A 144,179-nucleotide genomic window follows, 5' to 3' on the forward strand; every position below is an offset into this window, starting at 1 on the left:
GAGACGCTGCCATGGGAACCACCCTCTACAGTTGGCATTGCCTCCTCTGCTCTCTGGCTCCCATGACCCACCACGGTCCTCTGAGGCTGGTTCCCGTGATCCTCCACGGTCCTGTGATGCTGGCTTTGTAGAAGGTGGAAAGAATCAGATCCCTAAGAAGCTAAAATACAGACTTGGAAATTCTGGAGATCTGGATTCAAATCCCGCTTCTGCCTATTTCTTTAGTTGTTTTGCTGTTTTAAAACCTACAAATCACTCTGTAGACCAGGCTAGCCTCAAACTCACAGATCTACCTGCCTCTGCCCCAGAGTGCTGGGACCAAAAAGCATCTGCTACCAAGCTGAGAGTCTCAAGTAACCAGTACTATCCAAGAACTCACTGGGTAGCTGAGAAAGACCTTGAATTTCTGACCTTCCTGCCGCCATTCCCAGGTGTGGGGATTAGAGACACGCACCACCATACACGGGCTCTCTCCCTCCCGCTCCTCTCTGTTCTGAAAATAGTCAGAGCTGGGCATGGTGGCGCACATCTTTAAGCCCAGCACTCAGGAAGCAGTAGCAGGCGGATCTCTTGTGAGTTGGACGCCGGTCTGGTCTAGGACAGCCAGAGCTATATAATGAGACCCTGTCTCAAACAACAACAAGGTTGTCAGTGGGGCTGGAGAGGTGGCTTAGTAGATAAGAACACTTGGTGCTCTTCCAGAGGACCTGGGTTCAATTCCCAGCACCCACATAGTGCCTTACCACCACCTGTAACTCTGTTTCCAGGGGCTCTAACACCCTCTTCTTTACTCCATGAACACATATGAGTAAAATTTAAAAAACAAGTATTTTAAGTAATCCTCAGTAAGGAAGTAGACAACATAATCCATATTACGTTGTTTGCACCTGTTTAAAATTGAGGTTAGAGCTGTGCTAGGATTATTTCATGGTGAAAGTATTCGCTTGAAGACGCCTCTCAGACAGATTCTGTTCTGAGAATTATAACGTCTGGTGGGCTGCGGAATCTGCCCTTTACTTTCTATACAGCTTTGATAAGCCGCCTCGCTTTTCTGAGTGATTGGGGTGTGATGGTTTAATTGTCAGATTGACACAATGTGCCATCGCCTGGGGCGACCTCAGGGAGGGAAGGTCTAGAGCAGGTTGGCAGTGGGCTTGCCTGTGTGTGTGTCGGGTGTTCTTAGCTGGGTTAACTGCGGTTGCCGCCTCAACCGTGGGTGGCAACACTTCCAGGGCGAGACCCTGAACTGTACAAAAGCCGAGAGGGGGAACATTAAGAGACTTGAAGTGTTCGTTTTCTCTGCTGTTTCAAGATCCTGTCTTGATACACCATCATGATAGAACGATAGACTATAACCTGGAATTGTAACTCTCTCTCTCTCTCTCTCTCTCTCTCTCTCTCTCTCTCTCTCTCTCTCTCTCTCTCTCTCATTATGTATTCGGTATCTGCCTGCTTGTACACCTGCATGCCAGAAGAGGGCACTATATCTCATCATAAATGGTTATGAGTAACCATGTGGTTGCTGGGAATTGAACTCAGACCTCTTGGAAGAGCAACCAATGCTCTTAACCTCTGAGCCATCTCTCCAGACCCTTCTCTTTTAAACGTGTTCTTTGTCAGGGTGTTTTATCACAGTAATGAAAGGAAAACAAGGACAACTGGGCCCACAGGGATGGCTGTGGGAGGGACATATATCTGTAAAGCACTGGGCACCACTCTTACCAGATGAAAACGGTCTTAGAGGGGACGCACCTCTGTGACAATGGACACAGCATCCCCCAGTAGAACCCCAGCAGAACGGGGCGTGAAGGCTCCCGGTGTCGGGACAGTACTGCTAGGTCGTTCACATGGGAGCCTTCGGGCGAAGGACTCAAGGCACTACAGAAACTTTGACACTGGGAATGATGACTGCCTCACACGACGCCGAGGAGTCTGGTGTGTTCATGTGTGTAACGTGGGGACCTGCACACATTCTAGGTGTCAAGAGCTGTTCTTGCCGGGCTCCTGCAAGACAGTGAAAGCCAAGAGCAACTGTTTTCAGCCCAGAGCCCACAGGGCCGCCTCATAGCTAGTGCTCTGTGCCTGTCCTTGGCCACAAGATGTCACCCAAGGAGCGGCAAAGCGGGGACCTGGGAGGAAGCTGCCTGACCGGAATCAACCAGCTCACTCACAGCAGACGCCACCTAACCTGACCAGCTGGAGCTACGACTGTGTTCTTCTCGGGCAGACGCGTCAATGCGCTGGGCACGACTGCGAGCTCACGCGCTCACGCGCGGGGAACACAAAGGCCCCACGGGCTTTCAGCAGGTCCCGCGTGGGCTGCGCGTGGACACAGAGGGCATCAAGCATGGCCTCGGCCCCGGCCCCGCGGCTTCCCTAGTCATTCCCAGTAGGTAAACAATGTTTCTTCGTGTGGCACTGGCTTTGCTACCCGGTAGGGGAACAGAAGGAGGGTCAGCCAGTGCATGCGCAGACCACAACCTTCACCAGTTGCTGATGTTCCCGACCAGACCCCGAGCTCTGACAAGGCGCAGCAGTTCAGGCCATGTGAACTTCATCGCGAAGGGAAACTGCCGGGATGCAAACGTACCTACAACCTACCTGTAGTCCAGCTACAGCCCATCAGTACACACCTGCAGTCCAGCTACAACCCACCTGTACACTCCTGCAGCCCGACTACAGCCCACCAGTACGCACCTGCAGACTGACTACAGCCCACCTGTACTCCTGCAGACTGACTACAGCCCACCTGTACACACCTGCAGACTGACTACAGCCCACCTGTACTCCTGCAGACTGACTAGAGTCCACCTGTACGCACCTGCAGACTGACTACAGCCCACCTGTACTCCTGCAGACTGACTACAGCCCACCTGTACACACCTGCAGACTGACTACAGCCCACCTGTACTCCTGCAGACTGACTAGAGTCCACCTGTACGCACCTGCAGACTGACTACAGCCCACCTGTACGCACCTGCAGACTGACTACAGACCACCTGTACACACCTGCAGACTGACTAGAGCCCACCTGTACACCTGCAGACTGACTACAGCCCACCTGTACACACCTGCAGCCCACCAGGAGAGGGCACGGGCTTGATCCTCACAGGAAGTGGGAAGTGCAGAGCCACAGACTAGTTTGGGGAGGAGGCCTGAATTTGGGAAGAAGAGGTGGTTCCTGCTATCCCCTCCCATCAGCAAACATCTGGAGATACTTGCCTGTGATTGTGCAGGGAGCAGGGAGGGGCATAGGAAGTCACTGCTGCCCTGAGGGACTGAGTGGGTGAGGCCTTATTGGAGAGGGAAGGAGGAGTCACTGGATCCTCAAAAAGGGTGTTTGCAGGAGACAGAGGTAACAAAGCTGAAGAGACAATTTTGAGAGGCTGTAGGAAGATGGGCCTCACTGGCAAAGGTGGACAGAACCAAAGAGAAAAGCAGCTTGAGGTGTAGTAATAGGAGTGGCGGGGCTGCATCCCCAGCACCCTGGCCGCCTGCTAGCTTATGCACCGAAATAATTACACGGACACTGTATTCTTTTATACACTGCTTGGCCCATTATATCTAGCCTCTTCTTAGCTAACTCTCGTACCTGGACTAGCTCATTTCTAATAATGTGTGTAGCATCCCAAGGTGTGCTTACCGGGAAGATTCTAGCCTATGTCCATCCTGGGTCGGAGCTTCATCGCGTGTGCCTCAGAGAGCAGAGCTATCGCGTCTGCCCAGGAGAGAGGAGCATGGCGTCTCCTCCAGAGAGCAGAGCTGTCGAGTCTGAGCTCACTTCCTCTTCATCCCAGCATTCTGTTCTGTTTACTCCACCCACCTATGTTTTAACCTATGAGGGCCAAGCAGTTTGTTTATTACTTAACCAATGAAATCAACAGATTGATATATGACACTCCCACATCATTGGGGCAGCTGTAGATTTGGCGATTGCTTTTAGTATTGCCTTGTTTGTGTGTATGTGTGTGCACGAAGCCAAGAGAAGGTAAGGTGTCCTCCATCACTCTCCAATGCTCCTTTAGAGGCAGGGTTTAGGGTCTCTCCCTGAATCTAGGCTGGAAGCCTCAGGCACCGAGTGATCCTCCCTCAGAACCAGGACTTCTCTGTCCTTCATCCCTCTCAGAGCTGGGGACGGTAAGGACACTGGAACTGTTATAGAGTGCAGTTCCTGATAAAGCACAATGTTCTAGGCCTTGAACCCCAGCACCTGGGAGCAGAGGCAGCAGGTCTCTTGTGAGTTTTACCAGCCTGGTCTACATAGTGGGTTCCAAGCCAGTAAAGGATACATAGAGAAATCCTGTCTCAACAAAACACAACAAAAACAAGAAAAACCAAAAAGCCAATTCCATGAGTCTACCACCAAAAATGACAATTTGATCATGATGAGTGACATCAGCTCCCCTGGCTGGGTTAGTCAGGAACCCATAGAAGAAACCCTAGCTGTCAACAGACCCAAGTCACAAAAATTGTCACAACTATGAATCAGGAGACCTAGAGAAGCTCAAGTGAAAACTCACTTTGGCCATTCATGAGCGTGGCATAAAACTCCATGCATGAGTCAGAACGTGGCTTCCCAGACAGAAGCAAAATCACTGCATTTCAAGTTTGTTCATTGCCAAAAAGCATCTTGCAGGCAAGATGGATTCTGGGTTTTTTTTATCTCCTTAGGCAGAGATTGCCCAGTATAACCATGTGATAAATGACTCTAGTCTGTGGACTAACTTAAGCAGAAGGGACCTGGTGCCCAGAGCACTCAACCTGCCATGTTTATGTGGGAAGAGGCAGGCATACAGTGGGGGGACTTCAGGCCAGGTTCCATGTTCCAGGACACCGCGGCAGTGCTGAATGTCAGAGACTCCACTACCTGAGTTAGAGGGGCTAAGTGGACACAAATGTACAAGAGACCAATGGTGTGGGAGAATTGTCTGTATTCTGTCAATCATGTTTTAAATAAATGCTGACTGGCCAGGCAGGAAATATACATGAGTCAACCAGACAGGAAGTAGAGGCAGTGTGATGAGAACAGGAGAATGCTAGGAAGGAGGAAGCCCATTCCTCCGAAGTCCTGCCCAGACCACAGAAGCAGGATGTGACCTGCCCCACTGAGAAAGGTACTGAGCCATGTGGCTAGTATATATTAGAACAATGGGTTAATATAAGCTATAAGAGTTAACAAGAAGCCTGAGCTAAGAGGCCAATCAGTTTATAATCTTATAGAGACCTCTGTGTGATTTTTTGGGGGACTTACCTGCTATGAGAACTGGACAGGACAGAAACCCCAACAAGCCCAGCAGCCCTCATGTTACAGACACAGGCACCTCCAATTTAGCAAGAGATGACTGAGTCTCCCAATTTTAGTCAGAGCACGTGTTAACTCTAAGCACTGTGAAGGAAAACAGCCCTCAGCCAGCTTTCAGACGCCCCCTGCCCAGGCAGAAGCATGTCTTCCTGGAAGCACCTTCCATCAGGAGAGCCTTCACAGGGCAGCTCTGCTGCCTTGCAGACAGGCCCACCTTTCCAAGGCCTGCCTCCACTGAGGTTATCACTGCAGCTGGAGGACACAACAAAGCCAATGAATACCGAGCATCAATCAGGTAGGACGTGTGTTAAGACAGTGGCCAGTCAGCTCAAGGACTGCTGGGGTCATTCTAGTTTTTCCCAGCACCATATAAATAAGGTTTTAATTAGAGTCTTTTTTATCTAGCCCACACTGGCCTCGAATTTGCAGTCTTCCATATGGACAAGTATCTGTGACTAATTTCTTAAGTATAAATTCATGGAGAACACCAGTGACATTCAAGAGGTAAATCACTTTTTCACAATGCTTCTGAACATGGAACACAGAGCACACGCAGTGAAGAACACAGAACACACGCAGTGAAGAACACAGAACACACGCAGTGAAGAACACAGAGCACACGCAGTGAAGAACAGAGCACACGCAGTGAAGAACACGGAACACAGCACACGCAGTGAAGAACAGAGCACACGCAGTGAAGAACACAGAACACAGAGCACACGCAGTGAAGAACATGGAACACAGAGCACACGCAGTGAAGAACACAGAACACAGAGCACACGCAGTGAAGAACACGGAACACAGCACACGCAGTGAAGAACAGAGCACACGCAGTGAAGAACATGAAATACAGAGCACATGCAGTGAAGAACAGAGCACACGCAGTGAAGAACATGGAACACGCAGTGAAGAACATGGAACACAGAGCACACGCAGTGAAGAACATGGAACACAGAGCACACGCAGTGAAGAACAGAGCACATGCAGTGAAGAACATGAAATACAGAGCACACGCAGTGAAGAACACAGAGCACACACAGTGAAGAACATGGAACACAGAGCACACGCAGTGAAGAACATGGAACACACAGTGAAGAACATGGAACACACAGTGAAGAACATGGAACACACAGTGAAGAACATGGAACACAGAGCACACGCAGTGAAGAACATGGAACACAGAGCACACGCAGTGAAGAACACGGAACACAGAGCACACGCAGTGAAGAACATGGAACACAGCACACGCAGTGAAGAACATGGAACACAGAGCACACGCAGTGAAGAACATGGAACACAGAGCACACGCAGTGAAGAACACGGAACACAGAGCACACGCAGTGAAGAACATGGAACACAGAGCACACGCAGTGAAGAACATGGAACACAGAGCACACGCAGTGAAGAACATGGAACACAGAGCACACGCAGTGAAGAACATGGAACACAGCACACGCAGTGAAGAACATGGAACACAGAGCACACGCAGTGAAGAACATGGAACACAGAGCACACGCAGTGAAGAACACGGAACACAGAGCACACGCAGTGAAGAACATGGAACACAGAGCACACGCAGTGAAGAACATGGAACACAGAGCACACGCAGTGAAGAACATGGAACACAGAGCACACGCAGTGAAGAACATGGAACACAGCACACGCAGTGAAGAACATGGAACACAGAGCACACGCAGTGAAGAACATGGAACACAGAGCACACGCAGTGAAGAACACAGAACACAGAGCACACGCAGTGAAGAACATGGAACACAGAGCACACGCAGTGAAGAATACACAGCACACACAGTGAAGAACATGGAACACAGAGCACACGCAGTGAAGAACATGGAACACAGAGCACACGCAGTGAAGAACATGGAACACAGAGCACACGCAGTGAAGAACATGGAACACAGAGCACATGCAGTGAAGAACATGGAACACAGAGCACACGCAGTGAAGAACATGGAACACAGAGCACACGCAGTGAAGAACACAGAACACAGAGCACACGCAGTGAAGAACATGGAACACAGAGCACACGCAGTGAAGAATACACAGCACACACAGTGAAGAACATGGAACACAGAGCACACGCAGTGAAGAACATGGAACACAGAGCACACGCAGTGAAGAACATGGAACACAGAGCACACGCAGTGAAGAACAGAGCACACGCAGTGAAGAACATGGAACACAGAGCACACGCAGTGAAGAACATGGAACACAGCACACGCAGTGAAGAACATGGAACACAGAGCACACGCAGTGAAGAACATGGAACACAGAGCACACGCAGTGAAGAACATGGAACACAGAGCACACGCAGTGAAGAATACACAGCACACACAGTGAAGAACATGGAACACAGAGCACACGCAGTGAAGAACATGGAACACACAGTGAAGAACATGGAACACACAGTGAAGAACATGGAACACACAGTGAAGAACATGGAACACACAGTGAAGAACATGGAACACAGAGCACACGCAGTGAAGAACATGGAACACAGAGCACACGCAGTGAAGAACACGGAACACAGAGCACACACAGTGAAGAACATGGAACACACAGTGAAGAACATGGAACACACAGTGAAGAACATGGAACACACAGTGAAGAACATGGAACACAGAGCACACGCAGTGAAGAACATGGAACACAGAGCACACGCAGTGAAGAACACGGAACACAGAGCACACGCAGTGAAGAACATGGAACACAGAGCACACGCAGTGAAGAACATGGAACACAGAGCACACGCAGTGAAGAACATGGAACACAGAGCACACGCAGTGAAGAACAGAGCACACGCAGTGAAGAACATGGAACACACAGTGAAGAACATGGAACACAGAGCACACGCAGTGAAGAACATGGAACACAGAGCACACGCAGTGAAGAACATGGAACACAGAGCACACGCAGTGAAGAACATGGAACACACAGTGAAGAACATGGAACACACAGTGAAGAACATGGAACACACAGTGAAGAACATGGAACACACAGTGAAGAACATGGAACACAGAGCACACGCAGTGAAGAACATGGAACACAGAGCACACGCAGTGAAGAACATGGAACACACAGTGAAGAACATGGAACACACAGTGAAGAACATGGAACACACAGTGAAGAACATGGAACACACAGTGAAGAACATGGAACATAGCACACGCAGTGAAGAACATGGAACACAGAGCACACACAGTGAAGAACATGGAACACAGAGCACACGCAGTGAAGAACATGGAACACAGAGCACACGCAGTGAAGAACACGGAACACAGAGCACACGCAGTGAAGAACATGGAACACAGAGCACACGCAGTGAAGAACATGGAACACAGAGCACACGCAGTGAAGAACAGAGCACACGCAGTGAAGAACATGGAACACAGAGCACACGCAGTGAAGAACATGGAACACAGAGCACACGCAGTGAAGAACAGAGCACACGCAGTGAAGAACACGGAACACAGAGCACACGTAGTGAAGAACATGGAACACAGAGCACACGCAGTGAAGAACAGAGCACACGCAGTGAAGAACATGGAACACAGAGCACACGCAGTGAAGAACATGGAACACACAGTGAAGAACATGGAACACACAGTGAAGAACATGGAACACAGAGCACACGCAGTGAAGAACATGGAACACAGAGCACACGCAGTGAAGAACATGGAACACAGAGCACACGTAGTGAAGAACATGGAACACACAGTGAAGAACATGGAACACAGAGCACACGCAGTGAAGAACATGGAACACACAGTGAAGAACATGGAACACAGAGCACACGCAGTGAAGAACATGGAACACAGAGCACACGCAGTGAAGAACATGGAACACAGAGCACACGCAGTGAAGAACACGGAACATAGCACACGCAGTAAAGAACACAGAACACACAGCAGTGGAGGAGAACACCATCTCTGCTCACACCACTGGGTTCACAGACGGACTGGAAGGCAGGATGACTGCAGGCCCATGAATACAGGCTCCCAGAGATGCTTGCTGGAGGAAAGCTAGAGGAGCTTCATGAGCAGTGATGCACAGAACCAGAGGCTGAGGCAGGCGTCAGTCTGCAGACATGTCCACAGCTCAGATGGCAATCCTTCCTCCCCTAAGCCCACCCTGTTCAGCTCTGCTCTTCCCACCACAGCAGGCCGTACCTCTATTTGTCCAAGGGTTCTCCTCAGAAAAAAGCTACTCCCAGCCACCTGCTCTTGGAGCACTCACCAACATCAACCTGGCAAAGCTCAAGTATTTTTGGTTTTTATTGACTTGCTCTGCAGCTCTGCTCAGTCTCCATGGCCAGGATCACAGGTGTGAGCCACACCTCTCAGGCACTTGGCATTCAGATTTCCAACAGTCCACTTCAAGAAAACAGTTCCTGCCAGGTGCTGGTGGTGCATTCCTTTAACCCCAGCACTAGGGAGGCAGAGGTGGCGGATCTCTGTGAGTTCAACGCCAGTCTGCAAAGCAGTTCCAGGACAGGCTCCAAAGGAATAGAGATAAAACCCTGTTTTGAAAAAGCAAATCAAACAACCAACCAAAAAAGGTTCCCGATCTGCCTCCCCAGTCACAGCAAACACAGAATAAGCAGCAGATCTCCTGCAGCACAGCTCTGCTCCTCCGATACATCTGCCTATGCAGTCCTCTAACTCGTCTGAGGGGTGCGTGCCTTCCTTCCCTCTTCACACCCGAGACTCCTAGTTGGCCTTTATTTAGTGCAGAGGCAACTCCACAGAAGTACCTGCCTGGTGCCTGGCTCAGCGTGCGGGGAACGCCGTTCTTAGGCTGGAACACACCCTCCTGTTGGACTGGTACTTGTGTCTTTGCTTAAACACTACAGGAATGAGAGTTCACAAAGTCCCATTTCAGTGAAGATGCTTAGGACACAACAGGAGGGGACGGCCATGCAGCACATCTACTTCCAACCCCAAATGCCCAGGACCAGCAATTAATTACTGTGCTCAAGATTTTACCTAAGGTAGAAAGAAAAAGCCAAGATGTTTCCTAGTTTAAAAAAAGTTTAGGGGCTGGAGTGTTAGCTCAGCAGTTAAAAGCCTTGGCTGCTCTTCAGAGGACTTGGGTTCAATCCCCAGCACCCATATGGCAGCTCACAACTGTCTGTGACTCTTGTTCCAGGGGATCCGACATCCACACACAGATACACACGCAGGCCAAACATCAAAGCACATAAAATAGTCAAATTAAAAAAAAAATTAAGTTTCTAAGGAAAGGTGGTCTATAATCTATTTCTATTACACTAAAAACAGAATGTTAACTGAAAACATAAACAGGTTTTTCTTTCCCTTAATCTATAGAACTGTCAGGAGCTGAGCCACTGCCTCCACATTTAATAGTCATCAATTTTGTAAATTCTATATAATAATCTCGGGTGCCCAAACATTTCCCAAGGTGCCTTGCACACTTCAGCCTTCATGTGGAAAAGCGCTACGAGCACAGCAGGAATCCTGAGGACCAACGACTCCATTTTCCAGGAGAACACACAAATGGAGTGCCCTTCAGTCTCACATGCTACCATTGCCAGTGGAAATACTGGCTAAATTGAGAAATCAATACTTCAAGAACTCTCTCATGGGGGCTGAAGCCACAGCTCAGCAGCTAAGAACACTGGCTGCTCTTCCAGAGGACGCAGGCAGCAGTCCCAGCACCCACAAGGCAGTTTGCCACCATCTGCAACTCCAGTTCCAGGGCACCTGGTGCCCTCCTCTGGACTCCACGGGCACTGCATAAACATGGTACACAGACAGGCAAACACCTAGACACATAAAATAAAATCAATAAATCTGGGAAGAAGAAAAGAATTCCAGCCTGACTGAAAGCAGTGATGGTGGATGCTAGAGTCCTACTGGCTCCTGCTGGGTTTTAGGGGGGTTGTCTGCCCCCGGGGCAGTGCTACCTTTGACCCCCAAGTCCAGAGGCATTCTACCAAATTCTACCTCACCACTTGCCTGGGTAGTAGTGTGGCTCTAGACCTCAAACCCACCACCTTCGCTCCAGAGAAAAGAGCCCTGCTGCAACATCCACATCTTCATGTTTATTTCCACAGTGATAACATGGAATATGTTTAGCTACCATTACACAGAGAGAGAGAGAAATCTCTCGTTGATTTACAAGTTAAGTCCCATTAACAATGAATTTTAACTATTCAAAAATCTTCTGTTGACTTAACATCCACTGAACCAATGCTGAAGCAGATGTCAGACCCCACCTCGTCGCGGAACCATGCCATAGCTTGGCTTGCAATGTACGTATGATGGGATGGATCGTCTGACACCAAGGCGAGGTTGACAATGACAGCCCATGAAGAACATGGCTTTCCTGACCCAACATTTGAAAGTATATTTTGTGGCTCTCGTTTTGATCCCTCCCTAAAGGCAGACACCACACCCACATTCTGTGTAAATCCCTATTGGGGGTTTTCAGGGACCGGGAGAGGCGAAAACATGAAGACAGCCCAGCTTCTTTTGGCACAGTGTGGCCGAGTTCTCTACCCATCTGCTCGTGTCTGTGTCCCAGGTCCCTTACAAGATGCCTGCATTGCTGCCAGCAACAAGGGACATGACAGCTGACCACGGTCAGGAACACACAAGGTGGAACCAGCCAGTGACGGCCTATGTACAAGACTTGTGCTTGAAGGCTTTGGTGTGGGTCCTCGGCCAGCTTCTCCGGCACCAAAGCCCATTCTGATTAACTGCTGATGTACAATGCAAACCAAACTACGGAAACACTTTTTTTTTTTCCAGAAGAGGGCAATAAAGGCACAGAAACCTGCCAAAATAGATTTTTTTTTCACATAAGAATAGTGTGGCTGATCAAAATAGTTTAGCACTAGTAAAACCTGGATCAGTAGAGCAGACGATACAAATTAGTTTAAAAAAATGACATTCACTGAATTCCTGGTCTGTGCATTCAATGTGAATAATCATCAAAAACAGATGACAATTAAGGGTCTGAAAGGGACCCTGTCTGTGGCTTCTACTCAAGTGTGTAGGGGCAAAAGGCATGGCACACCTGGCCATGAACTGCTCGTCCTATGTAATGCAGGACAGAGTCTGTCCTGGTGTGCAGTCTCAACAATGTCCATGGTGGCACATGCCTACATGACTTCCCCAGCAAACTCCACACATGGAGAGTAATGAACTATTACACACTAATAAATATTTCTGGTTTTGCTTTTAAGCTCAGCTTAAATTTTGTCAAGGAAACCATTTCACAAGAGGGAACGTCACAGCCTACTCTCAGCAACTGTCCTTGTTTATTAGAGTCTGAAGATGCCCATATTACATCAAATATAAATATATATTATATTTACATTTCCTTCTTCACTTTCGACTCAGGAGAGTGTACCTATGGGAAGGGCTGTAGCATACACTCCTGAAACCCTCAGTGCAGCTGGCCTTCTGCTCCAATGCTGTGAGACAGGGTCTTACAAGATGCACACTGTTCTTTCTAAAATGAAAGGGACAAATAGGGACCCAAGAAAGGAGATCTGGACGTTTCCTAAAAGAGTCTGTTCTTTCTTTCTTTCTTTCTTTCTTTTTTTCTTTTTTTTTTTTAATATTTTAAAACACCTGGAAAAAACATGGTCCCTTTTGCAGTACTACTCTCTACTTGGGGACAAGAAATAAAATACGCAACTCAGGAAGGTTGAAAGGAGAGAGAACCAGCGTGTTAGCTTGTTAATCTGCTTGGGAAGAGCCACTGGAAACGTCTGGAAGCTGTACATATTAGACAAAACAATCTTCACACTGTCTTAGAGATCTGTTTCCTGGCAACAGTCCGATGCCTTGGTGGACCTGGTCTCGGTCACTTCCTGTCGTCGATGGTTTTAATAAACTCCACGGCGGCTGTGAACTGCATCCACCAGTAGGACTCCTCTCCAGACAGACAGCTGGCGTAGAAGCTGCTGATGTACTGCACAGTGGACAGCAGGCAGGGCGGGTTGGCCTAGACAGGTGGAAAGTAAGAAAGAGCCCATTACTCGTGGGCTGCAGTCAGAGCCATCTCAGCACCTGTGACAGGATGCCATGCCACCATCTGGACAATGATCCCTACACTGTTTGGAAATAAGCACTTTCAAGGGATTTGAACCTATCTATGACCCTGCTCAGGAGGCCACATGAACTATCAGACACTATCAAGAGACCCACCTTTATCAGCACGAACACCAGCACAGGGACAAAGTCATCTGCCCCAGGGACAGAGTCCTCGTTGGCCAGACTAAGGAGGTTCATGATGGTGGAGCACATCCTCAGGATGCACTGCACTTTGTCCCGCGGAGTCTTGTAAGCACTTATTGTCCTGATCTCTGACTGTGCAGATGGCCACGGGGCCTCACGAAGATAAACCTAAGCCAGATGGTAGACAACATACAGATCACAAATCCAACAGCAACCTACACTGCAGCCACGGTGCCTATCCCATCAAGCTGAGGACAAGGGACTGTTCTTCTCTCCCACCCAAGACATCGGGACAGAGATGGTACACCACAGAGCCTGGACATCAGGACAGAGATGGTATACACAGAGCCTGGACATTGGGACTGAGACGGTATACACAGAGCCTGGACATGGGGACAGAGACGGTACACCACAGAGCCTGGACATCAGGACAGAGATGGTATACACAGAGCCTGGACATTGGGACTGAGACGGTATACACAGAGCCTGGACATCGGGACAGAGACGGTATACCACAGAGCCTGGACATGGGGACAGAGACAGTATACACAGAGCCTGGACATGGGGACAGAGACAATATACACAGAGCCTGGACATGGGGACAGAGACGGTATACACAGAGCCTGGACATGGGGACAGAGACGGTATACACAGAGCCTGGACACTGGGACAGAGACGGTATACACAGAGCCTGGACATTGGGACAGAGACGGTATACCAGAGAGCCTGGACATTGGGATGGAGACGGTATACAGAGCCTGGAGCTCAGAACTGTCCCGGGTTTCTGACAAAACTAGGATGAGACTTTCCAGAAGCACAGACAAGTCAGCAGAAGGCAATGTAAACATCATTATGAATATTTGCTGCAGCGGTTCTAGGAAAAAAACTAACTCGAAGCCCAGGATGGTGGCAGAAGCTTATGAAGCCAGCACTTGGGGGGATCAAGGCAGGAAGATCAGGACTCTAAAGCCAGCCTCAGCAACACAGCAGGCTTGAAGCCAGATTGGAATACGTAAGAACCTATTACTACTTGGGAGGCAGAAGCAAGTAGATCTCTGTGAGTTCAAGGACAGCCTGGTCAACATAGTGAGACCCTGTCTCGAAAAACAACCACAATAAAAAGAACCTATCTCAAATAAATAATATAAACATATAAATAAATAAATAAATAAGCAAGACAACAAAAATCCCACACCAAAGATAATGTAAAACTTCATAGACTTTGTGTTTCATTATAAGGAATTTCTGTTTTTGTTTTGTTTTTCAAGACAGGGTTTTTCTGTGTAGCCCTGGCTGTCCTGGAACTTGCTCTGTAGACCAGGCTGGCTTTAAACTCATAGAGATCCTCCTGTCTCTGCCTCCTGAGTGCTGGGATTAAAAGTGTGAACCACCATGCCCGGCTTCACTGTAAGGAAGTTTTCACAACCAGAAGCCTCAAGCAGTTGACACCCTGCAGCCTCCTCAGGAGAAAGCGCAGGAGCTCATCTGAGCAGCTGTCCTGAGGCCATGCAGACCTGAGCATTTTTTCAGGAACAGTTCTTATCTGGCAGAAGGTGTGCAGGGACAGCACATGCCTGCCAAGGAAGAGAGCCACTGAAGGGAACCCTCCTGTGGGTTCTTCCTGCTCTTCCACTAAGTCCCGGAAGGACCCTCAGAACAGTGACAGTCAACTGGAAGAGCACTGGGAAGTGGTGTTCTCTACTGCGGGGTGCTTAGGCACCTTGCTCCAGTGGAGGCCCTCTGCCCACCCGCACTGTACACAAGCCCCTGTTACCTCTGGAATCTGCAGGGCTCTGTGGTTGGCAGTCACCACTTTAGACAGTCTCTGGATGTGTTCATGCAGAACCCTGAAAAGTACCCAGAATTCACACGTAAATGCACATTTCTGGAAACAGAGCATGCAAACAGTCACACTTGTATTTATCAAAACAAAGTATCTTATTCACTTCTAGATACAATTACATTATGGCTGAGGCTCTCTTAGTCCTAAGTATACTTTATTTAAAAAGGCTCCTCCTAGCTCGGCATGTGCTACAAGGTAAGTTAGAGGCTAGTCTATGTAGAAAACTGTCCCAAAAAACAAGAACAACAAGGTCAGATTATATACACCAAGCAAGGCAACGGAAACCTGTAATTGCAGCCATAGGTTAAGGGAGGGATTAGGAAGACACAGCCAGCTTGGACTACAGAGGAAGACTATTTCTACTTAAGATTCAAGTAGACAAGATCAGGTGCTATGGAGAAACCCTGTCTCGAAAATCCAAAAAAGAAAAATAAAATAAAAACAGCTTTATTGAGGTATAAGTCATATACTATACAATTGTGGATGTGTGTTGATATTCAAATATTAATATTAATTCTCAATAAATATATATTGAGCACACATTTATCTATGTTCTTGATGCTGTGCTAGCCTTGAGATAAACCTCTTGCCTAAGCTGTCCAGTGCTGGGCTTACGGCATAAGAGACCACACTTGACTTAAGAGTTTATTTCCCACTCTTATGATGGACAGCCCTGCAGGGAAGAGAGCATGTGGTAATGAACGGGGGAAGAGTGGGAGAAATGAAAAGGAAACTGAAGGCCTAGGTTCAGACCCCTGACCTCCCCGTGCATCCCTTTAGGCTCAGAGCTACAATGGTGCGGACAGGAAGATTCCAGGAGACTGGTGGCCAGCCAGGTTAGCTGAACTGTTGAGCCCTATGTTCAGCAGACACCTTGTCTTAGAAATAAACCAAGAGCAACTGAAAAAGACACAAGTTGACCTTCCAGCCTCCCCACACAGAGAAGAGTGTCTGCGTAGCATGCACAAGGCCCTAAGTACAGACTAGCAGTGAGGGGTGTGAATGAGGAACTGAAAATACGCAGGTCACAGCTATCTGTAACTCTAGTTCCAGAGGGTCTGAAGCCCTCTTCTGGACTGTGAGGGCACCAGACACGCACATGGTGCACATGCAGACCAAACAAACTACATGTAAAATAAAAATCTTGACTCAAACCATGACTCAAACAAATAGCAAACAACAACCACAGACTATTAAAGGTGTGAACACGAGCAGTTTCTGCTGGGAAGGAAATGGTTTCCTAAGGAAGGATGCTGGGGCCAAGTGAAACAACTAGCAAGAATTTACCCCTCAGAGCAGACCCAGAACACCATCTGAGACAGGTACACAGCAGAGCCTTTCAGAAACCACACAAGGTCATACTACTCTCTTCCTACTGTGCATAACCCTGCCAACAAGGTGTTCTCGTGCACGCTGACTGCACAGCTGGTGAGTGGAAATGGTAACTGATCATCTCCCTTTACAACTCCACGCAGACGCACTCACTGGTCACGGAGAATGTCCCCATCCTGGTTAGGGTAGAAAGCGAGCTTGAAGATCCGATTCATCACACTGCGCTCGATGGCCAGCTGGGCGTCCTGCAGCTGCTCCTCACTGGCGTTCTGCCATATGACATCCTGAGCCATTGCGCCATACAGAAACTGCAGAAAGTCCTCCACTTGAGCAGTTTTATCGTCAGCGGCAGTAAGTTTCTGAAAGTCTCCAAGGGAAACAGTCATCTTTAAAACATGTCACGAAGTAACTCTACAAGGACTCCCAGTGGACCCCACATATCTACTCTGTTCCCATCACCCTTATCTCCAGTGCTACATGGAAAAATTAGAAATAAACACTGGCTTTATTTTTATCTCTTTTTTTAAATATTTACTTATTTCTGGGGAGAGCGTGCAGCTGGCATAACACATGTGGAGGTCCGAAGCCACTTGTAGGAGTTGGTTTTTTCCACCATATGAGTCCCAAGAACCACACTCAGATCATCAGGCTTGGTGAGAAACGCCTTTATTCACTGAGCCATCTTCCCTGCCCTAGTCATAAGTTTTAAAGCACACACTGCTCTGGATAGATGAAGGATTCTAGAAACTCCCATCCTATCCAGCCGGGTGTGAATTCTCCCTCTGTCAGTACGGGCCACTTCATTACGGCCGTCAGCCGTACGTCTGCAGCATTCGGTCTATACATAGCAGAAAAACTCCACTGGGCATACGGGTGGCCTTAGGACACGGCTCTATGGAAAGGGAGAGTGATCTGTAGAAATCATCCTAATTAACTAATTATGCTAATACCCTAAAGTCAAAAGTGTGTGGATGAGATTTTAGAAATTATAGACAAAATACTAAAATCAGGGAAAAGTAAGAAATATGCAAATATTTGTTTCTTACAAAATATAGTTTTTTATTTTAAATATATATCATTTTTTAAGAGTTGTGAGGCCGGGCAGTGGTGGCACATGCCTTTATTCCCAGCACTTGGGAGGCAGAGGCAGGTGGATCTCTGTGAGTTCCAGGCCAGTCTGGTCTACAAGAGCTAGTTCCAGGACAGGCACCAAAGCTACAGAGAAACCTTGTCTCAAAAAACCAAAAAAGCTATGTGGATACAATTTGGTCATGGTGGCAGATGGCTATATTCTCATCATCTGGAAGGCTGGGTTAGGAGGATTATACTGGGATACACTGTGACTCTAGTCTCAAAAAACACACACACACAAAAAAACAAATAAAACAAATGCTGGCCAGGGGGTAGTGGTGCGTGCTTTTAATGCCAGGACCCAGGAGACAGAGGCAGGTAGATCTCTGCCAGTTTGAGGCCAGTCTGGTCTACAAAGCAAGTTCCAGGACAGCTAGGACTGTTTCACAAGAAACTGTCAGGGGAGGGAGGGAGCTAACATGTCCATACTTGCCTTAATTGGAGTTGGGGGAAAAGATCAGTATAGTTCATGGATAGCCATGACTACACAGTGAGTTTGAAGGTAGCCTGGTCTACATGTGATTTTGAATCAAAAATAATATTGAAAAAGTAAATCCGGGGCTTAGCAGTTTAAGCACACTGGATGCTCTCCCAGAGGTCCTGAGTTCAATTCCCAGCAACCATATGGTGGCTCACAACCATCTGTAATGGGCTCTGATGTCCTATTCTGGCCTGCAGGTATACATGAAGACAGAGCACGCATGTAAAAAATAAATATTTTCTTGCCCCCCACCCCACCCCCAAGACAGGGTTTCTCTGTGTATCTTTGGTATCTGTCCTGGAACTAGCTCTTGAGTGCTGAGATTAAAGGCGCACCACTACCACCTGGTTAAAAAAATAATTTTTTTAAAGGTTAAAATTTGAAAAAAGAAAGAAAGCGTAGATCCAAATTTAACATCTTCAATTCTCTTTTAAATGTATATGGGTGTTCTGCCTGCATGTATGCCTGATGCCTGCAGAGGCCAGAAAGGGCTTCATGTTCCCTAGAACTAGAGTTATACACAGTTGTACGCTGCCAGGTGGGTCCTGGCAAAGAACCCAATTTGTCTGGAAGAGCAGTCAGTGTTCTTAACTACTACTGAGCCACCTTTCCCCCCACTCCCTGCCCGGTTCAATTCCTTTTTTCTTTTCTTTTGGTTTTTCAAGACAGGGTTTCTCTGTGGCTTTGGGACCTGTCCTAGAACTAGCTCTTGTTAGACCAGGCTGGCCTCGAACTCACAGCCTCTGCCTGCCTCTGCCTCCCAAGTGCTGGGAATAAAGGCATGCACCACTACCGCCTGGCTTCAATTCTTAATATACAGATACTCAATCTGAGAGAAAAATAATGCAACTTAGATATGTGATATCAACGCTGATTACTTTTAGATGCTTGTGTTTGAAGCACTGGGGACAGCCGGGTCACTGCTACTACTAAACTTAAGTTCTCACTATGCCTTCACTTTTAATCTTGAGACAGGTTAGCTTTGAATTCTTAATTCTCCTTCCTGGTCTTATATTCACTCAATATTCTCGGAAACCCTTGAATGTGGGATCTTCCGGCCTCAGGCCCCTGAGCAGCTTACAGATCTTAACACCATGCCCATAGTTTTCTTTTCTTCTGTGAGACAATGTCTTACCTTGTAACCAAGGCTGACTTAAATTTATCGTCCTCTTCCAGCCCCCAAGTGCTAGGTTATAGGTATTGGGTTTCAAAGGTTAAGAGCCGGGCAGATAGCACGCAACTCAAATCCCAGGACTTGGGATACGCAGTAGAGACACAATGATCTCTGTGGTTTCAAGGCCAGCCAGGGATACAGAGCAAGACTGTATCATCCCATCTCCCAAAAAAAGAAAGCAATCAAACAAAGAAAAAGCCCAACAAAACACACACACACACACACACACACACCACACAAAAGTGAAGCTGCCATTTGATCTCTACATCATTGCAGATTTCTGCTTTGTGAGTGGCCTGCATTTTCAGCATCTGGATGTACTGAATTAACACATGTGATAATGTGCACCTAGGCAGGAAGGGTTGTCAAGATCTGTGGCCACCCACCCATTCTGAGCAGAGGTCTTCCAAACCTTCAGTTTTCACTCCAGTAGCTAAGCAGCGGACACAGGGGTGGCTTCCCTACCCATCCTGAGTTAGGTACCATGTCCACAGAGCAGACGGCAGTGTGAAGTGAACAGTGAGAGCTGGCCAGCATCTGCAGGATAATGATCTGGTCCTCCCTCCAGCGTGCTGGAACAGCAGCAGCCCACCACTGAATGAGTCTCTTCAAGTGACAGCTCTGAATTTAGATGGTGACCCCATCTGGACTACGCTGATACTGACAGCAGTTTCAGGTAGCCCATCTGTGGTATAAAGTTCCTTCAACACAGCTCTGGGAGCCTTTTAGGTTTCCCTCCATCTTTCTTTCTCTTTTTCTTTTCTTTTTTTTTTTTTTTTGGATAAATCTTTTATTATTTATTTTTTAAAAATTTTTTTCTATGTAGATGATTGCTTTGTTTGCATGTGTGTCTGTGTGTCCACATGTAACCTCTGAGGATAAAAGAGGGAAATGGAGTTATGGACATTTGTGAGCTGCCATGTGGGTACTAGGAATCAAACCTCGGTCCCCTGCAAAAACATTGGGTTCTTACAAAGTGTTGAGCTAACTCTCCAGCCTATTTAGGGTTTCAGCCAAAAATCTGAACTGTGTTCACCCAAAACTTCTCCCTGTCTTTTCAGAGAATCAATCCCAAAGTCATCCCAAGAACACAAAACCTTGGGCCTGGGAGATGGCTCATTGGATAACGACAATTGCTGCCAGCCAGAAGACCCAGGTCGGATCCTGTGATGGTGATTGTTGACCATCAACCCGACCGCAACTGCAGACTGCAGTCAACTAACACCCAAGTGAGAAAATTATTATTATTAATTAAATCATTTGAAGTAGAAAAAGATCACTTTTAATCTGGATTTTTTTTTTTTTCATTTTTCGAGACAGGGTTTCTCCGTAGCTTTTGGTTCCTGTCCTGGAACTCGCTCTTGTAGACCAGGCTGGCCTCGAACTCACAGAGATCCACCTGCCTCTGCCTTCCGAGTGCTGGGATTAAAGGCGTGCGCCACCACCGCCTGGCTTAATCTGGATCTTTTGAGGTGTGATTGTACACCTTTAATCTGGGCCACACATTCTGCTGGCAGTCTATATAAAGAACATGGAAGAGAAGGGAACATTTGCTCTCTAGGCCTGCTTGCCCTACTCTTGCTGGCAAGTGATTCCTTCACTGGAATGACAGCCTATTTCTTCAGAATTCTGGTGTATAATGAAGACTAGCTGAGACTAAATAACTACCAGATTCTTGGCCCTTCCATTTATGGGCAGCTATTGTTGGACTAGCTAAACAACAAACTGTAAGTCATTCTTATAAATCCCACACATAAATATATAGTTCTATCAGTTATGTTCCTCTAGAGAACCCTCCAGATCCCATGGAGCCACACAGTGGAAGGAGAGAACCAACTCCGTCAAGATATCTTATCCTTCCATCACATGCTGAGGCATGCCCCAGCCCCCAAAAATTTATAAATAAAAGTCATAAAAATAAATCTTAGCTATAGATGGCTCAGCAGTTAAAAGCAGCTTGTTACTCTTCCGGAGGATGGGAGTTTGGTTACCAGCATCCAGGTGCACCTTACAACTGCCTGTAACTTGAGTACCAGGAGATCGGATCCCTCTTCTGGCTTTTACACACACACACACACACACACACACACACACACACACACACACACACACACACAATCTCCTTTCTAATTATTATTATTATTTTTACTGTGTCACATGTCTGTGCATCGTGTATGTGCCTGGTCCCTGCATATGCTAGAAGAGAGCGGATCCCTGAACTAGCACTGAAGATGATTATAAGCTGCTGCTATGTGGGGATTGGGAATTGAACCCTGGTCCTCAGGAAGAGCAGCCAGTGCTCATAACTGCTGAGCCATCTCACCAGTCTTCAAAATCTGGAAGGAAGGAAGGGAGGGAGGAAAGGAGGGAGGGAGGGAGGGAGGGAGGGAGGGAGGGAGGGAGGGAGGGAGGGAGGAAGGAAGGAAGGAAATGGGTAGTTAAATAAGTTAAGACTCTAAATCAGCAAAGCAAAACAATTCTTCCATCTCACATGGCTGAGGAGATGTTTGTCTGAATGCATTTAGTAGTTACCTTGAATGAACTCCCTGATCTTCTTTTCTTTGCTCTCAAGCAGTAACCGTACACACACAGTGGTAAAATACCGATTGGCCACCTCTTTGTCCCGCAAAACTCTTTGCAAGAGCCTTTCCAAGTGAGCCTGTGTGGTTTGCAGTCCTTGTCGACAGCGGGTGAGATAAGCAATATATGGGGCTCTTTTCCTGAAGGGAAAAAGTACTACCGATCATCAGATGTATACAGCACGTACTTACATACTTTCTTCAGCAACTAGGAGTGTTACTTTTTTAAAACAATTACTTTATAGACTGTGATTTTTATAAGTTGGCACAAGAGGCTGTAGACAAGCATCTTGGGAACTATCTGCACTGCCAGCTCAAGAAATAAAACACTTATACATGGTTCTGTGGTACCTATCATTGGCACCTAACTTCCTATGTCTCCAAGGTCCTCCGCAAACTCATTTATTATGGAAACATAGTCTCCATCCTTGTAGGACACAAGTTAACAGAAAATTGGCTGCTGAGCAAAATACAAATTATATACACCAGATCATTAAGTACCACTACCACATGAGATCCACTAAGACTAGGAGCTTCCATTCTGCCTATGTGCAGCACTCACATTCCCCCATACTGGCTAGGCCTTGGCAGCAAAATTCCTAAGATTATATCTGCATCTCTGGCCCTCTAGAGTCTTTCCTAATACATGTAATATATATATATATATATATATATATATATATATATATATATATATATATATCATAACCTAGTCATCCTGGCCTCACAGTGGCAGAAAACCTATTTACCTGCTTTTAAAAGATTATTACTATAAACACGTGTGAGTAAAACTGTGCCAAGCATGCATGTAGAGCCCACAGACAGCTTTTGTGAAGTCAGTTTTCTCCTCCACCTTTGTGTGAGTTCTGGAGATCTCACTTAGGCTGTCAAGCTTCCATGGCATGCACCTTTATCCTGTGGCCCCACCTGCCCTTTCTTTCCAGACAGGATCCCTTACTCACCTGGAGTCTGCAACCTTGTCTAGTCAGCAAGCCCCCAGGATTCATATGAATCCATTTCCCTTGAGAAGGAGTTGCAGGTACATCCCACCATGCCCGGCTTTTGCCTGGTGCTGGAGAACCAAACTCAGGTCCTCATGGTTGTACTTTACTGAGCTGTTTCCCCAACCCTTTTTTACCTCCTTTTATGCAAAGTTGAAGTAAGTTACACTTCTTTATTAGCAAGAACTGTTGGTAATAACATTTCTAAATTGTGTTGTTTAAAAAGCTCTATCTAAGTAAAGATAGTCATATAGCTTCATTTCTTCAATAAAGACCAACTAAAACAAGAAGCTTCCCTCAAAACAAAGAAACACCACAAACCAGCGCCAGCTTGCAGTCAGATCCATAAACTGGCCGGGTTGGAACAGTACCTGTAGTCTTCAGCAATGGATGCCAGCAGCTTCCTACAAGTCCTATTGTCAAAGCGGCACACACAACGCATTGTTTCTTGAAGTTGAGCCATTAAGTTCTTATCTTGTAAATTAATTGCTTCAGCTATTTGAACTTTTAAGAAGCATACAATTTCATTGTCTAAAAAGAAACAAAAACAAGAGTTCTGTTAGGGTATCCACACCCTGGCCTATCAATCCTGTTACACAGCAAACCATTAGAGCCAAACAGTACTGCCACTCTTGTTAAGAAAATAAATAATCAGAAATCAAAGTATCAGGAGCTGGGGAGAAGGCTCAGTGATTAGGAGCCCATGTTGCTCTTCCAGAGGACTGGAGCTCAGATCCCAGCACCCACCCTAGGCAGCTCACAACTGTCTGAACTCCAGCTCTACACACGGCGAACACAGATACTTATATAAATCTTAAAAAAGGGGGATCAAAGTACCCTTAAATGACTTAAATGAATTTCTGTCAGTGGCAGCTAAAGGAGGTAGCTGTGCGTGTGGGAGAGTCGTGGGGTTGACTTGCCTTCTGGGTCTGTGTGGTCAGGCAGTCCGTTCCTTGTTGAGTGGGTTAGCACTGGAAAGGCCACCGAGTCCGCAGAGCAGAGAGCAAGCCTCAGCTTCTTTTTTACGTCTCTGAAGAATAGGTATAGGGCACATTAATTTACTTACACAGAAATGATCACATCCTCTTTTGTGTGGCTGGAGCTGGGACCCAGGACTTCCAGCTAAGCATACCCTCAGCCAGAAATGGCACGTTTTACTGATTTTTACACATACACAATTATGTTAGCTCAGAACTCAAATGATTCTTTAAGAAAAGATCCGTTTCAGCTCACTGATACCTCACTGAGAAGCACCTCTAGTTCCTAAATGAGAGGTTTGGAAGTGTGCTCTGCGCAAGTCCAGTCAAGAATTCCTATGATCTAAGCACACTGAGGTCACAGGAAGTGCTGAGAGTGGACAGAGGGCATGTCACAACACAGACACCTACAGCCAACCTGTATGCTGTCTACCAGTCACACATGTCAGTCCTGCACAGACAAGCCCATCCACTGCCAAAACAAACAAAACAAAACAAACAAAAGAGCCACACTTGCTGTGTTCTACTGCTTGGAGGTTTGTGCTGAGATCAGACTCTCCAACTTCCCACCTACTGCATGTGGTGGCACAGCCTCTTCAGTAGAGGCTGCCTTCTAGCCTTCCACAGCAACACGGTATTTCTTTCCTTACTACAACCTATGGCCCTTCCTGGTCCTGTGGTGGTGTTTAAAGAAGGGAATTTGATGCCCTGGAAAAAAAAAACAATTGTTTCTTCTTCCATGGGTCATCACATTCCCACTTAATGACTTGGGCCTTGCCTTAGCAGATTTGTCCCTACTAAACAACTAATTTAGAAATCAAACTCATCAAACATAATATTTACCATGGTCCTAGTTTGCTTTCTATTGTTGTGATAAATACTATGGCCAAAAGCAACTTGGGAAGAAAACAGTTTATTGGGCTATGTGCAGTCAATCATTGAGGGGAGTCAGGGCAGGAACTCAAACAGGAACAGAAGCAGGTCACGGAGGAAAGTTGCTTGCTGGCTTGCTCAGCCCCCTACCTTAATGTTTTTTTTTGTTTTTTTTTTTGGTTTTTCGAGACAGGATTTCTCTGGTTTTTTGGAGCCTGTCCTGGAACTAGCTCTTGTAGACCAGGCTGGTCTCGAACTCACAGAGACCCGCCTGCCTCTGCCTCCCGAGTGCTGGGATTAAAGGCATGCACCACCACTGCCCGGCTCTTAATGTATTTTTTTTACCATTTTAAATTATGCGTATGTGTGTATATTTGTGCATCTGAGTGCGGCTTCCTATTGTGGCCAGAAGTGCCGGACCCCCTGGAGCTGAAGTCGCACATGGCCATGAATCACCTAATGAGGGTCCTCTGGGAGAGCAGTGCAAGCTCAGCCACCGAGCCACCTCTCTAGCTCTCAGCTTGCTAATACAGTCCAGAATCACCTGCTCACGGGCAGAACTGCCCACAGAGGACCGGCTGGGCCCTCCCACAGTTGTAGAATATTAAGACGTGTTAGATTTGTTTATGCTGTGGAACATTTGTTTTAACAATGCAAAGATGTGTTGCATTTTTTTATGCTCTATTTGTTTAACTCTGTGATTCTTTGCCTGTCTAAAACACCTGATTCGTCTAATAAAGAGCTGAACGGCCAATAGCAAGGCAGGGCTGGTAGGCAGAGAGAAAAATAGGAGAAATCTGGTCAAGAAGGAGGAGGAGCAAGAACAAGGAAAGGAGGACTGCAGGGGCCAGTCACCCAACCATACAGATAGCCACGGAGTAAAAGTGAAAGTAATATATAAAGTAGAGAAAGGTAAAAGCCCAGAGACAAAAAATAGATAGCATAATTTAAGAAAAAGCTGTCTAGAAATAAGTCAAACAAAGGCCAGGCATTGATAAGGAATAATAAGACTCCGTGTGTGGTGTGTGATATATTTAGAAGCTGGGTGATGCCCCTCCAAAGTCAAAATAGTAAAACAACCAACAACATCCCACTTCAACCATCAATCATGAAAATGCCTCAAAGACACACCTACTGCCCAAGCCAATGACGGCAATTCCTCATTTGGAGTTCTGTTTTCCCAGGTGATTCTAGTTTGTAACAAGTTGACTTAAATTAACCAGTATATCCATTTTGCCAAGAATATCATAAAATATATTAAAGTCACCTGATTTACATTTTTTTAAAAAAAGATTTATTTACTTATTTATTTGTTGCGTGCACAGTGTTCTGCCTGCACACCAGAAGAGGGTACCAGATCTCATTATAGATGGTTGTGAGCCACCATGTGGTTGCTGGGAATTGAACTCAGGACCTCTGGAAGAGCAGTCAGTGCTCTTAACCTCAGAGCCATATGTCCAGCCCTAAAATAATGTTTATAGTTTAAAAATAAATAAATTATTAAAATAAAAAAAATGAGCTAGGCAAGGGTGCTCCTTGTCCAAGGAAGCAGCATCTTCTTACCAAGCAAGTGCAAATGCCATGTTCCCAAACCTACTTTCTCAAGCCCTGTGGGAGGAGGCTGCAGGGAACAGAGAGGAGGCCAGGACTGAGCTCCAGTGCTCAGTGGGATGATCCTACAACTATTCCTGATTATCTGGACCCCCGACCATGCCCCACACAGGCTGCTGTTTTGTGCAAATGGTGGTACTGCAACTTGTTTAAGCTACTTGTTGTGGAAGGTTACTTTATTTTTTTTTTAATATATTTATTTATTATGTATACAATACTCTGTCTGTGTGTCTGACTGCAGGCCAGAAGAGGGCACCAACCCCATTACAGATGGTTGGTTGTGAGCCACCATGTGGTTGCTGGGAATTAAACTCAGGACCTTTGGAAAAGCAGGCAATGCTCTTAACCTGAGCCATCTCTCCAGCCCCATGGAAGGTTACTTTAACTACACAAAGGTGAGTTACATTTGTTTGTGCTGCATTTGTTTAACAATGTATAGATGTTTTGCTTTGCCTGCCTAAGGTACCTGATTAGTCTAATACAAGGCTAAATGGCCAATAGCTAGGCAGTGGGGGGATAGGCAAGGCTAGTGGACAGAGGGAATAAGTAGGAAGAGGAATGCAGGCTGAGAGAGAATGAAGAAGAGAGAAAGATACCCAATACCAGCCAGCCAGGCAGCTGCCAGCCAACCAGACATGGAGTTGACACAGAGTAGAACATACAGAATGAAAGAAAGGTAAAAAGCCCCAAGGCAAAATGTGAATGAAGAAAAAAAGGTTAAAATAAGTTATAAGGGCTAGTGGAACAATCATAAGATAAGGCTGAGCATTCATAACTAATAAGTCTCCGTGTCTTTATTTAGGAGCTAGCTGGTGGCCAGAAAGAAAGCCCGCTACATAGGAGTAATTTTTAATCCTTGAATTAATGTTTTTGATATCTGATATCCACAATTGAAGTATTTTCTTTAAAAAAAAAAAAGTATTTCACTGTATAGTACTAGCTGGTCTGAAACTCTCTCTGTAGACTCAAATTCACAGGGATCTGCCTGCCTACTTCCTGAATGCTGGGACTAAAGGCATGCATTACCACACCTAGCATGAAGTGAGTTTTCTTACTAAATAGCATTTCATTTTTCTCTTTAGCGCACGTGTGCATGTATGCACATGTGTAAGTACATAGATGACACAGGACAACCTCAATGTCATTCCTGAAGAGACGCCATCAACCTTGTTTTCTGAGATAGGGTCTCTCACTAGCTTAGAGGCATACTAGGACAACTGGCCAGTGAGCCCTGGGCTCCAGTGCTAAGATTACAAGTGAACACCATCACGCTCAGCTCTTCCAGGTAGGCAATGGGTGTTCACCTTAGGTCTGCATACTGCGTGTGCAACAAGCACTTCATCGTCCAGCCGCTCTTTATACTTAACAACTGGTTGACTCGAAATGATTAAAATGGGGATAAAAAGTCCAAACCCCAAGCTTCCAACTCTGGAACGAAATACCTGTAAGAGAAAGCAGCATCCTGGGGGTGGGCTGCTTGGCTGGCAGAGTCTGGGAGGTCGTCGGCAGAGATGTTCTGCAGCGCTTCATCCCGGGGAGAGTCCTGAGCACTTTCACCATCACCCATGACCTCTAAACAAAACCCGAACCCAAGAAAAGGAGAACCCATGTCAATGTGGAAATTTCTGGTACTAGCAGGTGTTCAGAGCAACTTAATCATGAGTTAGCTTATCTCAAAATAAGAGTTCTTAGAGAAAAAAAAAACAAATTTCAGATACATAACCAGGTTATCAACAACAAAGTATCAAGAGAGCAGATATGAAAGCAGAGAATGGTTGCTCTTCCTATCCCAGTCCAAAATAGTCAATACTTGAGATAACTTCATAAAGCTCATATTCCAAAATCAGAGTCACTAAGAGCCTCAAAAGCATTTTAAACAATACTCTCACTTTAGAGACACGGACTCCAGTCCTGGCAGAAGATCCCTTGGTTGGCCAAATGCTGGAACAGATAGACCCTCACTCTTGTCTCCTGATTTTCCTCAACACAGCCTTTCCACCACACCTAAGGCTTAGTCAGGGACTAGCTCACAAACACAGCAAGGCCAGATCTGTGTGTTATGTATTTACTAAGTCAAGTAATACAAGATCATACATACAAACATACAGTCAAGGGGCATGGGGTTCAGTCAGTAGATTGCTTGTTTAGCATGCAAGCCATAGATTACATCCCCAGCACAACATAAAATGAGCGTGATGCATGCCAGTAATTATAGAACTTGAAGTGGAGGCAGGAAGATCAAGAGTTCAAAGTCAGGGCTGGAGAGATGGCCCAGAAGAAAAGAACACTGGCTGCAATTCCAGAGGATAGAATACCCTCGCCCTTTTCTGGCCTCCATGGGTACTGCACATGTGCTGCACAGACACATACATGCAGGCAAAAATACCCATACATATAAAAAAATTAATCTTAAAAAAGAGATCAAGGTTATCTACTGTTACAGTTAGTTTGATGCAAGCCTGTGTTACATGAGACTCTCTTGAAAAAAGAAAAAAAGTCTTCCAAGTCAAAAGGAATAAACTGATCCTGAATATAATAAAGACACTGTATAGGAAACTATGACAAAACGTTAGTAGCTGGTAAGTCTAAATATAAGGTTTATTAACCTTCACCTACTGCTATTTAAAAAGCTTCCCCCCACCTAAAAAAAAAAAGGTTAGAAATGATGGCAGATTGGCACATGCCTATAATTTTAGCACTTGGGGGGCAGGAGGATTCTGAGTTCAAGGTCAGTCTGACCTACAGAGTAAGAGACCCTGTCTTCCCACCCTACTACCCTGAAAAGGAAAAACAAAAAGATGGAATTCCTCCTTGCCATCATTTCCTCTTCAGCCTTAGGTATCCGCCTCAGAGCAGCTCATGCTACTGCTTGCTGATGAATCTTCCAGAAAATGCTCTCAGCATATGCAGGCATAGACAGATTTAGCAAACTGCTTATGGTTTTATATGCTTTTGCTTTCCCTTTATCTTGAGGATTCCATATTTTTACGAGTATTCCTCCATGAAAAGAGAGAACCCTGTAGAAAAGAGGTACCAAGCAACAAAGGTGCTGTGGCTCATGTCAGTTACCACAGCTCCACTAAAGTTTGTAACTACATCAAATCACACTTCTCTAGACAGTAAAAAAGAATTCTCTCTCACTAAAACATGCACCAAGTTTCTCTGGGCTATCACCCCAGACTCATCAGTTAACCCTAAACCATCTGAACATCTGGGGTGCCCAGGTTTAGTGGAAAAGTATAGAGAGGGACATGTTAATCTGACCTGACCTCTAGATGGCCTATTTTAAAGGCTATTGCAGTCAGGACTTTTGTTATCACCATAGTAAACTGATACTGTTAGATCTATGATAGTTATCACCTGCACTCTCGTCATTGGCCATTGCTCCTTCACTGGGGCTGGTCCGTTTAATGGCGTTCCGATATTTGTCCAGAATATCTTCAGCAACCTGAGTCTGTGCACTGAGCCTAGGGCTGGGCTCATCTGCAGGGGAAAAGAAAGAGAGCGCATTATTCCCCTGGGTTTATACCAACCCTGCTGTTAGTATGACACCAGTAGTATGATCCCAAAGGCAGATTAGGAGGTCAGACTAAAAAGGGCACATATCTCAGTGTTATGAGGCGCCATGCAGCTGCCTACTCAACCCCACTGCTAGGTCTGAGCGCCTTCCCAAAGCAGGACACAGGAAGCATCCCTCCACCTCAGCACTGTTCAAGTCACAGTAACGGTCAATTCATGTCAACAAAACTTCTACCAAAGGTTCCTTTTTTAGGATGGGGGACAAACAAAAGAATAGTCTTGCTATATAACCCAGGCTGACCTTTAACTCATTGTGTAGCCCAAGATCAGGCTTTGAGTTTGTGGTTCTATATCTAAGCCTGCCAAGTGCTAAGACTTGAGACACACCACCACACCAATCCCAACAATAAATTTTTATATACACAATCAGATATCTCCGTGCTGAAGGAAAAAAATTAACTATTTAAAATTAGACTTAATCTTTTATTAATTTTGATAAAATTAAAACGGTTTTCTCCTTTCTCTCTTTATATCACATCTGAACGTTTCTCTCATACCCCACCTGTTCATGACAGGGCAGCTGTCAGGGCACAGCTCTTCATTCCGTACAACAGTCACTGGCATTGCTAGAGAACCCAAGCGTCTGTTACCCTGACAACCAAATCAGCTATCAAAACTGTTGAGCTAGCTTGCTGTCATGATACATGCTTGTAACTCCAGCGCTTGGGAAGTAGAAGCAAGAGAATTGTGAATTCAAGGCCAGCCTAGGTTATAGTGAGACTCTGTCTCAAAAAAAATAAAAATAAAAAATAAAAAAATAGGGGCTGGAGAGATGGCTCAGAGATTAAGAGCACTGACTGCTCTTCCAGAGGTCCTGAGTTCAATTCCCAGCAACCACATGGTGGCTCACAACCATCTATAATGAGATCTGGTGTCCTCTTCTGGCATACAAACATACATGGAAAGAATGTTGTATACATAATAAATAAATATTTAAAAAAAATAAAATAAAAAAGACAAGCTAGGGACATAGTTCAGTGGTTGAGTTTCGATTCCCAGCACCACACACACAAGTCAGCCTACATTCTCAAACAGTACTCATTCATCAACTACTATGAATCTTCAATACAAAATAAAGTTCCATAGTGAAACTCCTAAGACTGAGCTAGGTCAATAGGTAACCAAGCTACATTCTGGTAGAATTCCATTTGGAAAAATTTCGAAAAATCTCATTAAAACCACTACGCATGGTTTGTATGTATGGTAACAGCAGCTAGTATTCATTACATGTGTACCACATAGCAGTGAACTGTGCCAAGCACCTGTGTAGGCACTTGCTCATCAGACAATTGGACAGAGAAGCATGGAGGCTGAGCAGCATGCTCAAGGACATTTCACCTCCACAAACAAGTATCTGCTATTCACGTTTCTATAACATACCTCAAGTTATACAGTGATTCACAAAGCTGTGTTTTCTAGTTTTTATTTTTTGGGGGACAGGTCTCACTCTGTAGCCTACACTGGCCTTGAATTTGTGGCAATTCTCCTGCCCCAGCCTTCTTAGTGCCGGGATTATAGATGCAAGCACACCTGACTCCCAAAGTCATTTAAGATTGTCTGCTGTAAGTAGTGTAGTCATGACAAGAGACTCAGAAACTCTTGTGAACTTTTTCAAAATATAAGTGCAACCATTGCAGAATCCTTTGAAGGAACAATATTTTTGGATATAGCTTTAAAAAGACTCATTATTTATTCATTTACTATTCGGAGTGTTTTGCCTCATGCATGCACATGTACTATGTGCACACCTGGTGCCTGAAGAGGGTTTCAGAGCCCTTGGAACTGGAGTTACAGCTGGCTGTAAGCCAACATACAAGTGACGGGAACTGAACCCAGGTTTTCTACAAGAGCAGCAAGTGCTTCAAAGTGTTGAGCATCCCTCCAGCTCCACTGCTATCTTTTGAGAGCTCACAAGGACTGTAAAAGGGACACATATAAATTGGCTAAAATGAGTCAATTAAACTATAATGTTGCTTATTGCATCTTCCTTTGATAAGCTGCTATGTAGGGCTGGGGTACAGTTAGTAGGAGACTGCCTGATGGCAGGTGTAAGCCTGGGTTCAGTCCCCAGCACTGTTACATAACATAATGACAACACCATAGGCACAAAGGTATTCCCAGAGAAAAATGGGAGGAAGCAGTTTAAGTGCTTCAATAGCAAAAGAATAGTTACACTACAGTGTAATAGAATCAAATCATTTACAGCCAGTACAAATGATTAAAAAACCAACTGTACCCAGCAGAAACTGGAAAGTGTATGAAACATAGTAAAGATAAATACAAAGTCATAGAGGTCTGATTCAGTCACAGAAAAGTCACCATGCACAAATACTGAGGAAGACTGAGACAGACCACAAAGTCAGCTCTTAGAGCGGCAGGAATAGAGCCAGGCTCACATGGAACACCTGTTTATAACACTGAAACCTCCATTAGCTAGGATTGGATAGAATTTCTCCAATAAGAATGCTAAGATTCTTCGATCAGACCCAAAGAAAACGAACCACTTTGTGAAAAGAAAAAAGCTTTATTCAGCTTCCAAGAAAAAAAAAATTGCTCAAAGACCTAACAACTTACAACTTCTTCAAAGTCCTTAATCAACAATGTAATTCAGCTTGTATGCACTGCTTGTACTCCCCTCTGTCCTTTCTTTTAAAGGCACTGGCCAGGAACTCATTCTGTAGACCGAGCTGGCCTTCAACTCTGCCTCCTGAGTGCTGGGATTAAAAGGCGTGCACCAGTAATACTCAATGACACTGGTGTCCTAACAGCAAGACCTGGGACACAGGAAAATAGACAGACACACTGCCCCAAAACAGCATCTTTTCAACTCTTTCTAACCACACTGAAATGCTCCAGCACACACAGGCCATGTGTGATTTGATTTAACACCCACAGTACCTAGTACAGTGTCTGGCAAGACTCAGATGATCAACCAGTATTTGCTGACTGAATAGGACAGATGGGCTGTGCTCACCAGGGAACTGTGGCCTATCCACCTGTCTCCTGCTGCTCAGACCCTTTATTATCGGAAAGTTACTGTATCAAATAAAGCAGGGTTATATAGACTGTATATGGGTACACTTAACATGCACAATCAGACATTAGAACAAGCATCAAAATGGGATGCTGCACGTATTGTGCTGGTTGGTCACTTTTGAGAGCATCTTTTTTTTTTTTTCTTTTTCTTTTCCCAAGACAGGGTTTCTCTGTGTAACCCTGGCTGTCCTGGAACCCACTTACTCTGTAGACCAGGCTGGCCTTAAACTCACAGAGATCCGCCTGCCTCTGCCTCCCAAATGTTGGGATTAAAGGCGTGTGTCACCACCACCCAGCTGACCTATTCCACTTTTAACTTAAAAAGCTTTATTATGACTTAGAATGGGAAGACAGCACACCTTAAAATTAAGATAAGAAAAAACAAAAAGAGAAGTAAACTTCCCTCCAGATGCGCTATGGCACTGGCCATTTACACCAGCTCTCATGCTCGGCTTATAGGGCACCGAGGGAGCTGCAGAATGCAGGTGTGGGACAAGGAAGATCCCTAAAGCTCTGCCATGGGTTGGACAGCAGTAATAGTGGGTCAAGCTATAAAAAACAAAAAAGAAAAACTAGTGAGATCTTTAACTTTTAGTACAATGGTTGGCATTTGTGTTTGAACAAATACTTTAATCATGAAAAAAATAAAATGATATCATAGTATTTCATTGTGATCCTGAATAAACTAGAACAAACTACAGATGAAAATAAATTTAGTATCCTACAGCCAGTGTTAGAGAAAAGTAGCCAGCCAATCGTCCAGAGATATGGCATGCACAGCACTAGAGGCAGCGCCACACGCTCCAACAGCCCCTGGCAGTGGCATTGTCCCCTGGCGGTGAGCTCTCAGGCAGGCCTTGTCAGAAACAGGTTATGGTAATGAGGATGGTGATGGTAGTGGTGGTCTGTAGGAAGAGCACACCAAGACCCACCGTGGCCCCTAGGTGGACCACAGAGCCATGAAGAACATACTCCCCACCGAACACACACAGACACACTCTTCTAAAAAGGCAACGCTTATGGCATCCAAGAAAAAAATGTTATGAAATATGTGCTCTGGGAATGAAGGAGCCAGGAAGCCCATGGGTCTACAAACCTGTGAGTGTTGAGAATCTGTCAGGCCCCAGATCATCTTTGTCTTTTTCTTGTTTTTCTTTCTTTCTAAATGGTATAGGAGCTGGAAATTAAATAAAGTCAGTAGTGTGACATACAACATACTGCACTCCTCGGAAGTTAACTGCTGTGCCAACATTTCTAAGTGAGGGAGGCTGAAAGTTTAAAAGTTTAAAAATTCCAAATGTCAACTGATAATCATTAAGATAGCATCAATGGTTCTTAAAGGAGCTTTCAGAAGCTACTGTGGAGTCTTCTGCCATAGAAAGAATGGTTTAATGAGGATCCACTGGGAGTAAATCAAAACCATTGCCTCTTAACCTCGCCAACAGAACACATTCAGAGTTCCTGCCTCACTAACTCCGCCCCATTAAGTGGACTTGAGCATGGGCAGAAGCAGGTCCCAGCCTCCTGTAAGTGCACAGCCTGGGGAAAGGCCTATGGGACAGGTCCCCAACGTTTGAGTGATCTCTTCCTTCAGGAAGAGGAATTTTTGCTGACTCAATCAATGTCAAGCTATTCACTAAAAATAAATGTATACAAGTACCTTCCAAAATAGACACTAGCTACTTCTGTAGGGCACACATGTTTTCAATGCACATAGACATGTAAAACTTAGATCTGTTCCAGGAACATCAAAGTGGCTTGAATACATTAAATTAACAGCAACAATGGCATGCCAAGAGTCCTCCATGTTTAACAACAGTGATTGGCATATTTCCATTTAGGACACCACTGCCACTTCCCACAAAGAACAGGACATTTTAAAGCTCTGCCAGAGCATTCCCTCAGTGAAAGCATTTCTACACTTCCACACAGCTAGAGACAGGCCCAGCAACGTCACAGAGGCGTGGTGAGACTTGAAGCTCTAAAGTTTTATGAAATTACCTTTAGGCATAGCTGACACGAAGCGTTTTCTCCACCAAGGCCTGCTCCTGTCTGATCTCTCATCATCACTATCCTTGCGCTCTTCAGCCTGCAGAGAGAGTCTGATGCTTTATTGTGAGTTGAGCAGCAGGGTAAGTTGCTATGAAAAGAATTTCAGTAAGGCTGTATGCCAGTCCTATTTGCCTTAAAACTGTTCTTTTTGGGGTGTTAGCAGGGGAGAACTCAGGGCCCATGGCCTCTAAGTCACATTCCCAGCACAGAAAACTACTAATGCTTGCAGCGCCCTCTGCTGTGAGGAAGAACACCCTCCAGGTCAGGGTGGTGTGTGTGAGGGTAGGTACTATCCATAACTGCTAGAAAACCAAAGAGCTAACAGAACATGGTATCACGGGTACCCAAAGATCACTTATAAAGGAAGTGTTAGAGCTTCCTTCTGGGTAGAGCTCAGTAGAAAGAACAAGTGCTCAGCAGGTACCAACTCTGGAGTCAATCCTCAGCACAAAAGCAAGACAAAACAAAACAGGAAACCCTAAGTAAAAGCAGTGCAGTGAATACTAATGAGGGCAGGGACTGTGTGATGTAGCAATAGTAACCTGGTGTGTCAGAACCCAGCATAAGAACAGATCTCTCAGCCCTTCAGCTGCCTGAGAAAATAGTTCCTGTTATTAGGGGCTTTGTTGTTGTTGTTTTGAGACAGAGTCTTAGTCTGTAGCCCAGGCTGACCTCTTCCTTAGCAATACTCCTATCTCAGCCTCCCAATTACTGGAATTATAGGCATGAGCTACCATGCTCAGTTCTTAAGTCCTTCCCCCTGCCCCATTGCTGGGTCTCACTGTGTAACCCCTGGCTGTCCTAAAACTCAGAGATCTAAACTCTGTCTCCTGTGAGTTTAAACAGTGTTGGGATTAAAGGTGTGTGCCACCATGCCCTGTCCTAAAATCCTTTCTATAGATGAGTAACATGAAGCTAAATGAGGTAACCTTCCTCAAGGTACACAGCCTGCATGTGGCACAGCTGCCCATCAAACCTAGACCTGCCTTTGGTCACCAATCACACAGTCATCATCAACTCTGCTCACATTCAAGGACAGGGCCATTAATCCATTACTAGCCTATGTGACCTCAAAAAATCTCTTAATTTCCATTTCTTTTATTTACAGAATTGTGACTAAAGTACATTCTTGGCTGTTAGAGCAGTGCCTTTTCTTGCCCATTAGTAAAATCTCATTCTGAGTGCTTTCTACTTTGTAACCAACAGTCTCTTTCTACACAGAAGACTTCATGTGAATAGAGAGAATAAAATTACCTAAAAACACTTAACAACAGGTGATTCCTGTAATCAGAGAGACCGGGGCTCATGTGGCAGGAAAGTTAGAGGTGACACTGGAATGTTTATGTACACGTTTACACACATGAGTTAGAGGTGGTGCTGGGATGTTTATGTACACGTTTACCCACGAGTTAGAGGTGGTGCTGGGAAGTTTATGTACACGTTTACATGCATGAGCTAGAGGTGGTGCTGGGATGTCTGTCTACACGTTTCCACATGAGGAATAACGAAAGCAGTTTCTCACTATTGAAGAGTGAAGCAGGGGAGAGGGAAGGAAACAGAATAAACTTTTCTCCAGACTGAAACCAAGTGCTCAGTGTGCGCTCACTGCTTCCTCTGTGCTGAGAAAGACAGAGATGAAGTGAACACGGAGGTGACTGTGTACACAGAGGCTCACACACAAATATCACCTAGCTCTAGCCATTGAGAGCTCTGAGCAGCAACATGCCACAGAAATGAGTTTTGACTCATCTCAGTTTCTAAAAACTAGTTTTGATCAAAGGACCTAAGATCCTTAGAGAAAAATTAAACTCCAGGAAGAGACAGAGAATACAGCGTAGGAGCTCAGCAGTTGGGATACCAGCTTCCATTCCCAAACTCGCATGCTGTCTCACAATCATTTGTAACTCTGGTCCTAAGGGACCTGATGCCCTAATTTGGCCTCTGCAAGTGCTTTATGTGTATGGTACACAGACAGACACCTGGGCAAACACTCACACATAAAATAAAAACGATCTTAAAATAAAGGGTGAAAAATTGGCCGAGACGAAAGTGAACAAGCAGCAGAGTGAAAGTGTACAAGGCCTGGTGACAGTGACTGTGGAGTCCTGCTGCTCTAACCAGGGCTCAGGGGAGTGGAGGCAGAGGCATAACAATTATCACAAGTTCAAGACCAGCCACGTCTACATAGTAAGTTTCTGGTCACCTTGGAATAGATAATGAGAACCTTTTTTAAAAACAGCAACAACAACAAACCAATAAAACAAATGAAAAGAGACATGGGGAGACACGGCTGGGGTGACATTTCAGAGTGCTGACGAGTGGGATCACATGCAGGACAGCATCACAACAAATGTGTCACCTGTTGGAAATGTACAATGAACTCAACAAAGAGGGAGAAAAGAACTGGGCTGAGAAAGAAGTATTTTGTCTTCCCAACTTCATGACTTTCCAATAAAATGGCATTCCTCATTTAATCATCAAGAGAGTACTAGGAGTCAGTCCTAGGTGTTCTGCTCGGAGAAAAGATCTAACAAGATCACAGAACCAAGCTGTGCTGTATCTATTCAATAGATGACTAGACTAAGAGGATTTTTTTTTTCTTTGTTTGAGACAGGTTTTTCTCTGTGTAGCCCTGGCTGTCCTGGAATTCACTCTGTAGACCAGGCTGGCCTCAAACTCATGGAGATCCACCTGCCTCTGCTTCCCAAGTGCAGAGATTAAAGTGTGCACCACTACCGCCCAGCATGACAGATCATCTTTAATTACAACCACAGTCATCCTCAATCTTCAATTCATAGTCCATGTTCATTTCAGACATCATAGGAACCCGTCACATAGAACATTGGCTGACCATAAAGCGAAAGCTCTACATAGCTAGTGTCCCATACCTCTCCTCTTGAAGAGTCCTTACTCGGAGAAGAAGATGACGAATGAGGTGCAGCCACCAAAGAAGTAGCACCCGTGGCTGCAGCTGGAGGGAGCTCGTCGTTCCCAGAACGGCGGTTGCAACTGGGGTCACTCATGGGCCGCCGCACAGAAGACACTACGTCAGAGCTCCTGCTGCGAACCAGTCTCTCAGGGTAAGAATGCCTCTGCTTGAACGCCTCCATTTCAGCTGCGGTTAGAACGTGAGAACCAAAGGTGGGCAGCCTGGCCTCATTCCCTCCCACTGCACCTTCCAGGATTGGAGGATCCGGGGGTGGGTGCGAGGGTCGGGCATAGTGAACCTTCGGCCTTACCACAGCAGAGGCCCCTGTAACACAGCAAAGAAGTATTACAGACAGCATGGAACTATTCAACAAAGGCATTAACCAGAGGCTGGCAATATCTTGCTTCTGTTTATGACAAGAGTCCAAAAGTTCTTGCCACAAGCTTACCATCGTGTGAAGACAGTGGATCAAACATGGCAAGCAGAGACTCTGACTGCGAGGGAGGAGAGGTCAGCTGGTGGGCACCTACAACAAGACCAACCGCGAGATGAAGCCAGATGCAGACAGCACATCCCACACTGAAGAAGGCACTGGTACTCTTCCACAATTTCTCTCTCTTGATTAATTAGAACCTCAGAAGCTTACCAGAAATAAATGAAACATATAAATATCAAATTGTGATTACCCCACAAGATAGTGGTGGTGCCTGACAGGGAGGGAGAGGCAGGCAGCCTCTGAATTCAAGGCCAGCCTGGTCTACAGAGTGAGTTCCAGGACAGCCAGGGCAACACAAAGAAACCCTGTCTCTCAAAAACAAAAAACAAAACAAAACAAAACAAAACAAAAAAAGAAAGAAAGAAAGAAAAACAAGGGGGTCTGGAGAGATGGCTCAGAGGTTAAGAGCACTGGCTGTTTTGCCAGAGGTCCTGAGTTCAATTCCCGGCAACCATATGGTGGCTCACAACCATCTGTAATGAAATCTGGTTCCCCCTTCTGGTGTGCAGACATCCATGCAGACAGAATGCTGTATACATAATAAATAAATAAATCTTTTTTTTAATATTTATTTATTATGTATACAATATATTGTGTGTGTGCCTGCAGGCCAGAAGAAGGCACCAGACCCCATTATAGATGGTTGTGAGCCACCATGTGGTTGCTGGGAATTGAACTCAGGACCTTTGGAAGAGCAGGCAATGCTCTTAACCTCTGAGCCATCTCTCCAGCCCATAAATAAATCTTAAAAAAAAAAAAAAAAGAAAAGAAAAACAAGAAGCAAAAAAATTCTGATCACCCTACATTTTAATCTGCATGTAAGGATTCTCACTACATTTAGAGGGTAGACAAATGTGGGTGTTGCTACAGCTAGTGTGAAGAACACAATCATGAGACGGCAACCGTAGTTCCTAATGGCTCACGCCCTCAGAGACTAACTTCCCCGACCTATACAATCAAGCAATACTATCCAAAAAGGAGGTGATTAAAAAACTGTGAATTGCCGGGCGGTGGTGGCGCACGCCTTTAATCCCAGCACTCGGGAGGCAGAGGCAGGCGGATCTCTGTGAGTTCAAGACCAGCCTGGTCTACAGAGCTAGTTCCAGGACAGGCTCCAAAACCACAGAGAAACCCTGTCTCAAAAAACCAAAAAAAAAACAAAAAACAAAAACAAAAAAAAAAAAAACTGTGAATTTTGAAAGTATAAACATTGCTTTCAGCAGATGACTTGATTTTAAAAACTCTAACCTCTAAATGTACTATTTTAGGTTACAGAGCCCCCACTGCCAAAAAGAAACCCCTGTGCACATCTTAACACAACTAGAAGTGTTAAATATTAAAATAGATCAATATACAGAGAATAAAACTTTCTTCATTCATAGATTTCCTTATTTCAGATTTAGAATATGAACATTTAAAGTACACATTGATGAGTTATACCTGAGAGTTATACTAATCGATGAAATATTAACAGTATATGGCCTTTGTTGTTACTGTTTGTTGGGTTTTTTTATATTTAGTTTTATCTTGCTTGTATGCCTGTGTGTGCATGCAGTATCCACGGAGGCCAGAAGAGGACATTGGACCTTCTTGGCCCTGGAGCTAGACACAGTTGTGAGCCACCATGTAGGTACTAAGGGTCTAGCTCCTCTGTGAGTTTCCAAGTTGGCCAAAGTCAGAGAGTTCCTTTTGCCTCTAGTTCCTTGCATAGTTGTCTTGCATTTACCTCAAAAAGGCCCCACCTAGGTGCTGGGCAGAGAGTTCTGCTCTCTTAAGGTTATTGTCAACAGCTGTGGCTAATGGCCAGTTCTTGGGCTCCAGGAATAAAGAAGTAGATCTGTTCCTACCTCAAACAAGAGCCTAAGGGTCCAACTAAGTTCCAGTTTCCTTTATGGAGATACTTGGGATTCCACCCAGGGAATGGTTTGCCTACAGAGTGTTTTGGTCTAGGGCGCAAGCGTGACCTGGTGACTTGTTTTGTTCTAGTAACAGAATATTTAACTATGGATGTAGCCTGAGACCTTCAACTGGTCAGTTCATTTCCTTGTATCATGTTAATGCAGTCTTTTGTCTTACTCCTACCTTTTGGAGTCAGGGATATTTTAAACAGTTGGAAATTAAACGCGGTTGAATTTTCAATACCCACTGAAAACTTCCTTCCTGATACTATCCTATATGTTTCTGTTTCTCCATTTTCATTCAGATCTTCATATTCTTCACTATATTTCTAAATTCCCATGCCTCTACTCTGGAGAAAGTATTTTTGTTAACACTGGCCCCCTAACACCTCTGAAAAGGCAGTCAGTGCTCTTAACTGCAGAGACATCTCCCCAGGCCCACTTTGGTGTTTTTGAGACAGATTCTCATTATGTAGAGCAGGCAAGTCTCAAACTCATAGAGATCCACCTGCCTCCACCTCCTGAGTGCTAGGATTATCACCACGGAAGGTTATGATATAATCATTTTAAAAAGCTGTTCTGTCTTCCACTACTTACCATGGGCTATGTCATCCATGTCTGGACTAGTTACAGAATCTTTACCCCCAAAATCAGAGCTGCACTCAGACCTCAGGTCTTCAATCTTATTGGGAATATCCTCTGATGTAGCACTTATACCTTTGAAAATATAGCAAAATTAAGTAAATAAACTACAAGAATAGAGTAGTTACACAAATTTATATGAAGTTTGGAGAAATTCTTTCTCAAACTTTATATATGCCAGTTCTATACATGTGTGTTGCTGAGTACTGTGAATTTATCATACTGTCATTCAAATACACTCATCTTACTTTATACATTATCAGAATTACCGTGTTATACCTAAATATTGTAGCAGAAGCTACCAACAATATCAAGAATTGTAGAAGATCATCAATAGTTTCCACAGGCTGTAAAAGCCACACATTAAGTTCTCAAAGATCATGAAGGATGATGATGGAGATGCAGTGAAGGAGCATGACCTTCATGCCCAGCCTGGGATCCACAGCTAGTACCATACCATGAAACAACAATGATGAAGCCCACTATCTCTTTGGTAACACTTTATAAATAGGAAATAGAGGATGCCTTCAAATTCCTAGTCCTTAAAACAAGACAGACATACCGGACACAACACTGAGGCCTGGTGTGCTGGGGCGGGAACTGACCTCCCTGACATCCGTATCATCAGACGTGCTGCCCAGGCCAGAACAGCTCTCAAGCTCTTGGAGCCGCTCCTCCTGCTTTAAGTCTGGAGCCTCTGAACAGAAGACAGGAAGAGTCACCTAGTCATTCAGTGAGCATGGAAAGTTCAGCTTTTGTGACTCGGACAAACAAGCTCTCAAGGTTAAGTCTAAGCTACTTAGCAGAGCTAGTTAGATCAGGGTTGCAAAAAGGCAAGGTTATGACTTTCTTCTGATATAAATCAGTTTGTTTTGTCCAGATGTTAACCTCTATAAAAAAAAGAAAGAAAAAAAAGACAAAACATATATAAGTTTTTAAAGACAGGGTTTCTCTGTGTAGCTTTTAGCTTTGAAGCCTGTGCTAGAACTCACTCTGTAGACCAGGCCGGCCTCGATTCACAGAAATCTGCCTGCCTCTCTGCCTCCTGAGTGCTGGGATTAAAAGCACACACACCACCACACAGTAACCAAAATACATTCTTGGTTAACATGAAAACAGTATTAGAAGGTACAGAATAGCTTAGCGTTGCACTGATGTGTCTAAATTTTAATGTTTTCAAAAGCACTTTTAAAAGGGCTGGAGAGATGGCTCAGCAGTTAAAGGCACGAGCTCCTCTTCCAGAGGTTCTGGAGTTCAATTCCCAGCACTTACACGGTGGCTCACAACCATCTGCAATGGGATCAATGCCCTCTTCTGGTGTGCATGAAGACAAAGCATTTACGTATGTAAAATACATAAGTAGATAAATCTAAGAAAAAAAATTGAGCTCATCACAAAGCCCAAAACTACATTTGAGCTGGAGAGATGGCTCAGAGATTAAGAGCACTAGCTCCCTCTTCCAGAGGTCCTGAGTTCAATTCCTAGCAACCACATAATAGTTCACAACCATCTGTAATGAGATCTGGCGCCCTTTCCTGCTGTGTATAGTAAGTAAGTAAATAAATAAGTGGATGGATGGATGAATAAACAGTAAATAAATAAATATTTTTAAAGAGTACTTTAAGATGGGCATGATGGCAGACACCACTGATCTTAGCACTGAGAACGGAGGCAAGTGGATTTCTGGGAGTTTGAGGCCAGCCTGATATACATAGCGAGTTCCAGGAAAAGTCCAAGATATATGGAGAGATCCTGCCTTAAACCATCCCCAAAAAGAAAGAAAAGAAAACAAACAAACCCAAAAAACTTCTTTACTTAATTATTTATCTACTGGCTTTTTGAAAGGGGGTCTTGCTGTATAGCACAAGCTGAAATAACAGGTATGTGCCACTAAATTAAGTACCCTTTAAGAGACTGAAGAGATGGCTCAGAGTACTTGCTGCTTTTACAGAGGACCTGGGTTCAGTTCCCAGCCACCACACGGCAGCTCAGAAATGGCTGTAACTCCAGTCCCAGGGAGTTGGACGTCCTCTTCTGACTTCCACAGGCCTTTGTACACACACATGCCATACATGCACACAAACACTCAGACATAAAAACTAAACATAAATAAATTAGAGAGATGTTTCAATGAACAATGTCTTCTGCTCTTCAGAGGATGGAGTTCAATTCCCAGCACCCACAACAGACCATTCATGAAAACCAGACTCCAGCTCCAGGAGACCCAATAACCTGTGGGCACCTGCATTTACATGTGCACATACAGACACCTATATGAACATATAATTTTAAAAAATTGATTTTTATTTAAAAAAGATTAATAAACAAACTTTTAGACATCCCTTAAAAGGGACAAGTTATTCCCAAGGTTAAATTTTTTTGTTAATGTTTATTTATTTATTTATTATGTATACAATATTCTGTCTATGTGTGTGTCTGCAGGCCAGAAGAGGGAACCTCATTACAGATGGTTGTGAGCCACCATATGGTTGCCAGGAATTGAACTCAGGACCTTTGGAAGAGCGGGCAATGCTCTTAACCACTAAGCCATCTTTCCAGCCCCCCAAGGTTAAATTTACATGTGTGCATGTGTGCTTGTGCTTCTCTTTTAGGAACTGGTTCTCTCCTTCTGGATACTGAACTCAGGCCTTGGACTCATTAAGCTATCTCAGTGGCCACTAGGGATAAATGTAAGGACGTTGACTAGAAACGCAAACATGCAGTCTGAGCAGGGCTATTACTCTCATCCTCGGATGAACTGGTGAAAGATACTGAACACAACATACACATAAAACTCTGCTGAGTTTCAAACAATTGCTTCAAATATAGTTTAATACAGACTCAGAAAGCATTTGCTATACTATTATTTATTATTATTATTTTGTTGTGGTTTGGTTTGGTTTTTCGAGACAGGGTCTCTCTGTGTATTCCTGGTTGTCCATGAACTCTGTAGACCAGGCTGGCCTTGAACTCAGAGATCTGTCTGCCTTGGCCTTCAAAGGCTGTGGTTATAGGCATGCGCCACCACGTCTAGTAGCATTTACTATGGTTAATCAATGCTAACTAACAATCAACTTTTCCTTGATAAAAAGAAAATGTTCTACTTGAAATTCAACGACAATTGATTTTCTGGCATTTGTCTTATGTGTATGTGTGTATGAGTCATCAGGTATTATGTTGAATGCCTAAAATTCTAGTACTTTTATAGACTGAGGCAGAGGATTTTGAATACAAAGTCAGCCTGGACCAGACCCTGTCTCAAAAAACAAAACAAAACAAAACAAAAAGTATATCAGTTGGAAAAATATATCAAATGTAGAAATTAGGACCCCTTACACAATAAAATATGCAAATAATGACAGCATACTAACCTGAGTCACTTGGCAATACCTCTACGCTCCAAGCTTCACTTGTGGTCTCTGATATGGTAGAGCCAGTGCAAGGGTCAAGGAGAACTGACCCTGAACCTGGGAGGCACAGCAAACTGCCTAACACATTCTCTGCTGCTGCACCTGCACAAACCAGTGGAAACAAAATGTTAGAAGGTTCTGAGAACAGTGGCAAACAAAATCTTACCAACAAGAAAGTGGCCAAGGAAGGAATTTCATTTAAGTCTAATACTAAAAACACAAAGTTCCCAGTTGAACACACTGGCACAACCTCCTTTTCTTTACTTCATGTGCATATATGTGCCTGAATTATGTGTACCACACACATGGAAGAGCCAAAGCAGATCAGAAAAGACATCAAATACCTGGAACCAGAGTTACGTGGTGCTGAGAACTGACTTCAGGCCCTCTCCTCTGGAAAAACAGTAAATGTATTGCCCTAACTGCTGAGCTATCCCTCCAGGACCACAATCTTCTTTTCCTCCTGCTTAACTTTGACTCTCCACAGGGAAAACATATCTTTAGAGTCATGGCAACTTACTTTCACAGTGGCTTTTCAGCAAATCTTATCTATGTCCTTGATATCTTTTTTACCTTTATAGTCCCACAGGGATGCCAGAGAATTTAACCACAGAAAGTTATATTAGCCAAATATGTTTTCTTCCAGCATATCAGCAATAAATTCAGAGCAGTACATTTGCACGACTACACAGCTCCTTCACAGCACTCAGCCAACTGCAAATACTGCTTGTGGCCAAGAACAATACTACATTGGCATCTAGAATAAAATAATACAAAACCAACTGGGAAATCTCTATACAATACTAAAAAACACAACTGGAGGGAATGAAACATTACCATATGCTTGCATTTAATATACTCAAGATGAGGAGAGATGGTTCAGCAGTTAAAATACTGGCTGCTTGGGCTGGAGAGATGGCTCAGTGGTTAAGAACATCGCCTGCTCTTCCAAAGGTCCTGAGTTCAATACCCAGCAACCACATGGTGGCTCACAACCATCTGTAATTAGGTCTGGTGCCCTCTTCTGGTCTGCACACACACACACACAGACAGAATATTGTATACATAATAAATAAATAAATATTAAAAAAAAATACTGGCTGCTTTTCCAAAAGAGTTAGGTTTGATTCCTAGCATCTACATGGCAGCTCACAGACAGCTGTAACTCCAGTGCAACACTCTCTTCTGGCCTCTTCAGCTGTCATATACATGTGGTACACAGACAAATTAAAGATGGGAACTCTACACTACATTTGATTCGAGCTAATAAAAGAATAACTCTGGGGCTGGAGAGATGGCTCAGTAGTTAAGAGCACTGGCTGCTCATCTAGAGGACCCAGGTTCAATTCCCAAACCCACATGGCAGCTCACAACTGTCAGTTCCAGGAAACCTGACACCCTCATACAGACATACATGCAGGCAAAACACTAATGCACATAAGATAAAAATAAAATCATTTATGTAAAAAAAGAAACATTCTATTTGGGTTATGAGAAAGCTTTGAAATTAGTTACAAGTAAAAGCTACCTTTTACAGATCTAAAATTAAGAGAACTACGAATAAGGGCATGGGAGACAGCTCCGCAGCTGAGAGCATTGGTTGCACTTGTAGATGACCCAGGTTCAGTTCCAGAGCTTCCACAAAGTGGATCACAAATGTTTGTAACTCCAGTTCCAGGGGATCCAATGACCACTTTTGGCCTCTGCGGATATCAGGTACACATGTAGTACACACACACACACTATATATATACACATATACACACACACACACATATATATATATATATATCAGACACTCATACACATGAAATACAAATAAAAAAAAGAAAAAGAATGTCTGGAATTTGCCTAAGCCTGATGGGGAAGAATGGGAAAACATGGCCATGTGTGTCTAATTAATTTAGCTCAGGGCCAGGTACAGTGAGTTTCTACCATTCTCTGTTGTCTGCGGTTGATATTTTTCATGATTTAAAAAGAAAAGGAAGATAGTAATTAAAAGGCTGTATGAATCTTTCAAAAGTCACAAAACAGCATTCTAAAAAGGGCAGGTTTTGAATGTCCTAACACAATAAACTGACATTTTAAAAAAGGAAAAACTGGTTAGTTACACTTTAGAAGAGAGTTAGTCCTTCTGGAAATGAGTTCATTTAACTGTTTTCTATGGTTTTGTGGTGCTTGGGAACAGTTTCTAGACCATCACACATGGTAGGCTCGTGTCCCAACAATAGCTACACCTCCAGCCCTCCTTTTAGAGAACTTCAGCATTCTCTGAGCCCATATGTTATGAATATAGTCTACGGAACCTTCGTTTTAAGGTAGGGTTTTTAGCCTCAAAAAGACAATAAGCTAATCATAAACTGAGTAAATATACTATGCCCCAGAGATAAAACTTGACATGAAATTAACTCAAAAGACTCTTGTGGCCGGGCGATGGTGGCGCACACCTTTAATCCCAGCACTCGGGAGGCAGAGGCAGGCGGATCTCTGTGAGTTCGAGACCACCCTGGTCTACAAGAGCTAGTTCCAGGACAGGCTCCAAAGCCACAGAGAAACCCTGTCTCGAAAAACCAAAAAGACTCTTGTGTAGGTCTTTCCCTTTTTTCAAGACAGGGTTTCTCTGTGTAGTCCCTGGCTGTCCTGGAACTACCTATGTAGACCAGGCTGGCCTGAACTCACAGTGATCCACCTGCCTCTGCCTCATAAGAACTGGGATTAACCTTTCTTCTTTTTTCAAAAAGTATGTAGTAGAACTGTGCTAAAACATGACACACACGGAGATCAGAGGACAACTTGTGGGAGACAGTTCTCTTCTTCCCTCTATGGCTCCTAGGGGTCTGAGTCAGCTCATGAGGCTTAGCAGCAAGTGCCTTTCCCAGATCAGCCATTTTACCAGCGTGGCAGGGTTAACATAAACAGTAGTTAACACATGCCTGTTTAGGTTGGACACTGAAATGCCTTGTTGCACATGGAAGCCAGCAACCTAGGCAATGCTGAGAGCCCTACCTCTAGCCCTCCCATGATGGACAAACAAGCCTGACAACTAGATAGTTATTCACTCCTGCAGGCCCTGAACACCAGTTACCTGCAATCTCTTGCAAACGATCTTCATCCACGTTCGGGTCAAAGTCACTTCCCAGGACATCGGTGCTCCAGGTCTCACTCACTGTCTCTGATATGTCCCTATCATCTGTTAGTCCCATCATGTCACGAATCTCAAACTTCCTCAGTTTATCATCAAGATTATCTTGAGTTGTAGCTATCAAAAACAAATTTAAGCACTTTAAAAATGGTGGCACAGCTACGACTTTTTGGTTGACCTAACAGGATTCTATCTTTAAACTTTTAAGTTATTCATTTTATCATTAATAAGCACACATTCCAGCCTGCTCCCCACTGATCAATTCACCCCAATAAAGATTAGCAGAGATCTCCACCTAACCACTGCTGACAGGAGATAGAGGAGCCCAGCCTAAATGAGAAAAACTAAGCCAAACAGGAAAGCAAAGGTAAACACTTCAGGGTGGCTTACTGGATCCAATTATTGTTAATAATTAGGTGATAAACGCATATGCAAACTATTTCACTTGGCAATAGCTCTCAAGTGTGCATTCTACAGTTTTCATTCTTTTCTAGACCAATTTTCTACAACTCGTTTTGTGTATGTGATATGCACATTTAGAAGCGCAAAGTGTCCTCACTATTGCTTTTCACTTTACACTACACTGAAAACTCAGCATTCTATCTAAGCAAGCTTCAAGGACAGTGTCTCGGTGGCCCAATGCTGAGGGTATTCAACCCTGCACAGCAAGCACTCTTATCTATGAGCCATCTGACCAGCCCTACAACACACTCTGGTCAATTTGCTTTTTAGAAAATTTTGTTTTGGTTTTTGGTGTTGATGCTTTTTGTTTTGTTTTAAAACAAGGCCTCAAAAAGGCATAAATTTATGTTCCTCCCACCTCACCCTCTCTGTAATGATGGGATTACAGTCATAGGTCACCACATCTAGCTCTCAATTCACTTTCTTTCTTTTTTCTAAGGTAGGGTCTCTCTGTGTAGAGCAAGCTAGCTAGAAATCCTCTCCGTCCTGAGTGCTAGGTTTAAAGACTTGCATCAGCATACCCATGCCTCAATTCACCTTCTTTTTAGATTAATTTATTTTATTATTTTATGTAGATGCATTTTTGCCTGCATGTATATGTATGTGCACCACAGGCATGCCTGGTGTCTGCAGAGCCCACACAGGCTGTCGTATAGGTGCTGAAAACAAAACCAGACAGAGCAGCAAGTCTTCTTAAGAGTATCGTTTAACAGTGTTGTCTGAAATTGAAATATTCCAATTCAAATAAACAATAAAAGCTGCGATTCCGTCTCAGACATGTAGAGTCAAGAAAAGCCAAACTGCAAAGAAGAATCTGAGACCAGACAAGATGTCTGGAAGAAGCAGAAGCCAGCTAATCTGCCGGCAAGAGGTTTAGACCAACCGCGTCACTTGGAAAGGACACTCTTCAACCTGATGAGCTGCCTGCGGACGAGGCAGTGTACTCTAGGTTCTCAACTCTTGTGAGCTGTTACTCCTTCTGGGGTGGGATTAAACAGTTGTCTATGAGTCATTTCTGCTATAAGTAATCCCGATAAAAGTCATGGCTCATCAAAGGACTTTGGTCTGTTGTGGGCTCCCTATCTGCAGTGAGAAGACGTGTGTAGTGTTCCAGGAACAGTGTGTGACACAACAGATGGCTGAGCCAACTCTCCAGCCCTTGACTCACTTCTTAACACCTCACATGTTAAGACTGTCACCTCCTACACTGGAATCACTCAGAAGGCCTGTCAAATATGTGATTTTATTTTTCTTTTTTCTGTTTGGTTTTTCAAGACAGGGCCTCTCTGTATAAAAGTTCTGGCAGCCAGGCAGTGGTGGCACATGCCTTTAATCCCAGCACTCAGGAGGCAGAGGCAGGTGTATCTCTGTGAGTTCAAGGCCAGTTTGGTCTAGAGAGAGAGAGTTCCAGGACAGGCTCCAAAGCTACAAGAAATGTCTTGAAAAACCAAAATTAGTCCTGGCTGTCCTGGAACTTGCTCAAATTAAATTACTCTTAATTACACTTAAATGACTCTTCCCAAACACAGCCAACGTACATGCTTCTCTTGAAACCACAGACTCTTCTGTACAGCTGCACTCACCACCACTTTACCTTGCTCGTGTTCTAGCAGCTGCAGGGCTTCTACTCCATTACTCCCAGAAGGTCCAGCCCCAAGTTCAGACACAGACTCTCCCTCCAGGTCAAGAGAAGATACTGAATTGGAGCGATTAGAAGGGCCTAAAAAAATGGTCATTCTGTCAGCATCTTTCTAAAACATTCATAAGTCATCATGGAACATTTCATGCAATGAAAACAGCCTAAAAAATGATTATAATTTTTGTTCTGCTTTGTTTTGAAAGATTTTACTACATGGCCCAGACTAGTCTTACACTCTCAAGTCTTCTGCCTCAGCCTTCTGAACCCTGCGATTATAGATGTGTGTCATCATGCCTGATTTAAAATACTTTTAATATTGTATTTATTTACTTAAAAACATAGATGTCTTTGAGCCAACAGCTCTCATTCTAAAAACGTATCTTCAAAAAAAAAAACCATAACAATAATAATAATAATAGCCAGGCTGTGGTGGTGCACACCTTTAATCCCAGCACACAGGAGGCACAGGCAGGAGAATCTCTGTGAGTTCCAGGCCAACCTGGTCTACAAGAGCTAGTTCCAGGATAGGCACCAAAGCTACAGAGAAACTTTGTCTCAAAAAAAAAAGAAAAGAAAAAGAAAAAACGACTAAGGTTCTTGTAGAACGACTGCAATATTTAAGAAGTAGACGTACTTTCTGCACTCTCACACAGGACCTAGAGGAGGCAGGTGACGCCTGGACATCAGAATAACGCCAGCAAGTTTGTGAACCTGTATGCTCCATAACTGCTGCATCATTAGTGCCAAGGACCACTCATCCATCCAGATGAAAATGGCTGAAGTTGACAAGGTCACAAGCAGGCTTAATGGTCAGTTTAAAACCTATGTCACGGGCTAGAGAGATGGCTCAGCGGTTAAGAGCATTGCCTGTTCTTCCAAAGGTCCTGAGTTCAATTCCCAGCAACCATATGGTGGCTCACAACCATCTGTAATGGGGGTTGGTGCCCTCTTCTGGCCTGCAGGCATACACACAGAGAGAATATTTTATACATAATAAATTTTTAAAATCATTAAAAAAAAAAAAACTATTACCTGCAGGGCCATTTGCAAGATGCGCAAATCAGACATTTCTATTTTCTGATTGCCTAAGGCTGATGGAATTGTTTCAAGGAACTCTTGACCGGGAAAATCGGGAATATATGTCATAAATAAAAGTAAATAAATAAAATAAAAAGTAGAAGTATTCGACATTTCTACACACAATAGAATGCTAAAATAAATTGACAGGCATAGTTGAAGCTAAAAAATTCCTTTAAAACATATTATTGCCAGGGGTGGTGGTCATGCCTTTAATCTCTGCACTTGAGAGACAGAGGAAGGAGAACCTTTGTAAGTGCAAGGCCAGACTGTTCTACTTAGAAAATTCTGGGTCAGCCAAGGATACATTGTGACTCTTGTCTCAGAAAGATAGAAAAGAAAATTATAAAAATACAAACATGTTATTTAAGACCACAAATTACAAAGGGAATGTTATTGGCACACAAAAGTAAAAATGTTACAAAATGTCATTAACTTAATTTTGCTATAAATAATTCAAATATCAACTGTCAATAGTGAAATTACAGGTGAGTTTATTTCTTTTTCACATTTTGTAGAGTGAACATGTTACTCATGTATATCTTCCTTTAAACATTAATAAACTGGACTCTATACATAAACAAAAGGCGCTAAATTATGGAATGACAAACTCTTACTTCACATTCTGGCTTAAAGCTTCCTTTGTTATTGAAGATTAGATCTAGGCATGCCAGGCAAACATTCTACCAGCTGAGGTCTATCTTCACCCTGATGGCAGGTGTGAGTGTGTGGATACAGGAACACAACAGTAAAGAGTATGCACAACATCCTGAAATGCTCATCAGTCCACTCTCCCCATCTGCACATGCACCATAGCCTTCTAAAGGAGCTCTATAAGCTTTGACAGACAGCAAGTTGAGAAACACAACTTGCTGTTATTCATTTAATACTGAATGAGGACACATGTTCCCATTATATACGACCAACAGCCTCTTGCAATCTTAATTATATTTAGAAAAAAGTCTTCCAGCAATGTTAAAGCTCGTTAGAGGAAAATTTCATTATCCTCCTTAGTGAGAGGCATGATGGCTTAATTGTAAATTATAAGGCTCCTTTAAAGAACACAGAACAACTGGGATCACACACTCCCTGAATGCAGTAGCCCTTCACCTTCAGATATGCCTTCCAGATTATCACTGCAGAGGGAAAAGCGCAAGGTTTTGTCAGGTTTACCGTGGAGTTTGTTTTCATCAACAGGGACATCTCCTTGTCCTCCATCCGAGAGCTGCATGTTTAGGACCTGAAAAAAACAAAGAATAAAAATAGAATATAATTTTTGGTTTATCATAAATGAAAGACTATTGACAATAAAATAAATAAACCACAAGTGCATATTTCCATTCTTCTTAACTATTTCTAACTAAAAGCCTATTTGCGAGGCCCACCCAGCTTTCACACGGAACTCAGAACAAAGTCCATATTTGAAGGCAACTCCAGCTATGTCTTCCACTCTTCATCAGGGTCAGCAACTGACAGTCACACAGGGAAGCAATAGGGAGGCACAGGTGTCAGAAGACTTCAGTGTTCTGTTCTGTCAGCTTGAGCTTAGTGTTCAGCCAAGGATCTGGCGGGTCTCATTGTGTTTTGTGTGCCCCAGGCTGGCCCTTGCCCCTGCCTCTGTCTCCTGAGTGCTGGAATTACACATGTAAGCCACCACATCTGGAACATCTGGATGTATGAGCTGTGACTTTCCAAGCTAGCAATGAACTTTCTTGAAAAACAAGCCATCATTTATTGAATGTAAGTTGTTGCTTCTAAGCCAGTAAGATCAACAGGTAAGAAAGATACTTCCCTTTAAGCCAGATGACCTGAGATCAATCTCCAAGAGCCAAAATATATAGAGTACGTGTACACACACAAGCACACGCATACACACATGCCTACAATAGCAGTTTGCCTCTAACTCTAAACTCTTTTAACAAATTCTTAAAACTCATTGTCGCCAATGCTTACTCCCCCTCCCCATTCCTTCCTTCTCTTTCTTTCTCTTGCTCTCTCTTTTAATTTGATGAGACACAGTCTTACTACTTAGGGTGCCTTGGAAGCCTATGCTGACAGACTAGGCTTACCCTAAGCATGTATTCTTCCTGCCTCTTCCTCCCAAGGACTATAATTTATAGGTGAGGGTCACTATGCCCAACTCCACAGTCTCTCTCTCTTTTTTTTCATTTTAAGTTTTTTTTAAAAAAATTAAATCCTGTGTATGCTGCGGAGGGTACATGTGTGAGTGCGGGTGCCTGGAAGGTCCTGAAGAACCTATAGATTCCCTGGAGCTACAGTTACAGTGAGCTACCTTATGTGGATGCCATAAGAAACACTATGCTATCATAGCCCCCTAATCTCATTTAATCTCCAGCCCCAATGTATCAGGCACGTACATTATCAGCACTCAGGTAGACAGAAGGATCACAAATTCACATACTGCGGGAGTGGGGGTGGAGGAAGTGGAAAATTTGATTAGTATTATTTATAAAGTAATGTGTGTATAAAAAAAAAACAAGTTCACATACTGGAGATATGTACATCGAATTCCAGTCTCAAAGAGGAATGAAAGGGAAGGAAGGGAGAGAAAGATTTTTTGAAAGAAAAGGAAACAAGGAGGAAAAGAAAGAAAAGAAGAATTGGTATAACCTGAAGATTGATGTGGTGAAATCCTAGCCCAGAGTGACTGTTTGGACAGGGGGCTGCACATGAGGCTAGTGTTTTCCACACTCAGCACATGCACCTTTTCCCCACATGAGGCCAGGAGAGGGGGCTACAGGAATCAGATCCTAAGAGGACACCAAACATGTCTGGATCTTGGACTTCTCGGCCCCAGAACAATCATAAAAAAAAAATCTGTTATTTGCAAACCACTAGCATTTTTAAATTTTATTTTATATATTATGTATTAAAAACCTCTATGTTGGGCTGGAGAGATGGCTCAGAGGTTAAGAGCACTGGATGCTCTTTCCAGAGGTCCTGAGTTCAATTCCCAGCAACCACATGGTGGCTCACAACCATCTGTACTGAGATCTGGCGCCATGTTCTTACGTGCGGGCATACATCGAGGCAGAATGTTGTATAAATAAATAAATCTTTAAAAAAATAAAAAATAAAAACCTCTATGTTGCATGCAGTGGCATATACCTACAACCCCAGCACTTGAGAGTTAGAGGCAGAAGACCAGAGTTCAAGCCAGTTAGGATTACGTGAGACTCATTATCAAAACCCAAATAAAACAAAGTGCCAAGCAGTGGTGACGCACACCTTTAATCCCAGCACTAGAGAGGCAGAGGCAAAGGATGGTGAATCTCTGAGAAACCTTATCCTGAAAAACAAAACAAAAAAAATAACCCATTCAGGGGCTGGAGAAATGGCTCAGAGGTTAAGAGCATTGCTCTTCTAGAGGTCCTGAGTTCATTTCCCAGCAACCACATGGTGGCTCACAACCATCTGTAATGAGATCTGGTTCCCTCTTCTGGCATGCAGGCATACATGGAAGGAATGTTGTATACATAATAAATAAATAAACCTTTTTTTAAAAAAAAAAAACCCGTTCGTACCTCATTTTCTGACATCATCCCTGGAGTAAGTTGGGGACCTGTCCCTAAGGAAATGACCAGCACCTCTTCTGGTTGTACCTCCTGGATGGTTTCTTGAGATGACCCTTCATGGTCCATATGTAAGTCCATTAGCATATTACTTCGGCTTCTGCTCCGAGTTGCTAAATAAAATAATTTAAAAGAAAAGGTCAAAATAAAGAAAATGGCACATGAATACAAAAATATATTTTCTCTTAGTGTTGAACATTCATGCATGCATAAAGGATGATGTTTAAAACATGGACAGGAAAAAACAAGCACTGGGTCCTTCTAGTCAATCTCCTGAGACTAACACAGTAGAGGGCTGGAGAGATGGCTCAGCGGTTAAGGGAACTGGCTGCTCTTGCAGAGGACCTGGGTTCAATTCCCAGCACCCACATACCAGCTTATAACTGTTTTAAGCTCCAGACCCAGGGAATCTGACATACTCTTCTGGTTATCGCAGGTACCATACATGCACTTGATGCATAGACAAACATGCATCCAGGCAAAACACTTATACATATAATTAAAAAAAATGTTTTTAGCAACGGATCATCAGAAATAGTGTTCCACCTCCACTGGACAGAAAGGCTACACCTGGTCATAGTTGTGGGGCAGGAAACACATCCTAGCCAAAAAAAGCACTAACCGCTGGGCAGTAGTGGCATACACCTTTAATCCCAGCACTCGGAAGGCAGAGGCAGATTTATCTCTGAGTTAGAGGCCAACCTGGTCTACACAAGAGCAAGTTCCAGGACAGGCTCCAAAGTTACAGAAAACCCATCTTAAAAAAAAAAAAAAAAAGCATTACTTTGTTTCTCATGTTTTTAAGACACTTGAGCTATTTTTAACTGCCAGCAGCCTTCCATACTAATAAATAAATTTATAAGTGTTTAAAAATGTCAGGTGAAAACCTGGCACACAATGAAGCAACATGCTTGGTCCTGTTTCTGTAAGATAAGGCTGTACTATGTAACTCAGAGAAGCCAGGACCCCACTATCAGCACTGCTCCAGGAGATGGAAACCTTCTGGATGCTGAGATGACTGACAGGCACCCACGCCACACCCAGCAAAGGAATATACAATTACTGGGAAACAGGGCCAGTTTCTGAAAGCACATTTCTTCCTTATGAAATATATCAACACCAGACCTTTCCAGAGACTCAGGGATACTGCTAGATTCTACATGATGGATAAGCAGTAAAGTCACTGAGTTCAATTCTCAGAATCTCCTTGGTAGAAAAAGAAAACTGACTCCAAGAAAGTTGACCTCTGACTTCCACCTGTGCATGTTGGGGCACCTGTACACACGCTCGCAAATGCACACACAAGATGATTTCTGTGTAACAGTCCTGGCTGTCCTGGAACTCACTCCATAGACCAGGCTGGCCTCAAACTCAGAATCCACCTGCTTCTGCCTCCCCCCACAAAAAAAGTTTTTTATTTTGTTTTTCTCCTACCAGTAATATACTTTTTTCTTTCCTTTTTTCCTTTTTCTATTTCTTTAGCGTGGGGGTATACCACAACGCTCCTGCAGAGATAAAGGACAGTTTGTGGGAGTCAGTTCTCTTCTTCCATCATGTGGATCCCAGGGACCAAACTCAAATTGTCAAGTTTAGCATCAAGTTCTCTACCATCTGAGCCATCTTTCCAGCCTTACAAGTAAGACTTATTATTTCCAACTATTTTGATGTATATATTATATTTAAAAACTTATCTACCTACCTATGATGTCCATGCCAGAGAAGCATTCCACCACTGAGCTATACCGGGCTTCACATCCTATACATCTTTTAAGAAATTTTGAGCACTGAAACATCTAATTTTTATGACAAAGTGACCTAGCCTTCCATGATTCTCTCACAGTGATCAAACTCAACACACTGCGCGGTGAAGAGCTCTGCTGGTGCACGACAGTGACGGAGGACAGGTCAAGACAATCGCATTTCACAAAGCTGTAGCTGCCCTCATCATCACCCTCGTTTTGAAGTCATTTCACACTGACTCTAAAACCCTAAGACAGGCCCACCATGTCTTTCTACGACCCACCCTCCACATGAACTGTGAGCTTACAGGTAACCTCATGAGCAGCTCTTATTAGCAAAGGTGAAAATTATAGCTTATAAAAATGCAAATGATCAAATTTCATGTAGCAACTTATAGAAAGCAAAAGCAGCATGCACACAGAATACATCTGTGAATATTTCTAAAGTACAATTACGGAAGAAAAGGAGAACAGCCTATTACCCACCAAACGGGGTTACTAGAGGAATATGAGCAGTAAGATTGGTGGCTGAGGAATCCCAGGCAGTGATGGCCGCTAACTGTTGTCCTGGGTTGCAAAACATTAAATGGAAGAAAAATCAACCCTCTGAACATTGGAAACATTGTTTAGAACATGAAATTAAATGCAACGATAAGGTCATGTGACCATACAAAACACTAGGCAAGCATTTGAAATCTGCTCCCTGCTAAACCCATCTCTAATAACATTTTCAAGTGACAGAAAATGAAAAAAAAAAAACTAATGTACAACAGTGAACAATGGGGAGAAAATTTCTACCAAAAAATAGTGTTTTTCATGTGACTAAAGTATAAATAAATAATCCACAATATTAAAAGGAGTCACTAAACATAAAACTTAATTTTATTTTCAATCAAAAGAATTTTTTTTGGAAACAGGATGTTTCTGTGTTGTAACAGCCCTGATTGTCCTGGCACTGGCTCTGTAGACCAGGCTGGCCTGGAATTCAGAGATCCACCTGCCTCTGCCTCCCAAGTGCTGGGAATACAGGTATGCAAAAACACCACCAGCTAGAAATTTGTTTTAAAAAGTCTGTGCTGTCATGAGCTGGGTATTCATTTAGCTACATAGGAATGAACTCTATCTTCCTAAATAGATTTCATTTTCAGCTTAAGTTGTTTTATTCCATCATTGGCCTGGAGCTTCTCTTGTGAACTAGACTAGCCTGGGGCATAAAGTGATCCTCTAGGGTCTTGATATTTCAGGTATGAACCACCAACCACGACTCAAATAATATTTATTTTATTTTTAAGACAGTGTCTCACTATGCAGCACTGGCTGCCCTGGAAGTCACTAGATATACTAGGTTGGTCTTGAACACACAGAGATCAGCCTTTTTCTGCCTCCTGAATGCTAGGATTAAAAGCATACCCAATTAGGCCAGGTTTCAAGAATGATTTTTAAAATTTTTTTCCTGCCTAGCATGGTGCCATATGCCTTTAATCCTAACATTTAGAAGGCAGAGACAGAGACAGGCGAATTTCTGTGAGTTCAAGACCAGCCTGGTCTACAAAGTGAGTTCCAGGACAGCTAGGGCTACACAGAGAAACCCTGTCTCAAAAATCAACAAAACAAACAAAAACAAACAAACAAAAAAAACCCACTTTAATAAAAAAGTTTTTTTTTTTAAATTCTATGCATATGAGTGTTTTGTCTGCATGAATGCATGCCTAGTGCCCATGGAGGTCAAAAAGTAGCATCAGATCCCCTGGAACTACAGTTATAGTAAAGAAATCCAAAGACTTGATGATACCATATTCCTGCTGATATAAATAGATATTATGTTAAATGAGAATACATTGATTTTAAGAAATTGTGTTCATAAAAAAAAAATCAGTTAACAGAAGTTAAACTCTTCTTTAAAATGTGTAAAGTTGAACTGGGGATATGACTCAGTGACCAAGTACTTGCCTGCCATGTGCAAAAAACCCTAGGTTCAATCCTGACACAGCCAAAAAAAGAAATGTATGAAATATAAAGCTTGTCTAAGTTGACAAGGTCTTGGTGAGTTCCTCATCTTAACAGACGCTGGAACACTCCTGCACCCTGAACCTAATACTCTTCTTTGGTCTAATTCCCATCCATCCACTCCTCAAGAAAGAGTGCAGGCTTCACTCTTCCTTCTACATCTGGCTGAGTTGTGGCCCCATGAGTCTCTCCATGGACACTCAGTAGGCAGAGCACTGCTCTCTTGTCCTCCCGACTGCCTAGGAGGACCTAAGCTGAGAGTATCATATCAGGGCAGAGATAAATGCTCTGTTCACCCAGTGTCTGACACAGTGACCACTCCATAACTGGATGTTTGTGTGGATTAAATGAAACATACGTAAAAGGCTTACTCAGTGCCTGTTCAGCATACGTGCTCAACTTTTGCATGTGTGTAGATAGATAACACATACTAAGTGAGTAAAGCCCAGTTAAATATATATTTAAAAAAAAAAAAACTTTTTTAAAGCAGGGTTTACTATAACTCAAGCTGACCAAATACTACCCAAGGATAACCTTAAGCTTCTGATTCCCCTGCCTCCACCTCCTGTGCTGGTATTAAGGTCCTGCGCCATCATACCCAGGCTATGCAGTGCTGGAGGCTGAGCCTAGGACGTCAAAAGAACTAGGTAAATACTCTACCTAGTGGCTATACCCCACCTTTGAAGACACAGTAAACTTAAAGAAAAGCTCCAATACAGAAAACTCTCCTTACCTATAGGTAACCGGTTCTTTTTGTTGGCTGGGGTGGCTGCTGGAGACATCTGAGGAGTGCTGTAGGGGGTGACGTCTAGACTGCTGCTCTTCCCTGGCTTAGCCTGGGGCAGGCTTGCCAACAAGCTGTCAAGAGCCATTCTATCTTCCTTCAGCTCATCTCCAGACATCACACTCTTCATAAAGTTCACCTATAAAAGGAAAGGACATTATCTAGTGAAATGAACTGTCAAACATAATACACGCTTCTTACAGGATGTATTCTTCTGTGAATTGCCAATGGGTGGCTAAAAGAATTTCAAAAAGATGTCAACTAGAGAATGATGCCATTACCAGAGTAATAAGCTGACTGTAACTTATATAAACCACAGTTCTGCTCAAGCCTTCCAGAAGATTAACGGAGTTCATTGGTGGAGTCTCCACTGCGCGGCCCCCAATCACGACATCAAGGAAAGCAGCGACACAGCTCTGTCAAAACAGGAAGAGATCAAAGCCAAAGTCTCCCTCAAAAGATGAGAAAAATTCTGACCAAGGTGGATAAGCATGAAAAAAATTTAACTTCATGAAAATTATTTTAAACCCAACATTTCAAAAACTGTAATTCCGTATGTAATGATGCAGAATACGCTCAAAAAAATAAAAATAGCCAGGCGGTGGTGGCGCACGCCTTTAATCCCAGCACTTGGGAGGCAGAGGCAGGCGGATCTCTGTGAGTTCGAGACCAGCCTGGTCTACAAGAGCTAGTTCCAGGACAGGCTCCAAAACCACAGAGAAACCCTGTCTCGAAAAAACAAAAAAAAACAAAAAAACAAAAATAAAAAATAAATAAAAATAAAGTACATGTAATTTACAACCTAAAATTCTGAAAAAGCAGATGGGGTGTGGAATGGGAGACATACTAAGAATCTGCTGGCACACATAGGCCTCTAGAAGAACACACAGAAAAAACACTGAGAACTTTCTGGAGAGGAAGTGAAGGAGAAATGAGAAGTATGGGGGAAATGGCATAGAACAGGTTTTATTTTATTTGGTTTTTCCTTTAAATGTTTTCATGTATTTATCTGGGGTGCACATGTGGAGATCAGAAGACAACCTGAGAGAGTCTCTCCTCCTGTGGGTTCTGAGGATCATACTCAGGTCATTAGGCTTAGTGTCAAGTGTCTGTACCCACTAAGCCATCTTTCTCTAACTGTTTCTTGGGTTTTGAGAGTTTTTGTTGTTGCTTTGTTTTTTTTCCACACAGGATTGGGAAACCCTGGCTATCCTAGAACTCGTTCCATAGACCAGGCTGGGCTCAAACTCAGGGATCTACCTGCCCCTCTCTCCTGACTGAGTACTGGAATTACTGCCGTGCACCGCCACCACCTGACTGTTTCTTGGATTTTTTTGGTGTTGCTATTCTTGATTTTTGAGGAAAAAAAATCTATTCACCATGGTGTCCCAGCTCGCCTCAAACCACAGTGATTTTCCTGCCTCTATCACTCAGGTATGGGGATTATAGTATATACTACTATACTCAGTACAATATCAGTTTTTATATTTTTTTATTAATTTGTTAAGACTTTTTTGATTTTTATTTATGTTCATGTGTGTTTATACATATATGAGCATATACGTGCTGGGGACTGCAAAGGTAAGATGAGAATGCAGGATCCCCTGGGAGCTAAAATTACAGGTGGTTGTGAGCCACACAAGGTGGATGCTGAGAACTAAACTCCTGTCCTCTGAAATAGCAAGCACTCATAAATCATAACTTCTGAATAATTTCTCCAGCTCCAATATTTGAGATTTAGGCCAACTTGAACTGCTAGCCTACTCAAAATCTAATGAAATACCTTTTTTACTCAATTAACTGAACAAAGACATAAATGAAGAACATTTAAAATAATTTAATTACTGCTGATTGTTAAATTAGTAACAAATTAGTTAAAAACAAATTTTTAAAAAATAATCTAATAGGTCTTGATTCTTATTACAATGATACCCCTTCAATATTTGTAAGACAGTTTAATCATTAGAAAAATCTTCCTAGGGGCTGGAGAGATGACTCAGAAGTTAAGAGCATTGCCTGCTCTTCCAAAGGTCCTGAGTTCAATTCCCAGCAACCACATGGTGGCTCACAACCATCTGTAATGAGGTCTGGTGCCCTCTTCTGGCCTGCAGGCATATATACAGACAGAATATTGTATACATAATAAATAAATACATAAAAAGAAAAAGAAAAAAAGAAAAATCTTCCTAAATTTAACGGTTGCTAATACAATATTGTTAACTAATTTAAAAGCAAATTAATGACTGAATTATTTAACCTTCCTATCACCTAAAGACTAGATTTAATAAAGAGAATAGTTAAGTTCACTAACACTTGGCCAGAATTTTTTACAAATTATATTTTATACCGTTTATTCTTGCACACGGGGTCTTTCTAAATAACACATCTGTGTGGACCAAGCTGGCCTGAGAAATCACAGCCATCAGCTGCCCTGCTTCCTAAGTGCAGGGATTAAAGCTGTGCACAAAGTGAGGTTCTCTATTTGTGATGAGGACTCACACTATTGTCTAAGCTAACCTTGAACTCAAGGCAATCCTCCTGCCTCAGCTGAGATTACAGGTGTGGGCTAGCATACCTGGATACCTAGCAGTCTACAAAACAGTAATTCACACAACACAACATTCATTCCTACTTTGTCAAATTTTCCAAGGCTATTTTTGGTCCGAGGATCTCCTTCTTCGGTGCCAGTCATTGCTAACTGCTGCAGAAGGCGGCCGACCTGCAAACAGAAGCAGTGGTGAGCATGTGTGGGTGCCCACAGCAGCACTGTCGTCTATGAAGCACTTCCACTCCAGTTCAAGTGTCCGGTTTCATAGTAATATTCACATTCATCTCATCAGGCAAACAAAACAATGATCCCAATAAAATGTGTATTTTGTCTATGTCAGCTTTTACCATTTTCAGATGAAGACATAGAGGAAGTAGAAAACTTTGCTGTAATTTCTTGTTAACACATGACAGGAACATTAGGAAAGTACAGTATATCTACTGATAATATACTTTTTTTGTGCTTAAAAAACATTTTAAACTAGCCAGGCAACAGCGCACACAAAGGCAGCAGACAGATCTTTGAGTTTAAAGTCATCCTGGTCTACAGAGTAAGTTCCAGGACAGCCAGGGGACAAAATTAAACCTTACTATTACTGTATCTGTGAGCATTATTGAGAACAGGGGAGAACATGTATGCAACAGTGCGTGTGGAGGCTGTGAGTTGGCGCTCTCCTTGCATAGGTTTCAGAGATGGAATTCAAGTTGTTATACTCACACAGCACTTTCTACCCTCAGAAACACCTTGTGGACATGAGAAAATTTTTAAATACTCTGCAAACGCTAACCCATGCAATAAATGACTTCAAGGCTAACACACAGGACTTTCCCCTTACAAGTTCATGAAGAACTCAAGTATTGGGGCTAGAGAGATGGCTCAGCGGTTAAGAGCACTGACTGCTCTTCCCGAGGACCAGGGTTCAATTCCCAGCACCCACATGGCAGCTCACAACTGTCTGAAAATGCAGTTCCACGAGATCTGACACCTTCACACAACACCAATGCACATAAAATAAAGTTAAATAAATCATTAAAAACAAATTTAAAAAAAAAAAGAACTCAAGCATTCTCTTTATAGTTTCTGTCGGTTTTTGAGACAGGATCTATGTAGCTCTGGCTGTCCTGGAACCCCCTTTGCAGATCAGGCTGGCCTCAACTCACAAGGATCTGCCTGCCTCTGCCTCCTAAGTGTTGGGATTAAAGGTGTGCGCCATCTTGCAGGCAAGAATCAACTTATTTTAACATGTGTGTGTCTAAGTATAAGCCAAATGTGTGTGCCTGTCCATGAAAGCCAGAGAAGGTGTTGGATCCCCTGGAACTGGAGTTGGTGGGCTGCCTGATGTGGGCACTGGGACGTGAACTTAGCTCTTCTGAAAAGGAACAAACACTTTTACCTAAAGAGCCCCTCTCCAACCCCAACCAATGATTTTTTTTTAAAGGTTTATCAAGTTGGGCAGGGTGATGTGCACCTTTAATCTCACTCAGCATTCAGGAGGCAGAGGCAGAGGGATCTTTGTGAGTTCAAGGCCAGCCTGATCTACAGAGCGAGTTCCAGGTGAGATAGCTTTGGCTTTGGAGTTAAGACCAGTGGCTACTCTTCCAGAGGACCTAAGTTCAATTACTAGTCCTTGTATAATTCTAGTTCCAGGGGATCCAATGTTCTCTTCTGCAGACATGTGCAGATATACATGCAGGCAAAAATCCCTCCTATACACACACACACACAGACACACACAAAATTAATTAATTAATTAAATAGTAAGGCTTTGGATAAATCCCCCCACATAAAATAAATTAAATCAATAGTAAGACTTCATGTAAAACACCTCACATATAAAATAAATTAATAAGACTTCAGGTGTAACTTTAATAGCCGAACATGTGCTTAGCACGTGTGAGAGGTCAGAGTGCAACTTTCAGTAGCTGGTTCTCGTCTACTAACATGGGTTCCAGGGACGGAACTCAAGTTATCAGTCCTTCACAAGGCCTTTTACTTGCTGAGTCATCTCCTTAGCCCAGAACTCAGATCTGTAGGGGTATCTTACTACACATATGTACAACTTCATAGAGTGGTGTCTCCTGTCACACATGAACACTTCTGGAGAAAGGCCTAATATTCCAAGGAATACTAACTAGTAGCATCCTGTTCAGCTCTAGTTGTAAGGCACAGTCTCAGTTTCCAATCAATCTGGACTCTGAAATTGCCAGGAAAGGGATGATGGGCTTGTTCTAGAAAACCCAGTCAACTCAATGTCTAAGAGTTAAAGGATTTCACTGAAAACCAAGGCAATACTATAATACCTCAAAATCCTAATATAATTGTTTTTCTATCTCATGAGAATCAAATATTTAGAACAATTTAAGAAAGAGTTCCTGAACAGCGACGACTACACAGAGAAACCATGTCTCAAAAAAAAAAAAAAGAAATTCCCACTCTATTATATAAAGATCAGCTGATCTTAAATCAAATATTGCATTAATAATCACAAAAGCACACCTGCATCAGGTTAAATCTCGCCACCTCATTGATAGGAGCATCAGATATTATTCCATACTGCTCTGGATTGACAACTGCGGGACAAATGAAGCAAGCCAACAGAAGATCGGTGCACATGGCTCTGACTTCCCCGACCTCCAGTCTGTCTACACAAGAGAGAGTTTTGTACATCTGTGACACAATCCACCTCAGACTATGTGGAAAGCAGTAAGTGTTCTGTTTGAGATAACCAATAAATTTGTTCACCAAAGCCACCAGTTTGGCCTCATTGGAATCCACCATCTCTTGAACCTTTTGCCTGAATCTGTCTGAGCCTTTCTCTCCAAAGAGCTTTTCCTGCTGCGCTGGGGAAAACCTCTCCGTTAGCTTGTTAGGGTCTGTTTCCAGATGGTCTTCGTCTTCCACAAGGAGCTGCATGATGGGCTCGTGTAAAGTAGCCGTAAGAAAAAGTTTGGCAGAAAACAGTCCTTCAGAAAACAGTTTAAATAAGATGCTGAAGGCACAAGTTCCTCTCCTCAAAAGCCGCCTGGGGTTGTCACTTTCTTTCAGTTCAAATTCAATCAAGTATCGTAAAACCTGAAGGAGGTAGTTTTCATCTTCTTGCATAATACAGTTGCCATACAAGGAGGTAAAAACTGTGTAGATAACGCTTTGTGTGTTCTCTTGATTGAGTTTTTCTCCAGCAACCAAAGAGGAGGCAATAAGACGAGGATTTTCTCTTAACCGACTCAAGAATTCTCCGTAAGCTGTTTCCTGAAATCCCAATTGCTTATATCCATCAACAAACTGTGTATCTTCCAAAATCTTGGCATGCTGGCAACACTCAGCAGGGGACGCTTCAGCACTAGAAACATTAGCACACAGGCAAGGCAATATTAATAACAACAGTAATACAACACAGGCACTCGATCGGAATGACTAAGTCTGAGTTCATTTTTGTGCCAACAATGAACTCTGAGTTGCTGAACTCTTTGAGAACATGGAAATGAGTAAGACACACCTAAAAGTAAAGAGGAAGCCAATATCTTCTTAACAGATTAGGTGCAGCGTCTATTTAAAAGTATTGATGACATTGTCCAGAGTGAGCCTCTATGGATTTTGCTACAGCTTAAAACTGTTTTTATTTACTGAGACAAGAACATTCCTAAAAATTTGAATACTAAAAGCCATCAAAACAGGAGCTGGAGAGGTAGCTCAGCTGGAAGAGCGCTTGCCTGGCATGCACTAAGCCCTGGGCTTGATTTACAACATGGAATGCTTTTGCATGGCCTCCAGTCAATAACTCCCAGCAAAGCTAACAAAGGGCTATGATTCCAAAGATCAGTTCTGCCTTTAAAGATTTTTATAAATACAATCATACAGTATATATTCTTTTTCTTTTTTTGGTTTTTCGAGACAGGGTTTCTCTGTGGCTTTGGAGCCTGTCCTGGAACTAGCTCTTGTAGACCAGGCTGGTCTCGAACTCACAGAGATCCGCTTGCCTCTGCCTCCCGAGTGCTGGGATTAAAGGCATGCGCCACCACCGCCCGGCTATATTCTTTTTCTATCTGACTACTTCTAACATTATACTAATATTGCTACAGTTAAAAACTGCTTCCTGGAACAATATAGAAAGCACCAGGCACACTAGTGGTACATAGATACATATGTGGGCAAAACAACTCATACACGTAAAATAAAAGCTAAAAATATAAAAAAAAATAATTTCTTTAGAAAAGATACACAATTCTAAACTGGGCAGTGGTAGTGCACGCCTTCAATCCCAGCACTTGGGAGGCAGAGGCAGGTGGATCTCTGTGAGTTTGAGGCCACCCTGGTTTACAAGAGCGAGTTCCAGGACAGGCTCCAAAGCTACAGAGAAACTCTGTCTCAAAAAAAAAAAGATATGCAATTCTAAACCATGAAAATGTATATAAATAATATCACAAAAATCACAAAATTAGTGTGGTATAAAATGTTAACCCTTACATTATAATTTTCTGTATCACTGTTTAAGGTAATTAATAAACAAAACAAACTCCATGTATTTTATGACCAAAGACTTACCTAATATTGCTTTAAAACCATGCACTTAAGAGATTGATTTAGTAATAATCAGTAGTACAGAATTGTTCACAAAATGCATGACCTAAAATTTTTTACTATACCTGGTTATAATAAGCCGATCCAAATTAATCCTCTGTTGCTTTGCAATCCACGCCGTTCGATACAGCTTTTCAGCTGTCTTCAGCACATCTGCGTTTAGCCTCTGAATGAGCTGTTTCTCAGAGCTCACGTACAAGCGCTCCTGTTTGAGGTGGTGGGCCAGAGTGTGGATATCTAGCTTCACCATCTTTGAATTCGGAAAAGGTACAAAGGCTGATCACTAATAAAAAAGACAAAATTCAAAAGTTTTTGTCATTTTAAGTTATTTTTCTAAAACCAAAAGGAGCAGAATACATTACAACTTTGATTATGGAGGTAGGAGGCTGGAAAGATGGCTAAGTGGTTAAGAGCACTGACTGCTCTTCCAAAGGACCAGGGTTCAATTTCCAGCACCCACATGGCAGCTCACACCTGTCTGTAACTCGAATTCCAGGGGACCTTGCACCTTCATACAAACATATATGTAAACAAAATACCAATGCACATAAAATTAAATGTTTAAAAAGTCTTTAAATAAGATGTTAATTTAGTACAACCATTGACTCTAATTTAAAATTAATCCCAGCATTTGAGAGATTGAGACAGGAATGTCAGGAGGTCAAAGTCATCCTTGGCTACCTAGTGGCTCTGAGGCTACATAAAACCCCATTTCAAAAAACCAACAGATTGTGATTGTAATGGGAAGAACAGCCAAGGATGATTCTAGGCTGATGGACAGACACAGGCTTAAAGTAGTTAAAAGACTATTTCTGAATAAGGCCTTATTAGGAGCTTAAAAAATAACTTATATTTTCCAAATTTTCTATACTGAGCCTATACTACTTCTGTCATTTAAGAAACATAGTATTTTAAAATATTGTAATTTATTTTTGCATTTACATATTGTAATGATCTGCTCTGTCCTTTTAAGAGACAAGTCACGCCCACTCCCTGCCCTCCTCCACTGAGGCAAGATGATCTTCAGCTTCCAGCCGAGTCCCTTCTTTTCTCTCAAAGAGGCAGCTTCTGTCCTCTCCCTTCTCGCCACTTCTCCCCTCCCCCCTTCTGTTTCTCTCTCTCTGTGTCTGTCTCTCTGTCTGTCTCTCTCTTTCTCTCTCTCTCCTCCCCTCCACCCTCCAACCTCACTCTGCATGCCTCACCCATCCATGTCCATGTCTCTGTCTCTCGCATCGTGGTGTGCCCATCTGTCTGTCTCCCCTCGTGGGACTGGCTGCCCCATCAAGGTCTCTCACCCATCGCTACTCCCTGCCTGGGACTCACTGCCCGCTGCCCACTGCTGCCCCTTGGGGACATGTCATAGCACATGTGCAGAAGTCAGAGGACAAACTCTAAGTGTCTGATTCTCTCAGCATGTGAGTCTCAGGGACTGAACTCTGGTCCTCAGGCTTGGTAGCCTTTACCACACTGGACTACAAAAAAAGTGTGTGTATGCCCATGTGTGTGAGCCTGCACATGTACATACACATATGCCAGACAAGGGCATTAGGTGTTCTTCACAATTCACTGCCTTTTTTTTCTATTTTTTTTTTTGTTTGTTTTTTTGTTTTTCAAACTGGGTTTCTTTGGAACCTGTCCTGGAACTCACTCTGTAGACCAGGTTGGACTCAAACTCAGAGATCTGCCTGTTTCTGCCTCCTGAGTGCTGGGATTAAAGGCATGCGCAGCCACTGCCTGGCTCTCTACCTATTTCTTTAAGGCAGGGTCTTTACCAGAACCTGGAGATCAAGTAGTCTCAACACCCAGAGCAGGGGTCACAGGCATGCACCAGATACTGGACTTGTTAACTAGATGCTGGGATCTGAATTCCTGTTCTGATATTACTCAACAAACATTCTTAACTACTGAGCCATCTGTCCAGCTTACATATATATTATTTTTTGGAAATACTGTCTCACATAGGCCACACTAGCTTTGATTTTTTTTTGTACCTAAAGATGCTTTTGAGCTCCTGTTTATCCTGACTCTACCTCCCAAGCTGGGGTTACAGGGATGAGCCAACATGCCCCATTTACGTGTACTGGGGGTTGAACCCAGGGTCTGTGCATGCTAGGCAAGTACTCTACCATCTGAGGTACATTCTCAGCCCTTTTGCTGGTTTTCTGAGACAGTCTCCTATAGTCCAGGCAAGCCTTAAATTCACCTTGTAGCTGAGAATGACCTGGACCTCCTGATCCTCCTGTCTTAGTCTCCCAAGACCTGAAATTAAGGTATGCACCTGCACACCTAGTGGGTTATTTCTGAATTAGAATTAACAAAATCAAATACACTCTGAATCTGTTTAGGGAGGAACCTCTGCTCACTAGCAGTGGAGTCATCCTTGACTACTTCCACAGAGCAATATGCCTGTTGATTCTGTCTCTGAATAATCTCAATACTTTTCCTCCTTCCCCGGGGAATCTGTCAGCACCTCACCTGAAAGAAAGCCTATAACTAACTAGCTGATTTCCTTGCTCCCCAAAGTCTGTTCTCCTAGTAACACTAAGTGTACCTTAAAGTCACATCATTTTATTCTTTGACTAGAAACTATCCCAAGGCTTTACCTTATACTCAGAATGAAATCTAAAGTCCTACGCAGTCTTCCCTACCTACAACTTTGACCTTCCAGGCCCTACCACAGCATTTACCACAGATACCTACTTGCTTATTAGCCATCTTTACTGGGGGCTTCCACCTCTCTATGCCAGAACTTTTCTGTGTTGTTCACTACTCTAATCTCAGGCCTGGGTGAGGGCCTAGTTCACAGTAGCAACTGAATATATATTTGCCAAAGGTGTGAATGAAATCAAACTATTCTTATTTATGTAATAACTAAACAGTTACAAATAGCATACATATTTTAAATCATTATTTAAGCTATATCCTTGAACTGCCAAACCACAAATGTTTTATATTAATAATAGAAATACCTATATTTAAGATAACAAAACAAGCTGGGCAGTGGTGGCACACACCTTTAATCCCAGCATTCAGGAAGCAGAAGCATATGGATCTCTGCGTGAAACCAGCCTGGTTTACAGAGTGAGTTCCAGGACAGCTAGGGTTAAACACAGAAACCCTGTCTTGAAAAAAATAAACCAAAACAAAACAAAAAAAAACAACCAACCAAAATTTTAAGAGCAATTATTGTGAGGTAAGGACTACAGCTCAGTGGTAGAGAACTGTCTAACCTGCTAGAGGCACTGGCTTCAATCCTCAGCACGAAAACCCAAAAAATGACAATTAAGGAAATGAATGAGGTTTTTTGTTGTAGCCCTGGCTGTCCTGGAACTCACTCTGTAGACCAGGCTGTCCTTGACCACAGAGATCCTGTCTCTGTCTCCTGAGTACTGGAATTAAAGGTGTGTGCCACCATCTCCCAGCTTTGTTTTTTTGTTTTTGTTTCTTGTTTTTTGTTGTTACTTAGACTTTCAATGCCAAGAATAATCTTAGTTTTTCCTCACTGCACTGCACCCCCAAGCGGGTGGCAGGTGTGTTCTGACAGCCTCATCTGACAGTTCAGGAAGTGTTGGACTCCGCTGTGATTCAGGTCTGTCTGACTCCGAAGAAGCACCGTTCTCAGTCATCTAATCTCAACATCTGTTAGTCATGTCTACTTTGATTTCTTAGTTGTGCTTTGTGCTAAGGATTTTTTTTAATCTGCTGGTTTTATAGAATATTATTTGACTTCTAGCAGTATCTACTTAGTTTAAAGTCAAACAGAAACACTACATAAACTGGGAAGGCTATAGGAAAAATAAAGTCTTTGCATACTGCTGGTGGAAATTTAATTTTGTGTCATCACTATGGAAAGCAACAATATTATTCTCCAAAATTTTAAAAAAGAATTACCTCATGAGCTAGTGGCCCCACTACTGGTTATCTACAAAGGACACGGAGTCAGTTTGTGAAAAAGCAGCTGCACTGTTCACCGTACCAGCCACTGTCTGGATCCACTCCAAGTGCCCATCAACAGACAGAGAATAGCGAGCTGGTTCTCTGTGGACTACAGGTCTCCAACTCAAGTCACCAGGCCTGGCAGCAGGCAGCTTGACCCTCTGAGCCATCTTGTTAGTCCTAACAACATGGCTTTAGAGACTTTTTTATTTTGTTTTGTTTTTGAAATAGGGTTTTTCTGTAGCTTTGCAGACTGTCCTGAAACTCACTCTATAGAACAAGCTGGCCTTGAACTCACAGAGACCTGCCTCTGCCTCCCAAATGCTGGGATTAAAAGCATGAACCACCACTGCCCATCTTTAGTGATCATTTTAATAAATTTAGGCCAAGCTGGGTGTGGTGGTGCATGCCTATAATCCCTGCACTCAGGAGGCAGAGGCAGGCAGATCTCTGTGAGTTTGAGGCCAGACTGGTCTATAGAGCTAGTTCCAGGACTGGCTTCATAGCTACTGAGAAACCCTGCCTCGAAAATAAATAAATTAAATAAATAAATAAGCAATCTTAGGCCACAGGCAAGCTTGCTAAGCATTTTACTTTAAACAGAATTATAAGCTTTCCTTTCTATAATAAACTGGTCAGAATGTCATTAAAAAAAAATCTGACCACAGCTTATCCTGCAAAACAAAATTTTAAGAACTATTATTGGGACTAAGGAGTATAGGTTTTGTGTGTGTGTGTTGGAATATTATTTGGCATATATAATATAAATGGAATATTATTTGGCCAAAAGAAGAAGGGAGAAAAGGAAAATTCTTACACGTGCTATACGGATGGAACTAAAGATCATTATGTTAAATGAACAACCCAGCCCCAGGAAAACCAACTACTGCGTGAACTCACTCACATGCTGGTGCAGAAAGGCTGACCTCACAGAAGCAGAGTCTGAGGTAGTAAGGACAGAAGGAATTAGGAAATATTACAGTTAGAAGAAAAAAGATCTATTCTATAAGCATAGTAACTATAGTTAATGATAATATGTTGAATGTATTGATTGTATTCCTCATCCTTCATACTACCCTCTAGGATAGGCTTTCCTACAGACCAGGCTGCCTCAATGTAGCCTCACGATGTAGGTGAAAATCACCACCACACTGACACAATACACACACAGTATATAAAGATGTTCATATTTGTTAATTGGTCTTGATTTCTTAGAGCATATTTCCAAACCCCTTAACTTAAAATTCAAAATCAGTCTACCTCAGCCTACCCATCCAAGCCTATTTTATACTGTTACATTAAATTTTTTTATGTATAGTGCTTATACATGTGTGTATTCATAGTACATGCATACACCATGGTGTACGTGTGGAAGGAAGAGGACAACTTTCAGGACCTGGTTCTCTTCCCACTGTAGTATCCAGAGACGAAACTCCGGTCATGGGCAGAGGCAGGTGGATCTCTGATCCACAGAGCTAGTTCCAGGATAGCCAGGGCTACAGAGAGAAACCTTGTATCAAAAAACAAAACAAAAAAGGGAAAAGAAGAAGGAAAAGAGCTCAGGTGACATCAAAGAACCGGTACCATTCGGCACAGTGGTGTACACCTGCAAGTCTAGCATACAGTCATAAGCAGGATCACTGCACATTCTAGGACAGCCGGGACTACTGTGAGTTTCAGGCCAGCAAAAGCTACAAAAAGACCTTGTCTCAAATAACAGTAGTATAATATACTTAACAATGTTGTAAGAGTGAGGTTTTGGCCAAGAAAAACTATCACAAATATATATTGCTCCTAAAATTTGCATGCATTTTCAATATTAGTTAATTTCATTTTGAAAGGTTCAAAAACTAACTCTAACCACTTAAGTTCACTACTTACCACTTTTCTACAAAAATTATATATACACAATACACACACACATACTATATGCTACCCATTCATAATTAAATCAGACTTTGAGGAATAATTTAAGCTTCTCAACTCATACAGTTAAAACATGACTTAGGCCGGCTAGGAATGACACAGGCTGATACAGCATCATTCCACAATGGTATGCGGAAGTGACAGGCCAACTATGGCTTGCAAATCAAAGTTAGCCTGCTGTTTGTTTGTATTCATAAAGGTTGGTCTGGAGATTTTGTTTCTGAGATTTTTTTTTACAAAGTCAAATTTGTTTTTGACAATTTCATACATGTATATAATGCAATAATCACTCTTCCCTGCCACTATTACCCTCTCATCCCCATTAACTACCTCTCCCTCCCCCATTAGTTCCTCTGTCAGATTAATGACTTTTGATTTATGACCCATTTAATTTAACTTAATAAAGATTTTAAAAATTTATTTATGCCTGGCATGTTAGCGCATACCTTTATTTCTAGCACTCAGGAGGTAGAGGCAGGTAAGTTCAAGACCAGTTTGGTGTACACAGAACATTCCAGGTCAGCCAATTAGGGAAACATATCTCAAATTTATCAGCAGCAGCAGCAGCAGCATCACCATCATCATCATCAATGTATTGGCAGTCTGGCAAATGCCACAGTGTCCACAGAGGATCAGAGAGCAATTCTGTGCAGTCAGTTTTTTCCTTTCACCTTTATGGAAATTTCAAAGACCAAACTTGGGTTGCCAGATTTGCAAGGCAAGCAACTTTACCTACCTCAGACTTCTAAAACTTTTAAAGATTTATTTTAACTTTGTGTGTGTGCATGTGAGTGCAGGTGCCCACAGAGGCCAGGAGAGGGCAGTGGGTCTCCTGAAGCTGGAATCACAAGTGGTTGTTAGTCACCTGACACGGGTTCGGGGAATCAAACTCACGCCTTCTGCAAGAGCAGCACACGCCATTGAGCCCACTGATCCACTCCTAGCCCCTTAATAAGGTTTTATGGAACACAGCTATGTCCATCTAGTCATGTTGTCTGTAACTGTTTTCATGGTGAAATGGCAGGGGGAATAGTAGCCAGTCTTCTATAGCTCATTTGGCCTCTACATAAAGATTGCCAACCTCTAACAAGCAGGTTTATTTTCTCTAAAGAAGAGTATGGAACAACCTAATGAGGGTCAATTTTTGAGCTAAAAATATATTGGAAGTTTCAAGAAGAATACATTTGTACAAGTTTCAACAGCTAATAGGACATAGCAATAGACAATTGCAATCCCAGCACTTTGGGAGATGAAGGTAGAAAGATCAAAAATTCAAGGCCATCCTCAAATAATACAAGTTTGAGAACAATGTGAGCTATATAAGACTGCTTCTCAAAAAGAAAAAATATTCCAAAATGTATATGGGATAGGAATAACATTTCACACCTTATGAGAATCTCTACTTAAAAGCATCCCAATTTAATAATGATGTAACTACTTTTAAATTTCAACATAGCATTTAGAGTTCAAGTAAACAGCTTAACATCCAGCTTAATCTTAGGTTCCCTCTCCTTCTCTCCCTCTTTCTGAGGGACTGGGTCTGCACATGAAACCCTGTTGTTGACATCTGCAATACAGAAGCCTCCTTGTAACTTCTATTGTACTAGAGGTCACAAATTACCTTGCACTCGCTAGGCACTTCACCACTAAACTGCAACCTTGGCCCAAATAATTACCCTTTATTAACACTGAGAGAGTGAACATGAAACCACATCCAACTTATTACCTAATTTAGAGGATGCTTTAGTCAATAACGCAGAAGGGAAACTAAAACTGGAGTAGATCTGAGGAACTTAAGACTGGCCCTTACCCATATAACCTTTAAGCCCTGCACTCAGGAGACAGAAGCAGGTCAACCTGAGTTTGCAGCCAGCCTGGACTACAAAGCGAGTGCAAGGCCAACCAGGACCCTGTCACAAAAGCAAACAAAATCCATGATGATCTCTGACACCTACTGTCTTGTGACATGTGACCTCTGACAAGTGATGTCATGTGACCAGTGACTGATCACTAAATTTAGGAATGATATCCTTATTTTTCCGCACAGAAAACAATTTAAGAGAACTGTAAGTCCTAAAACTGAAAACCAGGCGGTGGTGGCGCACTCCTTTAATCCTAGCACTCAGGAGGCAGAGGCAGTCAGATCTCTGTGTAGTGGAGGCCAGCCTGATCTACAACAGCTAGTTCCAGGAAATTCTGTCTCTTAAAAAAAAAATTTAAAAAAAAAGATGTTTCAACTAAAAATTACACACTGATAATTGAATGCGATGAGTATGCTAGAAGAGAATGAGGACATAGTGTGTTAGAAGAAAAAAATGAGAAAAACTGAATAAACTATGAACTTGGTTATAACAGTCTATCAACACTGTTCACTACTTGTATTAAGTATTGCAGACTAGTGTAAAATGGTAGGAAGTAGGAAAACTTGATACAGGGTCTATATATGAGGACTCTGCATTATCTTTTTTTGGGGGAGGGGGGTATTGTTTGTTTCTGAGACAGGGTTTCTCTGTATAGCCCTGGATATCCTGGAACTGACTCTGTAGACCAGGCTGACCTCGAACTCTCAGAAATCCACCTGCCTATGCCTCCCAAGTGCATATGTCATATGCACATATGGCAGACTTTTTTAATTACATAGGTAATATGCTTCTAAATTCAAATATTCAGGTCAATAAAATCTTATAAACTTGAAAAACATATTAACACAGCAATGTATCCCAGTCTCTATCAACTACTGCTCAGAAAAAGGCACCAACAACCTATGATGTTCTAGACCAGACCAACATTCTGTGACATACAGTATTATACTAGGTTTTTCTTTTAGTTTGCTGTGATTAAAAAAATAATTACAGGGCTGGAGAAATGGCTCAGCAGTTAAGAGCATTGGTTGCCCTTCCAGAAGTCCTGAGTTCAAGTCCCAGCAACCACATGATGGCTCACAACCATCTGTAATGAGATCTGGCACCTTCTTCTGGTATGCAGGTATACGTGCACACAGAACACTGTATATATACACAATAAATAAGTCTTTAAAAAATAAAATAAAATACAGAATTTCATTACACAAATTTCCAGAGATCTTACATTTTGCACTAATTTCATATGTGGAGTGAGGTAAATATTTCCTAGGTAAAACTATTTAAGAAAACTAGGTTTTCGGGGTTGACTGAATCTATGGTCTCCCACATGACAAGCAAGCACTACCACTGGGCAATACACTCCCTGAAAAGCCGCCGGCTTTTTGTTTGTTTGGTTGGTTGGTTTTTAGCTTTTCTGAGTTAGGGTTTTATTTGTGTAACAGACTTGACTGTCCTGGTACTAGCTCTGTAGCTAGCCTCAAACTCAGAGATCCTCCTGCCTCTCCTCCAAGTACTGGGAAAAACCAACTTTTATGTTAACTTTCACCCAAGAGCAAATCTTACTTAAGCTACCAGAAATATTGGTTGAGTCAGAGTACAAGTCAGCAATTCCAGCATTCAGGACACTGAAGCAGAATGGTTTGAAACCAGACTGAGAGATAAAAACCCGAATGAAGAGGGCTGGAGAGATGGCTCAGAGATTAAGAGCACTGGCTGCTCTTCCAGAGATCCTGAGTTCAATTCCCAGCAACCACATGGTGGCTCACAACCATCTGTAATGTGATCTGGCGCCCTCCTCTGGCGTGCGGGCATACATGGAGGCAGAATGTTGTGTACATAATAAATAAATCTTAAAAAAAAAAAAACCCCTATTGAAATAACCAGGGTCTTGGCAAGGGATGCACCTTAGGAGCAGAATGCTTGTCTGGATTGAACATATTAAAAAGTAGTAGCCAGCATTTAAGAGAACTTGCTAATCTTGCAGAGGATCCTGGTTCGAGTCCTAGCACCCACAGGGTAGTATACAACCATATAACTCCAGTTCCAGGGAATCCAACCCCCTTTTCTGACCTCCACAGGCACCAAGACAGGCACATGATACTCATACACACATGCAGCAAAACATCCACACACATAAAAAACAAAAAAGGACAGCAGTCAATGGCTTACACCTGTAATTCCTGCCAGGCCTTGGGAAGCTGAGAGATGAGCGCTCAAGGCCAGCCTGGGTTAGGCAGTAAGTTAGCCAGCTGGGCTACAGCAGGACAATGTGTCTACCTGGAGAGTGACAGAGACATGAAGGAGAACAATTTCAACTGACTAGTGATAGCAAGCACACAGGTGGTTAGGGATACATAATGATCACATCTCAAGCTTGCAATACGTGAAACACTATGACTTCCTGTTTGTTTTAGTTTTGGCACTGGAAGCTAAACCTGAAGCCGAATGCATGCTAAGTATGTTCTCTACCAACACTTCTAATCCAGAAGGTAAGTATTTTTTTTCCTTCATTGGTTAACATTTATTTACTTGGGTGGAGAATGTCACACATGTGGAAATCAGAAGCCAGAGGACAGCCTTGGGAGTCTGTGCTCTCCCTATACCATGTGGGTTTTGGGATGGAGAACTCGAGTCCTCAGTATTGGTGGCAAGCACCTTTACCCTCAGAGACATCTATAAGTATTCCTTATTCTTTTTTTTTTTTTGTCATTATGTAACCCAGACTGGTCTGGAATTTACTATGTTGACCAGGCTGACCTTGAACTCAAGAGATCCATTGCCTCTGCTTAAATTCTGGAATTAACAGTGAGCACTACCATACCTAATGATGTGGAAGTTTTGTTTTTTTTTTTTAAGATTTATTTATTATGTATATAGTGTTCTGCCTGCAGCCCAGAAGAGGGCACCAGATCTCATTACAAATGGTTGTGAGTAACCATGTAGTTGCTGGGAATTGAACTCAGGACCACTGGAAGAGCAGCCAGTGCTCTCAACCTCTGAGCCATCTTTCCTGCCTGTTATATATTCTTAATTACAACACAGAGCTATAAACAATTTAATTGCCCAAGGTTAAATTAGTTAACATGTAAAGTTGAGGCTAAAATCCAGTTTTATAATTCGGGTTTCCACAGAAATACATATATAATCAAAATCAATCAGCCGCGCGGTGGTGGCGCACGCCTTTAATCCCAGCACTCGGGAGGCAGAGGCAGGCGGATCTCTGTGAGTTCGAGACCAGCCTGGTCTACAAGAGCTAGTTCCAGGACAGGCTCCAAACCACAGAGAAACCCTGTCTCGAAAAACCAAAAAAAAAAAAAAAATCAATCTCTCTCTCTGTTTTTAACCACTAAGCCATTCACTGTCTCCCAACTATGAGTGCTTTAATTTATGGTCAAGGTTATCACTTACAGTTACCCCACTCGTAGAGGATGGAAGAGAAGAGGCTAAGAGAGAGTAAAGGGATTGAGTGTGACCATCATACATTAAAAGCATGTAAGAAACTGCCAAAGAATGAATTAATTAAATGTAAGTAAATTACGGCCACACTCTTGAACAAGTACTTACATGTAAATCAGAGTGCAGACATTGTCAAGTTTTCTTGGGAAGCTTCCCACTATCTGGTAAGGTAAGTTTTAGTTGGACTTCAGGACTATATAAAGAATCTCAACTCCTTCAAATTCTAAGGAGGAAGTGATAGAGAATTAGATCAGCAATTGATAGCACTGACTGCTCTTCCAGAGGACCTGGGTCCAATTCTTGGCATCCATATGCTGTTCACAATTGTCTGTGACATCAGTTCCAGGGAACCTGACACTCATGACAAGCGCACATAAAGGTAAAAACACCAATGCACATAAAATGCAATAAATAATTTTTTAATTAGAAAAAAATTGCTAGGAATTAACCCAGAATATTACCAAAAAGCCAGGCCATGAATGCTTTTAATCCCAGTATGGGGCTTGTTGTTCTCTTGGAAGAACATTCACTAGCTCACAACTGCCTTGTACTCCAACCCCAGGAAGACTGGTGCCCTCTGCCAGCCTCCTCAAGCTTGTACGCCAAGATCACACATGCACACACACATATGCATGCACACAAACACACTTAAAAATTAAATAAAAGGGCGGCTGGAGAGATGGCTCAGAGGTTAAGAGCACTGGCTATTCTTCTAGAGGACCTGGGTTCAATTCCCAGCACCCACATGTCAGCTCACAACCATCTATAACTCAAGTTCCAGTGGAACCAACAGGCTCCCTCAAACACAAATGCATATAAAAATAAAAAATAAAGTAAATAAGGAGCTGAAGAGATGGCTCACTGGCTAAGAGCATTGGCTGCTCATTCAGAGGACCCAGGTTCAGTTCCAAACGGAAGCTCACTGCTGTCTGTAACTCCAGTCCCAGGGAATCTGACACCTTCTTCTGGTCTTCCATGACACATACACACTTGTCACACAGACATACCTGCAAGCAAATCACCCATATACATAAAATAAAACTAATTTTTTTTTAAAAAAAAAAAAGAGGGCTGAGGGGCTGGAGAGATGGCTCAGCGGTTAAGAGCGGGGTTCACAACTGTCTGAAAGTGCAGTTCCATGAGATCTGACACCTTCACACCAACAAACATAATAAAGTTAAATAAATAAATAAAAAGTTTTTTTTAAAAAAAAAGAGGGCTGAAAAGATGTCTCAGAGGTTAAAATCACTGACTGCTCTACCAGAGGACCAGGGTTCAGTTCCCAGCAGCCATATGGCAGGTCACACTGTCTGTAACTCCAGTTTCAGGGCATCTGACACCTTTACACCAGTGCACATAAAATAAAGTTAAATAGATTATTTTCAAAAGAAAAAGCAGTAGCCTACAAGCTATAATTTACCACATTTTTCATTTCTTTATTATTGTTTTTAAGGCAATCTTAAATTCACTATGCAGTCAAGGATGACCTGAACTGCTGTCTCTACTTCCCAAGTACTGGGATTCCAGTGTATACTACAGCACCTGGACAGTTTATAAAATGGTGGGGTTAAAGCCAACATCATAGATCTTACACAAGCACTCTAACTACTGAGGCACAGCTCCAAGCTGGAATGTTGATATTATAATAATCACAAGTACTCACCACAAACATCAATCAGCACTACTATCACTATAATACCCAGCATCCATCTTTGGAAGCCCCTCCCCCTGGGAGTTGCCTTGGTCCGACTCCACTCCAGGGAAGCCCGCTAATGCTGACCCCTCCCCATGGAGGGTCCGGACCACTCCCACAGGCTATTTAGGCTTACTCCTGAAAAAGGAACACGTGGTCTCGAGGTTTGTGTGGACTCTCCCTCCCTCTGTCCCCCCCCCCATGCTCCTGTGCCACTCGGAAGCACTGCATTGATTAAACGTGGGCATCTTTGATTTGGTCTAATCTGGTTTGATTTAAATCATTTGCGTCAGTGGAGGGGCTCTTCTTAACAATCACGACTATGTTTCTACCCAAAAGAAATGTCTTGGCCTAAAAGTCAGTTGTCACCAGGTAGAGAAGGCACATGGCTTTAATCCCAGTACTCAAGAGGCAGAAGCAGGAGGATCTCTGAGAGTTCAAAGCCAGCGTGGTTTACAAAGCAAGTTCCAGGACAGCTAAGGCTGTTACACAGAGAAAGCTTGTCTCAGAAAAAAAAAAAATCAGTTATAGGAGTGTAGTGATGTGGGATGTCCTTCTGTATGTGTTGCTTTTATTGGTTGATGAATAAAGCTGCTTTGGCCTATGGCAGGGCAGAATATAGCTAGGCAGGAAATCCAAGCAGAGATACAGGGAGAAAGGAGGCAGAGTTGAGGGGAGGTGCCAACAGTCACTGGAGAAGATGGCAGAGCATTACAGGCAAGCCACAGGGCACATGGTGGTATACAGTTTATTAGAAATAGGTTAATTCATATGTAGAGCTCACCAATAAGAAACCTGAGCCACCAATCAAACAATTATAATTAATATTAAGCCTCCAAAGATCACTGCATTAAGCAGCTGTGGGGACTGACGGAGGGAGAGAAACTGGTCCAGTGGGACTGAATGGGACAGAGAAAAGACTTCCAGCTATCGAGTGGGGGCTGGCACAGCATGCTCAATACAGAGGGCAGCTTTCTTGAGCCGGTTCTTTCCTTCCACTTTCACATCGGCTCCAGGAACTGAACTCAGGTCAACCGGCTTTCACAGCACGCACTCTTTTCTACAAAGTCAGTGCCTTGGCTCTAAAATACCTCTTCAAAAGAACCCAACCAGTGAAATGCCCTCATTTAAAAAAAAAAAAAATCTCATTGGATCTGGAGAAATGGCTCAGGAAGTAAAAGTACTTGCTGCTTTTGCAAAGACCTGCGATAAGTTCCCAGCACCCACATGGTGGCTCAAAACTGTAACTCCAGTTCCAGGATCTCAGATGCCCTCCTCTGATCTCCTTGGGTACCAGGCACTTATGCAGGGCATAAACATACACACGGACAAACAACTCATATATCTAAAATAAAAATAAATAAACCTTTAAAAACAAAATTAAAATTCCATAAAAATGAAATTCATACTTCTGCAATATTTTATATAATACCCAAGAAAAAATATCTCGATAAGTTTTTAGTTCTTACTATCACTGCTAATTATTTTATGTTTTAAAATGATGGAACAAAAAACTCAGAGGCTAGAGAGGTGTCTCAGCAGTTGCTGTTCTTGCAAAGGATCCAGGCTCAGTTCTCAGTATCCACAAAGCAGCTCACAACTGTCCATAACTTCAGTTTCAGAGGATTCAATACCCTCTTCTTGCCCCCAAGGGCTCCAGGGACACATATGGTGCACACAGACAAGTAGGCAAGCAAAACACTTGTATACATAAAATGAAAAATTAATTTAATTTAAAAAAAAAACTTTTAAGCCAGGCAATGATGGTGCATGCTTTTAATCCCAGCACTAGAGAGGCAGACAGGTGGATCTCTGAGATCAAGGCCAGCTGATCTACAGATCAAGTTCCAGGACAGCCAGGGCTACAGAGAAACTCAGTCTCAAAAACCAAAATATAAATAAAAAACACTCAGAGAGAGCCTTAAAATTATTTCTGTTGGAATATAAGTTGGAGTATTATACCCTTAAACGGCTAGTTAATAGGTACTTTATTTTAGTAGAAAGTCAAAGTTAGATTCCTAGCCAATGGGGGCTGGAGAGATGGCTCAGTGGTTAAGAGCATTGCCTGCTCTTCCAAAGGTCCTGAGTTCAATTCCCGGCAACCACATGGTGGCTCACAACCATCTGTAATGAGATCTGGTGCCCTCCTGTGGCCTGCAGACATACATGCAGACAGAATATTGTATACATAATAAATAAATAAATAAACAAATAAATAAATAAATATTTAAAAAAAAAAGATTCCTAGCCGGTGTACACCTTTAATACCAGCACTCAAAAGGCAGGGTAGGCAGATCTCTGTGAGAGAATTCAAGGCTCATATGGTATACATAGCACAGTCCAGGCCAGTCAGAGATACATAGCAAGACCTTGTGTGATGGTTTGAGGAAAATGGCCACCAACGGGAGTGGCCTTGCAGGAGGAAATGTGTCACTGTGGGCAATGGGCTTTGGGGTCTCTTTGTCAAGCTTCTCTCATGTGAGTCAGTAGACCTTCTGTTGTCTACAGATGCAGCACTCTCAGCTCCAGCACCACATCTGCCTGCACACCGCCATGCTCCACGTCATTATCATAATGGACTGAACCTGTGTAACAAGTGCACCACCTCAATTAAATGATTTCTTTATAAGAGTTGTCATGGTGTCTCTTCACGGCAATAAAAAGCCCTAACTAAAACACCTTGTATCAAAAATTTAAATAAATAAATAAAATAAATGAAATGAAAGGTTAGATCCTTCGTGTTCTAAAGAAGGAAGGAAAGATGAACTAGGTTGTTTTCCTAAGATGGCCTCCGACCTTCATGACACTCCTGCCTCACCCTCTAAACACTGGGATTTGTGAGTAGGCAACATGTCAGCCTCTGAGATGAAATACTTTCTTTTTTTTTTTTTTTGGTTTTTTTTTTGTTTTGTTTTTTTGAGGCAGGATTTCCCTGTAGTTTTGGAACCTGGCCTGGAACTAGCCCTTGTAGACCAGGCTGGCCTCGAACTCACAGAGATCCCCCTGCCTCTGCCTTCCGAGTGCTGGGATTAAAGGCGTGCGGCACCACTGCCCGGCCTGAGTTGAAATACTTTCTTAAAAAAGAAACAAACAAACAGAAAAAAAAAAAAAAAGTCGCCACCACCACCAAAAACCTGTTTGCTCTTTCTTTAGCTTTTCTGGTATAGAAATCTGTTGCTCACATGTGAATTGTTCACGACTGTAATCCCAGCATGTGAAAGGCTAAAACACAAGTACTACAAGTTCAAGGCTAGCCTGGGCTACACAGTGAAACCCTATCCCCAGAGGGAAAAAAGCAATATTCTTAAAAAAAAAAAAGTGGGGGGTATTTAGGGGCTCAAGAGATAGCTCAGAGGTTAAGAGCACAGGCTGCTCCTCCAGAAGTCCTGAATTCAATTCCCAGCAACCACATGGTGGCTCACAACTGTCTATAATGAGATCTGGTGCCCTCTTCTGGCCCGCAGGCATACACATAAGCAGAACACTGTATACATAATAAATAAATGAATCTTTTTTAAAAAATTTATTTAGTCATTAGCCAGGCAGCGCATGCCTTTAATCCCAGCACTCAGAAGGCTGAGGCAGGTGGATCTCTGTGAATTTGAGGGCAGCCTGGTCTACAATGTGAGTTCCAGGATAGCCAGAGCTGACTACACAGTAAAACTGCTTCAAACCCTCTCCCCTAAAATACATATATTTTCATTTTTTATGTGTATGAGTGCTCTTCATTCACACCAGAAGAAGGAATCTAATCCCATTAGAGACGGTTGTGAGCCATCTCTCCAAATCCACAAAATTGATATTTACTTTTGTAAGCATTCTTAAGTTCTTTCTGTCCGAGGTACTACAGCCATTATACATAAAACATATTTTCTAAGGTGGTTCAGAGTGGGTTAAAATAGGTGAGTATAGTCTAAGTTCTGAATTTTCTTAAATATATTTATGAGTTCCTTGCCTGGGTGTATGTGTACCCCATGGGTGTCTGGTACCCATGAAGGTAAAGAAAGAAGACACCAAGCTAAGCATGGTGGTGCACACCTTTAATCCCAGCACTTAGGAGGCAGAAGCAATTGTATCACTGTGAGTTTGAGGCCAGCCTGGTCTACACAGCAAGTTCCAGGACAGCCAGGACTATTACACAGAGAAACCCTGTCTCAAAAAAAAAAGGGGGGGGGGAGCACCAGATCCCCTGGAACTGGATTACAGACAGCTGTGAGCTGCCAAATGGGTGCTGGGACTGGACTTTGAGTGCCCACAAACTTCTAAAATTTCAAAACCAAAAGCACTTATAATGGAAATGTAGCTCCAAGGTAGATTGCTTGCCTAACATGTGCAGGGCCCTGGATTTGAGCTAAAGTACCACAAAGGAAACAGAAAAAGAGAAAAAAAGCAAGTACTTAGTCCAAATAATTGCTTGGGAGGGTATTATTTGGCTCTGATCCTGAAGTAAAGCAAAAGGGCTTCTAGCCCTTGATCCTTTATTAATATTTTGACTTTTTTGGTCTACTTAATCCTTCAAGAGTCACAAAAATGGGACTAGAGAGATGGCTCAGAAGTTAAGAGCACTTCCTGCTCTTCCAAAGGTCCTAAGTTCAATTCACAGCAACCACATGGTGGTTCACAACCATCTGTAATGAGATCTGGTGCCCTCTTCTAGCCTGCAGGAACACATGTAGGCAGAACACTATATATAATAAATGAATAAATCTTTTAAAAAATAGAGTCACAAAAATTTGATAAAATATACATTAGTAAACAAAGGAAGGAAGAGGAGAAGAACTGGACATGTTTGATGACATGTTTTCTACTCGTCTGTGCGGGTGTACCAGCATCATATGGGAGCAGGACCAAGCAAGCACCGTTCTGGAAAGACAGATAATGAGGAGACATCATGTCTGCTTTATAGTTACAAGAGTCTGAGCACAGCCTTTTCTCAAGAAACTAGCTTACTAAAAAGTATAGAAACACATACACGGGGGCTGGAGAGATGGCTCAGAGGTTAAGAGCACTGACTGCTCTACCGGAGGTCCTGAGTTCAATTCGCAGCAACCACATGGTGGCTCACAATCATCTGTAATGAGATCTGGTGCCCTCTTCTGGTCTGCAGGCATGGAGGCTGAACACTGTGTACATAATAAATAAATCTTTAAAAAAAAAAAAAAAAGAAACACATACACGGGCTTAAGCAGAACTGCGGCCTAGGCTTGACTTGCACACAGGAGACCTTGGGTTTGACCCATTGTGTGCGCGCGCGCACACACACACACACACACACACACACATTCAGTTTTGTTGTTGCTGTTTGGATAAGGTTTTTTGTGTCTGTTTTTGAAACAGGGTCTCATGTAGCCCTCAAACTCACTCAGTAGTCAAGGCTGGCTTTGAACTCTTGTTCCTCTTGCCTCCAGTAATGAATGGCTCAGATTACAAGTGTATACCACGAACAGAAAATGGTGGTGCACCCCTTTAATCCCAGCACTCTGGAGGCAGAGACAGGTGGATGGATCTCTGTGATTTTGAGACCCAGTCTATTCCAGGACATCCAAAAATGTTTCACAGAAAAACCCTGTCTCAAAACAAAACAACCAAAAACATCATCCTCAGCTACATATGAAGGCTAGGAAATAAAAGAGGAAGATTAACTCATTTGTCCATGGACTGTTTACTGAGCACCTACCAGGCAACAGCCTTTATTCTAGCACAGCAGTGAAGAGAATGTTCCTGTTGTAATAAAGATGGCATGTAAGCACGGAAGAAAAAGAAAAAATATCTGCTGGGTGGTGGCACACTGTTGAAATAGGAGTGGCGGGGCTGTGTCCCCGGCACCTGGCCACCCACATGGCTAGCTCTAGCTTATGCCCCGAAATAATTACACGGAAACTGTATTCTTTTAAACACCACTTGGCCCATTACATCTAGCCTTTTCTCGGCTAACTCTTGCACCTGGACTAGCCCATTTCTTATAATCTGTGTAGCCCACGAGCTGGCTTACCAGGAATGATCTTAACCTGCGTCTGCCTGGAGTGGGAGAATCATGGCGACTCCTGACTCAGCTTCTTTCTCCAAGCATTCTGTTCTGTTTACTCCTCCCACCTATGTTTTAACCTATGAAGGCCAAGCAGTTTCTTTATTGCTTAACCAATGAAATCAACAGATTGATATATGACACTCCCACATCAGCACACGTCTTTAATCCCAGCACTCAGGAGGCAGAGGCAGGTGGACCTCTGTGAGTTTGAGGCCAGCCTGGTCTACAAAGTGAGTTCCAGGACAGTCAGGACTGTTCCTCAGAGAAATCCTGTCTCAAAAAACCAGGGGGAAAAAAAAAGAAAAAAATATATACATAGATAGATATAGATATATAGAGAGAGATAGATAGATGGATATCATAACAACAGATGGCTATATGTCATAAAGAAAAAAAGGAGCATGGGACAAAGATTTGCCACTTTGTGGCCTGCTTGGGGTACACAGCAAGTTCCAAACCAACCTGGGCAAATTTGTGAGACCCTGCCTCAAAATGAGAAACTACAGAGCTGTGTAGAAAGACAGCTCAGTAGGAGAGCACATGTCCAGAGTGCCTGGGGCTCTAAGTCCACTCTTAGGACTACCAGAGTGCCAGAACATGAAGAACTTGAAAAAAGTTTTTATTTGTCTGTTTGGTTTTTGGTTTTTCAAGACAAGAGTTTCTCTGCATAGCCCTGGCTGTCCTAGAACTCCATCTGTAGATCAGACTGGCCTTGAACTCAGGGAGATCTGCCCGCCACCATTTTCTGAGTGCTGGAATCAAAGGCATGCACCACCACAACCCATCATCAAAGGGGAACTTTTTTAAAAAATGACTTACTAACTCTCCATAATCTATTTTTTATTTTTTCTCATATATCAAAAAATAACAACCGACCAGGTGGTGGCACACGCCTTTAACCGCAGCACTCAGGAGGCAGAGGCAGGTGGATTTCTGTGAGTTTGAGGCCATCCTGGTCTACAAGAGCTAGTTCCAGGTCAGGCTACAGAGAAAGAAAGCTACAGAGAAACCCTGACTTGGGGGAGGAGGGGACAACCAAAGACATATTATAGTTAAGGCTGCTATTTTTCACTTAAAGAAAGAAAAATAAGGATCTCTTCCTATGTAAAGTTCACACCATCTTCATGATTTTAAGAAAACCATAAAAGGGGTGCTGGTTGCACAGCTCAGCAGCGGATTGCTTGCTTAGCATGTACAAAGCCTTAGGTTCCATCCACAGTGATGCAAAAACAATAAATAAAGTCCATTTATTTTAAGAAGAGGAAGACATCTGGGGAGATGGCTCAGTTGGTAGAGTGCTTCCCACACAAGCCTGAGGATCTGAGTTCAGATTTCCAGCACCTATGCAAAAAGCCAGCACAGTGGCCAGCGCCTATAATTGTTACACTAGGGCAGCAAAGACAGGAGGACCCTGGGGCTTGCTGGCAAGCCAGTAAGAAATCTTGTCTCAAAAACTAAGGTGAAACTGCGAGGTGGTGGTAGGGCACGCCTTTAATCCTAGCACTGGAGATGCAGAGGCAGATGGATCTCTTAGTTCGAGGTCAGCCTGGCCTGTAGAGTGAGTTCCAGGCAGCAAGGGCTATACAGAGAAACCCTGTCTCAAAAAACAAAAAAAATAAGGTAGAGACAGGAAGACATTCAACATGAAACTCTGGCTTCCAAAAACACATACATACACATGTAAACACATGAACATGTACATACCCACAACACACAAACACACACACATGAAGAAAGAAAATTAGCAGATACTAAAATTCCCTTTCACAAGTTTAAGGGCCTCAACCACTTGAAAGTGTGCAGATGCCTCAGCACAAAAATCAAAAGACCGAAGTATTCACTTCCCTTTCTTCAGCACAGTACTTTGCTGATTCCCCAGTAAACTAGACAAACTTTCTACAGTCTGGTCTAGCTTTCAAAACTACTACTCTGGTGCTTAAAAAAAAAAGTCAGGAGTGGTGGCATATACCTACATCCCCAGCACTGGAAGACAGAGGAAGAGCTACAGCAAGTTTGAGGCCAGCCTGGTATACATAACCTAGTTTTAGATCAACAGGGCAATTACATCCTTGGTTATAAAATTCTTTTGTATGTATATTGTCTCACCCTGTCTGCTTCTCCCCCCCACCCCACCCCAAGACAAAATCCTCTCCAAAGTTTTCTTACTTTGTTTTTTTGTTATTGAGACAGGGTTTCTCTGTGTAACAGTCCTGGCTGTCCAGGAACTCAATTTGAAGACCAGGCTGGCCTCCACAGAGAGTCTCCTGCCTCTGCCTCCTGAGTGCTGGGATTAAAGGTGTGCGCCACCACCACCTAACCTAAAGTTTATTTTTATTTCAGGAATTCTCCATCACTTTGTGCCATGTATTTACCTCTTTGATAATCTGTTGAACCTTAAGGACTCCTCAGATTGCTTTTAAACGCAAAATTCATACAAGTACAGGCGGATCTCTGTGAGCTCGAGGCCAGCCTGGTCTACAACAGCTAGTTCCAGGACAGACTTCAAAGCAACACAGAGAAACCCTGTCTTGAAAATAAATAAATAAATAAATGAATAAATAAATAAATAAATAAATAAATTTATGCGAGTATAAAGGAAACCTATTATACTGACATTATGAAATGAAAAACGGACGTGTACAACTACAGCATATTACATAGGGTATAACCGAAACTCCCAAACTCAAAGACATTCATCGATAAACAGATATGGTATATCGAGATAGCTCCAGCTGTAAACGTGACAGAAAAATATCTGTAATTTCTATTGGTGGCAAGTTCACAGAGGTTGCTAGCATTATTGTGATTTGTTGCCTGCTTTCAGAACTGAAGGCAACAGTCGGTTTCAATTATTGGTTTGTAAATAAAGGTGTAATTTTACCCTCGTTCTAGCAGAAGAACCAATACACTCCATCTACATTCAATCCACTGAAGAACCGCGTGCTGGAAACTTTAGTGCCAAGGCCAGAGTTTCCGAGGCAAGTCTATTTTGCTCAAACTCAAAAGTTTCATCTTATGAAGCTTGATTTCACTCAATATTAACATTAAAGAACAGAGTCCTCCTTGTACCTACCTCTCATCTCACACCTCACCGTATCTCACTTTATGCAGGATAATGCATTGAATCCCGTTCGTTTCTGCGGTCTGCCCAGCCAGCAGCCGTGACAATTCTGCCGGTCCATAAAGGCGACATTGAAGGAAGAGGGGCGGGTGGAAAGAACGGACACTTGCGGACCACCACCAGCAAGTGCACAGACGCCAAGCCCGGCGCGCGTTTGCGAGTGCGCGGCGACCCCAGCACCGAGCGTCCGGAGCGTCACGGGCGGCGCTCCGAAGCCATTCGGTCCGCTCCTGGCCTCCGCGGCTCGGCTGCCCACCTGCCCCGGACGCCCACGGAGGCAACCCGTGCTACTGCGCCCCTTCCCGCCGCGTCGCGCTCCCGCCCCATCCCCCACGGCCCTGTGTCCCCGCCGCCTCAGGCCGGCCCGGGGCCCGCACGCCGCCACCTCTCCCGCGGGGGGCCGCGCGGCTTCCTACCCGAGCGCCGCCCGCCGGGCACGGGGCAGGCCCGGGGCCCGGGGATCCGGGCGGGGCGGCCGTCAGGCGCTGGCTGCGGTGCTAGGCCGGACGGCGGGGCGGCCGAGCCTGGAGCGGCGCACGCGGCGCGGGCCGTCCGAGGACGCGCACTCACCGAGGAGGTCATGCGGAGGACGGCGCCCAGGTCCCCGCCGGACGGCCGCTCGGCCTCCGAGCCGTCGCCGTCGCCCTCGCTGCGAACTGCCACCGCCGCCCAGCCGCCGCCACAGATCGCCAGTCGGTTTCCCTGCCTCCTGCGGCGGCGCTGCCCCCTCGCCAGTGCGCGTGCGCGGCGCCGCGGGGCCCCCTGGGATCGGTGGTCCGGCCAGCGGCCGCCCTTCCGCTCCCGGTAGAGCCGCCTCGCCCGGACCTGTCTGCCGAACCCCGCTCTCACCTCTCGGTACCTGGTGCTGGAGATGACGTGTGCAAAAAAAAAAAAAATGACACTCCTCGCTTGCCCAGGACATTATTCCATAATTCTCTCCCCCACACACACGCACACACACTTAGGCACGCACGCACTCTCAAAAGCTATGTCAGTTGGGCGGTATCTACATTTTTAGTATTGAATCTAATTTCCCCCTTCTCATTTGGTCGAATTTTATTGTAAACCATACAGTAACATTACATAGGTTTAAATTTTGTGTGGTTTTTAAACAAAAATGACACATAACACGTCAAGTTAGCAGAAACGAACAGTCATAGAAACGTTAGCATTAGAACATACATTAAAGGTCATCGGTGCAGCTCACGCCCGTGCAAGGATACCCTGCAAGTTCAGCCAGACGGCCTCCCTGTGTCACTTCTGTTTCGGAGGTTCCGATATTAGGCAGATCACAACCTCTAAGAAGTGCGCCACTGTTGGACAGCTCTAAAGGTTAAAAAGTTCTGCTTCTGCTGAGCTGAAACTGGCTTCCCTTTTCTTTCCTCCCTTTGCTAGTAGTTAGGCTGCCAGTAACAAGGTTTGGTTCTCACTTGACAGCCCTTCAAAACATTGAAGACGAGGAATATATCCAACAACACCAGGAGACCACAAAAAAAAATTAAAAAAAAAAAGAATGAAAACTCATCTTCCCAACTATTTCAAATGTAAATCAGATCCCAGCCTGCTTTCCACTACTTTTCTGTGCACCTCCTTAAAACTCATCAGAATTTAAATGGCATGGTAGCTCGCACCTGTAGGAGCTGAGGCAAGAGCTCAGACCAGGCGGAGCTACAGCAAGTCCAGGCCAGGTGGAGCTACCCTGTGAGATACAAAAGAAATCCTGTGACTCACAAAAGAAATTTTTTGACTGAATTTACTTCCTATTTGCTACTTCATTACAATCTTGAGTAGCCGGTCAGATGTTATTGCTACTATGTTGCCATTCAAAAGAGTCCAGAAGTGGTTCAATTAAAGATGGTCAGTCTGTTACATTGTACAAAGCACCAAGAAGATGAAAGAGCAAGTGGATACAACTTACAATCTAAAGTGGAGAGGAACTCCCATAGATTAGGAAATGTAAGAATAAACCAAATTACAAAGTGCTGTGAGAGTCCAGAGAAAGAGAGCTATTAAATTAAGAAACCAGGACTCAGACTGGAATTGGTGGCTCACGACTTTAATCCCAGCATTCTGTGAGTTCCAGGACAGCCAGGGTTATATAGAGAAGAAAAAAGGAGTAGGAGGAAGAAGAGAATGGAGGAAGGGAAGAAGGAAGGAAGGAAGGAAGGAAGGAAGGAAGGAAGGAAGGAAGGAAGGAAGGAAGGAAGGAAAGAAAGAAGAGGAGCGAAGAGGAGAGGAAAGGAAAAAGAAACTTGACTATGGCTGGGTTTTAAGATAAAAGATGGAATTTGTAGATTGCATAAAGCCGAACCCAGCTTGTGGGTTCTCTGTGTTCAAAGGCTACGGAGCACGGAGGTAAAGGAAAGGCTTTCAAAGACTCAAAAAGAAGGCTCCAGGAAAAGGCATTTGCCACCAAACCTGACCACAAGAGTTTGGTCCCAAGCACCCTAGAAGGCTGGAGAAGAAACAACGCAGTGTCCTCTGACCTTCACTGTGGCAAGTCCCCCGTACAAATGAATAAACAAATAAATAGAACGTGTGAATATGTAGATAGATTGTAAATGCATAAATGACTATGTAAATATGCAAATATCAGGAAGACAAAAGTGCTAAAGGATCTTAAGAGTCCTGAAGAAAGCAGATTGTGCTTGGTTAGTGAAAAGAGAACAGGAATGTTCAGTTCATTGGTAGAGACCTGTTCTGTCAGCTACAAATGGAGCTAAACGAGATGGGGGAGCTTTTAATCTTTCCACTGAGCATTCCCAAGGAATATAACATTCTTACCAGAACCCTGGGTCACTACAACAATGATTCTTACAGGCTGTGAGTGTTTATGTGTGTGAAAGAAAAATATGATCAAAATTAATAAATTTGGAGGGAAATGGTCAGAATTTAGTAACTAGAGCTAGTACTGCTCTGCCGGGCAGATCACCTGTTCTCTTTCTAGAATTTGTCATTTGATAATTTTTCTTCTTACTGTTCTTTGGGTATGGTTCACACCTGTAATCCCAGTATTTGAGACATGGAGACAGGAAAATGGAGAGATCAAAGCCAGCATGGGATATTTGAAACTCTGTTTGAAGAACAAATAGAAAATGAACAATGAATTCTATCCAAAGACATTTTTCTTCCTGATACACAATTCAGCCAACCATGATATCCAGAGATGTAAAATTATTTGTCCACGGTCTCAAATTCTCACTGAATCTTTCTGGGCATGGTGGTATATACATGTAATGTCAGTGCTCAGGAGGCTGAGGCAGGAGAATCCCAAGTGTGACTCCAGCCTAGGCTACAGGGCAAGACCTTGTCTCAATTGACCACAGCGGTGACAATTCATACTGGCTCTTCATCAGAGTTCAGATATTCAGGCTCCCGATTCCATGCTGCCCATTAAAGCACTGTGCCTCAGAATCACATAGCAGCAACAAACTCAGAAATTAAACTTTGAAATCATTGCATTCTGTCCTTGTGTGCCTAGCCAGTCTTAGAGAAGTAAGACAAAACAAAACCAGCAAACAAAAACTGGGTGATCAGGGGCTGGAGAGATGGCTCAGAGGTTAAGAGCATTGCCTGCTCTTCCAAAGGTCCTGAGTTCAATTCCCAGCAACCACATGGTGGCTCACAACCATCTATAGTGGGGTCTGGTGCCTGCCAGCATACACACAGACAGAATATTATATACATAATAAATAAATATTAAGAAAAAAAAACAAAAAACTGGGTGATCTGTCAACTTCATTATTAATTAGATGTGTTGAATTAAAAAAAAAAACTAAGTGAGACTTTAGTCCCAGCACTAGGGAGGCAGAAACAGGCAGATCTCTGTGAGTTTAAGGCCAACCTGGTCTACAAAGCAAGTTCCAGGACAACCAAGGATAAACAACAACAACAAACAAAACCTGTCTTGAAAAACAAAACAAAAAATGTAAAGACATAGAATTTGTTTTAAAGGTCTTTTGGGGCTGGACATGTCATCTCATGTCTTTAATTCCAGCATTCTGGAGGCAAAAGCAAGAAGTAAACTCAAGGCTAGCCTGATCTACATAATTAGCTCTAGTGCAGATAGGGATACACAGTGAGATTTTGTTCTCAAAAAAAGAAAAAGAAAGAGGAGGAGGAAGAAAAGGAGAAGGAAATAAGGAGAAGCAGGGCCTGGTAGTACACTTCTTTAATCCCAGCACTTGGGGTGACAGAGGCAGGCAGATCTCTGTGAGTTTGAGGCCTGGTCTACCGAACAAGTTCCAGAATAGCCAGAGTTGCATAATAGATTTTTGTCTCAAAAAGCCACAAAAAGTTGTTTTTATTCATTATTTGTTTGTTGTGTACATGTATGTGGGTGCACATAGGGAGGTCAGAGGACAGTGTGTAGGAATTTGTTTTCCCCTCTACAAGGTAGAGCTTGGGATTAGAACTCAGGTCATCAGACTTGTCAGTAAACACCTTAGCTTTCTGAGTCCTCTCCCTGACACCACCCCATAGTTGTCTTTTTATTGTTGATTTACTTATTTGTTTGCAGTTCTGGCGATGGTACCCAGGGAACATTGTACTAGTGCTCTATCTACTGTGAAAGCCACACACGCCCAGCCTGACTCGATTAAAATCAATAATTGGTCCGTAAAGTCCCCATATCCTTAACCATTGTTAACCTGAAACTTGATTTACTAGCTAGAAATGAATATGCATTTGGCTTTTTACAAAAATTTATTTTATTATTTTTTAATTATGTGTGTGAATGTGCATCTGTGCACCTGAGTACAGGTGATCAGGAGGCCAGAGGTATTGATTGGATCTGCTGGAACTGAAGTAAAGAGCCAACTGACGTGGATGCTGGAAACCAAAGTTGGGTGCTACGGAAGAACAATATTCCATCTTAACTACTGAGCCATCTCTCCAATCTCATGTGTTCAGCTTTTTGTTCTCTTTCTTGCTTTATTTATGCAGTTGATGGAGGTGGTGGGAGAATGACTTTGTGTGAGTGTATATGTGTGTCTGAGTGTGTATGTCTATTTGTTTATGCATGTATGTTCTTCTGTGCATATGAGTGTGTCTGTATGTATATATGAATGTCTCTGTATATATGTTTATGCATATGTGTGTGCTCTGTGTGTGTCTGTGTGTATGAGTGCCTGTGTCTCTGTATGTGTGTGTGTCTGCGTGAGTGTGCCTGTGAGTACTAGTGTGTCTGTGTGTCAGTGTCTCTGTATTTGTTTATACGTGTGTGTGTGTGTGTGTGTTTGCAGGTCAGGAGACAACTCTCATGAGTGAATCCTTTCCTTCTACCGTATGGGTTCTGGAGACCAAAATCAGGCGATGATGCTTGGAGACAAGAACCTTGACCTTCCAAGCCATCTCACTGGGCCTAAAGGCTTGCTTTTATTGATATGTGATTAGAGTTTGTATAACAAAGATCACCTAGTTCCTACTACAAACCATCCCAGAAATAAACATGAGGCCCTGTCTAGAAAAAAAGAAAAAGGAAGTGAAAGATGCAAAAGAAAGAAAGAAAAGAAAGAATGAAAGGGAAAAAAAGAGAGTTGCCTGAGACATTATTTTACCTATTTTTAGCCATAAAACAGAGAAGGCAACAACTCTATTTCATCCAATAGTTATTAAGACAAAACCAGCCGGGCAGTGGTGGTGCACGCCTTTAATCCCAGCACTGACAGGCAGAGGCTGGCAGGTTTCTGTTAGTTCAAGGGCAGCCTGGCCTACAGAGTGAGTTCCAGGACAGCCAGGACTACACAGAGAAACCCTTTCTCAAAAAACCAGGGGGACAAAAAGATAAAGCAAAACAGAAAAAAGTTCCCTTAATTTCTTCCTAATGCTACACAGAGAAAGCCATTTTTGTCAATTTGTGTGTGTGTGTGTGTGTTTAGGAAATATAAGATCACTTTTTACATCCTACATATGTTCTACAATTTTCTTTTTATTGGACACTGTATCTCAGTCCTCTTTCCTTATCAGTACATAAAGAATGACCTCATTTGCAGGATATCATGGCTCATTCCTTTAATTCCAGCACTGGGGAGCAGAGGTAGGCAGACATCTGTGAGTTTGAGGCCAGCCTGGGCTACATAGTGAGACTTGAAGTCAGATGACTAGAGATATAAAGCAGTGGTATACTGGAGGCCATAAATTCAGTCCCCAGTGCTGTGACAGCAAATAATGGCAATGCTAACTGGTCAGTCACTAAAGATATCAGTGTGGAAATTCCTCAGAATTCTACAAACAGAACCTCCATATGATCCAGATGGGAGACTTCTGACCATGTACCTGAAGGAATCCAAGTGTCCTGCAGAGACTCCCACACAACTGTATTTATTGTAGCACTATTTACAGCAGCCAAGCTATGGACACAGCCTATATGCCCACCAACAAATGGGTGAATGAAGAAAATGTAGGCCAGGCATGTTTGTAAGCATTGCAACTTGGACGGAAAGGGATTCTGGCAGTCAGTAGCCAAGGAATACCACAGACTCGCTGTAAGCACAGCTGCCTGCAGCCCTGCTCCAGAGAAAGCTTTCCCCAATCTAACAGCGTTGCCCCTTCAGGGGAGGCTTTCCGGACGGAAAGAGTTACAGTTTTCCTCCACTCTTGTCCATTCCTGCTCCAGTGAAAAGATGTTACTTCTCTGCTCCACTCTACTCAAGTGAAAGGACTCACCCAAACCTCATTTGAGTGATTTATTGAACCAAGAGGTGGTGGTGCACACCTTTAATCCTAGCACTTGGGAGGCAGAGGCAGGTGGATCTCTGTGAGTTCGAGGCCAGTGTGGTCTATGGAGCAAGTTCTAGGACTGGCTCAGCAACTACAGGGAAACTCTGTCTAGAAAAACGAGAGAGAGGGCTGGAGAGATGGCTCAGTGGTTAAGAGCATTGCCTGCTCTTCCAGAGGTCCTGAGTTCAATTCCCAGCAACCACATGGTGGCTCACAACCATCTGTAATGAGGTCTGGTGCCCTCTTCTGGCCTGCAGACATATACACAGACAGAATATTGTATGCATAATAAATAAATAAATATTAAAAAAAAAGAAAAAAGAAAAACGAGAGAGAGAGGGAGGGAGGGAGAGAGAGAGAGAGAGAGAGAGAGAGAGAGAGAGAGAGAGAGAGAGAGAGAAGCAAGAAGCAAAGCATCCAGGAGGGTGCTCCCTCTGCCATGGTGGAAAAAGTATGTTCCAACTGAACAGGCACAGGGCTTATATAGGGCTTTGTTGATTGGGTTTTTGTCCTGCCTTGTTTCTGTCCTCCCACCAGGTCCCACAGCTGATTAGCCCAAAGAAAAATCACACAGAGGTCTACATAAGTTATAAACTGATTGGCCTATTAGCTCAGGCTTCATATTAGCTCATATAGTTTATAATAGTCCATTATTTTTATCTATGTTAGCCACATGGCTCAGTACCTTTTTTAGTGGGGCAATCACATCTTTCTTCTTTTGTGGTTGAGACAGGACTGGGGAAGAATGGGCTTCCTCCTTCCCAGAATTTTCCTGTTCTCATTGACCTGCCTATACTTCCTGCCTGGCTACTGGCCAATCAGCTTTTATTTAAAATATAATTGACAAAATATAGACAATTGTCCCGCACCAGGGTTTCTTAGAGACAGAGTTTTCCAGGCTAAAGATTTTCAGGGTGGGAACTGGTTGGATTTCAATCCCTGGGCTTGATTGGATTTTAAGATTGACGGGTTTCTTTCTTTCTTTCTTTCTTTCTTTCTTTCTTTCTTTCTTTCTTTCTTTCTTTTTTTTTTTGTTGTTGTTGGTGGTGGTGGTGGTGGTGGTGGTGGTTTTTTTTTTTTTTTGAGATAGGGTTTCTCTGTAGCCCTGGAACTCACTCTGTAGACCAGGCTGGCCTTGAACTCATAGAGATCCTTCTGCTTCTGCTTCCTGAGTGCTAGGATTAAAAGCATGCGTCACCACCACCCAGCTGGTATTGGCTGGTTTCATGCTCAGGAATTAGTTTTTGTGCTCAAGGATTGGTTGGTTTTCATGCTGAGCTGGTCAGAGACAGAGTGTGTTTCTTTGGCTCTGGTTTCAGGGTCAGGGTGGGTTTCTTTGGCTCTGGTTTCAGGGCCAAAGTGTGTTTCTTTCACTTCCTCTGGTTTCAGCGCCAAGGTGTGTTTCTTTGACTGGTCCTTTTACCCTACACTGGTGACACACACCTCTAATCTCAGCACTTGGAAAGCAGAGGCAGATGGAACTCTGTGAGTTTGGGACTAGCCTGGTCTACATACTGAGTTGTAAGACAGCCAGAGCTACATGGTGAGACCCTGTATCAAAAAAGAAAGGAAGGGAAGGAAAGGAAGGGAGGAAGGGAGGGAGGAAGGAAGGAAGGAAGGAAGGAAGGAAGGAAGGGAGAAGGAAGGGAGGGAGGGAGGGAGGAAGGAAGGAAGGGAGGAAGGGAGGGAGGGAGGGAGGGAGGGAGGGAGGGAGGGAGGGAAGAAGAGGAAGGAAGGAAGTGATAGCCAGCAAGATAGTTCACTGGAAAGGCAGCGCTGATAAACGTGATGGCCTACGCTTTTGATTCCTGGAACCTACATGATGGAAGGACAGAACTGACTCCCAGAAATTGTCCTCTGAGCCCCACATGCATACCAGCACACAGGAACACAGACAATAAATAAATGTTTAAAAACACATGGATATATTAGTTAAAACAAACAAACAAACAAACAATATTCCAATATGAATTTCCAGAGTTGAACATTGGAGGAAGCTGCCAGGCAGTGGGGATCTCCTCTGAGTAGAGACACGGTGCTCTATAATTTTTTCAATTTTGTAAGTCTGTAATGATTTCAAAATCTAAGGGTTTTAGAAAAATATCAATAAGAAGGCCTAGGAATGTAGCTTAGTTGGAACAGAGCTTGTCTAGCACACAGAAACCCTGCATTCCATCACTAGTGGGGTATAAAACTGGGGGTGGCATACATGTAGCCCCAGCATTTGGAAGGTAGAGACAAGAGGATCAGAAGTTCAAAGTAAGTCTCAATTACACAGTGAGTCCAAGACTAGCCTGGGCTACATGAGCCCCTATCTCAAAGTAAAAGTTAAGGGAATAAAGCATATATCAGAGTTATTGACAATACATATAATAAAAATGATTAATATTTACAACATAAATAAGAAAACCAATAGAAAAATGGGCAACTCCCCTCCCAAGAAAAGAAATCCACATAGTAAAGAAAAATAGATTTTTGAGGTTAGAAATGTAACTAAAGGCCGCGTAGTGGTGGCACACACCTTTAATCATCTGATTTCTAGATGAGCACTATATGTGTGTGTGTGTGTGTGTGTATGTACATGCCCACATACTGTACATACAACCTCTTTCCATCACCACCACCCTCAATACTGTAAATAAATGTAATTTAAAACCAAATGGATACATATATATATATATATATATATACATATGCGCACACACACACATAGTGTCTCACTGTATAACCCTAGCTGGCCTAAAACTCACTATGTAGACCAAGCTGGCCTCTGCCTCCTCACACCTGGCTGTCAATAGATAAATAAATACATAATCTCACAGGTGATGAGGAAAACCATTAGGTGCCAGTACACATGCCCCACATCATGGAGGAAACATTTGCGTCAGAATCTACCATAATGGAGTCAGGTAGAGAGCCCAACAGCCCAAGCCGCTGATTGTATAAGCTTGACTCAGAATTTGAACCGTCAAACCCATGCAAGTGCAATGCCTTGCATCTATAGTCCTAGCACTCCTACTGAGAAATGTGTTTTGGATACAGGAGCACCACCTGAAAGCTAGTAGGCCCGCGAGTCTTGAGTATGCAGATGCAGAAACCAGAGACATCCTGCCTCAACAAGGTACAGGAAAAGAGCCAGGCGGTGGTGGCGCACGCCTTTAATCCCAGGCAGAGGCAGGTGGATCCATGTGAGTTCAAGACCAACCTGGTCTACAAGAGCTAGTTCCAGGACAGGCTCCAAAGCTACAAAGAAACCCTGTCTCAAAAAACCAAAAAAAAAAAAAAAAGTATAAGCAGAGAGTCAGCTCTCCATTGCCTCCAAAAGCACATGGTGATTCCACTTTGTGTGTTCTGGCAAAAGAGCTCGGATGATCAGGTTTGGTGGCAGGTGCCTTTCACGCTGAGAAACTTACTGCTTCATTTCTTTTTTTTTTTAAAAAAATTTTTAAATTATTTATTTATTTATTATGTATACAATATTCTTCCTGCGTGTATGCCTGAAGGCCAGAAAAGGGCACCAGACCTCATTACAGATGGTTGTGAGCCACCAGGTGGTTGCTAGGAATTGAACTCAGGACCTTTGGAAGAGCAGGCAATGCTCTTAACCGCTGAGCCATCTCTCCAGTCCTTACTGCTTCATTTCTTTGTTTCTTTCAGAGCAGCAAGGTCTCATCTATCATCCCATGACTAATGTCACTATGTAACCTACACTGACCTAAACTTGTGGCAATTTTTCTTCCTCAAGTTCCTGCAATTGCAGTTATAGCTTCCATGCATGACTTTATATTTACAGTACTTTCACTGTGTGGTCCATCCAGGCTGGCCCTGAACTCACTATCCTCCATTGTCAACCTCTTTGATGTGGGATGTCCTTCTGTGTATGTGTTACTTTTATTGGTTGATGAATAAAGCTGTTTCAGTCAGTGGCTTAGCAGAGTAAATCCAGGCAGGAAATCTAAACAGAGATAATATATAGAGAGAGTAGGCAGAGCCAGCCAGTCGCCGAGGAAACAAGACGTGTAGCGAATGAAGTAACACCATGATCACGTGGCAATACATAGACCAATAGAAATGGGTTAATTTAAGTGCTAGCTAGAAATATGCATGAGCCATCAGCCAAACGGTGTTGTAATTAATATAGTTTCTGTGTGATTATTCGGGTCTGGGCAGCCAGGAGACACAAGTGTAGTCTCTGTCTACACCTCCTGAGTGTTGGAATTACAGGAAATTATTTTTCTAAAGGAAAATAATTGAGAGGCACAGGACGGGGAGGAAGAGGGAAAGCCCTAGGTAGATAAGAAGTAGAATGTTGCTGGGTGGTGGTGGCAGAGGTGGCAGCACACACCTTTAAAATCCCAGCACTCAGGAGGCAGAGGCAGGCAGATCTCTGTGAGTTTGAGTTCAGCCTGGTCCTCAGAGTGAGTTCCAGGACAGGCTCTAAAGCTACAAAGAAACTTTGTCTCAAAAAAAAAAAATTGAATGTTTAGACCCACACTGAGGCTTCTTCGCATTTCTTGGAGAGAGTATAAAATAAAAAATTAAGGGTACATGATTTTGGAAAGAGGCTTAGTCTTGGAATTTTTTAAATGTGTTTATTTATTTTTATTTTTATTTATTTATTTTTTGGTTTTTCAAGGCAGGGTTTCTATGTGGTTTTGGAGCCTGTCCTGGAACTAGCTCTTGTAGACCAGGCTGGTCTCCAACTCACAGAGATCCGCCTGCCTCTGCCTCCCAAGTGCTGGGATTAAAGGCGTGTGCCACCACTGCCCAGCTTTATTTATTATTATTATATTCATTATATATACTTATATATAAATATATTTTATTATATATATTTATCATTATTATACAGTGTTCTGTCTGTGTGTATGCCTGTAGGCCAGAAAAGTGTGCCAGATCTCATTATGAATGGTTGGGGGCTGGAGAGATGGCTCAGTGGTTAAGAGCATTGCCTGCTCTTCCAAAGGTTCTGAGTTCAATTCCCAGCAACCACATGGTGGCTCACAACCATCTGTAATGAGGTCTGGTGCCCTCTTCTGGCCTGCAGACATATACACAGACAGAATGTTGTATACATAATAAAATAAATAAATAAATAAATAATAAAAAAAATAAAAAATGTCATTATGAATGGTTGTGAGTCACCTTGTAGTTGCTGGGAGTTGAACTCAGAATCTGGAAGAATAGCCAGTGCTCTTAACCTCTGAGCCATCTTTCCAGCCCCCTAGTCTTAAGTTCTTCGTTATGCAATGTCAGGGATTTCTGTTCTGCTGTCCTGCTAGGATGAAGTGAGTTAATGAGCATGAGAATAGTCTGGGAGGTGGACGGTAGTGTTAATGCTCCCCACAGACAGACTATGAAAAGACATTTAAAAATATTCAAAGATGGGCTGGAGAGATGGCTCAGCCGTTAAGAGCATTGCCTGCTCTTCCAAAGGTCCTGAGTTCAATTCCCAGCAACCACATAGTGGCTCACAACCATCTGAAATGAGATCTGATGCCCTCTTCTGGCTGCAGGCAGACACACAGACAGAATATTGTATACATAATAAATAAATATTTTAAAAAAATATTCAAAGATTTATTTTATGTGTCATGGGTGTTTTGCCTGCATGCATATATGTGTGCCATATGTGTGCCTGGTGCCCACAGAGGTCGGAAGGGGGCATTGAATCACCTGGAACAAGCAGTTAGGATGGCTATTAGCTACCATTTGGGTACCAGGAACTGAACCTCAGTCCTCTTCAGGAGCAGTCTGAGCCTTGTTCCGGCCCTGAGAAAGCATATTAATCCAACTTTTCCAGTAAAGCACTGCAGGAGACTCAGTTTAGTGTGTGTGTGTAGGCCTTTGGGGTCAGAAGACAGTTATCAGGAGTTGGTTCTTTTCTGCCACCTTGTAGGTCATCATGTAACAGGTCCTCAAACCTTAGCACGGCTGACTCCATGGTGGAAGCACCATTCAGGCAGTAAAACTCAGTATGTAGATAGCACCACTTGCCGACACTAAAACACAGGCCTAACCCATCCAAGTCCACAGTTCTGGGAAACTCTCTAATGTACTAACCTTGCCTTTTGTTTTCCATAGCTCTGCTTCTGGCTAACTGTTCTTGTCAGCTGAGGTGTGTCAACCCAGAACAAGGTTTTTTGTGCTTAAAAGCTCCCCTGAGAAAGGCTTGATGCTACACTGGGATCCCTAACACAGTGTAAACACTGGTCAGCTAATAAAGACTTTCTATTGGCTTAAACCCTTGTCCAAGCAGTTGTCTCTAGTGAGCACCCCCAAGAACTGTCAGGCCTATAAATAAACACTGAGACATCTCACCTGCCCCCAGAGTCAGTGGTCAAGCTTTCTCTGAATTCGACAAAAGCTGTTGGAAATTCTCTTGAGTGGCACACCTAATTGGGGGCCGACTAGTGCACTTCTATAAATCCAGTACGCTGGAGGCAGATGCAGGTGGATCTCTATGAGTTAGAAGCTAGTCTGAGCTACACAGAGAGCTCCAGGTCAACCAGGGTTGTATAGTGAGATCCTGCCATAAAACAAAAGGCACGTCTAGTTGCTTCTCTTATATTAAAATACCTCCACAGGCATGGAGGCACATACCTTTAATCCCAGCACTCGGGAGGCAGAGGCAGGCAGTTCTCTGTGAGTTCGAGGCCAGCCTGGTCTACATAGTGAGTTCCAGGACAGCCATGACTGTTACACAGAGGAACTCTGTTTCAAAATACAAAACCAACCAACCAACAAATAAATAAAATAAAATACCTCACATAGATTTGATCTTATATTTAACTTAAAATGCATGTATTTCAATTAAAATCAAAATTAAGTGAACTTTACCCTTCAGTATATTTCCTCAAACATAATAGTTTTTAATTTGTCATCTTTCATTTTGTGTTGTTTTGTTTTTTGGAGACAGGACTCCCTGTGTAGTTCAGGCTGGCCTGGAACTCATCATCTCCCTTCTTCCTGCCTTGGCCTCCAGATGCTAGGTTTGCAAGAATGTGTGCTAAATCCAGCTTGTCTTCATGCACACACACACACACACATGCACACCACATTGTGACATGTACAAAATCACACACACGCACACACATATGTCGTGTGTGCGTGTGTGTGTGTGTGTGCGTGTGTGTGTGTGTTGCATAGTTCAGGGAGTTGAACTAAGGGCCTGTTACATTGGAGACAAGCACTCTACCACTCTATCACTGAACTACAGGTCCAAGTTGCCTATTTTTTAGATTTCTTCCTTTTTTTTTTTTCTTGAGACAGTGCTGTGTAACATTCCTGGCTGTCCTGGAACTTGCTCTGAAGACCAGGCTGGCCTCGAACTCCACCTGCCTGTGCCTTCTGAGTGCTGGAACTAAAGGTGTGTGCCACCCCCGACTGACTTTTTATATTTATTATATTTATTTATATTCTGTTTTATGTATATGAATGTTTTTGCCTGAATGTGTGTGTGAGCACCAGGTATGTGCCTACTGTGTGCAGAGGCCAGAGAGTTTATTGGATTCCCTGGATATGGAGTCATGGACAGTTGTGAGCTACCATGTGGATGCTGGGAATCAAACCCAGATATTCTCTCTGCAGGAGCAACAAATGCTGTAGAGTACTAAGCCGCCTCTCCAGCCCCATCTTGCCTGTCTTTTAACATAAGGTATATATGTACTATATGTTCCTTATCCTTGGTGTTATGTGTAGTTCCAATTCACTTTCTTTTTTATTTTTATATTTATTTATTTTGGTTTTTCTAGACAGGGTTTCTCTGTGGTTTTGGAGCCTGTCCTGGAACTCGCTCTTGTAGACCAGGCTGGCCTCGAACTCACAGAGATCTGCCTGCCTCTGCCTCCCAAGTGCTGGGATTAAAGGCGTGCGCCACCACCGCCCGGCTCACTTTCTTTTTTAATAATTAAGTTTATTTCATATGCATAAATGTGAAGGTATCAGATCCTCTGGAACTGGATTTACAGACAGTTGTGAGCTACCATGTGGGTGCTAGGAATTAAACCAGAGACCTCTGGGAGAGCAGCCAGTGCTCTCGATCGCTGACCCATCTCTCCAGCTGCATCTAATCCACTTTCATCTCTGTATAGTGGTGAAATATACAGACCAGGAGTGGTAGTTATTGCTGCAGAGATTTCAGCAGTCTCGGAAGGGAGGGAGGGAGGGAGGGAGGGAGGGAGGGAGGGAGGGAGGGAGGGAGGGAGGACAAACCAGCCAGCCAATGAGATGGCTTGGCATGTAAAGGTGCTTATCTCAAAGCCTGAACTCCTGAGTTCTGTCCTTGGCACACGCGTGGTGGAAGGAGAAAGTCGATTCCCACAAATTGTCCTCTGACTGCCACATTCATCACACTGTGACATGCACAAGATCACACACACACACACACACACACACACAACAAGGACGCGTGCGTGCATGCACACAGGCATACACAATTGGCTGGGGAGATTGCTCCATGGATAAAGCACTTGCTGGGCAAGAATGAGGACCAGCATGATTGAACCCCCAAAACAAACATCAAAAGCAAGACAGCAGTGTGCTTTTATAATTCCAGTCTTCCTGCCACAAGACGGACAGAAGGGAGATGAAAATTCCCGAAAGTTCCTAGGCCAAGTAGACAGATGTACCCAACAGCCATCAGCATTCAACACACAAGTACATAAACGACACCTAAGCCTGGTGAGTCCTACCCTAGCTTAATTTTTTTTTTTTTTTTGCTTTTTCGAGACAAGGTTTTTCTGTGGTTTTGGAGCCTGTCCTGGAACTAGCTCTGTAGACCAGGCTGGTCTCGAACTCACAGAGATCCACCTCCCTCTGCCTCCCAAGTGCAAGTGCTGGGATTAAAGGCGTGCGCCACCATCGCCTGGCCCCTAGCTTAATTTTATCACTGATTAATATGTATTTTGTTTTTTACTCTTAGAAGCACAAGCAAAATGGGCTGGTTTAAATTACTACATAAAAGCCTCTGTTTCTTTATCAGAATATTTATAAAATAGCAGCTGATTTCTGTCCTCTGAACCAGAAGGAGAAGATAATAACCTACTCTGTAGAGGTTAAAAACCAAACTTCCCAGGGTTAGATTGCGCAGTGGTTAGGAGCATGCGCTACTACGGAAGAAGGACCCAGGTCCCATTCTAAGCACCACATGACAGCTAACAGTCTGTAACTTCAGTTCATGTCCTGATGCCCTCTTCTGGCTTCCAAGGGTGCAGGTGGTGCACAGACATACATGCAGGCAAAACATCTTATGCACAAAATAAAAATAAACCTTAAAAAAAATCAAACTTTCCCCACCTCCTAAACCACTAATGAAGGAGGTGGAGGCATGAAGATCAGGTGTAGACAGTCATCCTTTGCCAGCTGGGATCACAGAGTGAGAGACTCTGTCTCGGAAAGCTAATGGGTTGGAGAGATGTCTCAGTGGCTAAGCGTATACACTGTTCTTCCAGAGAACCTGAGCTCTAGTCCCACGATTGGTGGTTCACAACTGCCTGTAATCTAGGTCCAGGGGACCTAACGTTCTCGTCTGGCCTCCAAGGCGCCTGGACTCATGCGCACAGACACATAATTTAGAATTAATAAAAATAAAACCGACAACAATAAAATCAAATCTCCATGGTTCAAAGGCTCAAATGTGGTGATATTTTTTTTGTAATCTACCAAATAAAGCTTGCCTGAAGATTAGAGAGCAGAGCTAAGCCAGCAGTGAGTCACAGAGGCCAGGCAATGGTGGAACACACATTTAATCTCAGCGCTCAGGAGTCAGAGACAGACGGATCTCTCTGAGTTGAAGGCTACATGAGAATGATACAGTCTAAAAGAGAAACAGAGCCAGGTAGTGGTGGTTCACACCAAGTACATCCCAGTACTTGGGAGTCAAACGCCTTTAATCCCAGCACTAGAGAGACGGAGACAGGAAGGGATATGACTGGGTGGAGAAGGGAATATGAAGTGGGAGGAGCCAGGAATACAGATGCAGTCTGAGGATTCCTAGAGACAGGCTCGCCCCTTTGATCTGAGCATTGGTAGAGGTAAGACTCTAGTGGCTGGGCGCTCTGCTTCATTGATCTTCCAGCATTATCCCCTCTATCTGACTCTGGGTTTTTATTATTAAGACCAAATAGAATTTGTACTACACTCAAATCCTGAGTTCATAACTTCTCAGGTGTGTAATTCCTAGGACAAACTTCTGTATTTCTTGGGTCTTCAATTCGTAAATTCTAACACATGGTGGAAAAATGCTTCCATAAGAGTAAAAAGAAGCTGGAGGGGTGGTGGCGCATGCCTTTAATCCCAGCACTCAGGAGGCAGAGACAGGTGGAGCTCTGTGAATTCGAGGCCAGCCTGGTCTACTGAGCTAGTTCCAGGACAGGCGCCAAAGCTACAGAGAAACCCTGCCTCAAAAAAACCAAACAAAATGAAAGAGTGAGAAGAAATCTGAGCATGGTGACACCTCTTCAGTCCCAGCACTCAGGAAGGATGCAGAGGCAGGAGGATTCTGTGACTTTGAGGCCAGTCTGGTGCACAAAGGGAGCTCCAGAACAGCTAGGGCTACACAGAGAGACCCTGTCTCAAAAAATTAAACAACCAAGAAACTGTGTACATTTGATCATAGTGACTACTCGCTCTTACGATGTCCTTAAGATTCAGCAAATATTTTTGTCTGTGTGCTTACCTATTGTCACCAGAATTGTGCCTTGGGATATGCCATAATATATAAAGTCCTTGAATTTTATTTCTTTATTTTGCAACTAGATCTCAGTATGAAGCCTGGCTGGCCTGAAGTTGATCTGAAGACCAGGCTGACCTTGAACTCACAGAGACCTGCCTTACCAGCCTCTGCCTCTTGAATCTTGGGATTAGAGGCCTGTACCACTCGCTACACCTGACTTAAATTACATACATATGTGTGTGTCTTATATGTATTACATATGTGTGTGCTTTTATTATGTATATAAATTTCATGTGTGTCTTTAAAAATAATTTATGTGTATGGGTCTTTACTTGCATGTATGTCTGTGCATCATGTGCATGCCTGGTACCTGCAGAAGACACTGGATCCCCAGGAACTGAAGTTACAGTTGGTTGTGAGTGCTGGGAATCGAACCTGGGTCCTCTGAAAGAGCAGCCAGTGCTCCTAACCACGGAGCATCTATCCAGCTCCATTTAGCTTGCATTTTTCCCCATTAATTAGGCATGCACATGTCACTCACATAGCACACAGACAGTACAAGCACAGAGACATTCAGACACATGACATCACACACAGTACAAACTCACTTACCTGGGACTCGAACCGGCGACCTCAGGCTCCACAGGCGGCGCTCCATTCCATTGAGCCAGTGCTCCGACCTTAGCTTGCATTTTAAAGGAGACTACAGCTGGGCATGGTGGTTCATAACTTTAATCTCAGCACTGGGTAGGTAGAGGTAAAGGGTCTTTGTGAGTTTAAGGCCTGCTAAGTCTATATAGCAAGTTCCAGACCAGCCAGGGATTTGTCGTATGCTTAGCTAGCAAAGTTGAGTCTCAAAAGGAAGAGCTAAGCAGTAGTGGTGCGGGCCTGTAATCCTAACACTCTTGAGGCAGAGGCAGGCAGAACTCTGAGAGTTCAAAGGCAGCCTGGTTTACAAACACTGTCTTGATCTAACACCCCTTACTAAGAAAAGAGAAGAAAGTAAAGGATACTATAGTCACTGACATATTTAATTCTTTAGCATAGCGGTTCTCAACATGTGCGTCACAACCCCTGACCCTTTCATAGGGGTCACCTAAAACCATTGGAAACACAGATGTTTAGATCATAATTCACAACAGTAGCAAAATTACTGTTACAAAGCTGCAAAGAAAGTGATTTTATGGTTGGGGTCACCACAACATGAGGAACTGTATTAAAGGGTCGTAGCATTAGGGAGGTTGAGAACCTCTGTTTTAGAGTTGGTCAGATAGCCAAACTTGGTGACACACTTCAAATCTCAGCACTTGGGAGGTGGGCAGGAAATATGAAGTTCAAGGCTAGCCTTGACTACAGAGTAACTAGAGGCAAGTCTGGCCTGCATGAACTCATCTCAACCTAATTCAACCCAACCCAAAATTAAGTTAGCAAGACGTGTGTGTGTGTGTGTGTGCGTGTCAGAGAGAGAGAGAGAGACAGAGACAAGAGCAAGAGACTGGGGATTGAGACCAGAGCTTTGAGGAAGCTAAGCAATTACTCTAAAACAGAGCTGCTGCCACTCCAGCTTCCTCTTTTGAGCAGGGTTTTCACTAAGGTTTCTAGGCTGGCCTTAAACTCACTCTGTAGTCCAAAACGCATAGAACTTGTGATTCTCCTGCCTCAGCCTCTTCAGTAGGTGGGGTTACAGGCCTGTGCCACTAGGTCTTTCTCAGGTTTCGCTTTCTAAATGATAGAAAAATTAGTTGAACATTTACTCCATCAGTCAAAAGCAAGGCTAAAATTGAGGTTTTTATTTTTCTCTTGTTTTTTTCAGGACAGTGTTTCTCTGTGTAACAGTTCTGGCTGTCCTGAAACTTGCTTTGTTGACCAGGCTGGCCCCAAACTCACAGAGATCTGTCAGCCTCTGCCTCCCAAGTGCTGGGGTTAAAGGCGTGTGTCACCACCATCCGACATGAAATCGAGTTTTGTATTTTAGTGGAAATAGACTGTGATACAGATGTGCTTGAAACTTCACAAAGCTGTCAAGGCTGTCGTGTGGCCAAATAATAGATGGTGTTTTGGGTTTGATTTGAGATAGGGTCTCAATAAGCAGCTCTGGCTGTCCTGGAACTATTTAGAACAGGCTGGCCTTGAACTCACAGAGATCCTCCTGCCTCTGCCTTCCCAGCGCTGATATTAAAGTGATGAACCACATCCCCAGCGGTAGTCTTCTTTGAAATTCAAGACAAGTGTGTCCGCAAAGATGCTTGGTGATTAAGAGCACCAGCTGCTCTTTCAGAGGACCTGGGATTAAAGACGGCAGCAGTAAACCGGGCTGAGTGATTCTCTCTTGATACTGGACTGATGTAACCCAGGGGAAAACAGTGTCATGACAGTGTTACAAGCCTGGCTGAAGAGGCATATGATGCAACCAACTTCTATGGAAAGAAAGGATGGAGCTGACTGAGTCACCAACATAACTTTGAGGAACAAGAAAGGAGAAAATTCCTGAACACTGACTCACACACAGGCTTGACAACTTTAGTCAACTGTGTGTGATGTCTCAGTAGAATCTGGACAGTGTACCTATGAAGCTCAGAATACCTTTAGTAGGAATGCTGGAGTTGTTTCCTGCCCGTGATGACAATGTCCTAAGCATCTTCTCTAATCATGTATGTGATAAGCACAGGGTGGCAGAGACAGTAGGTCTAAGAGCTCCAGCCCAGCGGATGTACATCAGTTGCCTAGCATGCACAGATTCTTGGGTTCATGACTCAACTAGGGGTGATAATGTATGCCTATTAATCCCAGCACCTAGGAGGTATAGGCAGAGGGTTCAGGAGTTCTAAGTCATTTGTTACATGTTTGAGGCTAGCCTGGACTACATGAATCTCTCTCTTATTAAAAAAAAGAGAGAAAAGTCAATAGCATAAGCTACGGAGTAAAATCAACTAGGTTACCAATTCCACCTCCACCACTCATCAGATAAACGACTATTCTATTTAACCACTTTCCCCCCTCATGTTCTCTTCCGGAAAATGGGGAAAACCTATCAAGAATTAAGCGAAGGACTAAATGACACATGAAAAACAATAATAGTTCAAGACTAGTTTGAGCCTGTGTACAATGCCCTGTCTCAAAACTAAATAAACAATGAGTACATGATAAGCTTAAGTAGTAGTTTTGTTATTATTTTTTGCAACATACTATTATTACACAATAGTAAAGCATCAGGAAGCCTTTTTTTTTGGATGCTAAATGCCTTTAGCATATCAGTCAGGGTAGATGGTGTCAAAAGGGATAAGGAAGAACTTAGAGAGAGAGAGAGAGAGAGAGAGAGAGAGAGAGAGAGAGAGAGAGAGAGAGAGAGAGAGAGAGAGAGAGAGAGACATCCTAGGGTGGAAAGTGCTCGCTCGACTATTCATAGAACAACCTCGGCTTAAAGTGGACTCAAGACCAGGGAGCAATTGGCCAGCCGGTCCTGGGACTTAACCCCGGGAAAAGGGAAACTGGGAAGGCGTGATAGACAGATGCAGATCGCCTGGGGGTGAAGGGAAAGTAGTTAGCTGAACAGAGCTGCGAGGCGGGACCCAGACCAGGCACAGCTCGAGACCTGGGCCTGGACGCTCGGACACCTGAGAAGGTGTGGAGGCTGGGAAGGGCAGAGAAACTGTTCCCAGGCGACCACAGCATCTTCGCGGAGCCGGGGCATCTCGGGTCCAGAGGGAAGCCAGGAGGAGAAAAGGCTGCGCAGTGCCTCGGAGTGAGGGACACAGTGGGGGAGGAACTAAGTCCCACCGCCCCGGGGGAACTGACACGCAGACCCGGCACCAGTCCCCCGGGGCCCGGCGTGAGGGGAGGACCTGGACGGTTACCGGCGGAAACGGTCTCGGGGTGAGAGGTCACCCGAGGGACAGGCAGCTGCTGAGCCAATAGGACCAACGCACAGGGCGGATGCAGCCTCTCATTGGCGGTTGTTTAGACCGAGCAATAGCCAATGAGTCAGCCCGGGGGGCGTAGCAGTGACGTGAGTTGCGGAGGAGGCCGCTTCGAATCGGCGGCGGCCAGCTTGGTGTCATGGACCAATCAGAGGCCTCCAACGAGAAGCGCCTTCACCAATCGGAGGCCTCCACGACGGGGCTGGGGGCAGGGTATATAAGCCGAGTCGGCGACAGCATGCTCCACACTGGCCAGACAACACAGAGAGAAGCTCCGGGTGTCCGTGGGCGTGAGAGTTGAGCGCCGCGGCCTGCTTCTTCCAGGCCTTCGCTGAGCCTGCTTTGCGGCTCCTCCCGACTCCGGATCGGAACGTCGTCGCGCTGCGAGGCTACAGCCTGTTGCTGCACGTCCGCGACTCCCGAGCGACCGCTGAGCGACTGGTCCACAGCGCCGGCAAGATGAAGTTCACTGTGGTGGCGGCGGCGCTGCTGCTGCTCTGCGCGGTGCGGGCCGAGGAGGAGGATAAGAAAGAGGATGTGGGCACGGTGGTCGGCATCGACTTGGGGACCACCTACTCCTGGTAAGTGGCGTTTTGAGGTGCGGGAGAGTGGGGCGTGGCCTCGGCCTGGCGTGAGAAAGTGAGGTGCTGATTTCCTTTTCTGTGGGGTTTTTCCGTCAGCGTCGGAGTGTTCAAGAACGGCCGCGTGGAGATCATAGCCAACGATCAGGGCAACCGCATCACGCCGTCGTATGTGGCCTTCACTCCCGAAGGCGAGCGTCTGATTGGCGACGCGGCCAAGAACCAGCTAACCTCCAATCCCGAGAACACGGTCTTCGACGCCAAGCGCCTCATCGGACGCACTTGGAATGACCCCTCGGTGCAGCAGGACATCAAGTTCTTGCCTTTCAAGGTCCGATACGGGTTTGGTTTTTTTTGTTTCCACGTTGAAGGGGGCGGCTAGGGTGGTGGGAATAAAGGGTTGCGACTAGACGGAAAAAAATACACTCAAACGGCTAAAAGGATGTGGTAGGGGTTTATGTAACGGTTTTAGATGTTGTCGTTTTTAGTATCATAAAACGTAACACAGTGTTACAGTGTCTAAAAGTTGAAAGACAGACCAAATCTGGCGCTCTGTCACAGCACAATGGTTCTTAGTTTAGTCAAGATCTCCCTAAGGGAGCAAAATGAATCAAGCTGTGGGGGAGAGAAAATGGTGGTTTTTTTGTAGTGCCATTGTTTGAGCTTTGGGGAAGTTACCTTTCAATCATTCGTACTCCAGGTGGTTGAGAAGAAAACCAAGCCATACATTCAAGTTGATATTGGAGGTGGGCAAACCAAGACATTTGCCCCAGAGGAAATTTCTGCCATGGTTCTTACTAAGATGAAAGAAACAGCTGAAGCATATTTGGGAAAGAAGGTAAATACATGTGTGGAATGATGCTAAGTGTTGAAGATTGCAGTTGCTCCTCCTGTTGGCTTACCTAGGAAGCCTTACTGGTTTAAAATTTAAATCCAACTGGTAACAGCTTTTGTCAGGGTTAATGATGTAGCGCTTTGTGAGAGGTCAAGCTAAATAAATGCTAGTCAGTTTTCACGAGTTACCATTTAATTCTGTTGCTATAAATGTGTATGGTTTGTGCCCTTATCAGTAAGCTGGCTTAGAAACTGACTGTAGTTGATAAGACAGGGAAGTAACAGAGTATACTTAAATTATCTTTGTTGTCTTCCTAGGTTACCCATGCAGTTGTTACTGTACCAGCCTACTTCAATGATGCCCAGCGGCAAGCAACCAAAGATGCTGGCACCATTGCTGGACTGAATGTCATGAGGATCATCAATGAGCCGTAAGTGTTGGACTCCTGGCCAGGCTCTTTGCTAAGTGGGGGGAAAGTGCACCTGACTAAGATTTTTCCCTCTTTTTTTCATTCTTACAGCACAGCAGCTGCTATTGCATATGGCCTGGACAAGAGGGAGGGAGAGAAGAACATCCTTGTGTTTGACCTGGGTGGCGGAACCTTCGATGTGTCTCTTCTGACCATTGACAATGGTGTCTTCGAAGTGGTGGCCACTAATGGAGACACTCATCTCGGTGGGGAAGACTTTGATCAGCGGGTTATGGAGCACTTCATCAAGCTGTACAAGAAGAAAACTGGGAAAGATGTTAGGAAAGACAACAGAGCTGTGCAGAAACTTCGGCGTGAGGTGGAAAAGGCTAAGCGAGCCCTGTCTTCTCAGCATCAAGCAAGGATTGAAATTGAGTCCTTCTTTGAAGGAGAAGACTTCTCTGAAACCCTGACTCGGGCCAAATTTGAGGAGCTGAACATGGTATGCTCTTTGTCGGTGTTAATGAGATCTGCTTAGGCTTAGACTTAATAGACTAAATAGCGTCAAGGTGTACAGTGGCACCATAGTAATCATGCCTTTTTTTTTTTTTTTTTTTGGGCAGGACCTGTTCCGATCTACCATGAAGCCAGTCCAGAAAGTGTTGGAAGACTCTGATTTGAAGAAATCTGATATTGATGAAATTGTTCTTGTTGGTGGATCTACTCGAATTCCAAAGATTCAGCAGCTGGTGAAAGAGTTCTTCAACGGCAAGGAGCCATCCCGTGGTATAAACCCGGATGAGGCTGTAGCATATGGTGCTGCTGTCCAGGCTGGTGTCCTCTCTGGTGATCAAGATACAGGTAGGTCACTGCATCTTTCACTTGTTTGAGTAGTTTGATGGGAAGACTATGATCAGCTGTTGAAACAGAAAGCAGTAGGGTAGGAACAGTGGGGCCACATAGCTGATCAAGGTACAGTGATGATAAGACTTGGATCAGGTTTAGTTAAAATCATTAGCAGCTATTCATTTGCCCTAAAGTGTTTATGGTTAGAACCTGGGCAAATGGCAGTGCTCTTAGGACTCTAATCAGAACCTAACCTGATTGATTTTCCTTTGCCAGGTGATCTGGTACTACTTGATGTATGTCCCCTTACACTTGGTATTGAAACTGTGGGAGGCGTCATGACCAAACTGATTCCAAGGAACACTGTGGTACCCACCAAGAAGTCTCAGATCTTTTCCACAGCTTCTGATAACCAGCCAACTGTAACAATCAAGGTCTATGAAGGTAATTGCTTACATTCATAAATACTGTAAGCTTTGAAAGAGTGTGACTTAGGATCTAATGAAACATTGTTAAATGCCCAGGGAAAGAAGTATCTTCTGTAATTCAAATGTGAAGAGGTTGCTTAGTGCTGAATTTTAAATTCTCTACCTAACATTCTTGTCCACTGGCTTTTGGAATACAAAAAAGGGACTTATAGTGCTTTTTAAGAAATGGAATTTGGCTAATAGTAGTAGTCTTTGCTCCCCTCCCCATACCCCTATATTCTAACAGGTTGAAGTATAAGGATACCAGTGCACTAGGCTCGTCAATAACAAGTTTTTCCTGTTATTACTCTAGGTGAACGGCCCCTAACAAAAGACAACCATCTGCTGGGTACATTTGATCTGACTGGAATTCCTCCAGCTCCCCGTGGGGTACCGCAGATTGAAGTCACCTTCGAGATAGATGTTAATGGTATTCTTCGAGTGACAGCTGAAGACAAAGGTACAGGAAACAAAAACAAAATCACAATTACCAATGACCAAAATCGCCTGACACCTGAAGAGATCGAAAGAATGGTTAACGATGCTGAGAAGTTTGCTGAGGAAGACAAGAAGCTCAAAGAGCGCATTGACACCAGGAACGAATTAGAAAGCTATGCCTACTCTCTCAAGAACCAGATTGGAGACAAAGAAAAGCTGGGAGGTAAACTTTCCTCTGAAGACAAAGAAACCATGGAAAAAGCTGTAGAGGAAAAGATTGAGTGGCTGGAAAGCCACCAGGATGCCGACATTGAAGACTTTAAAGCTAAAAAGAAGGAGCTAGAAGAAATTGTTCAGCCTATTATTAGCAAACTCTATGGAAGTGCAGGCCCTCCCCCAACTGGTGAGGAAGATACATCAGAGAAAGACGAGTTGTAGGCGCACTGATCTGCAAGGGCTGTAATAATTGTAATTTACTGTAAATATTGTAATATTGTAAATACTGGACTCAGGAACTTTCGTTAGGAGAAAATTACATTCGAGACTTATAAGTACTCTCAATTTTCTCCTACCGAAAGTTCCTGAGTCCAGTATTTACAATATTTCACCTTGGAAATGTTCTATTTAACAGTTGGGTCATGCACATCTGGTGTAGGAACTTTTTTCTACCATAAGTGACACCAATAAATGTTTGTTATTTACACTGGTCTAATTTTTGTGAAAACCTTATAATTATCTGTCTTTTATTTTAGATAACTAAAATTTAAGGCTGGATTCTCAGGTCTGCCAGTATGTTGGGCAGAAAAGGGAGGGTGGAGGCTTGTTATTTGGGTGGTACCACTCCCTAGGAAATTTGTCTAGCTTTATAGCAAGGTAAAGAGTTTTGCTGTATGAAATGACCCTTGTCATTCCTAGTTCTCTTCAACATGATTGAAATCTTACTTCCCCTTTGTAAAACTGCTTTCTGGGTGTTTTTTTGTTGTTCCTTGGTTTTGGTATTTCAAGACAAGATCTCTGTGTAACCTTGCCTCTCTTAGAACTCACATTTTAGGCCAGGCTGGTCTGGAACCGTGTGTCTCAGCCTCCCGGGTGCTGGGATTAAAAGTGTGCACCGCTACTACCCTATCTGATTTTTATTAAGTAATGCTGTGGGGCTATGGATTTTCTTATGAATTGGTGATGTGCCAGGCTTGTAATTCCAGCTGTGGCAAGAGAATACTCCAAGACCTGCCTAGGGAACTGCGGCTGTCTGGAAAGATGCAAAGTGGATAGATACTCAGTAGTAGGGCATTGCTTTGCAAGTGTAAAGAAGCCCTGGTTTGATCCTCTGCTGGAGAAGAAATTTTTTTGAGTGACCTGATGACTTATACACTTGAATTTTATTTTTCTTTGTGGTGTCAAACCCACGGCCTGTCACTGGGTGGTACTTAGTTTGTGATTTATATTTTAAGATGTATAGTTTGAAAATGCAGTGTAAACACCTTTGGAAGCACTCAGGAGTCAGAGGCAGGAGGATCTCTGAGGCCATCATGGTCTACATAGTGAGCTCCAGATCCTGTCTCAAATCTAACAGCCTAAGGATTTACTTCAATTGGCATGTCTGACACCCAGCACTGCATAGTGGATGTAGTGACTCAGGCTGGAAGCAGGAACATTAATGAAATACCAGCTTCAGTTAGCTAGTTCATGAGGGCTTATGAACCACAACATGCTCTGAAGCCTCATTTGTGAGAATCCCCACTTCTGAAATGTGAATTATAAACTTTACTTGATAGTCAGAGGACTGGTAGAGGATGGTTTGGATTGGCTTCCTTGGGAAAGGGATGCACTAGGTAATTAGTATAATCAGGATTTTGTTCAGAGCTAACATGAAATCCAGTACTGCCCAAAGATGGGTGTTCTACGGCTGAGGAGCCAGCTGTAACGTTAATTTACTCAGAGTGATAGATGTGGGGATCTGAGAACACACCTGAGGTACATATTTGTGTGCTATCTGATATATTTTGAACCCAGCATGGTGTCTCATGCCAGTAATTCCTATATTCAGAAAGCTGGCTGAGGCAGGGTTCCCTGTACTAAAAAAGCCATGGGCAGGTGCATGATAGATACTTCATACCTATAATCCTAGCACTCTGATGCTGAGGCAGGGGAATGACAACTTTTGAGGCCAGCCCCCGTCAAATGTTAAAATTGGCCTAGCTTCATGCTGGGTCAAAGGGTAAACAGGAGTAAGAGGCAGTCTTCACTCTAATCCTCCAGTGCTAGCACTCTTAAAAACATATCAGGGTCCCACTATGCAGACTAGGCTCTGAGGAAAGGCATACACCCACCACCATGCTCTGCTTCCTGCTCTCCTCCGTTTTTAGATGGGTCATGTGCCCAAGATGAACAAGGTTTAGGGGAGGCACACAATCAGGCTTAGGAACCGAAAGACCTCACACAGCTTTTGTCAGTACTTAGTTGACTGTTTTGCCTGTAATGTCAGGCATAGGATCCCCTGGAGCTGGAACTAGAGACGTGTCAGCGGCTGTGTGGGTCCTCAGTTAAAGCAGTGCTCTAAACTGAGCTATCTCCAGCCTGTCTGCACTTCTAATGACTAATGTACATTAAAAAGATTCCAACTGATAAATATCTACTCCAGTACCTAGTTTGGGCATCTACAGATTTCATTGCTGGTAAAACTTTATAATGGAATTGTTGCACTGGGCCATCCAGTTAAAAGTGCAAGATGGAGATTACACATATATTCCAGCATGAAGCAAACAAGGACAATGTTAACATTTGACAGAGCTTTGGCTCACAGACTTACTTAAACCCCAGGTCTGCCTAGAGATTTGTCTGTCGGTGTTTCTGAGGAACCACAAATCTCTATATATCTATATATTTGCTTTTCAAAACTGGTTTCTCTATATAACAGATGTGGCTGTCCTGAAACTCATTCTGTAACCCACTCTGGCCTTGAACTCAGAGATCACTTGCCTCTGCCTCCCAAGTGCTAGGATTAAAGGCATGCACCATACATGATGGAAATTTATTTTAAAAAATGAACCATTCAACCATCCTTTCCTCCCATACATCCACCCACCCTTCATCCACCCATCCTTCCACCCACCCACCCACCCTTCCATCCATCCACCCATTTTTCCATCCATCTTTCCATCCTTCCATTCATCTTTCCACCCACCCATTTTTCCATCCATCCATTTACCCTCCCACCCAGTATGTGAGTGAACACCGTCACAGCAGCATGTAGAAGTCGGAGGACAACTAGGAGTTGGTTCTCCATGATGTGGTTTCCTGGGATTGAACTCAGGTCATCAGGTTTAGGGGTAAGTGCCTTTATCTGCTAAGCCATCTTAAAGTCGTTCTTTTTGGAGACAGCATCCATGTTGTGTGGCCCAGTCTGGCCTCCACTCTACTGTGTAGCTGAGGGTGACCCTTCTGCCTCTACTCTCCTTGTGTAATTAGAGGTGCACACTGTCCCGTCCCATCCTCTTGGTTAAGAGAATACACTGTGTAGAGTGTTTGGCAGCATGACTCAGAGCCTTTGCTTTTGTAAAAACTAAGAAGTAATAAAAACGTGGGTTTTATTAGTCAACTACAGTGGCAATGCAGTCGTCATAGATCTCCCCTTCTGTGTTCATCCCACCAAAGACAAAACAGAGCAGCGTGTGAGTCTGACTTTCCTCAGGTGACCCGCCACCCCGAGTCACTTGTTTGTCATCAGTATCCCCTTTCTCAGCTTCACAGCTGAGGATGAGAGAATCTGAGTCTTCATTCTCAGAGGTGGACATCACTGGCCATGGGATGACACACATGGAGTGGTCCAGGCGTCCAGGGGGCAGGAAAGTATCAAACTGAAGTGCGGTCCAGTGCTGCTTTTCTAAGGAAGGGGGACAGAGACAGTCAATGATTTCCTGCACTAGTCAACCCACAAAGAGGAAATAAAGGGGGAAACAGACTGGGCCAGATAGTACGCATCTGTAGTAACAGTGGTCAGGAGGCATGGCATGAGGATGCTGCCATTTTCAGACTATCTGGGGTGTACAAAGAGACCTTGTTTTTCTGTGGGGTTTTGTTTTGTGTTTGTTTTTTTAAAGTTTTTTTTTTTTTGGTTGTGGTAGGGTTTCTTTGTGTAGCTCTGGTTGTCCTGGAACTTGCTATGTAGACCAGGCTGGCCTCGAACTCACAGAGCTCTGCCTACCTCTGCCTCCTGAGTGCAGGGATTAAAGGTGTGTATCACCACGGCCCAACAAAATTCTGCATCACTTTTCAAAGAACGTTTGTGTTTGTTTAACGATCAGGCGTGACGCCTGCTCACCTGTGTGATACTTATACATCGTGTTCAGTGCTCCAGTGGGCGTCATCCCTCCAAACACATAGACATGCTTTCCTACAGCCACAGCGGCGTGGGCAGCACAGCCTGACGGAACAGCCCCCGTGGGACTAAGCATCTGCCATTTCATATTACCTGTCACAAGAAAGGGTTTGCACATGAGCTAACATGGGATTTGCAATTTGCAATATGATTACTGAGGGTCATCCACGGCCGAGATATCACTGTTTGCTGTCCAGATAGGTAAGGTCAGGTGTGCATGTGCGTGTATACAAATATTCAGGCACACATGTCCATAAATGCATATGTATCTTTTGCTCGCATGTTTGTCTGTGTACCACATGCATGCATGGTACCCATGGAGGTCAGAGGAGGGTTTTTCATGCCTTAGACTGAAATTACACTGGCTGTGAGCTACCATGTGGGTTCTAGGAATCAAACTCAGGCAGGTCCTCTGGAAGATACCAAGCTATCTCTCTGGCCCCTCCAACACCAACTCTGGTTTTTTTTGTTTTTGTTTTTGTTTTTTGCTTTTTCGAGACAGGGTTTCTCTGTGGTTTTGGAGCCTGTCCTGGAACTAGCTCTTATAGACCAGGCTGGTCTCAAACTCACAGAGATCCGCCTGCCTCTGTCTCCCAAGTGCTGGGATTAAAGGCATGCGCCACCACCGCCCGCCTCCAACACCAACTCTGTTGAGCCCTTTGAGTTGCTATCACTTCTGTCTACATCCTTTCTCCACAGGGATGAGCACGCAGGTGAGAGGGGGACCCACCAGAGTAGCTCGGGACAGTTGGTCATACGGATGAGCGCACAGGTGAGAGGGGGACCCACCAGAGTAGCTCAGAAGGGACGGTTGGTCATACTACGGCTGCAAAGCCTTTGGCCGCTACGATGCATGTTGCTGACTCAGCACTTATTCCCAACACTACTTTTTCAAAGATGTTCGCATGTTTTCAAAGGAGCACTTAAGTGAAGTACATACATACCACTGGATTTTAGAGTAGAAGACTATTTGGGAAGGTAGAAAACAATAGCAAGGAAGTACTTTCTCAGCACAGGAAAATGGGCAGTCTTAGAAATAGATGAGGCCAAGCATGATGGCGCACGCCTTTAACCCCAGCACTCAGAGGCAAGTGGATCTCTGTGAGTTCGAGGCCAGCATGGTCTACAGAGCGAGTTCCAGGACAGCCAGAACTACACAGAAAAACCTTTTCTCAAAACAAGAACAAATGCCGTCCTATTTGAAACTACACAGGAGCAAATGTCTCTAGTCCTTGAATTCAGCAGGCCAAAGATGTTGGGCTGCACAGCCTGACTCTCTCTAAAAAAAAAAAAAAAAAAAGGAAAGGAAAAGAAAGCCCTGATTGTAGCTAATAGAGGAATTCCAGCTAGTGAGCCTGCTTCTGGGAGTCAAAGTACTTTGTAAGGACTCAAATCCTCTGCACGGGAGTTCTGGTGCCTTCTGCCCATCATCCCTTGGTTCTGTAGTCTAGAGCCAGGCAGATCTTGCTCATTTATTCATCCAGCCTTTCAAAAGCAGACAAGTGCTCACCCACTCCCCAGGCAACGCACTAAGTGCTTGAAAACACAAAGGAAAGAGGAAGTCCCCACGCCGCGGAGCTCACAGCCAGAAAGGCACAGGAGAGTCCCACCTTCAGAGGTGGAGACAGTCTTTAGGTTCTCTATCTCTTTTGACCAGGCAGCCCAGCAAACATCACCTTCACTAGCTGGACCAGAAATGGAGCAGGAGCCAAAGCCTAAAGAGCTCTGCTGGGAACATGAAATGTCGGAAGGGACAATGGGTAGGGCTGGGTGCCGACACACACACTAAGTGTTTAGGAATGGTTGCATTTGTTTTCATTTAGGTGGTTTTTGTTTGTTTGTTTTTTGGGACAGGGTTCCTCTGTGTAACAGCTCTAGCTGTACAGGAGCTCACTTTGTAGACCAGGCTGGCCTCGAACTCACAGAGATCTGGCCTCTGCCTCAGAGTGCTAGGGTTAAAGGCACACACCCCCACCCTGTGTCATTATTTTATTTTTTTAAGAGACATAGTCAGGTGGGTGTGGCAGCACACACCGTTAATCAAGCCAATTGTGACCCTGTCTCAAAAAAATTAAAAAAAAAAGCAAACAAAAAATTTTAGAAGATTTGGGGGCTAGAGAGATGTATTGGCTCTTCTAGAAGTTCTTTCTAGGTTTAATTCCCAGCACCCACAACCACTTGTAACTCTAGTTCCAGGTAATCCAATGCCCTCTTCTGGTCCCTATTACGTACGTGTGGTAAGTACATAGACATACAGGCAAGAAAAACACCCAAATATATAGAATATGTTGTTTTGTTTTTTCTTTTAAAGATCTTTTAAAAAAAATTATATATAGTGTTCTGTCTGCATGTATGCCTGCACGACAGAAGAGGGCACCAGACCTCATTACAGATGGCTGCGAGCCACCATGTGGTTGCTGGGAATTGAACTCAGGACCTCTGGAAGAGCAGCCAGTGCTCTTAACAGCTGAGTCATCTCTCCAGCCCTGTTTTCTGGGTTTTGACAAAACAGGGTTCCTCTATATAGCCCTGGCTGTCCTGGAACTCAATCTGTAGTCCAGGCTTGTGTTTAACTTGCAGAGATCTACCTGCCTCAGCCTCCCAAGTATTTTGATTAAAGGTGTGTACCACCACCGCCCAGCTAAAATTCTTTATTTTTAATTATGTACATGTGTGTGTATGTGTGGAGATGTGCAGAGGTCAGCTGAGACCAGCTGAATCATCTGGGCTGCCAGTGAGTGCTGAGAATTGAATTTGGATATTCTGTAAGAGCAGTATTTAACTACTGAGCCATTTCCCTCTCTCTCTCTCTGTTTTGTTTTGAGACAGGGTTTCTTGAAACCCTGGAACAGCCCTAGCTGTCCTATGTAAGTGGAGACTATTCGTTTATTTCCTGGCCACCCTGACCCAAATAATCACACAGAAACTATATTAATTACAACACCGTTTGGCCAACGGCTCATGTATATTTTCAGCTAGTTTTTATATCTTAAATTAACCCATTTTTATTATTTTGTATTTTACCACAGGCTCATGGTTTGTTACCTCTTGCTTCTTGGGCAGCTCCACGGTGTTTGCCTCCTTCAGCAGCTACACTGACTCTGCCTACTCTCTGTTCAGATTTCCCCACCTGGCTTTACTCTGCTAAGCTATAGGCCGAAACAGCTTTATTCATTAACTAAATTAATAAAAGTCACACATATACAAAAGGACTTCCCACATCACTCCTAGAACTAGCTCTGTAGACCAGGCTGGTCTCAAACTCACAGAGATCCTCCTGCCTCTGCCGCCCAAATGCTAGGATTTAAGGCGTGTGCCACCATCCAGATGAGCCATTTCTCTAGTCCAAATTGTTTTCCTTTTTCCTCCTCTTCTTCAGCTCTGTCTGTCTATCGGTCTATCTATCTGCCTTTCTGATTCATTTATTTAGTGTAGATAGTGTTCTCTCTGCCTGTGGAGGACAGAAAGGGTGACAGACTGTGGAGCTGCAGATACTGCTGTGCGGGTAGTGGCAACCCCGCTCAGGTCTCTGGAAAGTGCAGCCAGTATTTCCCGGCTGAGCTAGCTCTCCAGCTTTGTATTCCTTATGACCCAAGCTATGCTTCATGGGATCTAGGAAAGACTCTAACAGCCGCTCAAGTTATCAGAGCAAAGCTGAATTCTTTCCAACACATTTTAAAAATTTTGAACACATAAATCCCCTGGTCCTCTAACATACTTACTTGTATCAATGCAATGGAGATCATCAAAGAACTTGTCCCCTGCCAAGCCTCCGTGGATGAAGAGTTTTGTCCCTGCTGCAACCATCACATGGCCATGCCGGGGAGATGGAGGACTTCCATGTGTCTCTGGTTGAGACCAGGTCAAAGTGCCTACAAAAGTAAATGCATTGATACTATGCGGCAAGCCTCTTCAGCACCTCCCAGTGCAAAGATGCTACAGGAAGGAAGTGACCTTGAAATCCTTCATCTGACCCTAAGAGAGACTTACTGGATCTAAATAGGTAGGAAAGAGAAAAAGACAAGATTTCCTGAGTAAATTGGGAGCATGGGGGTCATAGCAGAGGGTAGAACGGTAAATGGGAGGAAGGGAGAGGAGTGGAGAAAATGTATAGCACAATAAAAACAATCAAAAAAGAAAAAATGTTAAAAGAAAGAAAGAAAAAGAAATCCTCCCTCTGACTTATCAGCCAAGTAGATCTCAACCCTGCTATCCAACCTGTACTTAAACACTTCCAGGGACGGAGGCTACAAAGCCAATAATCTAGCAGGCCTGTCTACAGTCTGAGTATTAGGAAGTCATTTTTTGCTTTGGATTAGAAAAATATGTCCCTTAGCTGGGCAGTGGTGGTGCACGTCTTTAATCCCAGCACTCAGGAGGCAGGAGGAGCTCTGTGAATTTGAGGCGAGCCTGGTCTACAGAGCAAGTTCCAGGACAGGCTCCAAAGCTACAGAGAAACCCTGTCTCGAAAAACCAAAAAAGAAAAAATATGTCCCTTAAGCTTTAACCCAGAACTACCCCAAAGTTAAAATAAAGGTGTGTGCTTCTTCTGAGAAAAGTCTTTGGAGTTGTTTTGTTTTTCTCTTTCGCTCTCTTTCTTTTGTTTTTTTAAAAATATTTATTTATTTATTTATTATGTATACAACATTCCTTCCATGCATGCTTGCATGCCAGAAGAGGGCACCAGACCTCATTACAGATGGTTGTGAGCCACCATGTGGTTGCTGGGAATTGAACTCAGGACCTTTGGAAGAGCAGGCAATGCTCTTAACCTCTGAGCCATCTCTCCAGCCCTCGTTGTTTGTTTTTGACAGGTACAGGAAATCAAGCGCAGGGCCGTGCACACACTGAGCTGCATCCAGCCCAGAATCACCATCTTTTAGCCATTGCTTGTTTTCTGAGACAGGTTCTCACTATGTAGCTGTGGCTGGCCTGGAACCATGGACATCAAGCTGACCTCGAACTCACACAGATCTGCCTGCTTCTGCCTGGTAGTGCTGGGATTAAAGGTGTGCACCAATCCACCAAGATTTATTTATTTATTTTGAGACAGGTTTCTTGTATCCTCAGCTAGGCCTGATCTCACCTACTGGGATTACAGACACACGTCTGTCATCATGCTTGGTTTGTCTGGTGCTAGGGATGAAATGTGGGTGGGGATTGGTGCATGCTAGGCAAGTAATCTACTTAGCTCAAAATCTTTTCTCAAGACCCTGTTTCCTGTAGGAGAGATAATGGAGTTAAGCAGCCCCACGACCCCCACATCCCCAGTCCGTACTTGCGTCAAATACGTGCAGCGTCACATCCTGCACGGGCTGGGCACCTCTCTCTCCTCCCCCAAAGACATACAGCTGGTTTCCAATAGCTGCTGATGATGTGTGGAATGTTCTTGGGGACGGTGGGGGACTGCTCACTTCTGGTGTAGTCCAAGTCCTGGTATCTAGTCCAGAGAGAAAAGAAACAAGATCTAGGCTGAGGGGCTTCTGATTTACTGTTAATTTTCTGAGGTGCTAGGGATCTGTACCCAAGACCCGCTGGACTTGCCTTCTACCACTGATGCATATCTGCAGACCTGACTGCGACTCTGGTTGCGCCTAGCAGGGGCACCTTGGTACCCTAGTCTCTAAGGAACACAGTATGGCACAGCACAGCATAGCACAGAACAGCACAACTTTAGGCAGAGAGCTCATACTCCCCAATGCTAAGGAAGAACAGGAAGATATCAGAGGTTGTTCAGACAGACCAAATGCCCCAAACCTGAGGAGTGAGGTCAGTGCCATATCTGAGCCCTTCTGCTCTGCTGACAGCTCTGCTTCCGCATCCAGGAGCCCTGCATCTGCTAAAACCCATCCCCACTATGACAGCACAGACGTGCCAAGTTTCCCAAAATATATGGCTTAAGAAAGACTGGCTGGAGAGATGGCTCAGATGTCCTGAGTTCAATTCCCGACATTCACATGGCAGCTCACAGCCACCTACAATGAATTTCATGCCCCGTTCTGGCGGCAAGCACACAGGTAGGTACAGAATACTCATTACATAAAATACACTAAAGAAAGAAAATAGACAATATCACTGCAATTTCAGAGGCACTAACAATAATCCTACTGAATAAAAATGGCAAATAAATGTCAGTTTCTCCCTTCTCAGACGGAAGCTGAAGCCAAGCTACACTGTTCCTTGTTGAGGTGGCCCGGCCAGCAAATGGCTGTTAGGCTTTAGACACACTTTTTATATTTATTTTATTTTTACGTGCATGGCTGTTTTCCCTGGATCTACATGTGCACACCATGCCTAGTGCTCAGGAAGGCCAGAGGGCATCAGATCTCCTGGACTAAAGTTACAGGCAGTTGTGAGCCTCAATGTGGGCGCTGAGAATCAAACCCGGGTCCCCTATCAGAACAGCCAGTGCGCTTAATTGCTGAGTTATCCCTCCAGCCCCAGTTTGAACCGTTTTGTTTTTTTTTGTTTGTTTGTTTGTTTTAAATTTTCGAGACAGGGTTTCTCTGTAGTTTTTGGTGCCTGTCCTGGAACTAGCTCTTGTAGACCAGGCTGGCCTCGAACTCACAGAGATCCGCCTGCCTCTGCCTCCCAAGTGCTGGGATTAAAGGCGTGCGCCACCACCGCCCGGCCTGTATGAACAGTTTTAATAACACCATGGTCTATGCTTTTTGTACCATTCTGTCTTGAAAACAAAAAATGTATGTCACCACATGGGGGATGCACAGAGTTTCTTTCCTTTGAAAATAAAATGTAAATTGGGCTGGAGAGATGGCTCAGAGGTTAAAAGCACAAGCTGCTCTTCCAGAGGCCCTAGGTTCAATTCCCAGCAACCACATGGTGGCTCACAACCGTCTGTATTAAGATCTGGTGTCCTCTTCTTGGCTGCAGGCATACAGGCAGGCAGAATATTGTATACATGATAAATAAATTTAAAAAAGAAAGGAAGGAAGGAAGAAAAGAAGAAAAGAAACCATGGATGTCATAGGAACAGACGCACTAATTCAGCACCTCCTCAGGCAGGGGTATTTGTGTACTGTGTGAAGATGTATTACTGTGATTGGTTCAGTAAAGAGCTGAAAGGCCAGTAGCTAGGCAGGAAGGAGGAGATGGGTGCGAGGAGACGCCAGAAGACCAGAGAGGAAACAGCCTTGAACCCGGTCTGTCAGACTCCTACACAAGTCCCACAGGATTTCCTATTACAAAACCTCCGTGCCTCTCTTGCAAAAGATCTGCATTCAACATACCAAAAGCTACACCAGGCATATACAATACATGTGGAAGCCAAACTAGAAGGCGTAGCCTACATCAGAGCGAAGTGAGCCCTCTCTAGAGCTGCAGATCTTGGGCAGGGCATGAATCACAGAAACTGACTCTTGGGTGTGGTGGCTCAAGCTTCTAACTGCAGCACTCAGGAGAACAAGGCAGGAGAACTAAGAGCCTGCACTCCTTAGCAAGACTCTATCAGCAAAAACAAACAAAACAAATAAAAAATGTAGGTGGACTTTTCTGTCCTGTCAGTTCCAAATAACCACACGGAGACTTATTATTAATTATACATGCTCAGCCGATAGCTCAAACTTGTGTTTAACAAGTAAATTGAATTCACCCATTTCTATTCATCTGTGTGCTGCCCTGAGGCTCATCTCCCTCATCTGTGCACTGTCCATGTTGATTCTTCCAAGTCTGGCTGGCAACTTCTCGATTCCTCCTCCTTCTTCCCAGCATTCTCTTAAGTCTGGCTCTCCTGCCTAACCTTGTCCTGCCTAGCTGTGGGCAGCTTCTTTATTAAACCAATCACAATGACATGTATTCATACAGTGTAAAGGACTATTCACAAAAAATAAAATCAAGCCGGGCGGTGGTGGCGCACGCCTTTAATCCCAGCACTCGGGAGGCAGAGGCAGGCGGATCTCTGTGAGTTCGAGACCAGCCTGGTCTACAGAGCTAGTTCCAGGACAGGTTCCAAAGCTACAGAGAAACCCTGTCTCAAAAAAAAAAAAACAAAAACAAAAAACAAAAAACAAATAAATAAATAAATAAATAAATAAAATAAAATCAATTTCTCCGACAGAAGCTTCCAAAGTTCTACTGTTTTGTTTTTATTGTTTTGTATTGAGACAGCCTGGAATTACTACATAGGCCTAGTTGGCCTCAAGTTTGTAGAGATCTGCTTGCCTCTGCTTTCAGAATGCTGGGATTATATTACCACTGTGGGTTTTTTGTTTTGTTTTTAAATAAATGTTATTACCTAGAGTCAAAAAGACAGGGTCCTAGCAAATGCTTGTGAACTCAGCACTTGTGAAGCTGAGGAGGAAGGCCTGGGCTATAAAGCTGTAGAGCACACACACACACGCATGTGCACACACCATACACACACATATATGCACGCACACGCACACATATGCACACAGGCATATATAAGCACACACACGCATGCGCGCACACACCCACACACTCACACATGCATGTGCACACACCGCACACATGCACACATATGCACGCACACACACGCACATATGCACGCACATGCACACACACACATGTACATATGCATGCAGGCATATATAAGCACACACACACATGCGCACACACGCGCGCACACACACCGTGACTACTACTTCCCCAAGTTTTGGGAATCAAACCAATAAATCCATACACGCCAGGCAAAGCACTCTACTACTGTGTAGTAATATGAAGCGGCGGGGCTGCGTCCCCAACATCCCAGCCGCCTGCTCGGCTAGCTTATGCCCCGAAATAACAACACACAAACTGTATTCATTTAAATACTGCTTTGGCCCATTTCTATCTAGCCTCTTCTAGGCTAATTCTCACATATTAATTTAGCCCATTTCTAATCATCTGTGTAGCACCCCTAGGTGCGCTTACCGGGAAGATTCTAGCCTATGTCCATCCTGGGTCGGAGCTTCATTGCTTGCGTCTGCCTGGGAGCTGGGAGCATGGTGTCTCTCTGAAGGCATCTGCTCCTGAGAGGAGAGCTGTCGAGTCTGACCTCACTTCCTCTTCCTCCCGGCATTCTGTTCTGTTTACTCCACCTACCTACATCCTAACCAATAAAATGGGCCGAGGCAGTTCCTTTATTAGCCAGTGACCTTCCTCCATCACTACTGCCTACACTCTGGCGATCTGAACCGTCAACCATCAGACTCTAGCCCAGAATGCCCTGAACTCATGATCCTTCTGCCTCAGCCTCCCAAGCAGCTGGGCTATCGGGACTGTTCTCCCAGACCCAGCTTACCCATTATACTCTATGGTGGTGTTCCAGACAGACCAGGAGGCTGGGGGGCCATCTACTCTATATCTGACTGTGTTCTGGACACTGGTACAATGACCGAACCCTTATTCTCAAAGCATCTACATTTCAGCCATGGTGGTGATGCTTGCCTTTAATTCCGGTACTTGCAAGGCAGAGGCAGGTGCATCTCTGATTCAAGCCAGTGTGGTCTATATAAAGAGTTCCAGACCAGCCAGGGCTACAGAGTGAGACCATGTCAAAAAAAGAAAGAGAGAGAGAGAGAGAGAGAGAGAGAGAGAAGGAAGAAAGAGAAGGAAGGAAGAAGGAAGAAAGGTGGAGGGAGAGAGGGAAGGAGGAAAGAAGGAAGGAAGTTCTGCATACACATAAAATTAAAAAAAATATTTTAGCCAGTGGTGATGTTACACATCTTTAATCTCAGCAGTCAGGAGGCAGAGGCAGGTGGATCTCTAAATTTAAGGCCAACCTAGTCTATAGAGTGTAGTTCCAGGATAGCCAGACAGGGCTACGTCTGAAAAACAAAATAAAATATATTTTTTAAAAAAAGCATTTACATTCTAGAGAGGGAGGGCAGGAAGGATAACAAACACTCAAACCAATCAAACAGACATCTAAGAAGATGGTTTTTAAATACTACAAAGAAATTTCAATACTTGACACAAAAGAGAACTCAGTCCTGTCAGGGCTCATCTCTAGAATTCCATCACTTGAGAGCAGGTCACGTGTCCTGGGCTAACGGGGTGGTTTGCTCCCTGGGACCAACACACACAGTGAAAGGAGGCACTGATGTCCACATGTACACTACTCAGTGTGTATGATCTTTCTCTTATGCATGCATGTGCACACACACATACAAATTTTAAAATGTAAAAAAAAGCCTATAAATTCCTATTTCTATAAGGTCAGCAAAGTAAAATCAGTTAATTAGAACAATTCAAATGTACCTACATGTGCATGATAAAAAAGAAAACAACCTCTGCCTACTCACCAGGATTCAAGACTTGCAGACAATTTCGGTTTCCTGACTGGTCCGCACCCCCAAACACCCAGATGCTGTGAGGTGTGCAGGAGGGAATGAAGCTGGCATGCTCATACCGAGGCAAGAGACCTTCCCTGGTGGCCGTGTCCCACTGCTGCGTCCCTGGAAAACATTGACCGGTCCTTGGGCTGGGGCTATAACTGGTAATGCTGGCTGACAAACTTCGGGAGGGTAGTGAAAGCAGGTGAAATCACAAGTGACCAGTCGACAAGTCCGTAAAGGGAACTTGACCAAACTGAAATGCTCTCCAATACACGCTGGCAGGCTGCCTGCCTGGCCATGAACGCTCTGTGATGGAAACTGTCTCCGCTCTTGCTCCCAGAGTCCAGGCGACATACATTTAACACAACTTTCTAGTTGTCACTAATGGGGCCAGAGGGAGCTGCCTGACTCAAATGGCCCACTTAGAGTCAGTTTCCACTCTCTCAGCAGCCTGGGCTGCTATTTTTTGTCCTTAGAGTCTGAGAAACACTCCTGATATCTCTATCGATCTCAATCTCCTGAAGTCCCCATTTTAAGTGGCCCGACTAAATGGTCTTTGGGCAAACAGAAATGACGTCTAAATCAACCCATTCTTTTAGCTAGCAAAACACTAAACTAGGACCTTACAAGTACCATGCTGTTGTTAGTGTTAACCACAACTGCAAAGGAAGCTGGTTGGTAATCTCTATGTAACAGGTCACCATGGCACTGACAACTTGTGATAAAGATATAACTGAAGCTGGTATGGTGGTTCAGGACCCCAGTACTGGGAAGCGGAGGCAGAAGGGTTGTGAGTCTGTGGTCTTCCTGGGCTACCCAGAGACTCCTAGGCTAGAACAAACTGCATAGGAAGATGCTGTCATGAACAGACAGGCAGTCACAAAGTAACTGAGGTAGAAGATAAGCTCCTTGAGGGCTGAAAGGGATTCAAGGTACCCATGCCTAGTGCTGGGAGTAGAGACTCAAGTGCCTGAACAGTAGTAACGGAGGCTCCATGGGTGGGAGCCTTGTCAAGAGGTGACACTCCAGGTCTAAACAACTCTTGCCACGTAGCCATGCAGGAGTCTAGGTGTCAGACCTCCTAAAATTACTATGAGAAGGCCAACCATGGCAATTTAGAATTGGCTGGGGATACACTCTCTGCCTCCAAGGACCTTAAACTCTTGCGCGCTAAGACCCGTGAAGGGGAGATGGGAGTGTGTGCTAGAGGCCAGGGTTTGAGCATCAGCTTACACAGACCTTGTGAAGCGGCGCAGAGATATGATAGTAGCCACTTGAGAGGTGAAGGAAGAGAATCAGAAGTTCAAGGTCATTCTCAGCTACACAGTAAGTTCAAGTCCAGTCTGAGCTATACAAGACTGCTTCAAAACAAAGTAACACTCCCCCAAACCAAAGAACAACACTTTCTGGGTAGGTGTGGAATATGCTCTGCACAGTGAGTCACCGTGGAAGCAAGGAGACCGGAGTGAAAACGATTCCCAGCCTAGCTAGGAGACAGCAGTGGTGTGGATTACAGAAAGGGACAAACACAGAGGAAGACAGAGAAAGTCAGGACGAATCAGAGTGCGGACAAGAGACAGAAGGAGAGCCGGGCGGTGGTGGCGCACGCCTTTAATCCCAGCACTCGGGAGGCAGAGGCAGGCGGATCTCTGTGAGTTCGAGACCAGCCTGGTCTACAAGAGCTAGTTCCAGGACAGGCTCCAAAACCACAGAGAAACCCTGTCTCGAAAAACCAAAAAAAAAAAAAAAAAAAAAAAGAGACAGAAGGAGAAATGAGGGTCATTGGTGCCTCCTAGAACCAATGATAATTGTAATAATAATAATACCAACTCACACCAGGCACAGGGTTTATAATTAGCCAATTTCTAGATTGCTGGGGCTCAACAGACTCTTCCCAAAGACGGATGTACTGAGCAGGTGGGTATGAGTTAGAGGTACCTGAGACCTTAGTTAGGGGCCAGGGGAGATATTTCTCTCTCTAAGAGGAAAACCCTGTGTCTGGTGTGAGTTAGAGGTCAGCTGAGACCTTAGTTAGGGGCCAGGGAAGATATTTCTCTCTCTAAGAGGAAAACCCTGTGTCTGGTGTGAGTTGGTATTATTATTATTACAATTATCATTATTATTTTGAGACAGTCTATGTTTTCCTGGCCTGGAACTTGCTACACAGACCAGGCTGGCTTCGAACTCCTGGGGTTGTCTTGCCTCTACCTCTCCGGTTCTGGCTTTGAAGCCGTGTGCCACCACATCCAGCAGAACCAGTATTTCTAGGAACGCTCTGCAGCGTTGATCTTACCCAAATCCATGGTGTACACATCTGAGAAGCTTTGGTTTGGATTTGCTCCCCCTACAATGAAGACCTTCCCTCTCTTGGCATCACCAACTGGGGGTAAATATGAGCAGCTGTGACCAACACGAGGGCAGGGCTTGTCTCCAGGGAGAGTCAGGGTGTACCTGCCGAAGGGAAGATAAATTCAGGAGGCCTGTGTGAGGATACTCTTCCATGCCCCACAAAATGGTCACCAGGATGAAAGGTACACACGCTGACGCCTTAGATCTTAACTATTGCTATTGTACGTGAGCACACGCGTGCCGTGTGCAGAACTGCTATGGTGCAGGTGTTGCGGTAACACGCAAACTCCATAGAGCAGGTTCTCTCCTTCTACCTTTATGTGGGTCCCTGAGACTGAACCCAAGTTGCCAGGCTTGCTGGGCAAGTGCTTTCACCTGGGAGCTGTCTCCCTGGCTTCACACTGATCTCTCAGTTGTATGTATCCAGCAAAGTCATATCTGACCAACTACAGTACCTCCCCTTTGCTCAGTCTCTGGCTTTTCAACTTAGGCTGGACGTTTGACTCCCATGGGTTCTGTGGTAGACAGGGGAACTGACATGAGAGATGTCCACCGGTGTGCCTTGGCACCATCAGGATGGTATTATCGTGGTCTGTGGGTTTAGGCAGACCTGGTTCAAGTATAAGCTTCGGTGCTTTTTAGATGTGTGGCATTTGGGGAGCCACTTAACCTTTCCAAACCTCAGTTTTCTCTACTATAAAACAAGGATTGCTGTGGTGAGAAGTGAGGGGGCACAAGCCTTTAAGTCCTAGCACTTGGGAGGAAGAGGTAGGTGAATCTCTGAGTTTGAGGCCAGCCTGGTCTACAGAGAGAGTTCCAGGACAGCCAAGGCTACACAGAGAAACCTGTCTCAAAAAACAAACAATCAAAACAAAAAAACTCAAGGAGTGTGATGGTTTTTACCTCCAAAGGGGGTTGTGAAGACTCAAACATCTTGCAAGGACACAGTAAACAATGGCCAGGGCATTATCATCTTCATAGGGACACCTACAATGCCAAAGCCCTGGCTAACAGCCAATGATATATCCCTGTGGAGAAAATTCTCCACAACTCATGGGTTAAACTCCATAAGGATTATATGAAACCTATTAAGAGACTTTCCAGGCTTGAAAATCTCAACCAAATGGAACCTAAACCTAGCAGTCACAAGCTGAAATATAGGATCAGGCATTCCCCGATACATTTATTTTGATTTTTAACAGAAAAAAATATATAAATCAAGCTTCCAGGTTGGAAACAAATGAACCAAAATTTAGTTTGAGACAGGGTCTCACGTGGTCTAGGCTGGCCTTAGGACTCCAGCTAGCCCAGGATGACCTTACGTTCCTGATGTGGGATTACAGGTGTGTGCCGAGGCATACAGTAAATAAGAATAGTTCCTGGCTATTTACAAGTCCGCTTATTTGAGCTCTTTGATTTTGGGACTCCTAACCCCTCCCACTTCCCCGGCAGCTTTCCCAGAACCTGGATTCTCCACAGCTCTTCCTTTTGGTGTCTGCTCACCTTCTGGCAGACACTTCCCTTTCTCTCTGACCCCTCTCCCAGCAGCCCCTTGGAACTCTCAGTGTCCTAGCGTCCCTTCCCCTCAGTCTGTGCTTGCTCTTCTGACTCATTTTATCTGTCCTGGTGGTTTCTATGGACGTCCATCTCTGTCATTAGCAGTGCTTCTGGGGTCTTTCCTCCTTGCTCAGATCTGTCCTGACATTCAGACTTGTGTATCCCATCAGTGGCAGGATTGCTAACAGTGCTCTCAGTCGGCTCACAGAGCATGGGTGCTCACTCACCATAGTACTATTAGTGTAGTTTGAGTTTAACAATGGAGGAACAGAGGTGAAAAAATTAAGTGTATGAGCATTATATTCAAGAATGCTAGTGAGGTGGTGGCAGTGCACACCTTTAATCCCAGCACTTGGGATGTAGAAGCAAGCGGATCTCAGTGAGTTCAAATGCAGCCTGGTCTACAGAGTGCATTCCAGGACAGCCAAAGCCATCCAGATAAACCTTGTCTCAAAAAACAAAAACCACAGATTCAACGCAATGCCCATCAAAATCCCAGCAAAATTCTTCAAAGACCTCTAAAGAACAGTACTCAACTTCATATGGAAAAGCAAAAAACCCAGGATAGAGGAAACAATCCTGTACAATAAAAGAACTTCTGGAGGCATCACAATCCTTGACTTCAAACTCTACTACAGAGCTACAGCACTGAAAACAGCCTGGTATTGGCATAAGAACAGACAGGAGGACCAATGGAACTGAATAGAAGACCCGGATATTAACCCACACATATTCGAACACCTGATTTTTGACAAAAAAACAAAAAATATTAAATGGAAAAAAGAAAGCATATTTAACAAGTGGTGCTGGAATAGCTGGATATCAACATGTAGAAGAATGAAAATAGACCCATATCTATCACCATGCACAAAACTCAAGTCCAAATGGATCAAAGACCTCAACATAAAGCCAGTCACACTGAACCTTATAGAAGAGAAAGTGGGAAATACACTTGAACACATTGGCACAGGAGATCACTTCCTAAATAGAACCCCAGCAGCATAGACACTGAGAGAAAAAATTAATAAATGGGACCTCCTGAAACTGAAAAGCTTCTGTAAAGCAAAGGACATGGTCAATAAGATAAAACGACAGCCTACAGAATGGGAAAAGATCTTCACTAACCCCACATCAGACAGAGGTCTGAGCTCTAAAATGTACAAAGAACTCAAGAAATTGGACACTAAAAGATCACAAAGTTCAATAAAAAAAAAATGGAGTACAGCCGGGCGGTGGTGGCGCATGCCTTTAATCCCAGCACTTGGGAGCCAGAGGCAGGTGGATCTCTGTGAGTTCCAGACCAGCCTGGTCTACAAGACCTAGTTCCAGGACAGGCTCCAAAACCACAGAGAAACCCTGTCTCGAAAAACCAAAAAAAAAAAAAAAAAAAAAAAAAAAATGGAGTACAGACCTAAACAGAGAACTTTCAACAGAGGAATCTAAAATGGCTGAAAGACACTTAAGGAAATGTTCAACATCCTTAGTCATCAGAGAAATGCAAATCAAAACAACTCTGAGATTCCATCTTACACCTGTAAGAATGGCCAAGATCAAAAACACTGATGACAACTTCTGCATTGCTGATGGGAATGTAAGCTGGTACAATCCCTTTGGATGTCAGTGTGGTGATTTCTCAGAAAATTAGGAAACAACCTTCCTCAAGACCCAGTAACACCACTTTTGGGTATATATCCAAAGGATGCTCAATTGTGGCACAAGGACATGCACTCAACTATGTTCATAGCAGCTTTGTTTGTCATAGCCAGAACTTAGAAGCAACCTAAATGCCCCTCGACCGAAGAACGGATAAGGAAAGAGTGGTACATTTACACAATGGAGTATCATAACGACAGCTTGAGTTTTGTGGGAAAATGGATGGAGCTAGAAAACATCATTTTGAGTAAGGTAACCCAGACACAGAAAGACAATTATCACATGTACTCACTCATAGGTGTTTTTTTTTTTTTTTTTTTTTTGGTTTTTCGAGACAGGGTTTCTCTGTGGTTTTGGAGCCTGTCCTGGAACTAGCTCTGTAGACCAGGCTGGCCTTGAACTCACAGAGATCCGCCTGCCTCTGCCTCCCGAGTGCTGGGATTAAAGGCGTGAGCCACCACCACCCGGCTGCAAGGTAAAGTTCTAACATAAAAGTTCTTTGTCTTCTTTTTCTTGATAGCATTTTACTCCACTGCCCAGGCTAGCCTTGAACAAAACAAGGTCAATCTTGGTGACTGGGCTGGAGAGATGGCTCAGTGGTTAAGAGCACTGCTTGTTCTTCCAAAGGTCCTGAGTTCAATTCCCAGCAACCACATGGTGGCTCACAGCCATCTGTAGTGAGATCTGGTGCCCTCTTCTGGCCTGCAGGGATACATGCAGACAGAATACTGAGAATACTGTATAATAATAAAAAAAAAATCTTGGTGACTATGTCTGCAATCCTGCACTTGGGAGGCTGAGAAAGGATTGCTGAAAGTTACGAGCTGGGCTACATGAGGCAAATAAAACAGTGAAAGAATAAGTAAAGATATTTGCAGTTCAACAGACAGGCAGGAACAGGCTAGTTGTGCGGGCCTCCCTTATGGTACCCGCTTCCTCCTACCATTCAGTGCTGGGATCTTACTAGGGGTATTACATGTGCTAGGCAGAGCCTACCATCAAGCTACATTCCCAGTTCTCTAGAGGGCTTTACCCTAAAGCACATCTTCAGCACATGTATGATGGCTCTGGAGGAAGGTGGGTCATGGAAGTGGGCGTGGAGGCTCACCTGGAGCCCTGTGGGAACACTGCACCTCTCTGCAACTTCCTGGGAGCCCCTCAGACTCCATCACTACAGAGGGACTATTTGTCTTCGGACTCTGGAGCCTATACAGCAGCCGTCAATATTAGCCAGCAGGAGGTGATGAGTGAAGGTTTAACAAACAGCCAATGCACACTGGAGCCAGTCTAACCCACATTCAACTCCCTGCAACCTTAAGAATGAGTCACAGCTCAGGGGAGGACCTCGGAGTTGTAGCTGAGAATGCCAGATGGCCACAGCATTATTCCTCCTGGTAAACAGGTTTTAATAAAATTAGCAGCTGTTCTGTGATAATGATTGCCCCCGTCTTTTCTCTGAAGACCTCAGACAGTTTGAGCCCAATTACCCCAGTTTCATTGCTACCCCCTTGGTGATGTGCAAATATGTTAGTAATAAATTAAACAAAAACTCGAGTTCTTGTGTGTGTCTGAACTTTCCTTACAGACCATGTGGCTTTCCTGGGCTTGTCTCCAGGCTCCAAGACGGGCAGCTGCTTCATGATGCCCTACACAGAAGAGAGAAGGCAGAGTTCAGACATCTTCCCCCACACACAAGCCCCGTAGCCCTTACAAATCTTTCTCCGACTGCGGAGGAGCTCATGGGGAGAGCACTTGCCCAGGCCCCGGTTTGGATCCCCAAAACTGGGAAGGAACAAAGACAACAACAAACTCCCACCAAGCCTTTGAGGCTGAATGTGAATCAAAATCACCACACATGGGATAATAATCCTTGTTTAGAAACAAGATCTCTAGTAGCCCAGGCTGATGTCCTGCTCTAGGTAATCCTCCTGTTTAAGTCTCCTCAGTACCGCAACTGCAGCTACTATATCCAGTTTCCCCCAGTGATAGGGTTCAGATCCAGGGCCTTATGCATGCTACATGTCTAGTTCGGGCTCCACGCCCACAGCCCTTGACATGACATAATCACTCAAGTTTCTGAGCTGATGCTTTGCACTTGTCTCTCAGTCTCATGAGGGAGGGAGCCATATCAAAATGTCAGAGGTCTTTATTAAAGATACAACAGGTGAGGGCTGGAGAGATGGCTCAGAGGTTAAGAGTACTGACTGCTCTTCCAGAGGTCCTGAGTTCAATTCCCAGCAACCACATGGTGGCTCACAACCATCTATAATGAGATCTGGTGCCCTCTTCTGGCATGCAAGCATACACGGAAGCAATGTTGTATGCATAATAAATACATAAATCTTTAAAAAAAAGATACAATAGGCATGGGAATAAGGCAGGGGATACAAATCAGAACAATGTAGAACACATATATACGAAAATGCCATAATGAAAGAAACTGTTTTTTAAATTTTGTTTATTAACTTTTATTTTATGTACATTGGTGTTTTGCTTGCATGTATATCTGTATGAGGGTGTCAGATCCCCTAGAACAGGAATTACAGACAGCTGCAAGCTGCCACGTGAGTGCTGGGAATTGATCCTCAGTGCTCTGAAAGAGCAACCAGTGCTCTTAACCACTGAACCATCTCTCCAGCTTCCTGAAATACATTGTTTTGCAGGTTAACTTAAAAATTTAATTAAAATTTTTTTAAATATTTATTTATTTATTATGTATACAATATTCTGTCTGTATGCCTGAAGGCCAGAAGAGGGCGCCACACCTCTTTACAGGTGGTTGTGAGCCACCATGTGGTTGCTGGGAATTGAACTCAGGACCTTTGGAAGAGCAGGCAATGCTCTTAACCACTGAGCCATCTCTCCAGCCCCCTTAAAAATATTTTTTGCCGGGCGGTGGTGGCGCACGCCTTTAATCCCAGCACTCGGGAGGCAGAGGCAGGCGGATCTTTGTGAGTTCGAGGCCAGCCTGGTCTACAAGAGCTAGTGCCAGGACAGGCTCCAAAGCTACAGAGAAACCCTGTCTCGAAAAAAAACTAAAAAAAAAACTAAAAAAAAAAAAAAATTTTTAAGAGTCATGCATAGTGGTGCACTTTTTTTGTTTGTTTGTTTGGTTTTTTTTTTTTTAACAGGGTTTTTCTGTGGCTTTGGAGCCTGTCCTGGAACTAGCTCTTATAGACTAGGCTGGCCTCGAACTCACAGAGATCCTCCTGCCTCTGCCTCCCAAGTGCTGGGATTAAAGGTATGCACCACCACTGCCCAGCAATAGTGGTGCACCTTTAATTCCAGCACTGGTAAAGCAGAGGCAGGTGGATCTTTGTGAACTCGGTGCCAGCCTGGGCTACATAGTGAGTTCCAAGATAGCCAGAGCTACATAGAAAGACCCTGTCTCAAAATAAATAAATAAATAAACAAATGATAGAACATATATATGATAAAACAGTCTAAGTAGCTGAGTAATAGTGAATTCTGAGATAAACCTTGGTCTCACCATGCTATGGAAGAGCAAGTGTCTGGTCCATAGTTTGTTGCTGTTTTGAGACAGGGCTTTACTGAGAGGCTCTGACTGTCGTGGAGTGATCTGTATCTTCTTTATGGGCCCCACCTGCAATTACTGGGCTTCCTGCTGGTCCTCTAACAAGCTCTTTCCTACCTTGTGCTGCTGACTACTGGATCTAAGCAGAGGGACATGTGTTTTGTGGTAATACTGTCTCCCCATCCTCCCTTCTCATAAACGTGCACACTTCTTGTCAATATTACAGTCGTTCTCAAGGAGCTGCCGTGGCTCTGTAGCAGGGTGCCTGTGTAGCATGGACAAGGCCTTGGGTTCAATTCTCAGAAAATGAAGCAAATAAAAAATAAAGACCCTCATCCCCCCAAAAGAAAACAAGTTTAAAAAGCTGGACGGTGGTGGCACATGACTTTAATCCCAGCACTTGGGAGGCAGAGGCAGGTGGGTCTCTGTAAATTTCAGGCCAGCCTGGTCTACATAGTTCTAGGACAGCCAAAGAAACCCTGTCTCAGAGAGAGAGAGAGAGAGAGAGAGAGAGAGAGAGAGAGAGAGAGAGAGAGAGAGAGGTTAAAAAATAAAGCCCATTTCAATGTTTCTTAAAGATTTAATCCCAGCACTCGGGAGGCAGAGGCAGGTGGATCTCTGTGAGTTCGAGGCCAGCCTGGTCTACAAGAGCGAGTTCCAGGACAGGAACCAAAAAGCTACGGAGAAACCCTGTCTCGAAAATTCAAAAAAAAAAAAAAAGTTCCTTAAAGAAACTTTCCCTTTTCACCCTCTCAAGGGAGAGACTCAGGGATGAACAATGCACACACACACTCGGCAGGGAGGCTTTGCTAGAAGGACTTGGGTTTGGATTCCCTTTGTGACAGCCTCTATTTAGCCATCAGTATTACAGGGATCATTCTAAGCACAATTAGCTTTTAAAAAAAAACAACAACGTTACATACTTATTTAGAGTCAAATAGCCTAGGCTAGCCTGACTCAACGCGTAGCAAGAACGACCTTGAAATTCTGACGCTCTTGCCTCCACCTTCACCTCGCAAAAGCTGTGATTACAAGCAAATACTACCATGCCTGGGTTCATGCCCTGCTGAGGATAAACGTGCCAGGGCGGTGTTCTCGGTAGGCGGGCACTCTGTCAACTGAACTACACCCTCACACCCTTGAATAATATAATTATCTATTTAAAAGTCTGTAGTCAGCCAGCACGGTAGTGCACTACCTGGCACTTGGGAGGCTTGAAGCAGTGGACTGACAGAGGCCAGCCTGGGCTACACAATGAGACTCTTAAACAACAGGAACAGAAAACTATCTAGACTAGATTCTAAAATCTTAGCATGTCTAGCCTTCTGAGTCATTCTGATAACTTACCAATGGGCCCGCAGAAAGTAGAAGTAGGGACAAATAAATGAAAACCACGAGTTAAAGGAGAGATGTACCGGTGAGGTCCACCCGGGGCCTAAGCCACTGACCACAAGGTCAGAGCTCAGAGGGGCAGGTTCCGCATGTGCGGGGACTCTCCAAGCCACCTCCTTTACATCTCTCTCAGCTACGTCTCAGCGTTAAAGAAGTCAGAGTCGGGGAGAAATGGTAGCCTGCTTCCCGCTAATTTGCTGTCCGGAGACGAGGGACACTGTCGCTTCCACCAAGCTCAGGCACACTTCCGTAAGGAAAGGGATCCGCTCTCCTCCAGATGGCCCCGCCCAGAGACCTCCAGCCCAGCACCAATTACCTGCCTCAGCCCTTGCTCGTCCAGACCGTGGCTCCACCCACAGGGCGGGGCTTATGAGCCCGCTCCCTTCCCCAGTCCCCGGAAGTGCACCCAAGCCAACCGCTCTAGCCTCCCGGGTGTCCCGCCGACAGCTCCACTCCAAACTAGACTGCATACTGTTCGATTTCTCCAATTCCTTGTTCAGCCCTTAAAGGGCTAACGGAGTTTGTCACAGCGGTCGTTAGTAGAGACTTCTGAAGGGGAGGAATGGCCTGGAACTCTTAGAGTAAGCCAGGGAGACCTTGAATTCTGCTGCAGCCTCCTGAGTGAGCCGCAGGTTCTACAATGCCGGGTTTTGCCTGTGCAGGCTTCAGGCTGGTTCAAGCTGTGGCGCTTAAAGAGGTCCATCTCCATAATGGTCCCGTGTGGTTACAGCACTTTCCAGACCACAGGCGTTTGGTCTTCCACAGCTCACAGACTGAGCCAAGAGATTAAACACAAACGACAACTAGGTCCTATTGTGGAGGGTAAGGAATAAAAAGTTCACTAAGACTGAGACCGTATGATCTCGGGTGAAGTTATTGATTAATACTTTGGGTGTCCTCTCTGCAACAGAAATCCCAAGATTTCTATAGGGATTGTGGTCAGGTATCTTTGGAGGCTCAGAGCTGGTTTCTCTGTAAAAGCCATGATAATTCTGCCTATAAATGAAACCCACTGTCAACAACTTCATCTGCATAAGCTCCGACTTATGTCCTAGCTATAAGTGCTCCATGTCTTTCCTACAACAAAGATGGCTGACCTGTACCTATATGTGTGATCAGAGTACCACACTGTCATGCTCACTAACTATTGTCAGAACTCAGACTGGAAACAGCAAAGGTACTGCACTTACCGGTAAAGGGCAGACAAATGTGACCTCAGACACAGACTCCAGCACCTAACAGGGAACTCTGACAACTGCCAAGTCTGTTCCCCTCTAGGAACCCTGGTTTACTCACGAGTAGAATGGGGATAAGCAACGCCAGCAGACAGCAGTTGGGAGAATCTACTACTGCAAGTGAAAGGAAAACTTGGGTTTTAATTTTGAGACAAGGCTCATATAGCCCAGGCTGGTCCCCAACTTACTGTGTAGTTAAGTATGACCTTGAATTCCTGATCCTCCTGCCACCAATTTAGTACCTCATTTAGCTACTTGAAAATATAACCAACAGGGCTGGAGAGATGGCTCAGAGATTAAGAGCACTGGCTGCTCTTCCAGAGGTCCTGAGTTCAATTCCCAGCAACCATCTGTACTGAGATCTGGCGCCCTCCTCTGGCATGCAGGCATACATTGAGACAGAATGTTGTACACATAATAAATAAACAAATCTTTAAAAAAATATAACCAACATTTATGGACAAAGCAGAATTTGGGGGTTGCAGCTCTCTTCACTATTTTGCCATATATTTCTCTGTGTAGCCCTGACTATCCTGGAACTCACTCTATAAAGCAGGCTGGCCTAGAACTCAGACATCTGCCTGCCTCTGCCTCCTGAGTGCTGAACTAAAGGCATGTGCCACTAATGCCCTAACACTTCAAAATGAAACTTACAGTTCTGGATCAAAGAGTGTATCTTTATGTAACCCAGGCTGCTGGCTTTGCCATATGTGTAAGTCCCAAGTCCTGGTCTTTGTAGGCCTTGTCTCTGTTCCTGCCAAGCTTTGACCCTTCCCCAGAAGAGTGTCAAGAGGAGCCCGCCAAAATCTTGACCACTCCCCCAGTCTACTTAAACTGTTTCCCCATAAGGTCCCCTCGTGGTCTCTTTTCCTTCCTTCTTGTGATTGTGTTAGCGGCATTCCGGTTCCCCCTCAGGGCCACCTGAGGGCGCAGAAATCCCATTAAACCTGGATATTTTTAATTTGGCTTGATTGGGATTTTTGCTTCGGCAGAGAGCTTGCATTATAAAAAATTCCTAATTATGTTTCCCACACCTGGACTCTGCATGAGTTCCTGTAATTAATAAAGTCTCCCGGTGGCTTCCGAAGAAGAGTTTAGAGGTGTACACTCACTCCTTTTCCTTCTGGAGAGAGGCCCAAGGCCAGGTTGGCTCTGCCGCGTGCTTGACTTGTGTTTAGACAGCAATTACTGCAGAGAGTCCAGACTGCTTTGCTGGGCCCTGGGTCTTTTGACTAGGATTACTCAAGTGCTATGCTAGAGAGGTATACTAACAAGAAAAACTGGAATATCGGCTAGTTTACCTTGTAGGATAGTTTACCCTTTAAAATAGAAATCACATTCCTGAATTCTTGTAGGAATGTTTGAGTTCTGTTTTTAAAATGGGAGTCAAAGGGGCTAAAGAGAAGGCTTAAACAAAACCAATCAACCAAAGCAAAGGAAAACCCAAATAAGTGTGATCATTTTGCAAGTAATAAGTGGAAGCTTTGTATTCCTATCAGTCTTACAAGAACTGAATAGGAAAAAAAAACTGTATGTGTATAGAATTTAGTTTAAGAAATGCTTCCAATATTTATTTCTTTTCTTCCAAGCCGAAGAATTGGGAATGTTAAATCTGTTTCACACGTCTAGGCCAGGTCTTCACTGGAAAGTCGGCAACAGTTATCCTAACTTTAAGTGAAGACGCTGACAGGGTGCTTTACAGGGTAGGAACGAGAGCTAGGTAGGGGAGCCAGCCACGATAAGCCAAGTATGGTCATCCAAAGGAAGTTATTTACTTGCAACCATTATCACCTGCCAGAGTAGGACTCGGCTAGATAAATTTAACTGGAGGCCTGAGTCTCAGTAGTTTACCCTAAAGCAATACCTGGTTGCAGGAAGAACCACAAACTGAGATTACCTGAGTACTACCCAAGAACAGACCATCCAAAGGAAATGCCTAACATTCCAACAGCTGTAGATAGGCACACACTCACCACGACACCCCTAGACAAATGTCAGCCAATCAGTGGCCCTAAACCTCAGAAACCCCTCACCCCCACCTTTACTGCTATAAAAACCCAATTCTAACTGAGTTCAGGGCTCTCCGTTTATTCCAATATGTTGGACAGGCGGAGAGACCGAGTTTACAAACTTGATTAAAATAAAGGCTCTTTGTTTTTACATAAGGGACTCGGTCTCCTTGTTGGCTTTTGCGGGGACTTTGAGGATTTGGGCATAACACTAGGGAAAATAGCTACCCACTTCGTAATCTTCCCGGGGAAAAGCCTTGAAGAGTAGGATAGGAAGAGCATCAATTTTACTAAAACTACAAGTCCCAGCACTCCCTGCGGCACACGGCTACGGGTCCCAGCAGGATTCTCTTAGAGACCCGGAGTTCGGCCAGAAAGGAGCGAGTCAAGTTTTGAGGACGCTGCGCAGGCGCCACTCACGGGTCGGACGTGACGTAAGGAGGGTTCCGGCTTCGGCATCCGCCGTTGCCTCCGGTTCTTCAGCTGCCGCCGCTGCCTTCGCCGTGGCTCGTTCTTCCTAAAATGGCGCCGCTAGATCTGGACAAGTATGTGGAGATAGCGCGGCAGTGCAAGTACCTTCCCGAGAACGACCTGAAGGTGAGCCGGGCCGGAGGCCGGCCTGCTTGCGAGGCAAGTCCCTTCCGGCTGCGGGGCGCCCGCCGGCCCGCCCTTCTCCCTCCTGCGGACCCCGGTCCCGGTGCGGCGGGGGGCGCTCCGCGGTGCGAGGCGACCGGGTCCGACACGGCGAGACGCCGAGAAGCAGGGGAGTCCGATACCGAATGCTGGCGCGGCTCCCCGAGGGGATCCCGGGGATGTGCGGCCCCGGCCCTCAGGACTCCCAGCCCTAGCAGCTTTGCTGGAAGACTTCCACTCGGACACGCTCGGTCTCCCGGGGATGGAGCCCGGCCGAGCCCGGCGGGCAGTGCTCCCGGGAAGGGGTCCTCCCAGCAGAGGTGACAGGAGCTGCCGTCTGCTCCAGGGACACGGGTGGACGGAGGAGGGAAGCCGGGGGGGCGGGACCGTGTGGCTGTGACGGGAGAGAGGTCGCCTCTGCTTCACCACTCCGCTAAATTGCGTCTTAGGAGTTCGTTTTCTCCTACTCACTCGGCTGTGGGTCCCATTTCTGAGCAGGTGGTGGACAAGCTAGTGGACAAGCGGTCGCTTATCCAGAAGTTCCAGTGTGTTAGGACCTCTGAGCTCTTCCCCCGTAAGCCAAAGTGTTGTTTTCTCGGTTTTCCGAGGAGGGCTCACTCAGTTCAAGCTGAGAGCGATAAAGGACTGAAGGGAACGGGAGCAAGCCGTTGGTGTCCCGCTGTTGCAAACGTGTTTGCTTCCGCTAAAGCTAGTGCTTAGTCCCCATTGGTGTTCTGTCCCATGTTGCTAGTGTAAGCCCCCTCACTCGCAGACCTTGTTTAAACAAACCTCTGCGTGTGCGTAGTCTTGGCCGCCCTGGAACTCAATCGGTAGACAGACCGCAGCCTTGAACTCAGAGAGATCCACCTGCCTCTGCTTCCTGAGTGCTGGAGGATTAAAGGCACGCACTGCCACCACCCGAACTAGTGTCTATTTTACTTCATTAACTTTATTATGTAGTGTATAAATTCATGGTCATTTGAATTCTTTTTATGCTGTTTTTCTAATAATCTTAAACTATGGGCTTAAAACTTTTTTTTTTGAAGAAAAATTATGTTTTGTTGGTGAATTTTATTTCTCTTAGGAAGATTTTGCTGTTTTTTCCTCACTCATTTGGTACATTAAGTTATACTTAAATCAGTCAACAATATGCAAAATGTTTAAGACCACATGTGCTGTCTGTGTTAAAGTATCTAACTTGTGTTTTATGTGTTACATGGTTGGTATTCATGTTCAGCCATCTGCATCTTTCAGTCATTTATCTTTTTTTCTGTTTTCTTTCTGAGATAGGATCTTAAGATAGTTCTTGTTGGGACTGGAGAGATGTCTCAGTGGTTGAGAGCACTGGTTGATATTCCAGAGGGCCTGAAAGTTCTGTTTCCAGCATGGACATGGGCGTTTGTAACCTTCTGTAACTCCATTTCAAGGGATGTGATGCCCTCTTCTGGCCTCTGCAGGCACTAGGCACACACGTATTTCACAGATATACATCCGGCAAAAAGTCATACACATAAAACAAGTCTTTTTTGTTTGTTTTCTCCCTGTAGCCTTAGCTGTCCTGAAACTTGCTTTGTGCTTTGTAGACCAAGTTGGCCTTGAACTCACAGAGACCCAATTGAGTGCTAGGATTACAGGTGTGCACCACCACTGCCTGCAGAAAAGAAATCTTAAAGACCACCAAGTACCCGAGGATGACCTCCAACTCCTGATCCTCTTGATTCCCCTTTTAAAATGTTGCAACCTAAACTACCATGCCTATCTGTCTGTCTGTGTGTCTGTCTGTCTGTCTATCTTTTGGTTTTTCGAGACAAGGTTTCTATGTGTAACAGCCTTAGCTGTCTTAGAACTAGCTCTGTAGACCAAACTGGCCTCTGCTTTGTGAGTCCTGGGATTAAAGATGTGTATCACCACCACCTGGCCCTATTTATTTTTATTTTATGTACATTGCTCTTTTGCCTGCATGTATGTCTCTGTGGGGGTGTTAGATCTTGAAGTTACAGACAGTTATGAGCTGCCGTGTGGGTGCTAGAAATTGAACCCAACTCTGGAAGAGCAGTCAGTGCTCTCTACCTCTGGAGCCATCTCTCCAG

General features: G+C 44.1%; 3 protein-coding genes across 12 annotated transcripts; 1 reads left to right on the top strand and 2 right to left on the bottom strand.

Annotated features, from left to right (window-relative positions):
* Positions 1–11,362: 11,362 nt before the first annotated feature.
* On the bottom strand, positions 11,363–88,888 carry Gapvd1 (GTPase activating protein and VPS9 domains 1). Of its 9 annotated transcripts, none has more exons than XM_075985941.1 (28): positions 88,736–88,888; positions 77,432–77,546; positions 66,209–66,426; positions 64,062–64,905; positions 61,650–61,736; positions 59,299–59,433; positions 58,967–59,156; positions 56,713–56,793; positions 54,440–54,600; positions 52,005–52,134; positions 49,773–49,898; positions 47,660–47,833; positions 44,536–44,676; positions 41,727–41,861; positions 41,120–41,239; positions 38,577–38,654; positions 38,088–38,452; positions 35,149–35,236; positions 34,244–34,324; positions 29,893–30,015; positions 27,975–28,104; positions 23,992–24,101; positions 23,443–23,602; positions 22,024–22,211; positions 16,859–17,072; positions 15,305–15,377; positions 13,501–13,698; positions 11,363–13,297 (listed from the first exon to the last, which is right to left on the bottom strand). In XM_075985941.1, exons 3-28 carry the CDS (start codon positions 66,391–66,393, stop codon positions 13,157–13,159), a joined length of 4,458 nt encoding a protein of 1,485 aa, XP_075842056.1. In that variant the 5' UTR covers positions 66,394–66,426; positions 77,432–77,546; positions 88,736–88,888; the 3' UTR covers positions 11,363–13,156. The 9 variants fall into 9 exon arrangements, with proteins under 9 accessions (XP_075842056.1, XP_075842057.1, XP_075842058.1 ...); XM_075985942.1 differs by lacking the exon at positions 88,736–88,888 and adding an exon at positions 78,186–78,268; XM_075985943.1 differs by lacking the exon at positions 77,432–77,546 and having other exon boundaries at positions 52,068–52,134.
* A 20,821-nt stretch (positions 88,889–109,709) lies between these two features.
* Positions 109,710–114,170, top strand: Hspa5 (heat shock protein family A (Hsp70) member 5). Its single transcript, XM_075985963.1, has 8 exons — positions 109,710–110,058; positions 110,158–110,389; positions 110,759–110,896; positions 111,211–111,323; positions 111,414–111,804; positions 111,926–112,163; positions 112,425–112,592; positions 112,929–114,170. Exons 1-8 carry the CDS (start codon positions 109,937–109,939, stop codon positions 113,489–113,491), a joined length of 1,965 nt encoding a protein of 654 aa, XP_075842078.1. The 5' UTR covers positions 109,710–109,936; the 3' UTR covers positions 113,492–114,170.
* Positions 114,171–116,610: 2,440 nt separating this feature from the next.
* On the bottom strand, positions 116,611–138,463 carry Rabepk (Rab9 effector protein with kelch motifs). 2 transcript variants are annotated; one of them, XM_075985964.1, is made up of 8 exons: positions 138,168–138,463; positions 134,873–134,931; positions 130,020–130,177; positions 127,694–127,846; positions 122,710–122,871; positions 121,154–121,303; positions 117,375–117,524; positions 116,611–116,936 (listed from the first exon to the last, which is right to left on the bottom strand). In XM_075985964.1, the coding sequence occupies exons 2-8, from the start codon at positions 134,923–134,925 to the stop codon at positions 116,644–116,646; spliced, it is 1,119 nt and encodes a 372-aa protein (XP_075842079.1). In that variant the 5' UTR covers positions 134,926–134,931; positions 138,168–138,463; the 3' UTR covers positions 116,611–116,643. The 2 variants fall into 2 exon arrangements, with proteins under 2 accessions (XP_075842079.1, XP_075842080.1); XM_075985965.1 differs by lacking the exon at positions 127,694–127,846 and having other exon boundaries at positions 138,168–138,304.
* Between the last annotated feature and the right edge of the window lie 5,716 nt (positions 138,464–144,179).

This window comes from Microtus pennsylvanicus, chromosome 9 (assembly GCF_037038515.1).
Source record: "Microtus pennsylvanicus isolate mMicPen1 chromosome 9, mMicPen1.hap1, whole genome shotgun sequence".
NCBI lineage: Eukaryota > Metazoa > Chordata > Mammalia > Rodentia > Cricetidae > Microtus > Microtus pennsylvanicus.

What these genes read in the sequence shown, in the direction of transcription:
- Gapvd1 (XM_075985940.1), bottom strand. Translation starts at nt 66,393, where the DNA reads ATGGTGAAGCTAGATATCCACACTCTGGCCCACCACCTCAAACAGGAG. An exon ending in GCTGCTAGAACACGAGCAAG is followed by an intron (nt 47,834 to 49,772) that starts GTAAAGTGGTGG and finishes TGTTTTTGATAG; the next exon opens with CTACAACTCAAGATAATCTT. An exon ending in CAGATTCTCAACACTCACAG is followed by an intron (nt 30,016 to 34,243) that starts GTTTGTAGACCC and finishes TTTCCCCTGCAG; the next exon opens with ATGAGCCCAGCCCTAGGCTC.
- Rabepk (XM_075985964.1), bottom strand. Translation starts at nt 134,925, where the DNA reads ATGAAGCAGCTGCCCGTCTTGGAGCCTGGAGACAAGCCCAGGAAAGCC. An exon ending in AAGCCCAGGAAAGCCACATG is followed by an intron (nt 130,178 to 134,872) that starts GTCTGTAAGGAA and finishes TCCCTTCGGCAG; the next exon opens with GTACACCCTGACTCTCCCTG. An exon ending in TCTCCATTGCATTGATACAA is followed by an intron (nt 117,525 to 121,153) that starts GTAAGTATGTTA and finishes TTCTTGTGACAG; the next exon opens with GTAATATGAAATGGCAGATG.
- Hspa5 (XM_075985963.1), top strand. Translation starts at nt 109,937, where the DNA reads ATGAAGTTCACTGTGGTGGCGGCGGCGCTGCTGCTGCTCTGCGCGGTG. An exon ending in ATGAGGATCATCAATGAGCC is followed by an intron (nt 111,324 to 111,413) that starts GTAAGTGTTGGA and finishes TCATTCTTACAG; the next exon opens with CACAGCAGCTGCTATTGCAT. An exon ending in AACAATCAAGGTCTATGAAG is followed by an intron (nt 112,593 to 112,928) that starts GTAATTGCTTAC and finishes TTATTACTCTAG; the next exon opens with GTGAACGGCCCCTAACAAAA.